We start from the raw sequence: 142,106 nt of genomic DNA, 5'->3' as shown, positions 1-142,106 counted from the left end.
GGGGAATGGCTTTAAGGTGGGAAGATTTTGACTGGATATTGGGAAAGAAATTCTTCCCTGTGAGGGTGGTGAGGCCCTGGCACAGGTTACCCAGAGAAGCTGCCCCATCCCTGGAAGTGTCCAAGGCCAGGTTGGAGCAACCTGGGCTAGTGGAAGGTGTCCCTGCCCATGGCAGGGGGTGGAACAGGACGAGCTTCAAGGTCCCTTCCAACCCAAACCATTCAAGGATTCAATGACAGCAGAATCACATGTTACCCTTTACAGTGAAAACAAGCACAGGGAGCTCTCACCTGCTCCAGGTTGGCCCCACAAACCCAAACACCAGCTGCAAACTGTGCCAAGGGTAGGGGGTGGGTTGGGACACGCCAGAGAGGAGCTCACCCGAGCGGGGACATCCCCAGGTCAGGGCTGGGGAGGCTGAGGCACAGCAGCCCCGGGTGCTCAGCCCCTGGCAGGATCAGTCCTGAGCCAAAGGGACACAGAACTGGTGCAAAAGAAACCCCCTGAGCACAACTGGCCGGGCACAGGGCACCCCCTTATCAGCACCCAGAGGCGCCAGCACAGCACACAAAAGGCAAAAGGCAGCCCCCGGGCCGGCCTAACTAGTCTTAATATTTGCATTTGGTAAAGCAAACTAATAAATCCCCATGAGCTGGTCGGTGCTTCCAGTTTGTATTTACTAGGAAGAGTGAGGGGCAGGTTTTCCTGCTGGCTCCCCAGGTAAACAGCAGTGCAGCCCCACGCCCTTCCCGTTCAACGGCCTGGCTCCCTGTTTGCTCTGCACGAGCCGGGAAGGAGGGACTGACCCACACCAAAGGCACGGGACCTTTGAGGAAAATATTAGTCAGGAACTCCAAAAAGTCCACATTCGGGCTTTGGGATTCCCTGTTCCATCCCTGGATCTCTCCCTGGATCTGTCCCTTCCAGTGCTTTGCATCAGGTGCATGGGGTGGGAGGGAATACACAGTCCAGAGACATGAAACAACAGGATTTAAGGGGAAATAATTTGCATTTCAGTGGCTTTCAGAGCAGGAGGTGTGTTAGGGACGGCTCACCAGGCCACACCATCAGGCAGTGGTGGTTAGGGGCTGCAGAAAGGGAAGAGGGAAAGGACAGGGGAGAACTTATCTGCAAAGCAAAGGCATTAAACTCTTGGTCTGGCTTTGTTAGGGCAGAAGTTTCCCAAAGCACTGGTTTCCTGTACAATCCAAGGCGTCCCCCCCGGCAGCCCCAGGACAGGGCCCTGATGTAAGTGTGGCTGAGCCAAGGCAAAGGGAGAACAACATCCAGCACTCACAGAGCCAAGGCGGTTTATTAAGAAATTTAATTGTTTCTCAGGGTGACATTTCCCTCCACTCCTGCTTCCCAATCCCACCTGGGCTGGGCTCCACGTGAGTGCTCAAAGACCCTCCTGAGGGCACCCAACACCCAGAGCACAGGATGAGCCTCTGCCAGGCAGTTTTAAACCCCAGGGTACCACGACCACCAACTCAGCTTCTGCTGCCCTGTGGCTCTTCCAAAGGCCTCCAGTTCCCACCGTGGGCATCAGCGGGATCCAGCGCAGGTCCAGCCGTCCTCAAAAAACACCCAGAACCCCAAAAGGCATCAAAAAGAAGAACAGAAAGGTAAAAAAGAAAAAAGACAAAAAAAACTCCACAGCTGGTTCCTCGGAACTGGGGTCCTTCACAGAGGAAAGCTCCGAGCTGCTGTTCGGCCCCAGAGCACTTGGCCATCCATCCATCCGTCACCAGCACTTCCCACAGGGATAATTTCCAAAGCCCAGCAGAGAGCAGCTAATTAAGACCTTCGGATCTGTGTGGGAGTCGGGAGCGAGGTCAGCACTGGGAGGAACCCTCCCTCAGCAGGCAGGGGCTGTGGAGCCCAGTGAGGGCACAGGGGCTGCTTTCGGGGCTGGTTTTGGGGGGTGTTGAGGGAAGGACCTCCCACAGCCCCCGATGCTCCATCGCTCCCCGGCGAGCTCAGGGCGAGCTGCTGGTCCCCGTGTCCCTCTCCCCGTGCTGCAGCTGAAGTGCCCATCCTCGGGAGGGTGCTCCTGGCTGTCCTGGCCACGGTGAGAGCTGCAGCACCTTGGCTGTCCCCTCGTGGGTCCCTGCACCCCGAGCCTTCACCGCGGACCCTGCGGAGGAAAAACACGCCGTTAACGGGAGGTCCAGGCTCGTAGGCAGCTGGCTGTGGTGGAGCAAATCAGGATTCTTCTCCGCCACCAAGTAAAATGTTTGGAGCACTGTGTAAAAGGAGGAGATGCAGCCCCAGCCCCAAGGCTGGGCTCCTGTGGGATCAGGAGGCAGCAGATGAGGGTGCAGGACAGCACAAGGGTGGATAAGAGACAGAGCCGGGGGCTGATGGAAGAAACCCAAATGGCCATTTCTGTGCACAGACAAAACAATTCCCAAAACATCTGGGAACGCAGAGGAAGGGAAAGCAGCTCATCCTGCCTGTGTGCACGTGGGCTGCCTCACCCAGTCCAAGGGATGTGCAAGTCATGGACTGAACATCCCAGCACAGAGCCGAGACACAGGGACCACGTGTGAGAGCCAAGGACTCCACGGGAGGAGTGCCCATCCCTGTGCCCTCACTGCTGCCCTGGGCAGAAAGGGGCTCCTCTTCCTGACTGTCACAGAGATTTGGAAGGAAACAGGGAGAGGAAAACACAGTCAAGAGAGCAGAGTGAGAATGGATCTCATTTATCCCTCTATCCATAGGGTCTCCACCCACAAGCTTTCAAATCAACTGGAGGATCCAGCTCCCACTGTTAAGCGTGGCACAGGCAGCTCCCATTTGGCTCAGACAAGCTCCAGGCCCATGTGGGGAATTAAATACACACTGTGGATCATTTGCTCTGCTCTTTGATTCCCACCCTGTTCGCTCCATAAGATCATTAAACAGCTTTTCTCCCCAGCAGACCCTCCCTGACTCCCCATCCTGCTCCAGCATCAACCAGGGGCACACGGAAAGAAGGGGAGAAGTTTATGCTCGTTTTTCGTGCCACACTTATCATCTGTTTGCCTTGGACCTCACAAGGGATATGCAAGCAAGACTGGCACCTCCTGGCCCAGACACCACCCCCTCAGCAATCCGGTGTGGAGGCAAAACCAGCCCCTCAAGCTCCTTCTCCAGGGGAAAAAAACCTGACCACCAGCCTTGGGCTTTTGGGGAAGGAGCAAGCACAGCATCTCCCAGTTTGGAGAGCTCTCTGCACAAGTGTCCCTGGCTCTTGTAAATGTGTTAAAAAATAAAACCCTTTAAGAGCTTCCAGATGTTCTGTTTATGTTGTGGTGTTACCCAGCTCCATCCTCGGGAGGCCAATACACAGCCTGATGAAATGGCAGCAGCCAGGGGAAGGCAGGGGGGGCGGAGGAGATCCGAACTCTTTTCCTCCTCTTTCCCCCAACTTCTCCTGTTAACTCCCGTGCTGCTGGGAAACATGCTGGGAGCAGCTGCAAATCCTGCCCCCTGCTCTGAGCATCTGCCTGCCTCAGGAGCATCACTAAGCTTTGCAAGGCACTAACCACAAATTCCCAAATGCTTCTGGGGACCACCACAGCAGGGCCTGGGACAGGCAAGGAGCTCAGACACTGGTGGTGGCGGCACCCCAGAGGCACCCAGCGCCCACCAAGACCGTTCAGAGGGACCTCACGAGAACCACCGGGGTTTGCAAGGCACTCATCCCAAATTCCCAGGTTCTGGGGATCACTGCACAGCAGGATCTGGGACAGGCAGGGAGCTAAACTATCGATGGTGGCACCCCAGAGGCACCCAGTGCCCACCCAGAAGGTCCAGAGGGTCCGACCCCCCCGCATCCAGTTCACACCCACCTCAGTGGGCCACAAAGATCTACCAAAAACCGAGGCGTGGGGACGTGAAGGGCCCCGAACCTCGTCACTCTGGGTGTAGCCGCACACCCGGCCCGGGACTCTTTGCACAGGGCGTTGTTGCAGGTCCAGCGCCGCTTTTGAAGTTCCCCCGAGCGAGCCGCGCTGGGGAGCAATCAGCGCTCCACAAAGGGCGATACCGCAGCGCTGGGCGCAGGCTCTGATGTGTTATCTCCCCTCCCCGGCGGGGCGGGCAGCCCTGCGGCTCATTTCAAAGCCTCTTAGTGCCCGCACATCAAAGGCGCTTCCTGATGCCCCCACCCCGGCGAAGCCTTCGGGCCGGCGCGGTCCCTCCTCGGGATGCGGCCGCACCAAGGGATGGTGCAGGAACGGCCACCGCCGCAGGGATGGAGGCACCGGGAACACGAGCCATGGTGGCTGCTGCAGGATGGCCCACATCGGGGGCATCAGCACGTCCTTACCGCGTGGATTAGGCACACTGTCATCCTTCAGCGGGGAAAGGAGCCCAGGCAGGTTCAGTGGTGTGTGGGTGCCCCGGTTTAGCCCCACACCGTGGGACACAGCACGTTGTTTTGTCCCAGAGACACGACCAGTGAAGGACCAGCCTGCCCAGACCCCACTGGCCTGAACAAACCCCACCCAGGACAAACCTCCCCCTTCCCCAGCACTGCACGTCCCCCAGCGCTAAACCTCCCCAGACAGCACCGTCTCAGGTGCAATGTGTTTTTTCCCTTTGCCTCCCACGTTCCCCAGTGAGGCATCAGCTGCTTCCCTGTGCCCTGGGAGCAGCAGCTCCGCCAGGCCACACACTGCGAGCCCCGAGGCCACCGGTGTCTCCTGGACACCAGCCCCCGCACTGCTGTTCTCTCCAAGAGCCCACGACAACATCCCGGGAGAGCCCGGGGGAGGCAGCAGGCGCTGGAACAAGGACACGAGCTGCCTCCACACTCAGCAGCATCCCGGGAAAGGGAGTGCATCCATCCGGAGCACACGCAGGAGGAGCTGCTGAGTCTGCAGCGGGAAGGATGATGGTCTCTGCATTTCGAGAGGGGGGTCTGCCTCCTCCCCGTCCCCCCAAACACGTGTTTTCCAGGAGCAGAGCAAAGCGAAGGAATAGGAACGAGACTTTCGGCATCGGGACGGGAGCATCTACAGCATCTACAGCATCTACTGACAGCGTGAGCACAAACTGTGTGGGCAGCAAAGGCAAACAGGAAAGGAAACCAACAGGCAGGGAAACGATCCTGGCAGCGCTCCCGTTATGGCTCACACACCTCCCTGCTGCTCCCTCTCCGGGTGTCCCTCCCTCAGACCCCTCGCCCTGCTCAGACATGCCCCAGTTCCACTTCTACTGTCAAAACTCTTCCCATCCAAAGGGCTGGATTTAGAAAAATGCAGCCAGAGAGCTACAGCCTGTTTGCAGGAACCGGTCCCAGCACAGCTCCCTTAGCACCTCATGGCACTGCCCCTGCACACACATCCCAGGCAGGGCTCGGCCTGGCCCCAACCCCGGGAAAGGGGAAGGGAAGCCCTGACAAGTCCCAGTCCGTGGAGGGAAACTGGGACCTGGACACATTGAGGGACCTGCAAAGGGATGGGACTTCCAACCTGCACACCATGGTTGGCCTTATCCCTTCCAAACAGGGAGCAGGGCAGGATGGAGGTGAGGGGCGGCAGGAGGGACTCTGGGGTCGTGCTGTGCCCGTCACACCCAGGCAGGGATTTGATCCCGGCTTTAAAGCGATTCCCGTTCAGAGACGCAGGTTTATCCACATGCCCCGACGTGCTTAACGACCAAAGTGCTCCTCAGTGAACCCAGCCACTAAAATGAAGTCAATGAGGCAAGGGGATTAAAGAAAAGTAAAAAAGCAAAAGATCTGAGGGAGATGAAACGGCCCCGTTGAGTCACAGCCTGTGCCCGCCAACGCACGGTGTCCTCCCCAGCCTGGCAGCCTCCTGCAAGGGTCTCCTGCCACCACTGTCCCCCCAGAGTGAGCAACCACCAGGGTAGGTGGGGCAGGGTGTGACCCTTGTGCTGCTGAGGGGACCCATCCATCACTCTCTGCTTGTTCCCATCACTCCCTGCTTGTTCACACGTGTCCCACCTCACATGGGGCTCCTCACAGCTCCTTCCTCCCCTCCTCCTCCCCACCCAGCTGCTCCACCACAGACAGAACCCCACACAACGGGCCAGCTCACATCCCCAGCCCAACCAGGAGGTGACCAGGGGTGGGAATCTGGGATCCTTGGGGAAAACATTCCTGCCATGCTGCCTGTTCCACCACCAGCACCGTGAGATGTGCTGCATCATAGAGTCATGGAATGGTTTGGGTTAGAAGGGACCTTAGAGTCCATTCCACCTCATTCCACCCCCTGCCATGGGCAGGGACACCTTCCACTAGACCTGGTTGCTCCAAGCCCCATCCAACCTGGCCTTGGACACTTCCAGGGATGGGGCAGCCACAGCTTCTGTGGGCAAGGTCGGGGGTCCTGAGCTTTGCTGCCTGATCTATAGTGGAGTGCCAGGATTGGAGCAGGTGTCTCACTCCAGGAGGCTTTAAACTGGCCATGAAGGAGCCCCCAGGCTGGGTGCAGCCCTTTGACACCACTGCAACACCACCGAGCCTTCTCCTTAAACCGCCGGGCTCTGCTGCCAGAGCCAACCTAATTCCCGGAGTTTCAGTTCAAAGAGATTATCTCCATTTACCAACCTAAGCATGAGACACAAGAGCCCTGCCAAAACCCCAGACAGCCTCAGGAGAGGTGTCATTAAACCTCCTCAGCCAGAGGAAGCGAAGCAAGTGGTTTGTTCCCAGGCCGCCCTTTCTGGTAGGGTGTTAATAAATAACCGCGGCCCAGACAGGTGCTGTCAGCTCTGAGTCACCGACCTGCCCCTCCTGAGTCACCAACACACCATCCCTGCCACCAAACACCCACCCTGCACCCCACGGGGGGATGCTCAGGGCTGGGCAATCTGGGGGTCAGACTGTGTGAGACCCCCTCTTCAACCCAAAAATAGCACAGGGTATTGGAGAGCTCCTCCTAAGAACCGACACCTGGAAAAAACTCACAGGCTTGAGGTGCAGCAGGGAGAGCTTGAAGGAAGGGTCCCCCGGCCACCACAGCAGCATCCTGCTCTGCAGAGGTGTGGAAGGCAATGGCTGTGATGGCCAGGGCAATCCCAGGGGATGGGGGCCCAGGAGAGATGCCAGGGATGCGGGTGAGCACTGGCAGCAGCTCAGTCCCGCTGGGATGCACTCGGAGCATGGCATCCACTGCTCCCAAAGCGTCACCCCCAGCACCAGCTGCAGTTCCCTCCTCAAATACCAGCCCTGACCAACCCACCCAGACCTGAGAGCAGGTGCTCACCCTAAGGAAGACTAAAAATAGAACTTTGAAGCCCCCAGCAGAAACACCCCCGAGGACTTTCTCGCTCCCACGCTCCAACCTGTTCTGCGTGTGCCGCCTCCCTCTCCGGCTCTTTCGAGCAATTTTCCCCCTCCTTCCCCGCAGGAAAAGGCCACGCTCTTTCTTGAGAGCCATGTGTCACTTGGAGACTGACAGGCAGGTGAAAGAATGAAGAAAGTCCCATTCTCCTTCATTTTTGCAGCCCGGTGATAAGCAGGGAGCGATGTCACGGACTCCGGGAGCGGCTGCCGCAGGCTTCGGGAAGGCTCTGGCACCCAGTGACAGTTCTGCTCCTTTATTAAAAGCATCCCCACAGTGATAACCCTCTGACAGGCTGATGGATGGGCCCGAGCAGCAGAACGATGTTCCCTGAGCACAAACTTCTTTATCTCCCAGTGTTTTTGCTTCTCCTGCCGGAACTCCAGCAGCCCCTGCTGTGGGCAGATGAGCAGCTCCCCTTGGTTGCTGTCATCAGCAGGAGCCCTGATGATCCATTTGATCCCTGGGCTCTTCCAAATGAGCAGGAGGGCTCTTCCCCCTCTTCTTCTCGCCCTTCTTCTTCTCCATCTGCTTGCTGTGCCAGCAGACAGAGGAATGCTCTGCAGCACCCCTTGCATCCAAAAAAAGCTCAGCAGGGATGGATCTCCAGGATAAAAAGGATTACAGGGGTTACTGTGCTCATTCCCACACCTCTCTCCGCTCCCATCCTGGTCCAGCACGGCACTGGCTCACAGGATGGGAAAAGCACTGCAAAACCTCCATGTCTGGCTCCACGGTGATGGGTTTGGCTGTGCATCCCACAGGGTCCCATCCCAGGGATGGAGCTCTGCTCCCCACGGCCTGGGGATGCCCGAAGTCCTCACATGTGGGTCAAGGTGTTTTCTGGAAAGCTTTGAACCAGGGAGTGATCCCAAACAAGGATGCAAAAGCCACACTGGAGTGGTGCCCTGCCACCACCCCCTGCCCTCTGAGACCGGTCCCCCTGAGGATGGGAGGAAGGGAAGGAGGAAAAACCATCTGGCTGCACATTTCTTTTCCAGCTTTGAGCTGATTTCTGTCCCGGGGGATTACCAATTTAAGCAGTGTTTTTTCCTGTTCTGACCCTAAGCTGATTAGTTCTCCGTGCCCCCCTTCTCCCTTCTCTCCCCTCCTTCTTCTTCACGAAAAATGAGGATATGGAATTCCGGTGAAGTGCCAAGGCAGAGCTGACACAGCCACCCAGTGCAAGCAGAGCAAAGGGAGATGCTCACCCGGCCCCACAGGATGGATCCTGCCTCACTATGGAGCTCTAAACCACAGCTTTAAGACCTTTATCTTCTTATCCAAGAGGAACTGATATCCCTGAGGGAGGGGAGAAGCCTCCCCAGCTGGTCAGGGTGAGGCCCATCCCACCAGCATCACTCTCCCAGCGCAGTGGAAACTGCTGGTACCAGAGATGCTGGTGGGACTCATCCAAGAGCAGCAAAACTTGCCCTGGCACGATCCAGCTGCACTCCCTGAGTGCAAGAGCCTGCTTTTCCAAGTGCCATCACTCCCAGCAGCCCAGCACACCAGCGGTCCCACGACATCCCAAGGTTTGCTGCTCCCAAAGGGAGGAACTGGGGGGGCTCAGGAGTGGGGGATGCAAAAAGTGCAACTCTTGGGGAGACTCCAGGGCACCTCCATCCCTCAGTCCCCAGTTAATTTCCCAAAATCCCAGAGCAAAGCCAGCCCAGAGCCAGGTGTGCCAGAACCTGTCCCACCCAGGCACAGGCACAGCCACCGCTCCGTGCGGCAGGAAAGGCCGGAACACACCCAGCCCTATAAAAAGATAATTACACAATCCACGGCGGGAAATTAGCACAGCAAAACACTGTTTAATTCTCACAATGCACCTCAGCACCGGATCAGGAGGTAAAGTTACCTCTCACCTGCAGTGAGATGGGCCCTGGGGCCAGGATTAGGGCTCGGTGCTGAGGAAGGGTGGGAACCTTCAGCGACTGCCCTCACCCGAAATGTGGTGTTCAGAAGGGAGTAAATTCGGGCTGTTTGTCCCTTCTGGGTCCTTGAAACCAGAGAGCAACAACAAAAATCTCTTGTGTGCATAAATCAAGGCAGAAGTTTGCACCACAGACTCACTGGTCCTTTGTTTGCAAATGGTAAGGCATAAAAACGGGGAGGCATAAAAAAATAGGGATTTTTAAAAATTACTTCATTTAAACAACTTCCCTTCAAGTGGAACAGAAAACATGGATAAAACAACCAAGTCTCGCAGCTGGTCCAGTCCAACCCAAGATCAAAATAACCCTCCATCAAACAAACACACAATCCTCAGGAATCAGGGAGAGGAATCAGGGCAGAGCCTTCATCCCACTTGGAGCCCTACTCCAGGCTCTCCTCATTCCCTCCTGATGTCAGCTTTAACTCACAGTGACCAAAGACATGGATCCCCCCCTCCTGCCCTGTGGGGTGTCAAGTGAAAGGGAAAAAGCATAAGAAAAAGGTCTTTGTCTTAATTCAAATTCATCGAAATTGGGGAAAAGAAATTTTTCCAAAATCATTTTAGTCGGCTTCAAAAAAAAAAGAAAAAAAGAAGCTTCATTACACACCCACCACCCACTGCCACAGACCCACTGCTGATCACTCTGGGAGTGAAACCCCTCCACACATGGTCACGCTTGGGGTGGCATCACCCCGGGACACCAGGGCAGGGTCCTCGTGGGTCACCCCAACATCCACCCACCGACCCTCAGCAGGGACAACACGGGATTTCTGGGCTCAAAAGTTCCATCCTGGGGTGTGGAAGGGTCAAGGTGAGGGTTTGGTGACCCCCAAAAGGCCCCCAGGACTGTTCCCAGCAGGAGGGGGGGCACAGCACCGGCCGTGCCGTGACCTCAGCGGAGGGCACGGAGAAATGTCCCTTCAGCCCGGCCTTTCCTAGAACTCACCAGGAATTTTTTTGAAACCGTTGCTGGCTGAGAAACGCCAACGGGCTCAAACTTAAAAACTCGATGCAGGAATATAAAAAATGTAGGTCAGGAAAAAAAGCACCCCAGTGAAAAGCTCCTTGTTCCTCGGGGCGACGCCTCGGCCGAGCGGCCCCGCGGTGCCATCCCCGGGCGGGAGGCTTGGGAAGGGGCTCCCAGGGACGTGCACCTGGAAAAGGGCTCAAACCTCGGGGGTTTTACGGGGCAGAGCAGCTGTTCCTGCGATGCCTGTGGCCAAGGGACAGTGGTGGTGCTGCCAGCCCAGAGCTCCTGCTGCCAGGGCACGCTCAGCCCGCCCCGGCCTGCCCTCAGCCACGGGGCACACGCTGGCTGTGCACCCTTCCTGCCTTATTCCCAGTCAGTCCAGGTATTCTGCTGTTTAGTTTAAAGCACAGAGCACGACAGAGCCACGAATTCCTGCTCCCATCATCGGGACAAAGCCATCTGTTCCATCCCTGGGACGCGGGGACGGGAAAGCCAAAAGGCAGCGATTGCCCCACACAGTCCCGGAATCACTGAGGTTGGAAAGGACCTTTAAGTTCATCAAGTCCAACCATCAACCCAGTAGTGCCAAGGCCACCACTGAACAATGTTCCCAACAACAAAGGCAGTGCTACCACCCCTCCAAGAGCATCCCGATGTTTGGTCCCAAAAACCTCCCAGCAGGGAGTGTCAAGGGTCCCATTAAAGAGCCTGAAAACACTCCAGAGCCAAACAGGTTTGCTTAGAGCAGAGATACAGCCAAGTATTTGTTACCCAAAACCTCTGGGATAAATCCCTTCAGCTCAATCCATCCACCCTCACAAGCATCTTCTTTCCCTCGCTGATGTCAACATAAGATCCACGCAGAGATGGATTTTTGGAGAAAAATGCACCTTCCAGAAGGAATGGGCACTCCCAGCCCTCTCCCTTCCCGAGCTGGGGAATAGCTGCTCCCCTTTCAACACCTCCAGGTATCAGAGCTGTGATTTACAGAGCTCATTTCAGCAGCACCCTGAGCTGGGCCCTGCGCAGCGCCCGCGCCAGCCCTGCCTGCGAGGGGGGGTTTGTTTGCTTTAATTGAGGAAAAAGAAAAAAAAAAAAAAGAAAGAAGAAAACCTCTTTTCCCAACCCCCTGGTTTCATTTTTCAAGTGCCTTGATTTATTGATTGGCCCATTCCCTTTTAACAGGCTCTCCCTGCTGGAGCCAGGGTGTTTCCTGAGGGAAGGCTGCTCGTGCTGCACCTCGAGGGGGTCCTGCCATGTCCAGCCCAGGACAGGGCCTCTCCTGCTCCCAAAAAGGAGTCTTAGTCCCCAACATCATCACTTTGATTTGAGGAGGAAGAAGGTTGGGTGCAGCTGCATCCATCCCTGCATCCATCCTCGATCCCCAGTATGTCCCAGTCCAGCCCTGCCTGTCCCCCTTCCCGACACCTTCCAGCTCTCTGCTCCCAGTTCCCAGCACTCCAGACAGCAAAAGCAAAGAAAGTTTCCAAGAAAGACATTTTCATGGGATAATAAAAGGATGGCAGGCACAAAATCTGGTTTTTTTCCAAGCTACACCCACTTCTGTGCTCCTGGCTGTGGTTTTATGGTTGAAGCCACCGAGGTGGGATTTGGGAAGGGCTGAACAGCTTCATCCCAGCCCCATCCTTAGGGCAGGTGAGGGGAAAACCTGGCCAGTGCTGGAAGAAAGTGAAAGGAAGGCACTGCCCAGCCTTCCTCCTCCCTCCTACTCCCCCAGCTCCCTTCCTTGCCTTGGCCACGATCCAGGGCACGGTGCCCACAAGGAGAACTCCCAGCAGATGAGATCTACATCTCATTTAATTAAATTCTGCCTTTTAGATTAACTAGGAGGACTCTGCCCAGCCAAGGGCTGCAGGAGCAGAGCTGACCAGCCACCAAGCCCTGAGCCCACCGGGTTTTCCCCCCAGAAAACCGGGGGATGCAGAAGCTGGAGGAGAGGTTGGCCCAAAATCCAGGAGCTGGAGACCTTTGGATATGCAGGCAGGTGAAAACACCTCCCTTCCTGATGGAGATCCATGTGCAAGCCAGCTGATCCACCCCACGTGCTGGGCTGCTGAGGGCAGGGAAGGACTCAGTGGAAGGAGCTGTGTGGGGAGCAACCCCTGTGCTTTGCCAGCTTTATGGCCTTTCTTGTACAAATTGTCCCCAGTCCCAAACCTGGACCAGAGAGTCATTTGGGAGACAGATCCCCACGCCACGACATGCTAAAACCAGCCAAATACTTCAAGCAACAAAAATAAGAGGGGAAAATAAGACATCTGTAAGACATCTACCCCCACCTGTGCCCCTTCAGTCACCCTGTGAGCCACCAGCTCCAGCCATTCAAGGCTCCTTAAAGCCTCCCCCTGACGATGGTGGTGCTGAACCCACCTCCCACCCCACAGAGCAGGGGGTGCACCCCCCAGCTCCCACCCACCCCCTGGCACAGCTCCACCAGCTCACACTGGGTACAACTGCTCAAAGCCACGTTTTTCATCAGCACAAGGAGCAGGCTTGGCCTCTCAGCAATCCTTGGATAACTCACATCTCAGCCTGGCTGAGCCCCAGCTGCCAGCACCCGGGGCCAGGTCCCAGGACAAACACAGCCTACCTGCTGCAGGAGTGCCAGAGGCATGTGGGCACCGAGCACAATCCCTTCCCCAAACAGCACTGCAGGCCCAGCCCTGGCACTGCAGGAGCACTTGGAGTACTCCCTGTACACAGGATGGAGTGTTTGGGAACGTTCCTGCAACGGGACACGGGAGATGCTTCCCCTCCCTCCTGCCTGCCCCGGGCACTTGGACTTAAAGGCAGCCCTGAGGAGGAGGTTGTGCTGCAGCTGAGATGCTCTGAGCCACCCGGGGGGCCAGGACATGCAGGGGGAGAAGGTCCCCATGCCACTTACACCTGCTGGGGAAGGTACAAGTGACGGAGAGCGAGGGCTGGGATGCAGCAGAGCAGTTAGAGCAGGACCCAGCCCTCTGAACGGGCACAGAAGGAGCTGCAGGAGAAGCCACGAGCCATGGGAAGCCCAGGCTGAGGGTCTCACACACACTGACCCTGCACCAGGGGCTTCAAACTGACAGGGAGTAGGTTTAGATTAGACATAAGGAAAAAGTTCTTCCCTGTGAGGGTGGTGAGGCCACAGGTTGCCCAGAGAAACTGTAGCTGCCCCATCCCTGGAAGTGTCCAAGGCCAGGTTGGACAGAGCTTGGAACAACCTGGGCTAGTGGAAGGTGTCCCTGCCCATGGCAGAGGGGTTGGAACAAGACGATCTTTAAGGTCCCTTTCAACCCAAACCATCCCGTAATTCTCTGCTCTGCACTCCCAGAAGGAATTCTCCTGGCTGTAGCACCACTGCTCCCACGGGAACACCCCACCATGCAGAAGGAGCACGGAAAGGTTCCTGCCTGCAAAAGCTTCACGAGCAGGTGCAGCAACTCAGGCTGTGCCAACCTTTCCCAGGCTGTCTCAGAGCCCCACGTTTCCCCACCCTTTCTCCCTCTCCCTGCCCTCCAACCCTCCATTTTCCAGCTGGCAGCTTGCAGAGGGTTAACAAGGTGTGTGCCCCCGTGGGGCCGGGCTCCCCTCCCTCCCTCCTCGCCCCTCTCTTCCCGGCAGGGACTTGGAGACCGGAGGCTCTCCAGATTTAATCTCCAAGACAAACATTCTGGAGCTGGAGCCCCGCTCCATTTGCACAGACATTAAAAAGCACAGCCGGGCTCAGGGCTCTGCCCACCCCTCATGGGGTGCCCCCCTCGCCTCTGCCACACGCCCGGTGCCAGGGAGGTGTCACCAGGGAGGTGTCACCAGAGAGGTGTCACCAGCCTTTGCAAGGAAGCCACGAGGGATGGCTGGTAGTGGGAGTGAAGGAATACCCCCCACAAGAGCCCCCCATGGCTCCAGGTGGGTCTTAATGGAAAGGGAGGAGCTGGATCTTGCACAGGGTCCTCTCTGCCCGGCTGAGCCCCTGGCACTGCCAGAGGGACGTGGGGAGGAGCAGAGGAGCAGCATCAACACACCAAACGTGACCATCAGCAGGGCTCAGGGTGCAGAATCGAGGTGGTTTATCTCTGAGAAGCCACCATTTTACTGCCTTTCCTCCTGAGATGCTGAGGGGGGACCCAAACATCCCGAGGAGGTGATTTGGGAGCTGCTGGAGGACACCTGACACAAGGCAGGGGGTTTGTGCATCCTTCAAGGTCTTTGTTATCGTGATGAAGGTGCAAATCTCACCTCAGACCAGAACTTGTCAAGCCCAGCACCACCCAGAGACACAGTTAACACCCCCTGCTCTTGTTCAGGAGGAAGGAAAGGGTCTCCAGGCTATTTGGCAACGGGAGCCTTCCAGTAAATACTTATCTCACATCTTACATTTCAGTCGGAAGTCGAGAGATTTGGTTCATTTTCCACGGGGATGGGAGAGGAGAATGTGCCAACAAAGCTCCAGGGCTGAGCCCAGCTCTGAGCTACAGCAAGGGCTGGGCTGGGCAACACCAAAATCCACCTTCTATCCTTAACACCTACAGGCAAAAACCTGATGGGCAGGAAATCCATCTCCTTCACTCTGCACCAGCTTTCTGGACATTTAACTTATTTCATTCCTGAGAAATGTCTTTTCCTATGACATCGTGGCACTTCCAGGAGAGAATAACTCTCCCAAAACCAAGCTCCACCACAGCCTGGAAAACTGGGTTAGGATGAAAAGCTCGAAATCAGCCTGGAGCTGGCCAGGAGAGCCCCAGAAAGGGCTCATGGCAGTTGGATCCCAGCCCCACGTGCCCCTGCCCGACACCCAGCTATAAAATTGCTTTCTGAAGATGGTGGCTGGGTTAATTACACACACACACTGATGTTTTCATGAAAAAGGCTATTCTATAAAATTGTGGGAGCAATAAAAAATATAAATAGCCCCCAAGGCACCACAAAATGATGCCATTTTAAGGGCATTTATTTTTTCCTTGAAATCTGCGGGGTGGTATTTAAAGATGAAGGGAGGAGGAGGACTAATATGTCCTGCTCTGTCCCAGTGCCAAACACCCCACGGAGCTCTGGTGGTCTCCTGGAGCCAGCCAGGGGCTCCAGGTCCACAATTAATGACCTCTCCACACCTTTCATGTGCCACCCACTGGAACCCATCAAGCGTTTCGCCCCGGCTGCAGCCGGCACGGTGGCTCCCAGCACCCCAGAAATGCCCCTTCCAGCTCCCCCCACCCAAAATTCCTCAATATTTGCCTTTGAGATATCTTTTGATATCAAAAGGTGGCCGCAGCCCAGCTCCTGAGGTGCTCAGCAACTCGCTGGTGGTCCCTAAACAAGCAGCCAGATGATCTCACACCAAACATCCCCAGGTCCTTGTGGGCTGACCACGAAACCTTCAAACAAGCCTGGAGAACAGGCAGGCTCAGTTCCCTCTGGCCACCAAACTCCTCCAGGCCGGTCCACCCAGGGGGACATGGCTCAAAGTACACTCAGTGTTCCTGGGGCTTACCCAAAATACGAGCCCGGCAGGACAGGCAGACGCTGGGCAGGCGGGCGAGAGGGAAAGAAGGAAAACCCACAAGTGCTGCTGCTCCAGCCAAGTCACGAGTTCAGCGGGTTCCCTGCGGGTCGGGCAAGGGGAAGGGGATTTTTCCTGGATGGTACAATCCCCCACTCACCATCTGCTCTGGAGCCCAAGGGGAGGACAAAGAGGACACTGTCCTTTCATTCCCAGCTCTCCAGGAATGGGGGCACAGCCCAAACACCTCTGACACCCCACCAGCGGTGCCCTGGGCACAAGGGGGTCCCTCATTTACGGACCAAGAAGCTCCTGTGGGTTTTCTCATCCTCTTTGGGATTGAGCTACCCATATCCACAGGCTCCAGGAAGGATGGACTTGGGGAAATGAAAGCAATTGTGTCTCCTGCAGCCACAGTGACGATAAGCAACTGCCACTGAGATATCCTTGTGCTGAGATATCCTTGGATTGGGTCAGGAGGGGGTACCACCAACCAGGATGAGGGAGAGCGCCTGGAAACTGCTGTGCAGCCCAAAAATGGCAAAAGCCCTCAGGCTTTTCCTGTGTCCCAGTTAATTACTGCTGGAAAAGTCATCAGCAGCCCCTGCAAGTCGTTTGCCTCTGTTTATCCTGGCAGGGCTGCGGGGGCCTCACTGCTCACACGAGTGGCACGAGGAGCATGGAAAGCCACCAGCAATGCCCACCTCCATGCCAGGAAAGCACAGTGAAGAGCCTGCTCTTGCCTCCCCTCTGTGAGTGGAGAACACAGCTCGGGATGGAGTTCTGCTCTCCACACTCAGGCTGAGGCTCCCTGAGCCGTCACTGACTGGTGGCCTGTCAGGAAAAACTGAATCCCAGCCCAGCAGCTCTCCTGCTTTAAGAGGTGGTACAGCACAACCCTTTCTCTCTCACCCACGGGTTTGTTTCCTTTCAAAACATTCAGTCCAATTTTTTTTTTCCTTCTTTGCACCTTCCTCTGCTGTCACCGAATTTCCAGGTTTCCACTTGCACAAGGACAAAACTCCAGCTCCCCTCAGTGCTTTAGGAAGCAGCAGCATCACTGCATCACTCAGGGGAAACTGAGGCACAGGGAAGTAGCCAATTCCAGAGTATTTTCCCTAAAGAGAGGCAGAGAGGCTGCAGGGCCATCGCTCCCCCAGCCACGCTCATCCCAGGGGAAGGGTTGCTGGAATATTGGGCCTGTCCCACCCAAACTCCCACAGGCAGAGCAGGGGAGCTTCCTACAGCAAACAGCTTCCCCCCGTGCCGTGCACAGCAACACCAACATGACCCTGGGGAGGAGATGCTGCAGGGATTCCCTGCTTTTTGTTTCAGGGAGGATCATCTCCCCAGCCATCTCCAGCTGATGGGGACAGAAAACCCCCCTGCCACCCCAGGCAGGCACGGGGCCAAGAGCAGGAGCGGGGTGGTTGTCCCGTGTCCCACACGGGATCAGCCAAGGAACGGCATCGCCTCCCGCACACAGGAGGAGTTTTACCAGCTGTGCTGGACAGGGAGGATTTTTAAGGCCAAGACAACAACAGGCTAAGCTGCTTTTTTCATTGGAAGCCTCGGGAAGCGACGATCCGGGGAGGAAGTTGCAGGCTGGACAGAGGGGACAGCTCTGCGCCCTGTGAACATCTGTTTGCAACACCCAGGAGCCCGTCCTGGCCAACAGCCCCATGGCTGGAGCACGGGGGGTCCTAAAGATGCTGCAGCTGCTGGGAAGAGCCTGGCTGAGCTCCTGGCATCCCACACCACCCCAGGATCCCCGGCAAATCCGCACAAGGAGCCCGAGGTGCCCTCACAGTTAGTCCTGGTTCCCTGAGAGCCAGGCTGGCTTCCCTGGCCTCTCTTTACACCCAGAAGCTGATCCCTGCCTGAGAACCCCCGGGGCTCAGCTCAGGAGATGGCCAGCAGCAGGAGAACACAGATCAGCCCGTGCAGCAGGACCCACCAGCATGTCCAGGATCTCTCATCAAGCCAAAACCACCTCACCAGCCCTGCTGGAGCCCCTGGCACCAGCTCCCATGCCCTGAGCTGGTGATTTCAGCAGGATTTGCCACGCTCCAGGCACTGGAATGCACTGTCACTGCTGGAAATGGAGAAAAAACTCTAGCCCACCCAAAAGTCAGATCACCCTGAGATGCCACTGTCCCACATCCCTCAGGCTCAGGAATTTCAGTCCTGCTCCATCCTGGCCTGGGGACAGAGTGGAGATGGATCTGCAGATCCAGGCACTTTCCCTCCTCACCTCAGGGAACTCGCATGAATTTGAAAGTTTCCTGCCAAGCATCCATTGTGCAGATGTTGAATATTTGGCAGGGACCTCGAACAGGCTCCCTGAGGTACTAAGGAAAACTCTCAGGAGCACAGGCTCTGGCTGAACACTTCCCTGCAGCCCTGGACCCACAGTGGCCCACAAAGGAACACCGTGCACGGGAGCAACACCCGGGGGGGAGAACAAATCCCTCTGCCTGTGGAATTTCCATCATGATACACTTTGCTAATTAATTTGGTCCTGGCCCCACACGAGCAGGGACGAGCCAGAGCATCACTTCCAGCAGCCCAGCTGCCCAAAATCCATCACACGCCTCCACAGGGCGGATAATCTGAGCAGAAACCACGGGAAAGGGGCACAGGCAGGTGGCCACGACACACCTTCCCACTGCCCCGGCTCACAGGGGTTTAGGAACTGCAGGAACAACAGCAGCAGAGGGACTCTGCAGCAACACAACCTGCTTGGCAGCCCGGTTTAGTTTACATGAGCACAGCTGATTTTCCTGGAAAAACAGCATGAAATGCAAGAGGAGAAGCTGCCCAGGGATGAGAGCAGAGGCACGGGGAGCTGCTGGGGCTGGGCAGGGGGATGAGCCCGGTGTGATGCCCCCGAGCAGCGCTGGGTGCTGAGCTGGGGGACCCTCTGCTGCCCGGGGCTCATCCTGCACCTCCCAGCGACGCCCTCCCCGAGCTCCCCGCAGCCCCTCGCAGCCCTGGGAAGGGCAGAACACGATCCCCTCGTTATGTCAAGCTCTTGGCAAGCTCCCCCCCGCCTCCCGACGCATCCTGTTCGCCGCTTCTGCATCCGGCTTGGGAATTCCAGGAACATCTGCGCGGCTCCCTCGCCCCACCGCACATCTGCGTGTCCGTACCTGCCGCGCCCCCGCCCCGCCGAGCCTCCCACGCCGAACCCCCGCATCCCACCCCCACCCGGGCTGGCAAGAGCAGCAAACCCTTCCAAGCATCGCCCCGAGTCCCCCAGGAGCCAAAATGTTTTGTCCTCGGGGAGTCCCCTCGGGTAAATAAATAAATTGGGTTTGTCCAAACCCATCGCTCCTCGTAAACTCTGGTGAAATGTTTGGGGAGGGAGGAGAGGGAAAGTGCAGGTGGCCATGTGTGCAGTGTCCTCCCATCTCCTGAGCAAAGGGTTGTCCTCTCCAGGGGAGTAACCAGCAAAACCAGGAGCATCACTGTGATCCCAGGGAACAGGCAGAGATGACGCAGCTGCACCCCTGGGAGCACACGGGATGCTCAAGGCTCAAATCAGAGCAGGGATTTGGGAAAGGGAGCCTGTGAAACGCCACTATAATCCTGCCCTGAGTGCTCCAGGGCACAGCAGGAGGGCTCGACAAGCCACTGCCAGCACAGCAGGAGAAACCTGGGGAATACTCTCCTCTGCTCCCTGGGAAGTGACAGCTCCTGCAGGACACGGCAGCACCGACCCAAGGTGCAGCAGCAACAGGATGGAAGCCTGGATGGCACCTACAGCCTCCCTGGAAAAGCTGGATGATCCAGGGCTGACACAAGGACAGCAACCACAGCACTGCACAGCACACTAAATACCCCCAAGCTCCTTCCCAAGCCTGTTTTTCCAGGCTTTTTCACCACGGAATCTTGGAATGGTTTGGGTTGGAAGAGACCTTAAAGCCCATCCAGTGCCACCCCCTGCCATGGGCAGGGACACCTCCCACCAGCCCAGGTTGCTCCAAGCCCCATCCAACCTGGCCTTGGACACTTCCAGGGATCCAGGGGCAGCCACAGGTTCTTTGTTCCCATCACACAAACCACACTCCAGCAGCTGAGGAGCAGCAGGGCTGCCACAGGCACCATCCTCATCATCACCCTCACCCCAGGGCACGGACCAAGCACCAGAGACGGGCATGGAAAGCTGGGTTTGGTTCCCAAGGGGGAAGGGAAGGTCTGGTACGTGGCACATCTGCCACAAGGAAGGGAGGCCTCGCATTTTCGAGCTGCTTTGGCTGCTGCAGGTAAATGAAGGGGAATGGGGAGATAAGAGGGAGAGGAAGGGACACACAGCCCCGTTCCTGCGCGGGGAGAGGAAGACAAAAGGGACGCTTTGTGGAGAGGCTGAATTAATTCAGCTCCATGCAAAAGGAAATTTGTTCCCTCTGCCAGAAAGGAAACAAAGTGGGGCGAGCAGGGAAAGGGGCGGTTCGGCTCGGCCTGGCTCGGCATTCCCGAGGCAAATCACCCCCTCCTGCCAGTGCAGCCAGCACTGACCCCGTGCACCACGCCAGGGGCACCGTGCCCCCGCCAGCCCACGGCCCAGCACCTCCAATTAGGATGCCAGGGGACAGGGAATGAAAGGGAAGAGAAATTCTGCTTAATTGAGAGGCTGCAGCCAGGCCCTGCTCGCCCAAGATTACCCAGAGGAATGTGAGTCTCCCTTGCAGTGGGTTCACTCGCTCGAGACAGGAATGAATAGAGCAGGCTCCAGGCGGGAGAGGAGAAGAAAAAGACAGATTCATATGACCTGGATTTGGGGTTGGGATGAGATCTGGTGACTGCCTGAGGCCCGCAGAGTGGTTGCACGCTCCTGCCCCGCTGCAGCCACACTTGGGGTCTCCTCCAAAAGCACCAATCCCAAGCAGGAGACCTGCTCCATCAAAACCTGCTCCATCAAAACCTGCTCCATCAAAACCTGCTCCATCAAAACCTGCTCCATCAAAACCTGCTCCATCAGGAGCACGGGGCTCCTCGTGGCCCCCAGGGAACGTCATCAACACTCCCCTGTGGATCTTGGATGAAGGGACTGTTACTCTGGCCCAGACTTGGCAGCCACGATAAGTCCATTTCTGCTGGCTGCTCCCATCCAGCTCCCACAGTTTTCCCACCTTTACCTGCCCTCTGTACCATTAAAAACCATTTTGTTTTGTATCAGCAGGTCGGCAGAGCTTCCCCATCCCACAAACCTCCTCCTCTCCAGCAAAGCTCCAGCTCCAAGGAAAGCATCCATTTTTATCCACAACCCTTCTGTTCCTCCTCACATTTCTAATCCATTAGGTTTTTCTTCAGAAAGAAAAACAATCTTCAGAGAGGATGTGAAGGAACAGCAGCACCAAAATCTTGCAAAACTGCATTTCACAGAATCATGGAATGGTTTGGGTTGGAAGGGATCTTAAAGCTCATCTCATTCCACACCCCTGCCAAGGGCAGGGACACCTTCCACTAGACCAGGTTGCTCCAAGCCTCGTCCAACCTGGCCTTGGACACATTTCAAGAGTATCAGCACCTTTTGCTATGAACAGTTGTTCCTCCTGTCTCCTCAACTCTGGAAAAAAAATGCAGAATCATCCTCAAAAACTGCTGTTCCTGACTACATCCAAGGGAGTCGTGTGCCTGGAGAGGGGGAAGGCAGCCCCCAGAGCAGCCCTGCCCTACCCTGGGCCATTCCACACGGAAGCACATCCCGAGCTAACGCCACCTGCACCGGGATAAAGGCGCTTTGTGCAACACACACATCTCTCAGCACGTTCCCATGGGGAATTTGATCAAATTGGACTGATCTCAGCAGAGCTTTGATCCCCCCTGCTCCCAGCACAGCCACAGATGCCATTAGAGGGGTGGAGGAGGCAAGAAAACATCACCACAGAATCCTGGAATGGTTTGGGTCGGAGGGACCTTAAAACTCATCCAGTCCCACCCCCTGCCATGGGCAGGGACACCTCCCACTAGCCCAGGTTGCTCCAAACCCCATCCAACCTGGCATTGGACACTTCCAGGGATCCAGGGGCAGCCACAGCTTCTCTGGGCAACTTGTCTTGCATGAAAGATTAAATAAACCCAGCTTAACCTCTTGGTCAGGGGCAAGGCCGTGCCCCAGAAATGAGCAGGACCTCAGGGTGGGCACCCTCAGGGCATGGTGGCCTTGTGGCTGCCATCCCCCAGGGCACTGGGCTCCCCTGGTCCCTCAGGCACACACTTCCCTCCACCCAGCACAGCAGGGATTAGCCCTCAGCCTCACAGGGATGAGCATCTTCCCATCACAGGATCTCAAAATATCATCATCCACCTCACAGCCCCTTCCCAAAGCTCCTCCTCCTCCTCCAGGACCTGCTCTGCAAGGACCTTGAGGTGCTCACAATAAACGTGGTGGCTTAAAGATTCACCCAGATCCAAGGAAAAGAAATAAAAGGTTAAACAAGCAGAGAAAGCAATTGCAGGTCCATCCAAGAGCAACATCGTTTGGCAACTTTGTTTGGAAAAATTAATAATTCTGCAGAATTTCAAGAGGAGGGAAGTGGATGGGGAGAGGGAGAGAAAAGGCAGCCTGAAAACCCAGAAACTCCCTTCAACTTTCTATCCACAACCAAATGCAAAGCTGGGAAATAAGCAGCAACACAACACGTTGTTGATGACTTTTCCATTAAATACTCACGTTTAAACCCCCTCTTTGTATTCCAGCCTTTGCTTGCAGCCTCAGCAGGCCCCACTTCTTTTCCCCCCTCCCCCCTCTTTTTTAATAATAATAAAAAAAAAAGTTATATGACTTTAATTAAATGCACTTATTAAAAGGGTGAAATATTTGGAGAGGCTGTTTTTACGCTGGAGGCACATTTTCCAGCGTGCTGCAGAGTGTCTGCATCCGCCCGCCCCAGGCCAGTTTTAATGCACAAATAAATCCCCACCTGAAGTGCTGACAGGTTATTATGCAGTGTGGCAGCCAACTAAAGTAAACACAGGGGCACAGCTTTAACCTCTTGCAGTCGCAGAGCCTCTCCCCCGCCGGGCAGGGCTCAGGTGGGAAGGACCAGCAGCAAAAGCAGCATCCTCCCTGTGCCCCCCCAGCCCCCCGGGACAGCCCTCAGCTGGGACAGGGCAGGGTGGAGCATCCAGCACATGCCAACCTCTGCCAGCCTTGCCAGCTGAGGGACCAACCCCCAGGAATCAGTCAACCAGATAAATAATAATAAATACTGATAAAGTCACAGGGTCCTGAAGACACTCCAGGGGTGGAGCCCCTCTGCTCTGGAGACAGGCTGGGAGTGTTCAGCCTGGAGATGGGAAGTTCCAGGGAGACCTTAGAGCCCCTCCCAGTGCCTAAAGAGATCTTACAGGAAAGATGGACAGACATTTTACACAGGCAGATAATGACAGGGTGGTGAGGCCCTGGCACAGGTTGCCCAGAGAAGCTGTGGCTGTTCCATCCCTGGAAGCGTCCAAGGCCAGGTTGGACAGGGCTTGGAGCAACCTGGGCTAGTGGGAGGTGTCCCTGCCCATGGCAGGGGGGTGGGATGAGATGGGCTTTAGGGTCCCTTCCAACCCAAACCATTCCATGATCCTGTAAGAACACAAAAGAACTGCCTGTCCCAGCTGGAATGCAAGGCTGGGGAGTTGTCAAGTGATGGAAAACATCCTCTCCTGTGGATGCCTCCCAACACCAGCCCTGAGGGCTCGAGTGCCTGGGATGCCAGGCTGCTGGACCTGACCCCCTGCATGGTGGAGACAACATCTCCCCACTAACCACAATGGATTTGCATCCATGTTTCAAAAGCCAAGCCCTGGGTTTGCATATCCCTTTGTCAGTGGTGAAGCAAAGATGGAGCAGATAATGAACAAACTACAAACAAATACCAGGAGGAAGGAACCAAACCTACAAAGTCACTGCTCTTTTTCTGGGCAGCTCCCCCAGTGCTGTGCTGGAAGATGTCCCTGCCAGCCCGGGAGACACGGGACTTTCACCAGAGCTCCCACATTTGGAAACAGCAACTTTTAATTGCACATATCCACGGCCAGGCACCAAACGTGCTCAACTCCCAAACCTCCCACCGCAATTAACAGCCACTAATGACTCTGTGCTCAGGCCCTGCCAAAGCCAAACCGTCCAGGCAAACTCACAGCTCAGCTGCCAAGAGCAGCACCTCCCAAAGCCAGGGCCACCTCTCCCAGGCTGCTGAGGATCCAGGGAGCTCTTCTCCCCTGGGGATGAAAGGATGCTGAACCACCTCCCCTTCCGGGGCGACAGAGGACGCCGGTACCAAGAGCAGCATCTCATTCTCTTGCACGTTGCAGGAGGAATTCTGTGCCAAAAGAAGTGATTTCCAGGGAAGAGCTGGCGCTGGAGGAGCCCCTCCATCCTCCCACAGGGCTGCTGGACACCACAGCCACGCACAGCCCCAGAGCACCAGCTCATCCTCCTCACACGGGATGAGGGATCTCGGCCCCTTCCAGCCCGTGGGTCACTTGGCCAGCACGTGGCAGGGACAGGCTCCAACAGAAACATCCCTCTTGTCTTAAAAAATTAAGGCCTCTGCTTTGCTCCCACATCTGACAAGACGCCGCATGCTTTGCTAATCCTTGGAGGAGATTAACTTTTTATTTAGAATTCCTTCCTCTAAATGTGGCAATTATGAAGGGTGGTGGTTTTTTTTTTTTCCTCCCCTTCTTTAAGCTCTTGGCCAGGGAACACTTTCTCCAAGTTGGCTGAAAAGGGTTAGTTAAAAGTGGATCTTGTCTTACTTCCCCTCTCTGATCCAACCCACAGGAGCCTCTTGCCCAAGGGGATGATGCCCCTTGTCTCATCCATCAGCCCAGTCTGATGCCATCCATGTGAAAATCCAACCTGGCCTTGGACACTTCCAGGGCTGGGGCAGCCACAGCTCCTCTCACCACCCTCACAGGGAATTTTTGCATGGAAGTACCAGCCCATTCCCGTGCAGATCCCATGCCTGAGCTCCAGGGCAGCTGTTCCCACTCAACAGGCACAAAGTGACTCCAGCAGCAGTGGAGCAGCTTATGGGAAACTCAGGGAAGGATGCCCCGAACAGAGCAACGACAACCCTTCCTGTACACCGAGAAAAAGGGGGGGGGAAAAATGTATCAAGTGCCTGTAGCTGTCAGAAAACATTTCTGCAGCTTTGGCAAGACAGACACAACTAATTTAGCTGAGGTATATTAAGCTGTCAGCCTGGATGATAAGAATTTAATCACTGGGAGCAGATCAAAGCTCAGCAGTACTATGGGGGTGGGCTGGACACAGGGATCAGCAGAGCAGGGATGTGCAGGCACTGAGAGGAGCAGGAAAAGCCTGTACGGTGGGAACAGCCCCAGTGTGCTCCCGGGACATCACCTGCCCACAGGGATTGTCTCTCCCCAGGACGTGGGACCACTGCTGTGCCACAGGGAGCCAGAGCTGAGCAGTCCCTGCTGTGACCAACATCATCAGCTGGGCTCAGGGCTGGAGCCAAGGGAGGAGATGCCAATGGAGAGGGAGGATGAGCCATTGGCACTTCCATGGGAAAGGCAACGGGCTGCAGAGACCCTGCACCCCAACTCTCCAGCACAGGAGGAAAGTCTTCCCTGTGAGGCCCTGGCACAGGTTGCCCAGAGAAGCTGTGGCTGCCCCATCCCTGGAAGTGTCCAAGGCCAGGCTGGATGGGGCTGACCACCATCTCCACCCCACCTCTCCACAAGAGCAGCAGCTCAGCCCCTCACTCTGGATCACAATGACAATGATGCCCCTTTGTGCCACCCTCCTCGGCTGGCAGAGGAGGGGGAAGAGCAACTGGGGAGGCAAAGGGAAAATTCACAATTCCATCACAGCTGGAAGACAAGCCCTACTGCTGCAGGGATTTTACCTGCATTTCCCTGGGATGTTTTAGCCTAGGGCTGCTCCAGTAATTATTCCTGAGGTTCACTGGGCAGTTTTTACTGCTTGGTGGGAAGCACAGGGCTGGCAGGGCCATCCAGGTGCTGCACGCTGCCTATCCAGGTGGGAAATGGCATCTCCCATGGGATCTGACCATGTCTGGGCCCCAGCAAACCCAGACCTTGCTCCTGGAGGGACAAGCACTCTGACACTCCCTGCTGCAGACCCCTGGGAGGTGGGCACAGGATGCCCAGTGGTGCTGAGCGGGGACAGCAAAGCCAGGGAGCCACAGCCCCTGCTCTCCCAAGGGCCCCAGGAAAAGAGATCTGTGATACAAGACAAAAAGTCAGGAACATGGGGGGATTCTTGGGGTCGTCCTGCACATGGACAAGAGCTGGATGATCCCTGTGAGTCCCTTCCCACTCAGGATACCCTGTGATCCCACGGCACCTCCGGTCTCAGCCACAAGCGGAGAACAGCAGGAGCCCTGTGGCTCAGCACAATGTTTCTCAACACTTCCAGAAGCAATGCTCTGAAATGCTATTTTTAATCTCTCTTTTTTTTTTTTTAATTTGCAGAAGTCCAGCCCAGACTTCAGTAGCTCCAAAGGCCACCAGAGCCCCCAGTGTGCTTCCCAATTAAGCGCCGCAGCCGCCCCCGCGCCCCTGCCCGATTACCCAGCGCCTGTTACATAAACCTAATTAGCAGGGCTCCACTTGCAGCATGGCAAATGGCTCCACTAATCCGGGATTTGTTCTCCTAGAAACTAATTTAATCATACAGTGCCAGCCAGGCTGCTCACGTGGCCGAGGGCGAGAGCAGCCCCGAAATCTCTCGGCCCCCAGTAAGGAGCCATTAGGGGTGAGCCAAGCCCCGCCGCCACAGCAGAGCTCCTGGGGACCCTAATCCTCTGAAACAGCCCCAGACGGGATCTACTACTCAAAAAAATAATGAAAAAAATAAAATACCTTAAGGGAGATTTGGGGAGAAGGGCTGTGATTAGGCTGGGGCAAACCTGCAGCCTTCAGAGGTGCCCACACGGGCGAGCAAGGACCCAGCACCGACAGCGCCTGCTGGGGATGGTGAGGAGGTCACAGCCCCTCTGATGGGACATGGCACCTCATCCCACAACAGGCAGCACCTCTGCTGGATCCTTCAAAAGCCCTTCCAAACAACTTTTAAGCTTGTGGTATATGAAAGGGAAGTTCACATGCTGCCAACTTCAGCAGAAGCAGCTCTTACTTAAACTAATCTTAATTAAGGATCTCCAGGATAACCCAACATCAATAGCAGGATTCCCCAGGCACGGGAGGACAGCAGCAGCACACGGTAATTGTATCACTCCTCAGGCTCAGTGCTCTTTGCAAAATCAGGATTACTTAAAAAATAAAAGAATCCTGAGATTCGAACATAAAGAAAATTTTCATTATATCCCCTTTTATTTGCTCTCTGGGCTGTGTTACCACATGGACACGGCTCTGGGTCCTCACACTGAGCCCACCCAAGCCCAGCCCAAGTGAGCAGAGCCAGGCCCAGCTCTGTGAAGGGTTTCACAGGGCACCCACTCAGTGTTTCACAGTTGACACTCCTGTCTCTGGCCAAGTGTAAGCGTTTTTTTCCCTAGACTGTGGAAAGGTGAAGCAAGGACATCTGCAGCCAAGCAGCATCCAGGCTTCCAGAGCCCTGGCAGCACTGCTCGCTCTGCAGCAGCTTTAATTTATAACACACTCATGGTAACTTGGAGAAAGGCAGAAATTGGACTCCTAATCCCTAAAATTAAAGAGAATCCAGAAATCACAATTTGGGAGTTTTCTTCCTTCTGAGCTTTCCACCAGACAACTTGTTTCTGGCTTAAGAAAGTTGGCTTTCACAGACAGCCTTAAACAAGTATTAAATCCAACACTGACATATGGCTTCATCATCCCAGAGGATCCCAAAATGCCTTTTGCAGGGGAAACTCCACCTCCTGGGCAGGCTGGGAGGACTCAGCTCAGAGCTCCCGGGATCTCCCACCCCACTGGTGGGAGCAGGAGCAGGTCTAGAAACCCCTTTGTGCTTCCAGCACGACGTTCTCCAGGTCAGAACAGAGCCAGGGGCACCTGATCCAGGCCCGGGGAGGGGACCAGGGGCACGGCAGCCCTGCCCCTTCCCCACAGGTGAGTTCTTATCACGGCGGCACCACAAACGGGCCATAAAGGGTTGGGAGGGGACAGCTGTGCCCCAGGTGTGCCCCAGGTGGGACGGCTCCCTTTCATCTCACCCCCCTGTTCAGCCCAAACCCTGGCAAGGGCTGGAGCGTGGCAGGAAAAAAACAGGCCAGGCCTTCAGGCAGATGGAGCCCTTGGGAATCGTTTTCCTCCCCGGCATCCGTTGGGCACAGGAAGGCAAGCTGGGCTCTGCTGGCACACATAGCACGGCCCCTGCCCCATCCCAAGGGATTGAGAGTGGCTCCAGGAGGGCACACTCGGCTACGAGAGCCCCACCAGCATTTCACAGAGGAAGGACGTGGCCGTGGGACCATTCCACAGGAGTGGAGATGGCACAGACCTTCCCTGCAGGGCAGAGGTGGGGCAGGGAGGGATGAGTCTCCCACCAGGCCTGGCAGCTCCCAGGGCACCTGCTCCAACCCTGGCACACAACTCTGACACACAGCAGAGCCCAGGACTCCCCAGCCTTGCCCAGAGAAGCTGTGGCTGCCCCATCCCTGGAAGTGTCCAAGGCCAGGTTGGACAGGGCTTGGAGCAACCTGAGCTAGTGGAAGGTGTCCCTGCCCATGGCAGAGGGTGGCACTGGAGGGGCTTTAAGGCCCCTTCCAACCCAAACCATTCCAGGATTCTGTGATGGACATTTGGTCTCTACTTCCTCCATCCTGAGCCAACTGTGCCTCCACTCCCAGCCCAGTGTGGGCAGGGGGGGACAGTGGGGACACCAAGCACTTGGTCAGCTCTGCTGTGCCAGGCTTGGGTGAGCACCTACCAACATCCTCAAGCTTCAGCAGAAGAAAACCCAATAAAATTCAAACACAACCTTAGAACAAGCAAGAAAAAGAGAATACAAAAGTGGGAAATAAAAAAACACAAAGAGCGGAACCTCCTTTTGCGGCCAGACCCTGCCTTTGAGGGAGCTTTCCACTGGCATCCCACTGGCCACAGCAGAAGCACATGCAGAGGGCAGAGTTTGCCCCAGACTCGTCCCTTTCAAGCCCCAGGTGCCAGCCCTGCCCCACGAGGGGCTGTGCCAGCACAGCCAGATGTCACCCACACCCCTGGGCCGGAGCTGCCCACGGCCTTGGCACGGCGAGCAAACAGCGGGTTATCTCCCCTGGGCAAATAGCGGGGTCATTAAGTGACGAGCTCAGACAATGTTTAATTACCCCCATCGTGGGAAGGGGGCAGCCAGGGGGAGGCAGAAACTGCGGGGGGAATTCCGGAGCCGGAGATGAAACGGGAGCTGCGGGGGCGGCGCTGACGGGGAACAGCCAGGTGATATCCCAGGTGATATCCCGGTGTTTGCTCAGCCAGCCCAGCTCCCCACAGCCCCCCGGGAGGGCACCCGCCGGCTCCCACATGCCAGCAGCTCCAAAACCGGGATGTCCCTCCTCTGCCAGGCAGGGAGCTGTGCAGGGCCAGCTCATCTCCTGGGAGGTGGGAGCTCCAGGCTGGAGCAGGGTCTGCTTCTACAGCAATTCGATGGATCCAGGATCTTTCAGTGCTGGATCCCCATCTCAGCAGGACCAAACCTTAGACCTGCCCTTTGGGGGGGTCTGTTGACACCTTAAAACCTCTCCCAGAATCGTCTCCATCCCCAGGGAAGAGCAGAGCCTGGGGAGGGCACAGCACCAGCACAGGGGCTGCAGAGCCTCCCTGTCCTTCACATGCCCTGCTGAGCCAACACCCCCCGAGGAGTTTGGAAACCCTGGCACAGCAGGGCCACGGGCACCATCCACACACATTCCCGGCAGGAGCTACCGAGTGATTAATCACGGTTACAAGGCTGCACCAGACAGACAGGAATGTGCCATGAAGGGCAAGGAGCACATCAGGGAAAGGTGTTAAAGAGTCCAGCAGGTTGTTTATAACCTGCCATGAACAACTGATTAACCATTAATCCTCTGTTAGCGCTGCTTTATGAGCCAGGGCTCCCCCCAGCAGGGACCCTCCAGCTCTGCAGAGCACCAGAGGCACCTGGGCAAGAAACCTTCGAGCACAGAAGCTCCCTGCTGCTGCCCTCACCCCCTGCCCAGCCAGGCTCAACCCCCACGGGCCATTTTGAGGTCAGACTGGAGGTAATCAGTGAAAAAAAAAAGGCAAGTAATCCCCCCAGTCAGATGTTTGCCAGGTAGCTCCCCCTCAGGGCTGGAGATGGACCATGTCCAAGGGAGGGATCACAGCAGGGTCCTGCTCTAAGGGGGTTTCCTGGTGACATCCCTTTTCAGGTGCCACACTCCTGACCTTGAGCTTCCCAGCACCACCCCTCTGAGAGCAGCACACCTGAGGTCTCCCAGCTCCTTCCCAGCAGCTGGTCCTGGCATGGCATGGCATGGAGACCAGCACAGCCTCTCTGCAGCAGCATCCTACCAGGGATGCTCTCAGCAGGCCTCAACTCATTTAAGGAGAACAAGGAGTGGCTTTGTCAGATGCATTTCCAGAACCTCTCACTCTGCCCTCGCTCCAGGGAAGCAGGAGGCAGCTGGGATCCCTTCTGCACATGGGGAGGGGGCTGAGGGAGCTGCTGGGCAGGACTGGAGGTGGGGAACACAGCAGGGGCTTCACGTGGAGGGGGGGAAGCCACCCTCCAGACACCGCATCCCGCTGTCCTGCAAACACTCCCACCTCCCCAGAGCAGCCAAAGCCTCTGGGAACAAGTTTTGGGAGGTGGAGAAAACAGGTTTTATGAGCATCCAGCCCAGCCCTGGCCAAGAGGGGGAGGTCAGCACAGAGCTCACTCCACCAAGTGCTGGAAGGGATGCCAAGAACCAGCAGCACAAAATGCTCGAGCAGAGCTTTGCCCAAGTGTCCAACCAGGAGATTCCCCAGCAGCACCAGTGTCTCACACTCCTGCCTTCAGGCTCCTCTGCCCCTGCCCCTTTGGGTTTTTAAGTGTATAAATTGGATACATTAACTGTATAAATTGGAATTATTTCCCAGATATCCAGCAACAGCTGTTTCCTCTCACCCGATCCCAACAGACTACAAAACTCTCCCAAACTCTCCCACCTCAGAAATGACAAGTTGGACCATCCACCTCCTCAGCACTGCCTGGGACAGAAGGGAAGCCATGGCCACACAGCCCTGCCTGTGCCCAGGGTGCCCAGCTCCAGAGCCAGCCATTCCCACATCCCAGCTGGAAAAACAGCCCGTGCTAAAAACTGACTTCAGGTTTACTTTGTCATAGAAGTCACACACAGAGCTCTGATGTCTCAGCTCAACAGTTTGGGGCAGTTTGAACACAAAGCAGCTGTGAAAAATATCCTGCAAGGAAAAAGGTGCATTTCCACATGGAAAAGTGCAGGGGATTCACAAGGAGCACCCACAGAAGGCAACCCTTCCGTGAGAAGAGCTGAGCAAGAGCTGTGACAGCAAAAGGCAAGGGCAGGTGCCCCCCCAGGGCTCTGCAAACACAGAGCTCCAGAGCTGCTCCTTCACCTCCAAGATGTGTCACCACCGAGAGGAACCTGCTCCCCACCTGCTCAGGGATTTGCCTTTGCTTGCAAAGGTTGGCTTATCACCCCCATTCCATGGCTTCTCCCACCCCATCCCAGCTCAGTCACAGAGCAAACATCAGGAAATAAAGAAAAAAATAAATAAATAAAATAAGATGGAAATGTCACCAGGCAAAACTCAAGGAGGAGGAAGAAGCTGTGCTCCAAACCCACTCCAAGGGGTTCACAATCACTGTGGAGCCTTTGCTGCTGGAGAGCTGGGATGTCACAGACCCCGAGCTCAGTATCCTGCTCCAGCCAGGAATGTTACACATGGGCTCTTGAGCAACTTAAATGACTTGCAAGTCCCAGCCTTCTTAACCAGAAGGCTTTAGAAAATCCCAGCCCTAATCCTCCTGTGCTCTATGAGCCGCCCTTCCGTCTGTAAAAAGGGGATAATATCTTCCTGCCCTCAGGAATATCCCTCACACCGGCTTGGAGCTGCTCAGACACTGCCCTGCAGAGCCTGGAACCAGCTGGGCACGGAGCTCTGGGAGGAGCTGCCCCCCCAGCACAGCTCCTGCAGCACCTTTCCTGGGAGCCCCTTCCCTGGCAGCTCCAGCGCTCCTGGAAATGGGAAAGCTGCACCCAGGGATATCCGTGTGCCCTCCCCAGGATCAGGAACAGCAATCCAAGGCCATGGCTCTGCCCCTCTGCCCCAAACACAGCACAGGGCAGATGACAAGGAGCAGAGGCACCAGCCCAGCCGTGCCAAGAGGGATGGCACAGCCCCCACTGGGCTCCACCATTCCCTGCATGACTTGAGATACCTTATTTCCTCCTCCAGAGCCTCAGCTTCCCCTCCTGAATAACGAAAGGGAAGCAAACACCACTTCACCTGCCTGCCCAGAGCGGGGAGCAGCCCCAGGCAGCCAGGGGTTTGGAGAATCCTTGGAAACCAGGCAGGGAAAGCGTGAGAAAAGCCGGAGCCACCGCGGCTGCCTCTGCGATGAAGAAATCGAGGCTGAGTCAGGGAGTGGGAGCCGCGTGTTCCCAGGGGCAGAGCACACAGCAGACACCCGACAGACTGGCTCCCAAAGAGGCATTCCGGAGGTGATCCCACAGGGAACAGGCAGCAGCACACGGCTAACGGGGACCCTGCACCCCGACACCCCACCAGCAGGGCTGCGGGGAGGCAATTCCGGATCCCTCCCTGCAGGGGAGGTGGGATGCTCGGGGTACACACCCCACACCCACACTCGGAGTCTCCCAGATGAGCATCCAAACCCTGCACTCCAAACGAGCTGTTTTATCCCACAGGCACCTCCTGCAACAGGAGGAAAGGAAAAGCCTGGCTCAGCCCTGCAGAGAGTGCTGCCCCCGGGGGGCACACAGTCCCCCTCCCCTGCCCACACCCCCTCGGGCAGCGATATTTGTTATCGCTGCCCATTTCCTAATCTCCAGCACATGATGCAAGAACAAAACCCAGCACAACCTCACACATGAACACCCAGCCACAGAGCAGGGACGTGGGAAAGTGCCTCCCTGCATGGAAAAGCGGGATGAGGGCAGCAGCTCATCCCCCCAGGATGAGCACTGGCAGCAGGGACAAGCCAGACTCTTCGGGAGGGGTGTTGGAGGTGAAAGAAAAACAAGTTGCTTGTCCCTGTTTCCCCAGGGACTCAGATGAGTCACTGTCCCATGACAGTGCCAGCAGCCCCACAGAACTCCCAGTATTCCATCCTTTCACAGTTTTACTGGAGACAAAGTTAAGAGGATGCTGGGGCAGATGGAGGAGATCCCACTGTGTGCAGCAAAATCCCTTCTCAGCCCCAGCCTTTGCACCCTTTATTCTTTTTAGCATTTACAAATCTGATCCAAATGCCAACCTGCCCTTTTTCCTCCTGGGAAAGGGAATTCCCCTGCAGCCAGGCCAGCCAAGGCTCCTTCCCAAGAGCAGAGAAAAGCCTGGAAGCAAAGGAACTGCAGGAGAGCAGGTCACTAAAAGCCTTTGGAGCTTGATGCAGCTCCTGCAAGTGCAGCAAAGCTTCAAAAGGAAAAGTGAGTGTTGGGAGATTCACAGAATCCCAGAATGATTTGGGTTGGAAAGGACCTTAAAGATCATCCAGTTCCAGCCTCCCTGCCATGGATTTGGTGGCCAAAAGCCACCAGCAGCCCAGGAAGAATGAGGGAAAACAAAGCAGGAAAAAGAGGGAGGGAGGGAGGGGGTGAGTGGGACAGAGAGGAGGGCGAAGGATGGAAAAGGAGGGAAGGATTTGCTGGAAGCCAGATCTACAGCCTGTTCCTGAAACTTCCCACTTGTGTGCGGGGCACTCCCGAATACTAATCAGAAGTGAAAAAAATATCAAACAATTAGGAAGGAAAGTCTCTTGGCAGGGTTTCTCCTGGAGACGTCGGGCTGGTTTTGTTTATGAGCTGGAGGAAGTGGTAACCGCTCCTGTTTGTTCTTCGGAAGAAAAGAGAAAGCTCCAGTGTTTTAATTTCTCCGCTGAAAACCCTGGAGATTTGGCCTGAAACGGAGCAGAATGGCTGATCTAGATTCACCCTCAGCCTTTTGTTACAAGAAAATATTTTAGTCATTTTCTCCCTCCCCTTCTGCGTGGGGAGAGAAAGGGGCAGTGGATACAAAGCAGGCATTTTTGTTCCCAGAAAATATCAATGAAAAGAGCATTCCAGAGGCCAAGGGCGCAGCACAGCTCCCAGGGCACAGGAGATGTCCTTGCTGGGCAGATGCACCCTCAGGAAGGGCAAAGATATAAACTCAAATACTCCTTTTCTTTATAAAGGCAGGTGAGGCAACACACAGAAAGCCTAAATAAAGTCTCTTAGTAAGATTTTTGCCTCTCAGCGACACACACGGGGCTGGGAGGAGGAGAGATCCCAGCCAGACACACAAACTTCATCCACCTCAAGGTGCAACTCGGAGCTCATCAAATGCAAAGTCCCTGTAAAAACCCTTCATTTGGGTTTAACACAGGAGGGTTGAAGAAGCACGTTGGCAAATGGAGCCAGGTTCACTGGGGTTTGTAACAGCAAGCAGGAGAGTGGAAGGGGCACAGCATGGCAGGGACGGGTCCTGGTGTGAGGAAAAGCAGGTCCCAGGAAAGCCTCAGCCCCCAGAGGGGGTGTTGGAGCCCTGAGCAGGGTGAGAACAGAGCTGGTGGCTCTGCCCCCAAGGCTCTCAGAGGCCTCTCAAGCACCTCTGCTGGGCAGGCAGCTCGTCCCCAAAGGGAGCAGCCAGAGGAAGGACAAACCATGACACTCCTGGCTAAAAACTCCAGGCTTTTAGGTGCAGAACCCCAATGGATTCACCATGGAAACCCAGCCCCGGGGCTGGTAGCGCTGCTGGAATGTGCAGTTGGCCCCAGCCATGGAGGAGGGAGCCTGGACAGTGAAACCTTTCAGCATGAACGGTGCCGAGCAGGCAGTCTGGGGCTGCTCTGGAAGTGCTTTCCAAGGCAGCCAAACCCGCAGGGTTAGCCAGAGATAATTCACCCGCTCCCAGACGGAGCCGCTGGAAGCGGAGCCAGAAAATGCTCCCAACCCTCCTGCTCCCGGGGGACTTGGAGAGGGAGAGGCAGAGCAGGAGCTTTCCAAGCTTTTCTCTGGGAGAAGACAGCACATTGAGCCATCCCTGGATCAGCCTCCCAGCCCCAGGAATGCCATGGAGGTGACCGGAGTGGAGTGTGCTGGAGACAGCAGGGACAGCAGAAGCCTCTGGGTCACACCCCGAGACACCCTCACCCAAACACCTCCCAGGGTCCTCCTGCCCCTGCACACACTCCCCGATTCCCAAGCACCCACATTTCCAGGTCATACTCATGGATCAGGAGCTTCAAATACAGCCTAAGTTTTCCTGAGTGCCCGATGCTTTTGGCTAAAAGCAGATGCATAAATGTCACATTTATCACCCCAGATCCGCTCCCTCCCCAGCCTCATCCCTCACTGCCTCCACACTCTGCCCTCAGGGCGTCAGGATTCACAGATTCTGGTTCTCTAGAATCACGGAATATCCAGAGTTGGAAGGGACCCACAAGGATCATCAAGTCCAACAACAACTCCCTGCTTTCGAGGCTGGACCTCCACGAGCAGCCCAGGAGGTCGGGAATTGCCCTTTACGCGACAGCAGCCCCCATTCCCGGGGGGTTCGGATCCCTGTCCCCCAGCCCGGCCGCTCTGGGCGGGCGGTGAAAGCCACCGGCGAAGCGGAGCGGGGGATGGAGCGGAGCGGGAATGCCGAGGAGTGGGAATGCCGCGGAGCGGGAATGCCGCGGAGCTCCGCTGCCATCCAGCGGCCGCGGGACCCGGGCTCGGGGCAGCGCCCGCCCCGTCGGTTCGCCGAGAAGCCACCGACAACCTCCTCCCCCGCGATTTTTTACACGGCGAACACCGATTTCATTGTTTCCCCCCTGTATTCCACCTCCGCCGCCTGGTGCTGGAGCAGCCTTGCCCTGTTTCACCGCTGCTTCCAGGGATACCGGTTGCTCCATGGGTTTCTCCACACCTTTCTCCCCAACCTTTTCAGCTCAGGGAGCAGAGGGCTGGAGCAGCTCTGCTCTGGAGACGGGCAGGGAGAGCTGGGGGTGTTCAGCCTGGAGAAGAAAAGGCTCCGGGGAGACCGGAGAGTCCCTTCCAGGGCCTAAAGGAGCTCCAGGAGAGCTGGAGAGGGACTTGGGACAAGGGATTGAGTGACAGGACAAGGGGGAATGGCTTCCCACCGCCAGAGGGCAGGGTTAGATGGGATATTGGGAAGGAATTCCTCCCTGGGAGGGTGGGGAGGGGCTGGAATGGAATTCCCAGAGAAGCTGTGGCTGCCCCTGGATCCCTGGAAGTGTCCAAGGCCAGGTTGGACGGGGTTTGGAGCAACCTGGTCTTAGTGGAAGGTGAGCTTTAAGTCCCATCCCATCCCATCCCATCCCATTCCATAGGATCCCACGGGATCCCGATCCCGATCCCGGCCGCTGCCCCCGCGCGCCCCCTGCGGGCCCCGCCCGGCACTGCCGGCCCTGCCCGGGGCCGCCGCTGGGGGTCAGCGCGATCCGGGAGCGATCCCGGGGGGATCCGACCCCATCCCGGGGCATCCGACCCCAGCCCGGGGGGGATCCGACCCCAGCCCGGGGGCGATCCGACCCCAGCCCGGGGGCGATCCGACCCCAGCCCGGGGGCGATCCGACCCCAGCCCGGGGGCGATCCGACCCCAGCCCCCGCCCAGAGCGCGCTCCCGAGCCCCGGCCGGGATCCGGCATACCCCAGCCGGGAGGTGCTCCCGAGTCCCAGCCAGGATCCAGCACCCCCTTGCCCAGGGGGGTCCCCTCCCTCCCAGGTGCTCTTGGAAAGGTTGTGCCCCCCCTGCCCCCCAAACTGAGCTGGGCGAGGGGAGCGGCCACGGGAAACCGCCCTTCCAGGGGGGACATGTGGCACCTGGGGACATGGTTTAGCCGGTGCCGGAGGAATGGTTGGACTCAGTGACCTCAGAGAGCTTTTCCACCCAACCCATTCTGTGGTTCCCTGAGATGCCACGGGGCAAAGGGCTGAGCAGGGCCGGTCAGTCCCTAAAGCATTTTTGCCGGGGGGTTTCCCCGGGTCCCAAGCTCAGCTGTCCCCAGCAGCACTGGGCTGCCCTGGAGTGTCCCTCGGGCCAGTTGTACTGGGACACATCCTGCTCTGGGGTGTGCAGGGGCACTCATCTGCAGGGAGCAGAGGTGAGAAAGAGCCTGAGATAAGGAACATTTCTCAGTCCAGAGGCTTTTCGGGGGGTTGCTAAAGATCATGATAAAGAGCTTTTGGTGCCTGCAGCTCCAGGTGAGGATCTCTGCAGCTGGACTGCAGTTCATCCTTCCTGCAGGATTTCACAGCCAGGTTGGATGGGGCTTGGAGCAACCTGATCTGCTGGAAGGTGTCCCTGCCCATGGCAGGGGGTGGCACTGGATGGGCTTTGAGGTCCCTTCCAACCCAAACCACTCCATGGTTCTATGATGCAGCTCCCAACAACCACAGGGAATCTCTCAGCAAAAGGGAAAGACGCAAAAACCAAACCCCAAGTCCAAGTACCAGCCTGGCCCCAGATCACAGCAGAGGAGTGCAACAGCTCTGGGTTGCTTTACATCAGCTCAGGGTAGGAAGTCTCTGCTTTGCCTCAGCACAAGTTGCTCAGCACTGGAAAATGTGGAACTACCAGCAGGGTCATGTGCACAAACTCATCCCTCCTGCCTGCACTTCACAGGCAGGGACAGGAGAGGAAGCCAGAGCCTCATGTTGGAAAGGAATGAAGTCAAGTACTTGGTACACTCACATAATCATCGAGGAAAAACCACAATGCCAAGGGTTTGGGAAGGGACTCAGCTGTAACAGCACCAGTCAGACACAGATAAGGGGAGGAAATCAGAACACCCAGGCTCTGCTCCAACAGCTGGGAGTCTGCAGTGCAGAAGCACAGTCAGCCCCTCAGGTTTGCATTTTCCATCCCCATCCATCCCGAGAGCACCCAGCTGGCAGAGCCACCTCTGGCAAGAGCAAACACCAGATCCTCCTGGATTTGTGTTTAATAAAATGGACAGCAGCCTCAAAAGTCTCTCCTGTGCCCACCCTGGCACAGTCCCTGCTCAGCTCCTGCAGGACATTCCACAGCCCCACTGCTCCCAGATGGACACCAGGACAGAGCTCACGTCCCTGCCAGGCTGCATCAGCCTTCTTGGGCTGACTGCCCAGCAAACAAGAGCAGATGAGCCCTAACCAAAAGCAGATATATATTTTTAAAAGCCAAGTCTTTGCCAGCAGCAATTTTCCCTTTACTCACATTTCTGAGTCTCATTCTCGCAAAGGAAAGAACACTACAAAAAAAACCCCACACACCTGAGAAAGCAGCCTGGGCAGGGCAAACCACAGCACCTCCTCAGTTTAAAGGGTCAGTTCTGCTCCACGTGCCAAAACCCAGCTGGACCCTCCCCAGTTCAGAGCAAAGGGTCATTAGAGCCTTCACAGGGAACAGGGGCTGGAGGGGAATGTCCTCCCCAAAACACACAGGGACAAGAGAAGCCAAGTGTCACTGCAGGCCAGACCCAGGGGAAAGGCAGGACAGCACCACTGGGCAAGGGGCAGCACAGAGGGCTGGTGAGGGCAAATCCACCTGCCCTGGCCCAGGGATCATCACCTCCTTCCCCAGCCAAGCAGAACCCCCCATGTTTCACCCTCACACATCCCAGCTGCTCCCAACAGCCCCTCCCTCTGGCACTTCTCCCAACATCACACCAGGATGTCGACACCACCACAAGTCCCCTCAAAATCCAAAGCCCTGGCATCACTTTCTAGCAGGAAAGGGGATTTTCCAGCACAAGGAGGTTTACACCACCCTCCTCTCCAAAGGGAACCTCTCAGCTCATCCCTGCATCCACCAGGAGCCCCACGGGACCCTCAGGACAAGCCACACATTTTTCCCAGTGAGCCTGACAAGGCTCCCATGAGCCACCACCACTGACTTCCACAGGCTAAAAAGTCTGGAAAAGCAGCAGAGCTCCCCTTGCCAGGGAAAGAAGGGAAAAGCTGCTGAGGGGCTGCAGCCTTTAACCCCTTTGTTCATTACTCAGCAATAAAACTCCAGGAAGAAAACTCTTATTAGGGATTTCAGGCTCAGATGGTACTAAAATGTTCTTGCTCTGATGGGAACAGGCAGGGGAAGGCAGCTCAGCTGTCAGAAACAAGCCTGTCTGCTCCCACATTCCCTTACAGCAGGTCACTCCATTTGGCATCGTTTTCTCAAGTGAGGGAAAACATAATTTTTACAGAAGTCCCACGGGAAAGTGCTTTAAAAAAAAAAAAAAAGAAAGAAAGAAAAATACATATTCCTGACTCACCTAAAAGTAGCAGGATTTGTCCTACACGTGTGCGTGGACTCCTTCCTCCTCCAGAGCCACGATGCCCAGAGCAGCCCAGAAAAAGAGGGGCTGTGACTGCTGCTTTTCCACATCTGTCCATTGGGAGACGTCACATGTCAAAGCCAGTTCCACCACAGTGATGCCAAAAGCAGTAATCCACGGGAGCTGGAGAGGAGCAGGGGCTGCAGCCTCCCAGCTGTGCCATTCCCAGCTCCAAACAGAAGGGAGCATCCAAAACCCACAGCAATCCAGGAGGGTTTATGATGTCAGAGATCCCAGGGGAGAGGAACCATCCAGAGACAAATCCTCCTGGCTCGGGACCGTTGGTGGAGGGGGAGAAGTCCCAATCCTGCACAGGGTCAGGCTCTGGTCTCCTCACTTCTGGCACGAGGACAGTCCCAGGGCGGTTGTGGCCGATGGAATTTGTCGTTCCTGAAGCGGCAGACGCCAAAACCTGTGGAGAAACAAACGCCAGGATGAGGGACCAGGAGTGACCTCGGTCACTCCAGCACAGCCAGAGCTGCCCCTTGTCTCCAGCCCCTGTTCTCCTGCCAGCCACAGGGCACCTGAGCACATCCCACAGAGCAACACCGCAAGATATTCCCAAATCCAGCATTAAAATGTCAGGATTGTGCCAAAAGGAAGGAGCAAGTGAGATTTTTCTTGCTGCAGCTGAGCAGAGAGCACTGGCCATGCTGCTGGCCACATCCCCAGGGAGCAGAGAGCACTGGCCAGTCCCGTGCCCAGGTGTTACTGCCCCTGTTGGTCAGTACTGGTCACACTGGTTCCTGACATGTAGGATTCCGATTTAAATCCATCCACAAAAAGAGACACAGGGATTTCTCTGCAGGGCACCACGTCTCCTCCACACGGCAGCAGTGACAAACACAGCAAACAGCCACAGGGCTCAGAAAGGTGACAATTCCCAAGCTGAATTCCCTCCTGCAGCAGCCTCCGGATGGAACCAGCCCCTGCAGCAGTGCTGAGCCCCCCGGGGCTTAGAGGATCTGCTGAAGATGTGTCCAAGCACAGCCCCCCGACTGTCCCTTCCCTTTGGTGACAACCCCAGCAGAGAGCCCAGGACAGCAGCAGCATCTTCCTCCCTGCATCCCTCCCACCCAAACCCAGGGAAGTCACGGACACGCTGGCAGAGGGAGCAGGGACCCCTCTGCCCCGAGAGCGGCGGGCACACGGACGGCCAGCACTTTTTGGGGAGGGTTTTGACGTCCTGCCCCGTGCCAGGGCCCTGCAGAGCCCCTCCCGTGCTCGGGCACACAGTGCCCCGGGATGCACACGAGCACAGCCCCTGCCCTGCCTCCTCAGGGCGCCGCTGCTCCCCGGCACAAAGTCCGTATTTGTTTCCCTGCAGGGGTGGAAATAAAGGGGGTTTTGTGTTTTCTTCCTCTTCTCTTCGCGGGCTGGAGTGAGTTTATTTGACACTCCAGCACTCTTTGTGAGCTGAGTGCCCGAGGATAAATGCTACCCTTAAGAGTTACTTGGCGTTAGACAGAGGGACCCTCTTCAGAGGAGAATGGGGGCTTGTTGGGCTGGGGTGGGAGGGGGCACGGGGAGGGGGGCTCCGAGGAGCGCCCGGGCAGCCCTCATAGAAGGGTCTCTGTCCTGGGCTCACAATAGAGCGAATTCTTAAAGATACCGGGAGCTGAAAGGAAGGAAGGAACTTTCCTCCTTTTAAAAAGGATTTTCGGGAACAATTGAAGAAGCTTTAAAAAGGGGATCATTATTTCCCATCCAGTCTGCTGGGCTGGGAAGCTCTGCCTCCCTCCCCCCCTCGAGCCCCGGGCTGGGGAGGTCTGACATGTTCCACTGGGACACACCGGGAGGTTGGGTGATGGTCACTGGCCAGTTTACTGAGGAACTGCCCAGGCCCTCGAGCAGGGGGTGCCTCATCCTTCCCCTCCCTCCCACAGGTGCCACTTCCATGAACCACCTTCTTCTGCTTCCAGGTCCTCCTGCCCTGGAAGGAATAAGGCTCAGAGAATGGATTATCCCGGGAACACTGGCTCAAATACCCACTGATGGACCAGGTGGAGCAGGATGCCACCACCCACCCTGCCAGGGACACAGGAATAACTGTCCCCTGGAGACACCATGCAGAGAGAGGATGGCACATCCATGGAGAACAGGGCTGCAGAGAGCCCTGCCAGCCTGCTCCAGGTGAGCAGCTCTCCCTCCCCAGCTGATGGAGGGTTTTCTGCACACACTCAGTGTTACACAGAGCAGAAAGAGGAGTTCAACCAAAGCAGTTTGGCTGCTGAGCTTCACCTCCAGCTCAGCACCACCCCAGACCCCACCCACTGCCAGGGTGACTGGTGCCAGCTCCCACCACCCTCATGTCCAGCCAGGCAGGACCCTCCTGCCCACACCCCCCTGGGCTGCACTGCAGCATTTCTGGCACCTCAGAGCAACCCCAGCCCAGGTGCCAACACTGACCCACCCCACAGTGAGCCCCGCTCCTCACACTGTCACTCCAGAGGTGTGTGAGGACCTCATCCACAGGTTCCCTCATTCCCTCTTCACTTCCACTTGCTGAGGAAACGCTGGAAACAAATGCAGGACCAAGTCCAGAGTGGTGCTGGCCATGGGGAAACCTGCTAAAGCTCATCCACACCCCCAGCAAGGAGGGGACCTGCTCTCTACAGTCTGGAAGTGCAGAGAAGCTCCTGTGAGCTTTAATTCCCAGAGTTCAGTCCCAAATTCACTACATCCCTGGCCATCCAGGTCCAGAGTGAACCAAGCTGCCTCTTGGTGTCACTGGCAGCCCAGGTCCCAGGCACCAGGAGCAGGTTCCTGTCCCTCCAGAGACACCCTACCTGGAGCTGTGCCAGTGCCAGCACTGAGCTCATCTGCAGGGAACGAGGATGGGCAGGGGAGAACCTCACCCAGCACAAACACCCTCATCACCCAGCCTACAGATCCCTAAAGGGACCTTCACTGCACCTCCTGCCTGCCAGGGTGAGCCCACGCACCACAGACAAACATTCTGACACCTCCTGGCCTGAAATCCCCATTTAAAGGACCAGCAGAGGAGCTGAGGCAAAGCCCAAAGACAGCAGTGAGGGCACAGCCACCCAGAGTGATGTGACACTGGTCCCAGAGCACCTTCCTCCATCTGACCCCGTACAGGACACACTCGGGGAGTCCAGAGCAGCCTCCAAAGCCAGGCTGAGCTCTGTGTGGTACCAGGCAAAAACCTTTTGGCCCTGGTGATCAAGTCACGTTGCCAGAGAGGTTCAAGGCTGCCTTAGGCTGAGCTTTACTCAGCACAGTCATCTCTGCTCCTTGACAAGACCAGGGCAGGTTTTCCTGCAGCCATACAAGACAGATGACAGCTCTGATCCCTCCCAGGGAGAAAAAGGAATAAAATCTCAGAGGGATAAGCTTTATAAAAATCCTGACTAGACAACATTTGCTCCTGATACAAAACCCATTCTGAGGGAGGTGGTTTTTTGGTTTTGGTGGGGCTTTTTTTTCAGGAAAGCTGCACAACCACCCAGGGATCAAACACATTTATTTAAAGGCTTAGGTTTTAGCCCTCAAAAAACATCTGTGGCTTGGCAGAAAGAGGAGCCAATTGAATTTTAAAAGTGTTACCTTCTTAGGGCACGGGTGCAGCACAATCCTGGGGCCGAGGCCCTCACACCTCATCAGCTCTGGGTGAGAGAATCACACCTAGAGATGAACCCGAGGTGAGAACAACTGCCCCGACCACACTCCCTGCACTCCTCCTCTGGGGTGCTGCTCCAGGGGAGCACTGCCTGCAGTTCAGATGCTGCCACAGAGGGGGAAAAACCCAAAAGCAAGAAAGGGGGAAGCCCTGGAGCTCTGAGAAGGCTGAGAGCAGGACACAGAGCCACACTGAGCATGGGCTCTGTCTCCAGGGACTAATAAGGCAGCGCACTGTAAACCCTAATCCTGTGTTAAGAGCTTTCATCAAAAAGGAACAGTATTTATTAGGGAGTTATAGGAGGCAATAAAAGTGTTTTCATGCAGTGTTTATACTAACACGGGGGGCTTTCTGCTCGCATTTGCCCCTTGGTTTTTGTTTTAAATACATCTTTCTGATGAAACGAGCCCTTCTGAACAAGGCCACCCTTTGTAATGCAGTTCTAACTTTCTGGCCGGGCCGCGGTAACTGGCAGAGCCCTGGGCTTTTCTTGCCCTCTCTTTTGTTGCTTTGCTTTTCTGTTCAAAGTTCAAACAAGCCAAAAAGCCCCCCAGCAGGCTGCATTGTGCTCCTGGCATTATCCCCCCCGTTGTCCAGGGCTCAGGGAGCTGGAGGGAGGGCGGTGGGTGTGGCCCAAAACGTTTGATCTCCAAAAGTTTAAGGCACTCCGAGATCACTTCTTGCACAGAAGAACCCCCAGAAAGAGGAATTTGAGTCCACAACTGTCTAGATCTGAGCCAGCTGTTACTAAAAGTCACCAAGGAGTGATGCTACTGGATCAAATATATTTGTAACCAAGCACAAGAGGAATGCACACCAAAATCCAGCCCTTGGAAGAGCCAGGGCTTCCAGATGTCACAGCTGTGCTTCACTGCAGGCAGAAGCATCCCAAAAACAGTCAGGACCCAGCCCCAGGTCACCACATGCCCCAAGTCCTCTGTAACACTGAGCCCGAGCCAGGCAGGTGTAGCTGAGTCTGGTTCAGAGACCACTGAACCCCCATTACATGGACTTTAATTTACAGCTGGTCCTCAAACAGTGACAGTGTGACCATCCCTTATCCCAGCCTGCCTTAGGGCATCCCTGCTTTTCCAGCCCAAGAGGGGTGAATCCACCTTCCCCAGGTCGCAGCTCCAGCACAGCCATTCCAGAGGGGTGTCCTTTCCCAAGGGGACCAGCCCAGGAGCAGCCCCAGGTCAGTGCCTCCAGACTGGGTCCTGACAACCTCCCAGAGCTGTGGGTTGAGCCCATTTGGGTTGTTTCCCCCCTGGCTCCTGTCTCTGCAGGCTCTGAACTCACACAGCATGGATTTCCTGGCTCAGCAGGGGCAGAGCAGGGACACTCCTCTCCCAGTTCCTGGGGCAGGAGAAGCACCTGCAGCACCAGCACCTCCAGCTCCTGTAGCTGGATCTGCCAGAGCACCTGAGTCCCACAGAGAGAGCCACCAGTGCCTGCTGCCCCCACCCCACCCCTCCCTCTGCCCACCCCAGCCTTCCCCAGAGCAACATCCCTCCCACCCTGGGACACTCCATGACAGGAACCCCCCCGGCCATGGAGCGACTTCCCCTCCTCCTGCCAGCACAAGAAATGGGGTTCCCTTTCTCTTCATACACATTGTGCTTGCAAAGCACCTTCACACTTCAGCTGGGAGCCTTTTCCCATCACAAAACTGATACCCCCCCAGTCAGAGGGGCTGCAGAGTGACCCCACTGCCTTTCAACAACACCCTGGAAGGGTTTAGCACTGGCTCAATCAAGCAAAGCTTGAAGGGTGCCACATCTCAGACCACCTTTTGTTTGAGACACCTGAACAGGGAAAGCATCTGGGAAACTCTCACAAAAAGCAAGTCCCAGCAGATCTGCTTCTTTTTGCAGCAAAGCCTTTGAAAAGGAGAGCACAAAAGCATTGCAGCCCCCTGTGCCCCACAATGTCTCCCCACATCAGGGGCTTTAACTCACCACACATGTTGAACTCCACACCTGTGGGAGGGATTGAGGTGACCCAGGAAGATTTTTTTTTTCCCCTCCAAGCAAATTCTACAGGGAAATTAAAAAGCTGATGTCCTGAAAACATCACCTGCCTGACAGCAGAGAAGGACAGTGTCCTTGTGAACCCTGCTCCAGCCTCCAAGCTGGAATCTCCCCTTCACAACACCAGGCAGCTTCTTCCCAAGGCCTGAGTCACCAGCCCTCTTCCCCCCACTTCCCTCCCACCAGCTGTGACCGTGATTATAAAAAGATGTCTCAATTAGCAAGAGCTGAGCAATTCCTGCAGCCTCCAAACCCTTCAGAGGAAACACATTCCAAGCCAGCAAAGAGCAACACTAACAATGTCTGGGCAATAAAAGCTTCTCTTGTTTATATCAAAGCAACCTCAAACATCCTTTCCCCAAACAGGCACCGCTGGCCCTGCGCAGGGCTCAGTGGGCTCAAAATCTGCAAGGGCTGGTGTTCTCCTGCTGCCGGGTCCCTGCGAGCAGACAGCACTAATTCCTGTGTGTGTTGTTGGTTGCAGGTCTAGACTGGTGTGGTCTTTTTGTTGTAGCGAGCAAAATAAGGGAGTCATTCATATTTTTCCAGAATTCACACAGAAGTGCTCTTGTGCATCACAGATACCCTGAATCACCAGCCCCGATCGAGTGTCCCTCACTCCCGGGCTCACATGGGCCAGCGCCGAGGCTGGGGAGACCCCTCGGACCCCAGCAGAGGAGGGGAGGGGGTTTTGAGGGGTTTTATACATTGCCCATCATCCCGGCCGGGCACCTGCCCCGGGGCAAGGTGTTCCCACGGCAGGGCAAGGGAAAAGCCGCGTGTGTTTTTCCCCAAAGAAACCCCGAAACCCCATTAAAAATAAACAAACAAACCAAAAACAAAACACCAAAAACGACGAATCAGAAGAGCAGCCGCGCGGTTTTCCCCGGAGGGCACAGGAGCCCTCCCCGCTCCCCAGGACCGGCTCCCGCCTCCCCCCCGCGCTCGGGCCCCGAACGAGCAGCATCCCCCGGCCGGAGCCCCTCGCCCCCGGGAAGGGGGACCGGTCGAGAGCCGGTGGGACACAAAGGCGATGGTACGGGAGGGGATACACCGGGGGCCGGCACTGGGGGCCCCCGCAGCGCCCCAGCTGAGCCCCCCCGCGCCGGGACCCCCGGGGCCGCCCCGCGTTTAACGGGACCGGCAGGAGCGAGTGCGGGGCGGAGGAGCCCCGTGCCGACCCCGGCCCGACCCCCCGAGCCCAGCGGGGCACCCACCTCCACCTCCACCTCCGCCTCCAAATCCACCTCCGAGCCGCGTCCCGCCGGAACAGCCCCGGGGCTGCGGGTCCCCCGGCGCGGGAGCGGCACCATCCTCCTCTTCCTCCTCCTGCCCCATATCCTCCTTCTCCAAATCCACATCCCGCTCCAGGGGGCCGGGCACGGCCCCACTCCCATCGGGAATACCCCGGGGGTGCCGGTGCAGGAGCCCGGGATGCGGGTCCGGAGCGGCTCCACCGCGGCCGGGGATGCTCCGACTGCGGCTGCCGGGCCATTCCCCCTTATATAGCCCCGGGGCGGCGGGCGGGCGGCGCGGCTTCACGGGACTTGTAGTTCCTCCCCCCGGCCCGGAGCCGCCTCCCTCCGTCGGTCTGTCCCTCCCTCCCTCCGTCCGGCCCGCGCGGGGAGGGGAGGGGAGGGCGCGGGCGGGAGAGGACCCGGGGGAGTGCTGGGGGGCAGGATTGGGGGTGGTTTCGCTCTTCAGCGGGACCCCGTTGCTCTGTGCCATCCCGGGGGGGGAAGAGCCGGTGGGTTTGCCTGGAAAAGCCCGGTTTTTCCCGGGACTCCGGAGCCGCATCCCTGGCACAGCCAGTCCGACGCCAAACCGGCCCCTAAACTGCCGGTAAATGAGTAACCGCACCAAAACCTCAGCGCGGAGACCGAGGGCTTCAATTGTCCCGTGTATTGGTTATTGTTTAGTTTAATTATTGTCCCAATTATTAATTTAACTTAATTATTAACCCATCCGTGGAATGAATGAGCAATTAACCGTGCTGTTAACTCAGGGGCTCATTTAAGGCCCGTTCTCCCAAGCACACTCGGTCCAGGCAGAGTTTCCCTGCTGCTCCATGAACTCCACGTGCTTTGGGAAACGTCCTAAAGGGGACATGAGGCACAAGGACAGTGGCAGCCACCCGTGACCCTCCCTGCAGTCACAGCCCCTCTGCCACAGGGACAGCTGGACTGTGGCAGGGCAGAGGGTGCAGAAGGTGCTGGTCAGGGAGGGAAGATCCTGCACAACCCTCGTCCAGTTGGATGCTGGGCTTGGCTCCAGGTGGGCAATGTCCCCACCAGCTGCACAGGGACAGGGACACGGATCCAGCATCTTCCCACCTGCCCCAGGTCAGGATTGGCCCTCCCTCGCTCAGAAGAGCTGATGAAGTGAAACCACAGAGGTTTCGTAGGACAAGTGAGCAAGGGGGGCTGAGGCAGCAAGAGGGAAAGTGGAGGGGAAGGAAAAAACCCCCTCCTGGCAGGTTTTCAGGGCCCGAAGCCGGAGTGGAAATGCTTCCCTTCCCTTAATTGCTTCGAGACCAGATGAATTTCTTGAAGAAACCGCAACTGAAAAGCTGCACAAATCACATTGTTGTGCTTGTGTTGGCTGCCTGCTTAAGGAGGGAAAAGGTCATCGTTTATGGTATATTAAAAAGAAAAAAAAGCCATATTTCAGTGCTGTGCAGGAGGGGGTTGTGCTGCTTTTTCATACCCACGTTCTGGAAATTAAAACCTGTTTGGCAAGAGCCAGAACACAACTCGCAGTGAAGAGCTGAGCTGGGGGAATGCACTGGGGGGGCTCTGCTGCAGTCCCTGTGTGTCCCCCCAAGCCACCCTGCCCCATCCCTGTCCCTTGGTTGGTGGGGTGATGCCCATGTGGAGGAGCAGGGCTCCAAGTGCTGCTCCCATGGGATTCACCATCCCACGGGCACCCGCTGGTGCCAGCCCAGCACAAGTCTCTGCAGCTTCAGGGCCCAAGAGGGTGAAGCACTGTCTGTCTGACAGTCCTTCCCTGTTGGGAAGGGGCAGGGGAAGTCCTGATTCCAGCCTCTGGGAGCTCCACTGGTTTTATTCAAGCACAGAAATTTGGCTGCTCTCTTTCCCTCCCTTTTCTCACCTGTCAGTAAAATGATGGAGCTTATTTTGCCCCATCCCTGGAAGTGTCCAAGGCCGGGTTGGACGAGGCTTGGAGCAACCTGGGAGAGTGGAAGGTGTCCCTGCCCATGGCAAGGATGTGGAAAGAGATGAGTTTGAAGGTTCCTTCCAACCCAAACCATAATAATGCTCTGCACCAGCACCAAAATTGGCAGCTCCGAGACTGGTCTGAGGCAGGAATTGCAATGGAAAGCTGAGGAAGGAACTGCAATGGAAAGCTGCACTTATCCTTCCCAGAAGAGCCTGACACTGATTTATGGGATGCTCCCAGCCCTGGTTTTGCAAGCCCATGACGTGGTGGTGGAAGGTGTTGGAGATGCTGTGTTGGTGCCAGGTGAGGCAGCAGTGGCTGTTCTGCACACCCAGACACTGAAAATGCAAACAGACATTGTTTTTAGGTGATAGCCGTGCCCCCCCTTCCCAGCTCCTTGTGAGAGGACAGCATTCCTGTCTCACATTCCTCAGCCACTGCTGAGACGGGGAGGGGAGACCCGAGCCAGAGGAAAAAGCACCAAGTTTTAATGAGGAGCCTGAGCTGGGGGGTGTGGGCAGGGAGGGGGCAGGATTGCCCATAAAGCAAGATAAAATGTGTGTGGATCAGGGAACAAGAGCCTGTGGATGTCAGAATGTCAACCAGATGTTTCCGAGGCGTGGAAAATCAGTGGTTTCCCAACAGATCCAGTTGGAGCAGCTGAAAGCATCCTTTATCCCACGGGGGAAGGGACCTGCAGTGCTCCATGGAGAGGAGGACAGGGGGGTTTGGTCCAAGGGCTGCTGAACACAGAATCACGGGATCACTGAGGTTGGAAAACACCTCCAGGATCCTCAAACCCAACCTTTAAATATCAAGTCCAACATGGGGCAGGACTGTGGCCGCTGGGTCCGCTGGCTCCGAGCTCTGTGAAAGCTTTTCAGGAGAGGAAATCCTCAGTGCAATGGCAAATGGAGAGGGAAGAGAGAAAGTTCTGGAGAAGGTTCTGCTCCTTGCTCCAGGGCTGGCTCTGGGGCTCCATGTCACAGCTGGCTGAGAGGCCACCAGGAGGATGGACAGGCACTGGTTCTCCTCCAGGAGAATATCCTTGAGACACGGAATTCCCGGTGGCCAGAATTGGTCAGGGAGGAAGAACTGGCTCCTCCAGGCAAACAGGGAAAGCACTGGGAAGCCATGGGAGCCCTGCTCTGACCCACAGCAGCACAGGGAGGGGGGAGCAGGAAAACTGCTCATTCCTGTGAAAGCTGTGCTGGTACAGACACCTCTGTGGGAGCACAGTTGGGTTCACGGCCCCAGGTCGTGTTGCTTTTACCACACCAGCTCAGGAGTGGCACATCTATAAACTTCACCCTGCAACTTGCTGTTGATTTTTACCAAAAGCAACAACAACAAAAAAGAAGCATTTAGTGATTGATGGGCACCAGCACTGGCAAAATAAAGAGATCAGGGAAGGGTGAGCTGGGAATGAGTTCCCACAGGACAGCTGTTCCCAGGGCCTGGCCAGCACAGTAACCTCTGAAAGTCCTCTGACCTGCAAATACCCTCCCCAAACCAGTTAAATATATATAAATATATTGAAATATGGAAACAAAAAGCTTTTCATTTCGTGTGCTGGGAGTGCCAAGTGCCTGCAGGAGCCAATAAAGAACTGTTGCTCCAGGGAACGGGGAGCTGCGTGTCAGGTAAAACACAAACAGCCTGAAGCCTTTCCCAAAACTTGAGCCAATCCCAAAATTTAAAAAAGAAAACAACCACCAAACCCAAAAGCTGAGGTTTTATAAAAGAGGAGGAAAAGTGTGGTTATGTGTTTTTAGTTTTTGCCCCGTCCTGGATCCCAGCCTGGACCACAGGCGTGTGCCAGCCAGGCCCTGGGAAGGACGGGCTGCTCCAGCTGCAGGAGCAGTGGGAAACATCTTCAGAGGGACCTGGAGCAAAGCTGAGAGGCTGCAGGGATGGCAAAGCCTTGGGAAACACTCCTGCCCCTCCACAGGCTGCTTTGCCCAGGGGCTGAGGGCTCTGGGTGCAAAGGCAGTCGGGCAGTGCAGGGGCACAGCACACAGAGGGGTTTGTCCCAGGCAGGGCCAGAGCAGGAATCTCACTGCCATCACTGCTCCTGGTGTCTGAGCTCTACAACCCCCTGAAGGGAGCTTGTGGTGAGGTGGGAGTCGGGCTCTGCTCTCAGGTAACGAGGGACAGGATAAGAGGAAACAGCCACAAGTTGTGCCAGGGAGGTTCAGGTTGGATACTGGGGAAAATTTCTTCACTGCAAGAGTGGCCAAGCATTGGAACAGCCTGTCCAGGGAAGTGCTGGAGTCACCATCCCTGGAGGTGTTCAGAACACAAGTACATGTGGCACTTTGAGATGTGGTTTAGTTGACCCGAGGGTATTCAGTCAAAGGTTGGACTCCATGACCTTGGACATGTTTTCCAACCTCAGTAACTCTGTGATTCCATAAGAGATGTCATGATGGACAGGAGATGCCCAACCTGCTCCCCAAGCCATGCCAGGGGTCAGAGGGGCTGCCCAGGACCCTGGAGCCAGGCTGAGGGCACAGCACTGAGGGCACAGCACCAATGCCCGAGTGTGTCTGCAGGGACAGGAGCAGGGACAGTGACCTGAGCCCCGTGGGGACATTGCCTGCTCGGTGGGAGGCTCCCCAGCCCACAGGCACATCCTGCACTCCCACCACAGCCCCTGTGAGGGGCTCACCTGCCACGAGACACCCAAAGACTGACAAAGAATTAAGGGAACAACAAAGGACCTAAAGAATTACAGAGCCACAGAGAGAGGGAGAGACATCCCAAGACAACCAGGAGTAGTTTGGTACCTGCTCCCTCAGCTCCCTGCCTGCTCCCAACATCCCTTCCACCCTCCATGGACTTCCCAGCACATGGGGAGGAAAAAGCCAGGGCAGGTATGAGAAAAGGCACATCCGTCACCTGTTTGCTCAGTGACACGAGCAGAGCAGGGAAGAGGTTTAAATGCCATGGCCAAGGTCACCCAGGACTCTGGGACACAGGACTCGCCCAGCCCATCAGCCAGGCACCCCAGGGAAGGCAAAACAGCCTTAGCCCCGAGGGCAACTGTCAGATAAAACCCCCAAAATCTCCATAAAACAGAAGCGAAGGAAGGGACCAGGTAAAATTATGACCCACAAGAGCCAAATCTGCTCTACACTGGGAGAAGGACAAAGGAAATCCCCACTCCTGCGACACCAAACCCACGGCAGGGTCTATATGGGCTGTGTGTTTTAGCCTTAAGTTACTTAAAAAGAGCTTTAAAGCCAAAACACTGTTAGAAAGTACATTGTGTGCTCCGCTGGGAAGATAAATTCATTATTTCAGCTTGAAAAGGTGACTCATCCAACATCTATTCTAAAAAGGCATAAAAACACACACACACACGCAGCGAGATTTTCGAGGAGGGCAGTGATTTAGTGTCTCTTTCTTTCTCTCCCCACACTTCTTGCCTCCTGCACAAGGATCTATTGAGAAGCTGCAGAACAAACGTTCCCTTATGCAGCTCCAAAAAAGTCTCCGTCAGTTTGTCTGAGACAGCTGCCTCCGAGCACACTATGGTTACTCATTAACCGGGGCTCCCAGGGCACGGGAAGGAGGAATAAACTTAATAGACCCTAAACCAGAGGCAAGGGGAAAAAAAAAAAAAAAAACAACAACCAAAAAAAACCCCAGCAAAGCAAATAAATACATCAGGTGTCCTGGAAAATAAAGTGGGAAAAACAGGTGGCACCGGGAGCACCTCCAAGGCAGAGGGTCCGGCTGTGATGGGCTGCAGGAGCAGGAGGGGACAATGACACGGAGGGGAAACGTATGGGGACAAAAGGGAAAGATTATTAAAGGGAAAGAGAAGAAAGAGAGGGGACAGAGAGGCACTTGTGTTCCGCGGTGCTTTATGTGCCCGGGGTGCCGGGGAGGGATTACTTCACTTCATTCCCGAGAAGTTGCCCGGCTCTGCTCCCCTCTGGAGGGATTCATTCCCTCACCCCCCCCCCCCACCCCCCCCGGCACGTTTTGCATGAGAATGAGGGGCTGCTTTGGCTGGGGAGCGTTTTCCAGGGGGTCAGTCCACTCCCGAGGCCTCCCTGCTGCCAGGAGAGCGGTGGGTGAAGTGTCCTGGCAGGAGAGGTGGGAGCTCTCCTGCCTCCTCCTTGGGTTCCCCCTCCCAGCCCCGATGAGCAGTGCTGGTTCTGGAGCAGTGGGGCAGGTTCTGCCCAGGCCAGGCAGTGCCAGGGCTGCCCTGCCACCATCACCCCCCTCAGTGCCCCCTCCACAGAAAACACGTCCCCAGGGGCGGCTGCACCCTGTGCCCTCATCCCTCACCTTCCCCACACACAGATTCTGGGGAGAAAGACATCCCAGGAAATCAGAGAATAGTTTAGGTCAGAGAAGCCCCCTAAGACCCTCAAGTCCAACTGTTCCCCATCTGCCAACTGCTCCCCACGGGCCACTCACCGTGTCCCCAGGTGCCACAGCCACACGCCTTCTAAATCCCTCCAGGAATGGGGACTCCACCCTGCCCTGGGCAGCCTGTGCCAGGGCTGCACAGCCCTTCCCATGAAGAATTTTTTCCTAATATCCAATCTAAACCTCCCCTGGCACAACTCGAGGCCGGTTCCCCGGAGCCTGTTGCTTGTTACCTGGGAGAAGACTCCGATGCCCACCCGGCTCCGGCCTCCTGCCAGGGATCTGTAGAGCTCATGGGCTCATCTGCAGGGCAGGTCCATGGCAAGGCAGGGGGTCACTGCCTGCTGACAGCCAGTGTGTCCCCAGACTGTGTCCCCAAATGCCAGGGGACACCAGGCAGCATCGCTGTCCCTTCTCTGCTGAGGAGCCCTCCCTGCCCAGCCCTCAGCCCACAGGAGAGGAAATGTCTGGTGCCACCTGACATCTCCCTGAGATCCTGATGGAGAGGGATAATTAAGAGTTGTAATAAAAAGCTGAATACAGCTGTGAACAAGGGCAGTAAATCAGCCCTGCCTGCCCTCCAGAGCTGCTCTGAGGAGCCACGGCCAGGACTGATCCTCTGTTTTCTGTTTGCCCAACATGCTCTCCTGGAGATAAGGGGGGGGGGGGGGGGCAAGGGACTGTAATTATCTCCCTGCCTTTTGTCATGTGCTTTTTGGAAACAATTAAGGGATTGCAGTCAAAGGAATGGGGTGGGGATGGAGCAGAGCCAGGACATCGCTCTCCTGCAGGACCACAACCCTCGGGATCCATCCCAAGCTGACAGCAGAGTCCTGGGATCACCTTCTCCTGGAGGAGCCCAGCCCTGTGGCAGCACAGAGAGGGCAGGGACACGGGGATCCCTGTGCAGCCTCAGCACAGGCAGGAGCAGAGCCTGGGGGCAGCTGCACACCCAGGGCTGTCCTAGAGCCCTGGGGACCACCTGGACCTGTAGATCCCTGACCCCCAGGCCAACAAGGCTGACAGGACACAGGGAATGGCCTCCCACTGCCAAAGGGCAGGGTTAGATGGGGTATGGGGAAGGAATCCTTCCCTGGGAGGGTGGGGAGGCCCTGGCACAGGTTGCCCAGAGAAGCTGTGGCTGCCCCTTCCCTGGAAGTGTCCAGGGCGAGTGGAAGGTGTCCCTGCCCATGGCAGGGAGCGGGACTGGATGAGCTTCAAGGTCTCTCCCAATCCAAACCATCCTGTGATTTCCATGATTCTGTGAAAAAAAATCCCTGGTGTGACCCCTTCCAACCCTCCTCCCAGGAGCTGCTCCTGCTGAGGCAGCACCTCCCACCCTGCCCCACGTGTGACACCCCCTCCCTCCCCTGCCCCCAAACAGGGACTGCCAGTGCACCAGGTACCTCCTGCCCTCCCCAGGGCTGGGATCTGCCAGCCAAGGCTGGGAGGCAGCTCTCTCCCCATCCAGGTCAGCTGGTGCTCCAGTGGAACAGGTACCTTGTGACCGAGTTTCTGTAAGATGTGAAACATCTGGAGCTCGGCGGCACAAGGCGGCCTTTGTGCAGCTGGGAAACGGTGGGCAATAAACCAGCACTTGTTTGGGAGAGCTTCAAGGAGAGGGGGAGGGAAGGGAAAGGACCAGAGAGAAGCCACCCCCACTGCAGAAGGAATCTCAGCCCCTTGCTGGGTCTCGGCAGCATTTTCCACGCTCGCTGGGCCAACGGCAGCCCCAGACCCTGCACAGACCCCTCGGGTCCACTGCACCCCATCCCACATGGGAACACCTCAGCCCAGCCTGCCTGTGTCCAAGCTGAGGCACACGGTGCTGAGCAGCCCCACGTTGCTGGTCCTGGCTGTATGAAATAATAAAATGAAATAATTGTTATGAAATCCTCAGCATTTGGCTCTGGAAGGGGCATCATCCCCTCCCAGCTCGCAGTGTTGGAACAGAAGTCGGTGTGTCCTGTTGGTATCATGAGATATCTTGATTTGAGAAGTGCTGATCAATTAATAATTAAAAGGACCTGGAGGATTGATATCCCTAAGAAAGGAATTTCCAGCAGGAACTGCCCGGCCAGTGCCGAGCACACGGGACTTGGGAACACCAGAGCTGGGGGTCCCCGTGCCCGTGGAGGCTCCTGGTCCCTCCTGCAGCTCCAGAGCATCCAAGGAAACACTAATGCTTCCCCTGCTCAGGTATCTGACCTGTCTGAGCACAGCTAACCCTGGGAATGCAGAGGCAGCAGAGTTCAGGAGTTCTGCCCCTTTCCTTGGCTAAAAGAAAGGCCCAGCAACACCTCCCCTGTTTCCCTCTGGAGCCATGGGAGGTGTTGCTGGTGTTTCCCTCTGGAGCCATGCAGGTGTTCAGTGTGGAGGTGGGCCCTGCTCACCTTTTCAGACGGGAAAAACATTTACACAAGGAAAAAATTAAATATTCCTATTAGCTCTCTGGAGCAGTGAGAGCCAGGACCGGCCTCAGGGGCCATGGACTGTGAGCCAAGGTCCATTTAAAGAACTGGAGCCCACTGGGGAGGACTGGGGAGCTCTTTCCCACCCCACCCCAGGGGACAAGGACAGCACAGCCCCTCGCTGGACCAGAGCATCCCATCAGGCATCCCAGCCCAGGCTCCTGCTCCCAGCACAGCAGTCCCCAAGTGCCCCACGAAGCCAAATGGGGCTGGAGCTGCACCAGGGGAGGAAAAATCCCCCAAAATCTCTGTCTCCTTTCCACCCACCAGTGCTGCCTTTGCATAGCAATTACGGAGGCCTGGGGGGGTTTCACACCCAGTCACCTGGGCCTCCTTCTTCTAAACAATTTAATTTGTTTAATGACTTGGGAGGCCCTGGGGGGTCCTTGCAGCAGGGATTCATTTCCCTGGTCTCCAAAGGGTTTTCCTTCCCACCCAGAACCGAGGGCACTGGAGGGATTTTGTGCAATCTTCACCAAGACCTGATTTAAGACATCCCCCCTAAATTCCCAGGGCTTTCTGACCTCCAGGGACACACCAGCAGCGCTGGATTCAGGGGGAAGGAGCTGCAGATCCCCCAGCAGATTTGTCCATCCACTGGCAGAGCTGAGCCAGGATAAATGATGTCCTGAAAGGAAGGAGAAAAACAAAACATGTTGTGAGATGCTGATTTGTGTTTGAAATCCAGCCCCACACCTGCCTCTGCTTCCAGCCCGGACCAAAACACCAGGCTGGGAGAAACGGGGATGCTCCAGCCCTCACTGGAGTTCAAACCTTGGGAAAGAGGGAAATAAAAAGGGCTGGGAATGCTCATACTGTTGGTCTGTCCTGCACAGAGCTGGGGGAGCAGTGCTGGGGGTCCCAAAGGAGTTGGAGTCCTGGAGGAGGTGGGGGTCCCAGTGGGTGTGGGGGGTCCCAGTGGATGTGGGATCCTGGAGGAGATGGGGGTCCTGATGGAATTGGGGTATTGGCACAGGTGGAGGTCCCAGTGGAGGGAGGTCCCAGTGGAGGTGGGATCCTGGCAGAGGGGGGATCCTGGCAGAGGGGGGTCCCTGGGGAAGCCCCAGGCTGTGGGGTGTCCCCCCCAGCCGTTACCAGCACCTCCCTCCATTGTTCCCCAGCCCGCGTTTTTCCCTATGACCTAATCTTCCCTTGGCTCTCGCTGGTGATTTTATGGCAGGGAAATTATTTTGCAGTAAAAGGAGAGCAGATCCAGGCTGTTCTCTTCCCTCCTGATTCCACACGGGCTCTGGAGCTGTGGGGTTGTTTCTGCTCCAGGCTCAGCAGAGGGATCGTGCGGGACGAGCGGGGAGCGAGTGTGTGCCAGGCTGGGAACACTTTCCTTGTTCCTGTAAGAACACGGGAAGGCAACAGCCACAGAAAGATTTAAACAATTCCCCACACAAACCAGCTCTGGACACAAAAGCTTTTTAGTTATCATCAGCATTTTGTAAGATTATATTAAAATAAACCTTCAGGCTCAGTTTCCTGCTCCCGAGATCCCCCTCGTAGGATTATAAGGCACAAAAACATTTCCCAGAAATCTCAACCAAAAACATACTGAAAATATTTTCTCCCTGTTCTTGCACAAACCCTCACACTGTAAAAGCCTTAAAACAGCAAAAGAGGCACTAAGATGGGAGCTGTGCAAACTGCAGATCCCTCAGTGTGTAATTTGCCTTCTTTTCCCATTAGGAACAACCCTCTGGATTGACTTTTGACTTTTTGACTTCCTTTGACTTTTCCCACCTCACACAATACCCAAGGAACCACGTGGAGAACATCCCTCTGAGATGGCAGAGAGGAACCTTTCCACAGCCACCACCCAGATGCTGATCAGTGAAAATTAAGTATTTTAAGTAAAACAACCAGGACAAAGGCAACCAGGAGCTCATCCATGAGCTGCAGTCCCAGGAACCCAGGACAGACACAAGCACGTAGCTTTTCTAGGGCTGGCTGACCATGCAAGACTAAATACACTCACTTAGAGAGTGCAACTTAAATACCTGAAAAATAGACTGTATTAAATTAGAAGCTGGGGTTGTTCAGTCTGGAGAAGGCTCCAACCTTTCCCCTTAAAGGGGCTCCAAGAGAGCTGGAAAGGGACTTCAGATGAGGGTCTGGAGGGACAGAACAAGGGGGAATGGCTTCCCACTGCCAGAGGGCAGGGTTAGATGGGATATTGGAAAGAAATTCCTCCCTGGGAGGGTGGGGAGGCCCTGGCACAGGTTGCCCAGAGAAGCTGTGGCTGCCCCTGGATCCCTGGAAGTGTCCAAGGCCAGGTTGGACGGGGCTTGAAGCCACCTGGGCTGGTGGAAGGTGTCCCTGTCAATGGGGTGGGAATGAGATGAGCTTTAAGGTCCCTTCCAACCCAAACCATTCTGGTTTTCTGTGAAATCTCCTCCAGAACCCCACAATATCTGCCCTGGGCAAAGGACACCCGGAGCTGAAATTTCTTGTCCTCCCTTCACTCTCCCAAACCCAGGCTTGTCCCTGAGGTGGTGGTGGGTCCACACTGGGACTGAAGCAAGGCAGAGTGTCCCCTGCAGGGCCAGCACGATGGGATTGGGGCACCCAGGTGAGCTGGGAGCGGGCAGAGGAGCCCGGGTTGGCCACAGAGCCAGAGCCCGCGGGCGAGCGCACGAGCACCTCGGCTGTGATCCCTGCCCGGCTGCCAAGGACAACAAAGCCCGTGCACAAAGGATAGAAGCCATTCTGTCTCCAGGTCTGAATTGTTTCTTTCCTAAGGGGAGGGGAGGGAGGTGAAATCCATCCCTTTATAAGCAGTGACTCAGGTGCCACGATCCACCCCGGGCGCGCATCTCCCGCTCCGCGCCGTGTTTGCTCTGACGCCGCCGTGGGGCCTCATAATGGGATTATTGTTCCTTTGCGTGCAAAGCCCTCGCTTGGGGTTTTCTGTCCCCGCCCAGCCCTGCAAACCCTGCAAACCGCAGCCGCCTTTGCCTCCCCCAGCACCCGGCACGGGCTGGCGAGCGCCCGGCACCCCCGGAGAGCCATTCCTGCGCCCTGACTCACGGCACGGCGGGGTGGGGAGGCTGTGCTCCCATGGAATCATCACAGAACCAGGGAATATCCTCAGCTGGATCCACAGGGATCATCCAGTCCAACCCTGGCCATGCACAGACACCCCAGCAATCCCCCCCCTGTCCCTGAGAGCGTTGTCCAAACCCTCCTGGAGCTCTGGCAGCCTTGGGGCTGTGCCCACTGCCCTGGGGAGCCTGGGCAGTGCCCAACCACCCTCTGGGGGAAGAACCTTCTCCTGAGATCCAACCTGACCCTCCCTGACACAGCTCCAGCCCTTCCCTTGGGGTCTGTCACTGGTCACACAGAGCAGAGATGGAGCTGCCCCTCTGCTGCCCCTCGGGAGGAAGTTTCCCTGCCCTGGATGCACAACCATACCCACGGCCTTTTCCATGCCTATTCCAGCTGGGAGCGAGGCCAGCAGGAGCTGATGGGGAGGGAAAAGCAGCATCTGACCAGGTGCTGTGCCATGGTGCCAACCTCCATGCCTGCCACGTGCCACCCGAGCAACCACCGGGAGCTGCCTGGCACTGCATGGGAGCAGGGAGTGAGGTGGGATTGGCCTGGAGCAAAGGGGACAGGCTTTCTCCTTGCACCACTGCTCCAGTCAGGATGGACAAGCTGCATCCCAGGTGGGATGGATCAGAGAATCACAGAATCATGGATTGGTTTGGGTTGGAAGGGACCTTAAAACTCATCTCATTCCCACCCCATGGGCAGGGACACCTTCCACCAGCCCAGGTTGCTCCAAGCCCTGTCCAACCTGACCTTGGACACTTCCAGGGATCCAGGGGCAGCCACAGCTTCTCTGGACAACCTGTGCCAGGGCCCCACCACCCTCCCAGGGTGGAATTTCTTCCCAACATCCCCTCTAAACCCACTCTCCTTCACCTTCAGGCCACCAGCCACATCCTGGGAGGGAGAAGCCCAGAGCTCTGCACCACACACTCACCACCACACGTAATCCCCTCTCCAGAGCCCTAATCCCTGGGCAAACACAGGGACAGTGCCATGCTCTGAGCTATCAGCAGCCTCTCCAGCCTCCACTTAGTTCTAAGCCCAGCCCAAGGCTCACCTTTGGGCAGCTCTGGTTGCAGAGAAGTTTCCTGTGGATTCTTCCACCTCCTCCTCACCAGCTCCATCTGGCACTGAGCCCATCCTGCTCCCAGACATCATCTCCATGGTTCTCTGAAACTAAAAAAAAAAAAACACAAGAAAAGGAGGCCACCAACTCACCCTGGGGGGGGCTTGGGTGGGTTTTAACCCCCCCTTGCAAGAACACCTACAGGGAATGCTTGGAAAAAACTCTTTATCTTTCGGGGTTTGAGGCTTTTAGATGGAGAAGAGTCACAGTTTAAGTTTTCCTCCAGCCAATGCAAAAATTTGTTATTATTTATAAACCCCAAGAGTTTAAAGGGTTTGAATTTTACTGAAAAATTAGTAGGGAGGTGAGAAATCACCAGCTAAAATTTGATATTATGTTTGTAAGGGGCTCAGAGGACATTGCAAACCAGTCCAGGCTCCCTGTGTCCCTCCAAAGGCTCACTGCCTTCCATCAAAAGGATGGACAGAGAGGGAAACCCCTCCCTCTGTGCTCACCACGAGCATGGGTGCTGTGGGCCAGGGGTTCTCCCCATTTTCCAGAGGCAGAGACACAGGATGGGAGCTCAGTGGCATCCCAATGCTGGGGAGGGACCACACCAGTCCCTCAGCTGCATCCTGACACTCATCCAAGCACAGAGTTGAGGCCAAGCACACCCCAGGACCTCAAAAACCATCTCCAACCACGGGACAACTTTCCTGTTTTCCCTCCAGCCTGATCTCTTGACAATTCCCAGCTCCTCCATCCAAGGATCAGAGCCCATCTCCATTTGCAGGCCTTGGCTGGGTGTTTATACTCCCTTTGCTCCAAACTCCACCTTTCCATTGACACTCACTGTTTCCACGGGCAATTTCAGGCCTGGCCCCCCGCCAGCTTTTCAATCACACCAAGGAACAGAGAGATAATTTCATTCCCCCCCAGGGGACAAACAGAAAAGACGGATTTTCCTACGTGCTTTCTGCATCACCCTCCCCACTCACTCCCCACGGCTCCAATGTGCATCACCATCATCTGGGCTGGCTACATCCAAGCAGGATTAAATGCTTTCCACGATATTATCTCGCAGCAATCTGATTACAAGGCTGCCTTTAACTGTATAATGTGGGTTTTGTACCAGCTCACACCACGCGCCAGGAATCAAACCAGAAAATAGCCCTGACGGGCTGGAGCCATCCTGACCCGTGGACATCACGGAGGATTTTAAGGTTTTTAAGGCTGCAGACAGAGGGCTAAAAGCTTTACAGACACTTCTAGTGTGTCTGGAAAGCAGGTGAAGAGCAGTGGGAGATGGTGCAGCCTGGCCACTGGTGGCACTGGGAAGGACACTCTGATTCCCAGCTGTGCCAGGTCCATTCCCTCTCCAACCCCAGGATGGCAGGGACAGACAACACCTGCTGCTTTTAAAAAAAAGGGTCCTGACACCTCTTGCTTTTCCCACTGAGGGCCACAATCCCCAATTTCCCCCGTGCCTGGACATACCTGGCTCACCTGGGCAGCCCAGTGGTCCCCAGGAACACACGCTCACCGCTGTCTGGATGAGGCACTGCAAAACTGCCTTTCCTTGGCTTTTTCTCCCTTTTTTTTTTCATCCCCAAAGCAGCTGCCTTCCTGGCCAAGAGGCAGGACCTTGGACAAGCCAGGAACAATTAAGCTGGAGAAAGGAAACACAGCAGAACAGAGGGAGAAGCAGCAAAGCCACGGTTTTACAGCAGTAAAACGAATCAGTGCAAACTCTCAATTTCCCATTTATTGAAACCAATCACAGTTGAAAGGTCAAATCCATTGGCAAAGAGTAGTTTTGTATCATCCAGAGTGATCCACAAATGAAGTAGAAATTAAATCCAAGCAAAAAAGAAAGAACCAAATGAAAATGTACAACTCCAGCTTAATTCATTCAAGCCTGTTCCCTCTGGCTGCCCCTCCAGCAGGTGATCTGTGACATCCCAGCACCACTTCCAGAGGGACTGAGCAGCAGGAGGCAGCCAGGTGATCCAGTTATCCAGTCTGAGGAAGCCCTTTGTGCTGAAGACTGAAGCATCCCTGGCGAGGGGGAGCTGGGATTTGCAGCATCCTTCCAACTGTGGCGATTCCTCCTCACCCGAGCATGCGCCGGGCACAGGGATGGGCAGGATTCACTCCTCAGCCTGGAAGGGATCAATCCTGCCTGCTCAGGAAGAGCCATTCCACAAGAGATGCTTAGAAAGGCCAGGTGAAGAGGCAGGATCCACGTTGCACGTTTCTGGCTCTTCAGGTGGGATAATTAATTCATCCTGAGGAATGAATTCATCCTGACGCTGCTCAGGAAGACGAGGGCTCCCAGCACACTCAGGTGCTGACTTGGCTCTTCTGCAGGTGAAGTGTGACCAGGACCATCACCACCAAACCTTTCCTTGGTTCTTCAGGGAGTTATGGCCCACCAGAACCAGCAATCCCTCAGGAAGGCCAAACACGGGTCCATGTGGAATTGTATCCGGCATCAGGCAGCACATCAGCGACAGTGTGGAGGACCACACCTTGCCTTGTCAAAGAGTACATGCTGGGAAACACTAAAATTCTTCTTTCCTGTTTGTTTTTTTTTTTTCCTGAAAACCCTGGAACACTGCACACGACTCATCAGAACAGTGTCTCACTTAGATAAATTTAGGAAAAAAAAAAAATGACATTTCCCCCTTGAAGAGATCCCAAGAAAATTCATTTTTATTTGCCTGGACTATTTGCATCCATCAAAACAAATTCCCTGAAGCATTCCCAAGGACCAGCAGGACACGGGAGACCTGCAGTCCTGCGATATGTTGTGTGTGTTATCGCAGCCCTAACGCCTTCCACCTGCCTTCCCAAAAAAAGGGTGGAATTCCAGACTCCCTAAGGGGTTTACTCCATTCCAATGCCTCAGTGCTTAACCACAGACCAGCTTCAACACAGGACAGAGAATTTCTAACCTTCTACAGAGCAAAGATGATCAAAATCCCCGAGTGACCTGACTCGGAGAAACCAGCCCAGCGTGGTCCAACGACCCCCCCTGAGAGGAAAAGCAAACCTGGTGGCGAAAGGAAAGCGGGATCTGGGAGGAACCACCCGTATTTGTGCTTTGAAAACCATCAACATGACATTGGGGGAGAGAGAGATATAAAATTATAGGAAATCAACACCAAACCAGATCCCAGAAAGATATGTACAAAACCAGTCCGGAGGATGACGCGCGCCCGGCTCCGAACCCGCGCGCGCGGCTCTGAATTCTTCTCCTGGGATTGCAGCGCTGCCCTACCCGAGCCCAACGTCCAGGGACATCATCACCACAAAGCCCAGGATGGAGGTCCAGGATGCCAGCTTCCCATTGCCACTGCAGGGAGAGAGGGGAGAGGTGAGCTGCGAGGAGCCGGGAATGTCGGCTGGGAGGAGGGAAGCGCCGCGTGTCTCTGCCCCGGGCAAGGGAAGGGATGTTCCGGAGCCCTCTGTGCTTCCCCCCGTGTCTCCCTGCCTGTAACGGTGTCTGCAGGGTCTCACCTGGTCTGTGCCTCGGGAATGATGTCGTCCATCACCACGTAGACCATGGCCCCGGCGGCGAAGCCCAGGGCGTAGGGCAGGAGAGGCTCTGCCAGCACCACGGCGAAGGCTCCGAACACGCCGGCCAAGGGCTCCACCATCCCGCTCAGCTGCCCGTACCTGCCAAACACCCCCACTGAGAGCCCCTGGGAGCCTGGAGAGAGGGGTGGCACAGCCATCCCGATGGGATGACGGGGCTCACACCTCCCCATCCCCACTGCACCCCCATCCCCCATTCCCCAGTGCCACCGTGGCCCGGTGGGGTGGGACACTGGCCACGCCACGCCAAGTCACCTGGATGATTTTAAACAGGCAATGATTTGACCTAACCCAGCTGAATTTTCCAGGAGTGGAATTCAGGCATGGCCCAATTCCTCCCCCCAGCAGCACTGTGGGATTTGGGGATCCAGCTCCCAGGCAGGGATGGGTCAGAGAGGAAATATTTCCAACCAGCATAACTCAATCCCAAAGAGCTGAGGTTGTGAATCCACATCTGGCCACAGCCTCAACCAGGATAAAATCATGTTCTTCCCGCTCGTTTTCTTTCCCCCTAGGACTGTTTCAGCTCTCTGGACCATGGGAACTCCCTTCCCAGCAGCAGCAATCCTGGTGCAAGTCCCAGCACCCGCTTGCGGGAGTGGGTGGGAGGAAAATTAAACAAAGCTTTGGCAGGAGCAGTTTTGGAGCCTCCCCCTGCCCTCCCATCCATCACCCAGCCAGGTGAACACAGCCCTGCACTCCCAGGGTTCATGCCCTGGGCTTTTTCACCTCAGGGAAAAGGGAAAAGGCTGGGTTTGAAATCCAACCTGGAGTGAAGGGAGAGAAAAAATGAAATAAAATAAAAATTTAAAGAAAAAAATATTTAGTGCAGGATCTGGGAGGTCACAACAGGTACTGAAGCAGGATGTGGTGACCTGTCAGGATCATGGATGCATCCCCAGGGAGCTGAGGGCTTGGATCTGAGTTCAGGCAGTGTGGAGGGAGCAGGGCAGAGCTCACCACACTTCCTGAGCACAGGAAACCAGCAGCACTCCCAGCATCAGCTCCCCGTGATTTCAGGAGCTGACCCAGCAGGTCTGGAGCAAACCCATTCCATGATGGAGCAACACAATGGACAGGGGAGGAAACCAATGGGCAGGAGGTGCTGGTGGAGGGCTCTTGTTCCCCTGGGAGAAGAGGAGCTCAGCTTACCAGAACGCTTTCCACGTGGAAAATCCAGCCCCTCGCAAAGGCAGGCTGACAGCCAGGCCCTCCGGGAAATTCTGGATCCCAATCCCAATGGCTAAGTTCCTACCACACAGAAAAAGCACAATTATATATATATATATATATATATATATATATATATGTTAGATGGAAGGCACAGCCTGGGAAAGGCTGCTGGGAGACAGGAACAAAGAGACACAAGTAAGGATTCCATGGAAGTGAAAAACCAGGTGGAGGGGAGAGCTGGACTGTCCATCAGTCACGGAATCATGGAATGGTTTGGGTCGGAAGGGGCCTTAAAGCTCATCTTGTTCCACCCCCTGCCATGGGCAGGTTTTCTCCATCATGTCTCCACTGGTGTGTGTTGGTGGCACTGGCCATGGCCTGTCCTGGGGGGACACCAAGAGAGGGACCATCCTGGGGGGCTCAAAGCTGCAGCAGTGAGGGGCTGGGCTGGGACCTGCCCCAGCCACAGCTCGAGGCAGGAGCCCAGTGCCTCTCCCTGAGGTCAGCCCTTCCTCTGCCAGCAGCTCCAAGCTCCCTTTTGCTGCCTCAAACACTTGTTTCCTATTAGTAAAATAAGACTGGTGAGAAAAATCTCTCTGGGTTGTTTAAACTTCTACCAGGGTTTACAGAAGAGGGGAGGGGAAGGGGGAGAGGCTGCGGGTTTCCCTAACCAGGACAGGCTATTACAATCAAAAACATTATTCAAGGGAACGAGAGGGAGGACGGAGGGGGAAAACCATCCCTGTTGGAAAACACTGGGGCCGCTGTCTCTGCCCTGGGCTTTTTTTCCTCCTTCCCTCGCCTTCGCACAAAGCAGCTTTTACTGGCCCCGACCACAACAAATTAATGGGGTGGGAGAGGGAGGTGTGAATGGAGGGGTCTGTATGGGAAGGGTGGAGAGTCCCCCCCTCGCCCCCACCGGGAGGAGGGAACCCCACGCTGACCCCCGGCCCTGCAGCAGCCCCGAGGGGCAGGAGGAAGGGGATGGAACCCGGGGGAAGATCCAGGAGAAGCCCATCAGGTGGGTTTGCCCCTGCTCTTTTCCTCCTTTCCTTCCCACATGCCCCTGGCACAGCCCATCAGGGCTCCCCTAAGAACCAGCCCCGGCCCTACAGACTGGGGCATCTCCAGATCAGTGCCAGATGCCCAGGGATGGGGATGGGGATGGGAGCAGGGCTGCAGGTGGCACGGCAAGCCAGGGGCTGCAGTGCCCACTGTGCCACATGCCACAGCACTCACACCCCATGGCAAACGGCTTCTTGTGTGCTCAACACCAACAGGGACCCACTGGGGCCAGGCCACCCATGCCCTCCAGCCCTCATCAGGGAGGCAGCCATGAATGCCCCATCCCAGGTCAGGATTTTAACTGTTTTCCCAGGAAATGCCCACTGCATGGGCACTGGCAGCCAGGGCAGCTTCAGTGTGGGACGTGGCCAGAGACAAAGGCCACCAGAGACCCAGACACCCACAAGTGTCCCTGCACGAGGAGTTTCTTGGGATGTCCGTGGGGCAGAAAGGACCAGGCTGAGAAGGTCCCCATGACATCTCCTGGCCTCCAGTCACTCCACGTCCCCACCATGGTCTCCTGCTCGCCCAGACCGCACTCCCATGGGACCATCCAACGCTTCCTCCCCGCCACAGCTCTGCCTGAACATTTCTTGGACTTTGGGGCCTTCTGAGCCCTTCCCAGGGACACTAATCCCATCAGGATGAGGAGCACTCCGTGACACCACGAGGCCAGGAACACCTAAGCCCAGCTGTTTGCTCGGCCTCGCTTCGCCGCGCGGGGGGAACCTCGGGGGACGCCTCTGTTTGCGTCCCGGGAGGGGTCCGGGTGCTGGGGCAAAGGAGAGGAGCACTCCCTTTGGAACCAAACCATCCCAAGGGACATTCCTGTCCCTCTTGGCCGCCGAGCCGTGCACAACTCACACCTTCTCCCGCGTGGAGCTGACGGCAACGCGGGCGCCAGGAAGGGACGGAATCAAAGCTGCATTGTGTGCGAGGGGAACAAAGGCGCCTTATGACGGAAATAGGTGGGGATTCTTGGAAGGCTTCCCCCGACTGCAAAGGAATACATTGTAAAACACCAGCACCGAGACAGAGCTGGAGCAGCCCGGCCCAGGGGAGCCCAAGCTCGGGGTGCCCACGGGGAGGTGGGGACACGGAGGAGATGGAAACGGGGGGGATGAGCCAACGCAGCCTGAGGGACAATGCTTGGGATGGAAAGTTTAGGGTCTTTAAAGGGAAGAAGGTGGGGGATAACTGGGAGAGAGGTGGTAGAAGCAGATCCCATCTGGTCGGATTTCTGCCCAGGGAGGTGGTGGAGTCCCCATCCCTGGAGGTGTTCAAGGACAGGGCACTCAGTGCTCTGGGCTGGGGGACAAGGTTGGAATCGGGCACAGATTGGACTTGATGATCTCAGAGGTCTTTTCCAACCTTAACGATTCTGAGATTCTGTGGATGGGTCACCTGTGTCCAGCTGGACAAGGGGGACAACCTGTGGCTCATCCCCAACCTGCAAACGTGAGTTGGTCCAAAGGAAGCACATTCCAAAGGAAACCACACCGGACTCTGCCTGGGAATGCACGTGTCCCGTTAGTGGCTCTGCCACCAGCACCCTGGCCAGCACAGGAATGTCACTTGGGTGTCTCTTCCTTTGGGCACAATGGACTCAGGTGTCAAGGATCAGGGAGCCAACATGCACTGGACACATCACCTTTCCCAGCTCTGCCTCAGCTTCCCCACCTGTAAAATGGGGGTGCTGACAGTGATGTCCTGCACAACCTCCTCCATCTGGGGACAGAAACACCACCAGGACACGTGTCACCCCCACGTGAGCTCTGCAGAGAGCCAGCAGTGCTGCGACGGCTCTGCCCTGGCCCCGGCCGAGCCTCCCCTGCAGCAGGGCCCTGGGCCGCAGTTTTAAGGAAGAAAAGGTAAACCTGTGACATCCTGGTGGAGCTCCAGCGAGGACCAGCTCGATGGAAAGACTCCGTGTCCCCCCGGGAACGCACCGGGGCTGGACCTCCTACCCCCAGCTCGCCTGCCAACTGCTATGGCACCACGCTGGGAGACTCCAAGTTCACTTTCAAAAAAAAGTTGGCATCTCTGCATATTTGCAAGGTCAAGGCACAGAAAGCCTTCTATAAGCCTAAACCCTTGTTTTCAAGGGCCTATTCTTTTACAAACTGATTATGAAAGCAGGCTACATATTCTTAACAAGCCCCTTTTCACTCCGGCTTTCAATTCCCTCCAGTGTATAATGTGCATGTGTATTCTTGCATGGCAGGCCCTTACATACTGTTTTGATTGTTATCGTCTTGCCATGAAAGGGCCGATTGTTTTGGGTTCCCAAGATTACATCATGGCTCCCACTCGGGCCGCCCGTCGAGGTGTTTGATCAGGGCTCCAGGTGGGAATGGGAAGGAGCTCCGCGGGGCCCTCGGCGCTTCCCATACCTGCCCTACCTGTTCGGCACGGCCGCCGGCTCGGGAGGCTCTCACGCGAGGAGTGCGGGGGAGCCGGGGGGGGCAGAGGGCCCTGCCACCCCCCCCGATGTCCCCCGGGCCACATCCCCACCCCGGGCAGCAGCCTGACCCAGCCCTGGGCACGGGGGGCTCCAGGTGAGCCCGTGGTGCTCAAAGCTTCGAAGGTCAAACCCACAGGAGCGGCGGGAGGACGTTGCTCCCGCGGATCTGCCTTTTGGTAACGCAGCACTTTTCATCTCAAACATTTCAAGCTATTAAAAAAAAACCTCACCAGGATATAAACCTACTGTGCCTCCTCCTCTCAGGAGCAGCCACCAGCCCCATTACCCACAGGGGCACAGAAATGCAGGAACAACGTGTGCCCTCATCCCGGGCAGGGGATGGAGCAGGCACCCCCCTCCCAGATAGGGAATGGAATGCCTTGGGTTGGAAGGGATGGTAAAGCTCACCCTGTTCCACCCCCTGCCATGGGCAGGGACACTTTCCATCAGCCCAGGTTGCTCCAAGCCCCGTCCAACCTGGCCTTGGACACTTCCAGGGATGGGGCAGCCACAGCTTCTCTGGGCAACCTGTGCCAGGGCCTCCCCACCCTCCCAGGGAAGAATTTCCTCCTCCCAGGGAAGAATTTCCTCCTCACAGGGAAGAATTTCTTCCATGAGAGGAAATGAAGACTGTTGGGTCTCGGCTGGAGCCGTGTGTGGCACATCCCAGCAGAACAACACCTGCTCTCCCAAGACTTGGCCCTTCCAGTGCTGCTCCTCAGCAGCCACTTCCATCCCTCTTCCCACCCTTCTCTCCCTCCTCTTCCCACCCAATCTCCTGGGCTGGAGCTGTGCCTCCAGCTCTGTGTCACATCTGCTGCCTGGCCCCCTGCCAGCCTTGCCCCCCCCGGCTCTGGATCCACACGCTGTAAACATTTACAATTTTAGGAAATTTTACCCTTAATTTATCCCAAAGGCACGTGAGCTCAGTTCAAAGTCGTAAAACCTGCTCTCCCCCCCGACTGCAGCACCGGGACGTGAACTTCAGCTGGAGAGCACGGAATTCTCCAGCTTTCCCAACACAGATCCCCACCAGCAGTGCCAGGTCAGTCCAGGATGGGGCTGCCACCCATCTCCCCTCCCCAGCAAAGCTCAGCTCAGTGTTCTCCTGCTGGATCCCAAAGATGAGAGTCCTCCTCCAGCCCAAGGGTGGATCAGGTTCTGCCCTGGCCATCACCACCCCCTTCAGCTGCTCCCTCCACCATCATCCTCCCCAGACAACACACTGCCAGGGGACCCAGGGCTGGCTGCACCGGGTCCCTGCCCTCCTCCCCTTCCACAGCCATGGCTTTGGAGGATAAAGCTATCCCAGGAATGCACAACCATGGAACTGTTTTGAGGAAAAGAATCTTAAGGTCATCATTGTCAAAGCCACCACTCACCCCTGTCCCCAGGTGCCACATCCACACGGTTTTTAAATCCCCCCCAGGATGGGGACTCCCCCACTGCCCTGGGCAACTGGACAGCCCTTCCATGGAGATGTTTTCCCTAATATCCAACCTAAACTTATTTTCCCTAATATCCCATCTAACCCTTCCCTGGCACAACTCAAGGCCGTTTCCCCTGTCCTGTCACTTGTTTCCTGGGAGAAGACACCAAACCCCTCTGGCTGAGCCGAGAGGACACAGGTCTGGACACCCTTTCCAGAGCAAACCTCGGTGCTGGATGATGGGAGACAGAAACTGGAGGTCATTCCCTGGGAGGGCAGACATGTATCCACCTCCAGATCCCACGGACTGGTCCCATTGTCTGGGGACTATTTATTCCTGTGGAGTTTTAAAATCTTTATTCTTATCTGCCTGGTTATTTATGTAACTGTTTGATTTATGAGTCAGACTCATGCACAGGGTAAAAGTTCACTTCTCCCCCGACCTGGGAAGCACAAAGACACGTTTCATGAGCTCCACACGTTCCTTTTGCCATGTTTTGACCTCGCTGAGGAGCAGGAAAGGCTCAGGGAGCCTCGACACCTTCTCCTGTGCTGGACAAGAGTGTGAACCTGACCTGTGAGCACAGAATCTGGCCAATATTGGCCGAGTCTCACCAGGCTCTGGCTCTGCAGGGCTGGTACAAGCAGGAGACAGGACCAAGCCCTGGAATCTCTTCCTGAAAAACCTCCTTTGCAGGAGATGGAAGCCATGAGGAATTGCCCTTGTCCTGCTCTCCCAGCACGCAGCAAAGAAGCAGGATCCATCACACAGACACATTTCTATTTGCACAGTTATGGTCTAGCCAGCTCAAATTTCACAGATAACTGTAAATCATAAAGCTCATTTCATCCCACCCCCTGCCATGGGCAGGGACACCTTCCACTAGCCCAGGTTGCTCCAAGCCCCATCCAACCTGGCCTTGGACACTTCCAGGGCCGGGACATAAATGGATGAAGATGTCACTGCCCATCGTGTTTCCTGGGGTTAATTCCTGCCCAGTGAAAGGGACCAACACAAGACCAAATATTCCCAGACCCCACTGACACCACCCACACACGGCCCCCAGCTCTGGTAGGACCCGGCTCTGGCTGCAGAGGGGTGGGGGAGCCCCAGGAGAGGAAGGTAGCATTAAAAGGCAGCATGAAGAGCTGCAGGACCCCCATCACTGCTGTTATTCCCAGCATGTTTCCTTTTCCAGGAGCAGATCCACCATCATCAGGTGCCACCCCAAGCCCTGCAGACCCCCAGCTCCGAGGAACCCTGTAAATCCCCCCAAACTGCTACAAGAGAACAGCAACGACCATAAAGAGGAGAGTCTGTGGCTCTCACACCTCATCAGAGCTGGCTCCTGACAGGAATTTCTCCATTTTCAAGCAGAAACCAAGAACATCCTTCCCTGGCAGCCACTGAGCCACAGGCAGCACCTTCCAACTCCAACCATCACCAGGAGGTTTCAGTTAAGACCCCACACACCTATTTTTAAATACCTTAAGACAACCCTCATGTGAGACCTCGTTAATTCTATTTTAAACAGCGTCAGCCTGCAAATAATTTCAATTTTTACATATTCATACAGGCACACCCCTAAATAAAGCAGGATTTAACGATGTGGCTGCATTGATCTCGGGCAGGGCTGGAGCTGAAGGGAGATACAGAACCTTATAAAGGTTATTAAAACATTTTTTTAAAAACAATTAAACACACAGAGGAGCTGGGTGGTCTAAAAGCAGGGCTGGGATTATGGTCCATATATAAAAATTTCCAATTAATGTTTATGGCTTCATACAAAAATGGCAATTCTCTGCTTTTTAAGTGAATCTTCAAACTGCAATTTCATTTCACACTGAAAATTATTTTACATACCACGGAAATCTCACTGTAAATAACATGCTGGGGTGGGGGAAATGGTTTAAGGGGTATTTTTTTAGGGATTTATTGCCTTGCCCTCCAGATCACCAGCAAACACGGCCCCATCACTTAGAGAAAACCAAAGTAAGGGAAGGAGGATGAGTGTGGTTAATAAAGACCTTGTTCTTCCTTCCTGTTAAAGGGTGGAAAGGACCCACAGGGAGCCAAAGCCCAGCTCTACATACAGAAAAAATATGGATGATTTCCCTCATCCTCTCTCAGGTGGCTCCAGGACGTGGTGATGGAGCTCAGCACTCCACCACGAGCCCAGCTCACTGTGCCAGGGTGGCATCGAGGGGCTCACACACAATTCCCATGTGCCCACGTTTGCATCCTGCTGGGAATCATTAGCCAAGAGCAAAATTAAAAGCCCTGGAACGATTTCTCCTCTCCCCTTCCCTCGGCATCGCTGTCAAACCGCGCCGGGGGAGCCTGAAAGCACCGGAGCAGCCCCTTTGTGCAGCCTGAAAACCTGGAACCAAACAATTTCCTAACAGCTGTAGCTCTAAAAGGGCCCATTATCGCCCCGTGTTCCCTCACAATGTCTTCATTCAATTTGCTTCCCCTCTCCAAGGGCTCATTTTTAACCAGGAGAGGACCAGGCCACGGGGGCTGCGCAGCCAACCTGGGGTTCAAGGAGAGCTTCTGTGGCACCACCTGGGTGAGGTCAGCAGGGAGAGTGGCTTTGGCTTGTTCTGCTTTCCTGCCTTGCCCTCCTTCTTTTACTTTAAGGTCAACAGGAAGCAAGCAGGTGCACTTTGCAGATGAAGCTGGGCAGGAGAGACCTCCGTGGTGAGGTTCTGGAGAACCTCGTCCTGCAGCAGTGGGGACCAAGGTCAAGGGTGGGCACATTCCACCCCCCTGCCATGGGCAGGGACAACTTCCACCAGCCCAGGTTGCTCCAAGCCCTGTCCAACCTGGCCTTGGACACTTCCAGGGATGGGGCAGCCACAGCTTCTCTGGGCAACCTGTGCCAGGGCCTCCCCACCCTCACAGGGAAGAATTTCCTCCCAAAATCCCATCTAAATTTTCCACCCCAGGCTGCTGGGCCATTGCAGCCCCTGGCCACAGCTCATCCACAAACCACTCATTTGTCCAACAGCCCCCAGGGAAAGGGCTGGGCAGCTCTCCCAAAGCCCCCCCAGAGAGGTGAGAAGCCAAAGAGCTTCTCCTGGCACTGCCTGTCCTTCAGGTTGTATCGCCACAGGAGGAGAACACAACCATTACACAGACTTTCCACCAAGCCAGATGTTGTTTGGGAGACCAGCTGCCTCTCCTAAGCATTCCAAATCAATCAAAAACTCAGTCTAGACACTGGAGTAAGGGATGAGGAAGGAGTGAGAGGGAAGAGGAGGGGAGACTATTTATACAGCGACGTAAAGGCGAAGAGCCAGCGAGGGATTGGCAGCCAAGAGCCCGGCTCCCAGCCAGGCTCTGGAGACCTCCCTGCTCACTTGGGAGATCTCCTCCTCCTCCAACCTGGCAAGAAATCCAGGCTGCAGCACCCACCCAGCCCCAGGAGCTGGGCTGCTGTGGGCTTTCCATCCAACTGACTTGGACAAGAGACAGGGAAGAGAAGAAGAGTGAGTGTTGTCACCAAACCTGCAGGGACCACCATGGCCAAGGAGCCTCCAGCATGTGGGCACGAGCCACAGAGCCTGAGGGAGTCCCCCCTGAGGGACTCCTGCCAGCCTGGCTCCACCATGGGCTGCACCACTTCAGACAAGCCTCCCCTTCATGTGCCCCGAGTTTTAGCTCCTGGATTTCAGGAAAGCTCAAAGCACCTGTTTCCCCCCCCCCTGCATTTCTCCTCTTAAAGCACATTTGCAAAGGGGGCTGGGACATCTGCACTGGAGGTTCTTGGTGGGGAGATGCCGTCGCTGCTGGTAGGAGCCTCCTCATCTCCTCCTCTCCTCACCTCACCTCTCCTCTCCTCCTCTCCATCCATCTCTGCTGAGGTTCAACCATGATCAGAAACACAACAATCCTGGTTTGTGGCTCAAACCCTTCCAGCCAACTCTGTGCTCCAGAGAGGTGGTGACAACACGCCCTGGTACCATCCCCACCCTTCCCAGAGAAAAGCCCTGGGGAAACCCATTACTCCCAGTAATAAACATCCACCTTCGGGCCAGGCTAATTAAAAGGTGCTTAATAAGCAGCTTTGTTTTGTAACCAGGGGCAGTCCTGGGCTTTGTTCTGCACCCATTTGTCTGGGATCCCGGAGAAAGGTGGAAATCCCCCTCACCTCATCCCTAGGTGGGCTTTCCCCGTGAGGTGTTTCCGTGATCTGATAAAGAGGTTGGGATTGGACCCCACATTTTGATCCTTCCCCTTTATTAGCTCCACTGTGGATCTATTCATAAGCCAGAGACGGGATCTCATGTGTGTGAACCAGAGAAAAACCCAGTGTGTCTTCTGCTGTCTCCCAGACCACAATGATTTCCATTCATTCAAAGAAAACACAGTATAAAATTTTTGCCTGGTTTCAATCTCCCTACATTAATCAAGCCCTCTTTTTTTTTTTTTTCCCAGCCTGAGAGACACAGCGTGGGAGGCACAGGCTGTCCCATGAAATAATATTTTCCAAGCCATAGTCAAAGTCTGCCTGTCAACTCGAAGCCTCTCTTCTGTCTGTTTTACCAAAGCTGGACAGGAAACAATCTGTGGGCACAACAGATCAAAACAAGGCCAGCATTCCCAGCAAAAGGGCGGATGAATGGGAACCATTGTGCTGTGGTGGAGGAAACATCCCCAGCATCATAGGGGGGGGACATATCTCTGTTTCCATCCCTTCCCCACTCACCCCCTGCCTCCCCAGCTGCCCCACGGAGGGGATTCCCTGGAGGAGATGGTGGGGCAGGTGGGACGAGGGGGAATGAGGGTGGGACACCCAGAACCACCATGTGCTGGTCCAGCAGCACCAAAAGCAGGTCGAGCCGGGCTATCCAAGTTAAACATTATTCCCACAAACCCCACTTTCCCCCTTCCTTGCCCCCACACCAAGCCAGGATCAGCCCCTGGATCAAACCTCACCTGCAGCTGGCAAAAGGGGGTGCAGCAAAGTGTCTGGTGGGATTTGGGGGTGCTGAAGGGGAGAGGGGATCCATCCCTGCCCCATCCCCAGAGTTTAGGGGAGCAAAGCTCACCAGGTACGGATCCACCTTTTCTGGGAGGATCCCAGCCCAGGAAAAGAGGGTGCTGAGGGGGTGACACCCACAGGGGGGTCCCCAGGGGCTCCCCTGCCTCCAGCTCACCCTGCAGCTGCTAAAGGGGATCCACATGAACCCCAAGAACAGCTCCCAGCTGTCAACAACCCCCCCCAAACCCCTCTGCTTTAAACCAAAGGTAACAACCAGCTCCCCACAACCCCTCAAACACACTCAGCTTCATCCTAAGGCAGAGCTTTGCCAAAAATTTGCCTGCACCACATTTAACCTCCCTAAATTACCTGCATCCGTGGGATCCGATGAGGACCCAGTGCCCAGACCACCCATGGCTTAACAAAACACTTCACTTTATTTTTCAAACCTCCAGTCCTTTATATATATATATATATATATATATATATATATATATATTTATCATCTGCTCCAAGTAATTTATGGCATTTAACTCGATATTGGTTCCATTTATTTGAACCTCCTCTCACCTTGGGAAGAGCAGCCCCTTGCTTGGGGCTTTGCCAGGGAAAAAGCCACATCTGGGAATCCCATTAGCTCCAGGGTTTGCTCTCCAGCCCTGGGAGACCAGGCAGCAGCCCCAGATCTGTGGGAAGAGGCTGACAGGAACATGGATGTTACCCCCTAGTGTCAGCTGGGAGAGGAGCAGCACCCGGGATGGGACTGGGATGGGAACAGGGCTGCAGGTCATCCCAGGCACCTCTGCCTCCCTGGCCATCCACAGGGACAGGAGCTCTGCACCCCTGTAACAGGGATGGCCTTGAAAATAAAAATTCAATGTGCTTTTGGGGAGGGAAGAATGCAGGGAAGTCCATCCGTGTTTTATCCTGACTTTTCAGCTTGAGTCAGACTTGCAGGTGTTTTTTGCCTGCACCCAGCCAAGTTATTCACTGCAACAGTCAGACCCACACTGCCCTGAGCCATCTGTGGTTTTGATAGAGGAAGCAGAGAAGCAGCTGTTCCCCATCCATGCCAGGAGCACAGGGAATGTGCCCAAGGACCCTGTGGGGAAGAAGAGAGGGTACCCAGGCAAAGAGCACCATTGCAACGTCTGCTTCCAAAGATCCAAGCAAAAAGTGCACTGAAAATCCTCTCTCCAGCATTTCCCAGTTGCTACAGGCTTGATTTTCCAGCCTTAATAACAGCCTTTTATCAGATTTTTAAAATTACACACACAAGTGATGTTAAAATAACAGGGAGGCTGCAGGATGGAGCTGCACCCACACAGCCCCCGAGTCCCCAGGGGGGAACCAGCACACGGAGATACTGCCACTGGAAGAGCATCCCTGGAGCACAGCCTTCACATCCCAGCTGGAAAACAGCTCAGGCAGAGCATCTCCTGCTGCCTGTCCTGCCAGCCAGGGGTGCAGGGAATATCCCACCTGCTGGAATCACTGCCATTCCTGGTGGAGGAGCGGATCAGCCAGAGAGGGACTGGCAGGGAAAATCCAGATGGTTCAAAGCTAATTGGGAAACAGATTCCCTTTCCCTCTCCAAATTAGCCAGCCAAGGTCCAGCACTGCCCACCACACATGACCCCAGTCACTGCCACCCCCATGTCCCCCCACCACTGTCCATCCTCCTCCTCAGGGCAGTGGGTGTCTCAAAGACATTCCCAAATCCTTCTCCTGTGAAAAGCAGAATCACTGGCCCAGGTATTTTAGGGCAGTTTTCTGTTCCCTCTGCAGCACAACACAGGCACACTCGGGCGTTCCTGCCATCCCCACCAGGGAAATTCATCTTATGCTGAATTTCTCACTGACAGAAACAAATCCACAGGAAGCAGCAATGCTCTGTAAGAAAAGGGCTTTGGCCTCTGTGTGCTCCCACCCAGCAGGGCCACGAGCTGCCTGCAGAAAGCAAACAGCACATGGGGGATTTGTTGGGCAAGAAGCAGAACCAGGCTCCTGCATCCCCGTTATCCCGCCCTGCTCCCCCCAGTCCCAGTCACCACAGCCAGGCAAGCCCCTGATGGTGGGTGGGATGGAGAGGGGGATAACCAGCCCCTCGTGCTGATTCTCAAAGGAAGAGTCTCTGATGGGGAAGGGGGAGAAAAGGAGGTGCCCAAGGACCCCACGTCCCCCTCCAACCTTGTGCTTCCAGCCAAGGGATGAGTTCCCGCCCAGGATGCCGGAGGGCAGAGCTGCAGGTCCCGGGGTGCCAGCGTGGGATCCCCTCCCTGCCAGCCCTGGCCCCCCCCTCAGAGCTGCCCAGCATCCCAGCCCATGGAATGAGGGGCTCATTGGTGCTGCCTTCATCCCCTAAAAGACACAGCAGGGACTTGGAGAGAGGGAGAACACCCGACACAGGACGTACCGAGCACGGACAGCAACAGGGACCTGTCACAGCCCCTCTCCTACACCCAGCCCTGGGAAAGCCACTGACAGAGTGGACCAGCACCAGACAGCCCTGTGTGCCCCCTGCCTGTACCTCTGCCTGCCCCCCTGCCTGCTTGCACCCCCGGAGCAGCCCTGGGACACTCCAATCCCGCCCGTCCTGCCCTCGGCAGCTCCATCCCCATCTGGTTCCTGTTAAATCAGCCACACAGGACGGGCAGAGCCCCCTCCCCCCAGCTCAGTGTGCGAGGAGGGGGAGGCAGAACAGCTTTTTTAAGACATGGCTGCCCTTCTCTTTACCTTCCTGCCTGGAAGGCAGCCAGGAGCAGCTCCTGCCTCCCCGCTCCCATCTGGAAGGAACCTTCCCCTGCCAGGACACACACCCACCCCTGGCACTGCCCCTGTGCAGGGGCATCCTCCTCCTCCCTGGGCACACCCCTGCTCTGGTCCTGCTCCTCTGCTGGCCCTGCAGCAGTTTTGTCCAGAGCTGTTATTTCCACCCCGTGGAACTTTCCAATATTTGTATCCTTGCAAGGAGCTGGGCAGGAGAAGTGCAGTCCCACAGCAGGGAGGGATGTCCCAGCCTGAGGACAGCTCAGCCCCCCCAGAAAACACCTCAAAAGCAGACATTAGGTTGTCCTAAGCCCCATCTAAACTTCCATTAAACCTACACCACCTTTCCAAAACAGGCAGGAGAAGCACCAACAGCCAAGGTCCAACCCCACACTGAGACCCAACCACCACCCTCGGGCACAGCACCACGTTCTGCTCACATTCCCTGACAGGAATAAAATCATAGAATCCTGGAATGGTTTGGGTTGGAAAGGACCTTAAAGAGCATCCAATTCCCACCCCTGCCATGGACAGGGACACCTTCCACTAGCCCAGGTTGCTCCAAGCCCCGTCCAACCTGGCCTTGGACACTCCCAGGGATGGGGCAGCCACAGCCCCTCTGGGCTCCAAGTGGGTTCCCCCCCTCAAGCCATAAATGATCCCAGCCCCAGTTCCCAGAGGAGCCAGGAGGAGCAGGAACAGAGCCTGCACACCCGGGGGCAGCAAAGAAACACGGAGGAGCACAGGCAGGGCTGGAGCAGCCAGGATGCTCCGGGACACAGGGAGGGAGGAGCTCAGGATCCTGCAAGCACAGAGGGATTGGCAGGACCCCACCAGAGCCCAGGGAGTCACAAGGTGGCTGAGGTGGTACATGCAAAGCACCAGGAGTTTTAGAAGGTGATATCCCACTCTGCCTCCTAATCATCAGGTTTTGGGTTTTACCCAAACCCCGGGGTGACCATGAGCTGTGGGTCTGCACCTGCACTGCTCTGCTCACACCACCCTCACAAAACCCTCTCTTGGAGCACCCTTAGGTACTGGAAGGGGCTCTGAGGTTTTCCCAGAGCCTTCTCTTCCCCAGGCTGGACATCCCCAGCTCTCTCCATAGCAAACATTTGCAAAGGCCACGGCCCCAAAGAGCCTTTGGACAGAGCAGGGCTGTGTCCCACCGGGGAGATGGAAGGAATTCAGGTTCCTGCTGAGATCTCACCCCTGGGGGAGCAACCCAGGCATTGCTTCCCCAGTCAGTGCTGCTTCATCCAGCACAAGGAGCAGGCAGGGTCCTCTGACAGCGAGGGCAGGTCACAGCCAACCCTGCAAACGTCTCCCAGCCACTGGCAACATCCCCAAGAACCCAAATCCATCCTGTGCTCGGGCTCTGAGCACATCAGAGTGTTCTGAAATGCTTCTGCACGACTCCAGGTTGGAAGGAACGAGCCTGGCTCAGCTGGCTCCAGCTCAGCCCGGTGCTAAGGGGGTTTGTCACTCCCAGGGGGAAGGAGAAGTGGGATGGAGGGGGAAAACTGAGTCCCTCAGCTGCTCCATTAAAGTGCTGCTTCAAATCAATGGGTGTGAGGGGGATCAGGACTGTTGTGTCCCCTCAGAGCTGTGGCCACGGAGCAATTTTCCCTCCGGATGTGTCAAGACTTAGCTCTGTCTCTCACATTATATGCTATTTCTTAAACCCACAGAACCCAAATTACCCAGCCTGAAATTCTCGTGGATATTTCCAAACGGCTCCACAGCTACCCCGAGTGATTCTGGGCTGCCTGCAAGATGACAGTGACAGACAAATTGATGGCAATGAAGTTATTTTGTCTCCCTTTGCAGCTGACTGAATTTGCATTGGTATTTTCATGGTGCAGATGCCACCTTTCATCTAACGTGATTAATGCCGTCGTAAATACAGAGAAAGAACCAGCTGCTTCTGCCTCCTCAGCTTCCACGGAGCAGCTGGGGGGAAAAAAAGTCCTTTTGTTCCAGCATCTCCAGAGCCTCTGCAGGCTTTGTGAAGAGCCCTTTATTTCAAAAGGTTAGAGAAATGTGGTGGGTAAAGCCGGAGGATCCTGCTTTTCTCGCTGGGATCTCTGGCAATCCGTGAGCCAGGGATGAGACAGGGAACTGGGAATGGAAGGTTTGGGTCGTGTCTTTGTGGGGTCCTTGTGAGCACAGCTTGTGCCTGGACACAGAAGGGGCTGGTCAGCCTGGAAGGATCCAAGAGATTCTCCAGCAGGAATTATGGAATAGTTTGGGTTGGAAGGAAACATAAAGCCCATCCAGTCCCACCCCCTGCCATGGGCAGGGACACCTTTCACTAGCCCAGGTTGCTCCAAGCCCCGTCCAACCTGGCCTTGGACACTTCCAGGGATCCAGGGGCAGCCACAGCTTCTGTGGGCAACCTGTGCCAGGGCCTCCCCACCCTCAGAAGAAAGAATTTCTCTCTAAAATCCCTGCCCTCTTTAGGAACGAGGTGACTGAGCCATGACAGCACTTTTCACCCACGAGCTGTAAGGGTTGGGCTGATTAATCACTGACTGAGCACAACCCCTGCCCCCAAACTGCAAACACTACAGCAGGGTCTGGGAAATGAAGGGTTAAGAGAAAACGGGGTGAAACTCGGGTGTAAATTGCAAGCAGAAAGAGAAAAGGACATCGGGAGCAGAAGGTGCCGTTTGCAAGGCAGCCACCGAGAGGTGCCAGCAGCTCTCCCAAAGCCTCGGCAGCTCTTCCAGCTTCACACCACACTTACTCCTTTCTCCCATTTTTTCCAGCAACGCCCCCAGTCTGCCCAGTTCCAGCTCTGCTGTGACAGCAGTGCTGTCACCCGGGCTTTGCTCCTGCTTGGAGGAGCAGGAAACACTCCCAAAGCCCAAAACACCACAGACAGCCTGGAGGAGCTGCATGAACCCCTGTGTTCACACTAGTCCTGGAGAGAAGCACAGAAAGGTTTGCCTGGAAGCACCAGAGACAAGGTTGGCACTGCCAAAACCAGCTGCTGGTGAGGCTGGAGCAGGGCACAGGGATACCAGGGCGCAGGGATGCCTTTATGGCCACCAGTTCCAGAATCCAGCGGTCCTGCTTGGCAGGAATGGAAAACAAAGCCACCACATGCTTTCCAGCAGCTCCAGCAGCTGCTCCTACCCATTGGGGATGCTGCTTTTATGGAAAATCTCAGCATTTATCTAAAAGGAGAGCGTGGAGCCTGTGCCAGGGAGCCTGCCTGCTCCACGGGGAGGGGGAGGACAAGATGATGCCATCCTTGCAGGGAGCCACGGAGATCCTGGGCAGGGGCACTGGGAAGAGCTCCTGTGAGCCTGTGCCACTCTTGCTGCCAGCTCCAGGGAAAGGGAGTTCTCCAGGTGAAGATTTCCCTCTGCCTCCACCTGATTTACCATCTCCAGCTTTCAGTCTTATCTTTTTCTTCCCCTCCCTCCCAAGTTCCCCAAGGGCAAAGCTGCCCACAGAGGAACAGCTACCAGTGTTGAGCTGAGCTGGCAGCATCCCCAGGGATGTTTAAGGGGGATAAGGGAGAGGGATAAAGACCCCAGTGGGGTGCTGACAAACCCCTCGGCAGCGACCGGCGCAGGGAAGAGGCAGCCAGTGCCTCCTGACACAGCCCAGCATCCCAAAATCCCTGTGTGCACCTGTCCAGACCCAGCAGCACCCACTGGGACACTCAGCTGCCTCCTCTCCATGGCCTCCCCAGCTCCACTGATCCCAGCAAGGAACAAACACGGAACCACTGCAGAAACCATCGACCACAGAAGCCTTTCCTCAAGTCCAACAACCACGAACACCCGGAAAATCCACCAGCACCAGCAATTCCTTCCACTCCCTCTGCATACACTTGTGCTTCCAGGCAAGTTTCAGTCAAGAAACACATCTCCAACCCCCCCTAGCATGGGACAATGTGGGACAGACAGACAGACAGGCTCCAAGAGGCGAAGGAACAGTGTCTTACCTGGCACTTTGGAATGTTGCAGATGCGGATTTTCCAATAGCCCCGAATCCAACTCCCACTGCCAGACCCTCTGAAACAGGAAAAAAACAGTAAGGCCAAACCCTACAGCAGCCCTGAGACCACCCCTCCTCCTGTGCTCCATCAGAGCCAGGACTGGTGGGGAGCAGGGAGAGGATCCCAGGCCAGGTGGGTTCCCTGCTCGTTTAAATCCAGGTGCATTTAATCCAAGCTCAGTGTCACTGCCCAGGGTATTCCCCACCAGGAACACAAACCAGCTGTTTCTTGGAAAGCCAACGAGGAGAGAAAAGGGTTCTGGACTGATGAGTGCACCAAAGGGCAGAAGATCCCAATCCCCACCAGCTGAAATGGGATTTTTTTAACAAGGAGCAAAACAGCACAAACCACCAAATCTGTTCAAAAAGGTTCAGGCTCAGCAAACCTCTCTGCAGAACTGGTGCCATGGTGGATTCCAGAAGAACCAACCATCAGCTTCTCCCATAAACCCCCCAGGAGCTGGGCTAAGCCAGGATCAGGCTTCCAGCAATGTCCCCTCCCCGCTTTCTGGTCTCCCTGTGCCCCAAAATGACACAACACCTGTTGGGGACAGTCCCCAAAGCAAAGGAAACCCAAACTCCACCAGTGTCACTGGAGTGTTCCCTGTGTCCCACAGGATGAGGTCTCAGATGAAGAGGACGTGTGTGTATGTGTGTGTGTGTGTTTGTGGTCTTCTGAGTTTCCAGTTGCCTTGGAAACACACCATAAAAAGCAGCACTAACTTGGATAATCACGGATTTGCATCGAGTCCAGGCTGAGCACGAACTGAACACTCAACAGCTCCTCAGAGCCTTGATCCAAGGCTTGTGCCAAGGCTCAGCATGGAAACAGAGCAGCCAGCAGCCCTATGAACAGGGTTACAGGGCAAGGAGATCCCAATGTGTGCCCCAAATCCCACCTCTGGTGATAACTCCAGAGGGACCACGGCACGTGGGGAACACACAGGGCCTGGGGGGAGTCACACACTCATGCAAAGGGCTCCCTCTGCCCCAAAACCACCCCCCTGGGACATGGCTGAGCACCCAGGGCAGGGGCTGAGCCCTGCAGGGTGGGGGGTGCCCGTGGTGGTGGCTGTGGAGGGCTCTGCTCTGCCAAACTTTGGGAGGCAGATCCTTATAAACACATCTCATGCCTGTGTGCAGTTCAGCTCCGGGCATGTCGTGAAGCTCCACACCAATGGGGCTGGCACTGCTCTTCCCAGAGCTTCCTTTTCAAGTGTGACTTGTCCAGAGAGCAAAAGCCAAAGGGCAAAGAGCCCTTTTTCATAACTCATCGTGACTCGTTAGAACGCTCGTTTGTGTGACAACAAAAACAGCTCTGACCGGGGGGAAAAGCCACAACACCTTCCCTGCTGCCAGGTGGGACTCATGGAATGAGAAAGCCACAGCTAATGGAAGCACAACTCACATCCACGTGGAGACAAATGAGGGGAATCAGCCTCACAGATGGTGCGTAGTGAGCTGCGGAGCCGGAGGGGGAGCAGCAGCCCGGGGTGGAAGCTGCAGCACGGGGGGACTCACCAGCACAGGGAGGAGGAGGGACACAGCAGCCTCTGGCCACGGGCTGTTCCATGGCCCCACGTCCCAGGAGAGCCCACAAGAGCTGGGGCAGGACGAGCAGCAGCACCACAAACCAACCGAGGGGCTGCTGATCCCGGAGCATCCCATGGCAAAGCACGGCCAAGGAAGTTTGGAGTCATGGGCAGTGCAGACACAGCACATCCCACCACCTTGGATGCTTGGAAAACCTCTAATTATATGCAGCAGCTACCGTGTGATGCTTTTGGCCCAGTGCTGTGATTTGTTTCAAATACTGAATTTCAAAAAGCCTGCCAAGATCCCACAATGACTTCACTGCTGCCACAGCACAGGTTCAGCCTCTTTCAAAGGTGTCACACCTCAAAAGGACCCTGCTCTGCAGGTAAATGAGCAGATTCACAAGGATCCACGTGGAAACCAAGCACAGAGAGCTCAGTGCCAAGTGTGCCCACACTCCCAGCTCCCAGCTCAGCCCTCCTTCAGCCCCTCTCCTGGGTGTTCTGCACAAACTCAAATTATAAATAGCCCGAGTGGCTTCTTCAGGTGAGAAAAGACACAAAAAGAGAAAGGTTAATGCTTCCACGTCAGCCACTTAGAGACAGGCTGTGCTGGAGGCTCTGGAAATGCCTGACTGGGACATGAGGTCACTGGAGATGGGAATGGGAGAGCAGCTCTTACCACTGCAGGCTCAGGCATCAGCTGGAAAAACAAACAGCCCTGGGGAGTTCCTGGTTCTTGGTACCACTGTGAGCGAGGCAGAGAGAAGCAGAGCCATAAAATCATGGAATGGGTTGGGTTGGAAGGGACCTTAAAGGCCATCTCCTTCCATTCCATCCCCTGCCATGGGCAGGGACACCTCCCACTAGCCCAGGTTGCTCCAAGCCCCGTCCAACCTGGCCTTGGACACTTCCAGGGATCCAGGGGCAGCCACAGCTTCTCTGGGCAACCTGTGCCAGGGCCTCCCCACCCTCACAGGGAACAATTTCTTCCCAATATCCCCTCTAAATCATTCCCAGGTAACCCCGAGTGACTGAAGGATTTACCACGGGCCACCACTCTGCAAGGCCAAAGCTTAGGATGTGAAAGAAGGTGAAAGGAACGTGTCCATGTCCCACAGTAAAACCTTTCCATGTCAGAGGGGTTTTTTCCAAGGATTTCAGCAGCTTTCAGTCCCCCTTCCAAGCGGTGACAGAGCTGGAGAGGCTCCACACGACCCTGTTGTCTGGAGAGCTCCCGTGGAGAAGGCACCAGGCTGGGGGTTCATTGGGCACCTCTTGGCAGAACAAAGGCAGAGAAAAATGACCAATTTCAGCCACTGTCAGGAAAATGCTTCTATTTAACCTAAACAAAGGGATTTTGCCTCTCTTGGGCTTCCTTGGCTTTGCAATTCAAGACACTTTGTCCTGATAAAGCATTTACCCAGGGATCAGACTAATCCTGAGCTAACTCGGGGATCAGCTCCACACCTCTCAGCTCCTTACAAAGCCATTTTCCTCCCTGCTTGTTTTCCAAGGAAAGAAAAAAAAGCCCTTCAAACCCTCCAAGCTGAAAGCAATAACTGTGCTGGAGGGTCACTGCAGACACTGCAGGGGCTGCTGCCAGACGGCTGCAGGATGTGTTTGGCAAGAGCACGATGTCCACAGGTCTCCTTACACAGCACAGCTCACATCCACACCTGACCAGGGCAAACTTGGAAAGGGAAGGCCAAGAGGGAACATCACAGCAAGGAGAGGTCAGTGCTGAGGGAAAGACCACAGGGGAGCAGGGCAAAGTAGGGAACACCACAGAAAAATGGAGTTGGTGCAGAGGGAAGGACCATGGGAAGAGGAGCAGAACAAAGCTCCATGGGCACAGAGCCATGTCAGGGCACCTCAGGCAGGCAGAGGTGACCCAGGGTGACCTGACAGCTGCAGCACTGACTGGAGCAGCCAAGGAGAGACTCCCAGAGCTCAAGAAAAGCTGGCAAAGAGCACATCAGCCAAGGGAGCAGAGACAGGGACACGCTGCTCCCAGAGAGCCTCCCACACCTTCACACTTGGCCCGAGGTCCCCAGGTCCCCCCCTGCTCATCCCCAGCACATGGAGGGGACTGGGATGTGTGGATCCTGCTGTCATAGCCTGGGTTTTATTCCTACTTTAATTTCACTCCAGTGCCCCATCAGCAGAGCTGCAGAACAGCACAAGATGTTCCGTCTGGTTGAGCCAGGAGGACAGTGACAGTGTTCCCGTCTGCTCCAATCCACAGGAGCGCAGGAATTGCTTGGGATGGGCTTTGGGATGAGGCCCAGCACTGATCCATCTGCTCCCCCTCAGCATGGAAAGCTCTGCGTGCTCCCACTCCGTGCTGGGATGTTCCTGGGGAGGTTGAAGCCCTGCAGCCCCAGGGGGATGTGAGATGGTGCATCCCTGAGGAGCTCGGGGTTCCAGGAGCGTGTCCTGCCTTTGGACTCGCCCAAAAAGTGCCAAGTGCTGCACTTTTCAGGGAGCTCTTCTCCTTGGCAAGGGTGAGAGAGAGCTCTGCTGGCGCAGGAGGGAGATGTGGGATGGTCCTGGGGCACCTGGATGCAGCTCTGTGCTGCCAGATCCAAACCAGCCCTGACACCACAGTCCTGGACGAGGACAATGTACAAAATCCAGAAATAACTTCAAAAATGACAGCTTTACCCAGGAGATGCTCCTGCTTTGGAAGCTGCTTCACTTTCCCTGGTCTGAAATCTGGTTTTGCCCCCTTCCCTGGCCTGAAACCACCTTCTGCTGCTGCCCCGAGCAGGGAACAATGTTTCTTTGCTCTCCAATATCTATTTTGCAAGGATCAGTGGAGCAGCACCATGTCCATGCTCACACAGCAGGGCTGGACCCCAGCACTTCCACTGCAAATGCCACACGAGCCTGAAGTTCAAAGACCAACTCGAGAGCTGGCTCATTCCACCCCAAACCTCCCCCTTATGGCCCGAGCTTGGCAAGGGGCAAGAACAGCTGAAATTAAGCAGACTGTGATTTTAAATCCCACTCAGGGCAGCCTATGGAGCCAGGCAGGGATCACAGCCTTCTGCTTGGATCAACAGCCAGGAAAACCCTCCAGCAAACCCCGAGCCCAGGCTCACAGGGCTCAGTGGGATCCTGCCCTCGCCAGCTCCGGTTTGGAGCATGGAATGAGCTTCACAGCCCCTGTGGGAAGCCTCTTGTAATCCTCAGAACAGGCCTGTTCACAAAACCAAGTGAAAATTAAAGCCCTTCAGAATCCCTGGAAATCCAAACCATAAATAGGAGGCACCACTCGGGGCCTTGATAAATTACAGTGGTGAGTAAATGAACCCCCGTTATTGTGTGACTCCCATCTGCCATAAAGATCAAGGAAAGAGGCACTGCTTAGAAAAAATATCCTACAGGAATGGCAAAAACCAGAATCCACTACACAAAATCCTTTTTTTTCCTCTCCAAATCAGGTTGTCACCACACAGGCAAGATTTCAGGGATAAAGGAAACATCATCGCAGATCCCTTATCTGGGATCACTGTAACGTGTGTTTTGCAGGCAGCAACACCACAAAGATCAGGGATCAGAGGGTTTAGGGGTGGGTTTTGTCCTTCTCCTGAGGTACAAGCAGGTTAGGATGGCAGTGAGGGGAACACAGACCTGTTATCCCTTAGTTGATCCCATGCCTCCCACCCTCCAGGAGGATGTGCTTGGCAGGGTCCCAGCAGCACAGCCCACCCATCACCCACCCAGGGGTGTCTCTGCCTAAAAAATATCCTTGCAGAAAACTTGCCTTAAAAAACCCTCATAGGAAACTCCTCTGAGATGCAGCACGGCAGGGAAGGAGGAGGAGGAGGAGGATTCATGGAGATGATAAAATGAGAAGCAACTCACAAATCACAGAGCCAAAATCTTGGGCTTGGAAAGAAGGCAAAAACTAGAGGAAAAGCAGGATTTATCAAAGCCTCCCATCTTCAAAACACCAGAGCTCTGCCTGTGGGGCCATCAGAGTTCAGGGCGGGTGAGGGGAGCACAGCTCTGTGCCTGCAGAGCTTGGGAAGAAATAGCAGGAATTATGGATTCCACAGCAGGAAATGCCTTTCTTGGTGAGGAAAGGACAGTGGGTGATGCTGAGAAAACCCCTGCCATGAGCTAAGGCACACCCAAAGCAAGACAGGACCGTGGGTACCAGCACGGGCCCGCTCGCCCCGAAAGCATCCTCTGATCAACCAGAACCAACCCTGCTGGGCTCATCTGCCCCAATCCTGCCCCATGTGCACATCCCTCAGTGCTCCACACCCCCCTCCCAAAGCTGGGACCCCCCCAGCCTGGCAGCAGCACTGAGGGAGCTGCAGTGACAGCCTCTCCTCCCGGGAGGATTGATGGAGCCAATTCTCCTGGGTCAGCAAATGAACAGGCTTCCTCCAGGAAGGTACTACAGATGCCAACGTGACATCAATTATTCATCCTGCTCTTTGAAGAGCTGTTAAGTTCCTAGTGGGAAATTAATCTTGCCATAATGAGGTTTGTATTTCTCTAAGAGTTTAAGCACATCCCCGTTGCCACTATTCATAGTTTTTTCCCTCAAGACTGAATTCCAGTTCCCTCCAGGAAACATCATTTTGCCATTACTGCACAGGAAGGCACAGAGATTATCAGATTTCAGGGATTTTCGTGTTTCTAGGTGCCCACCATTACAGAACGAGCAAGCAGGAGGTGAAAGTCATTTTAGAGAGACTTTTTTTTTCATTCCATGAGAATCACAGAACAGTTTGGGTTGGGAAGGACCTTAAAGACCCTCTAATTTCCAATCCCCTGCCATGGGCAGGGACACCTTCCAGCAGCTCAGGTTGTTCCAAGCCCTGTCCACCCTGGTCTGGGTCACTGCACGTCTGGGATGGTGCAAACACAAAGCTGACAGAAGGTGAAACACCTGAAAAGCTTCTGACGTGCCCAGACAGCTCAACTAAAGATAAGAACTAATGGTGCAGCTTTGCCTCCAAGTATTCCTGGGATTGGGTCCCATCAGGGTTGTGCAAGAGGTGATGAAAAGCAGGCAGGTGATGATGGGGTCAAACCAGCCATCACCTGGAAAAGCAAACAGCTCCAATTCCCAGCTCAGCAGTGCCTGACAGCAGAACAGACACAGAGAGAACCCAAATGTGTCACAGAATAAAGTCATTTCGGTGGGAAAAGTCCTCTGGGATCACTGAGTCCAATGTTAACCCAGCACTGCCAAGGCCCCCACTAAGCCATGTCCCTAAACGTTGCTGTGTGGAGTTAAAGACCCAGTAAAAGAGGATTTTAAGTCCTAATGGGCTACCAAATGCCTGACCCTGGGCTCTCTGTCCCAGGCAATTTCCCAGGGGCTTTGCCTAAAAAAAGCCTCCAGAACTGGGCGCTCCCACCAGTAAACCCAGTGCAACCAGCCCAGTCAAAGGGGGGAGCAGCCCCAGCTGCTCAGGGCAAATCCAGGAGGATGTGACACAACTGGGCAACTCATGGCAAGAGATACAGGGAAAAAAGCAGCCCAAGGGAAGCCCATGGCCTTGTGAGGGACTGGGGGCATTAAACAGAATTTGGGAGGCAGGAGCAAATTCCCCTAATGCCTCCTCCTGGTTTACCCCACAGGAGCCAGACAATCTACATCCCAACCTGTTCCACTTTTCTCCTCCTTTCAATCCATTGGGCTGCACCAGCTAAACAGGAGCTGACAAGGCACTTTACACCTGATTTTAAAGAATTAAAGTCACTGCCCAACAGCCCAAAGCTCCTTCATCATGGAAATGCTTCTCTGGAAGAAGAAAACCCTTTCCCAAATTAACAAACCAGAACTAATCTAGAAGCAGTGACTGACCTGGAAATGGGCTCTCCCTGACCCCACAGCACCTGAATCCATCACAGATATTTAATATTTCATTTCCAGCACGCAAATGGTTTCTCAGCCCAGCGCTCACCGATGTTTTTAATGTGACAGACCTGTGAGAGCTGGTGGGGACAGGAAAGCAGTGGAGCTTCCAACATGCACATTTCAGCAGACTTCGATTCCAGCTGGTGAAAATCCTGGGTTTAATTGGCTTTTGTCACCTTTGTGGCTGCTCCTGCTTATAAAACAGCGATCACCGACTGCCAGCGACGCCGCAGAGATAACTGTGTGTTATCAGCTCTCCCTTGGTGTCCAAGTGTCTGCCTCCAAATGAGTTTTTGACATATGAGCTGCTGTCAGAGGGGCATTACGGACCCCACGCTCTGCTTCCCTCTAACAGTGCCAGTGTGATGGGCTGTGACACCCCCCAGGCTGCAGAGGGAAACTTCCCACCCCTGCCCCTGTCAGACATGGAATTACCTTTCCATCTGGGAGCAGGCTGTCCCTGCTCCCAGAGCCAGAGCCTCAGCTTCCACCTGCCCAGGAGGAGCACGGGGAAGTGCTGAGGGAGCCGAGCCGCTGGCCATGGAGCCAAAAGCAGCCCAGAGCCTGGGAGCATCCCCCACAGCCGGGGATGTCACCGGGACTGGCACCGCCTTCCCACACTTCCCACCCCCTGCAGGGAAGCTTTAACGACTGGGAGCAAGTCATTTCCATCCACCGAGGTGCTTAATGGATGAAAATGTCAAAATATGTGCTGTGAGGCACCAATTACTGGGAGGTTTAATGAAAGGTTAAGGCAACCTTTGGCAGAGCCACGAGGCTCCTCCCGATCCCGCCAGTCGCTGCCGTGAGGAATGTTCCGGACGGCGACGAGCACCCGGCTCTGCCTCCTCGGCTGCATCTCATCTGACCTTCCTCCTCTCCCCTGGGCTGCTCGTGGAGCCATCACACCACAGCACTACCAACATCCCCACTCATCCCTGACACAACCCTGCCCGGAGGGTCCCTCTGGAAGTCCAGCCGGAGATGCCACGGGCAGCAGACGGAAGCCACGTCCCAGATGGATCTTTTCCCCGGGGGGCACAAAACACCGGGAAAAATTCCTGACTGTTCAAATCTCTCTGAGCTGGTCCTCTGCTCCCCTTAAGCTCCATGGGATTGCTGTCCCACGTGCTTCCCACCAACACCTCCCCTTACCTGAATCTTCCTTTCACGGAATGAAAGCTGCAGGGAAATCTTTTCCTCTTTTTCCTTACTAAAAAATAATACCTTTCAGTAGGAACCCAAGGTGCTCCAGGAGTGCCCAGGAATAGCCACTACTAGCCAGGCCGCCAGCACAAGTGGCAGGGAAAGGAGGGATGCTGTAATTCCAGGAAGAGGCATCGCCCAGACGAGGCACAGATTAATTGGCACAGCTAAATGGCTCCCGTTCTCACGCTCTGCCGACCCCCAGTGGGTTCCCAAATGCTTATTAAAGTAACAACAATTGTAAAACAGTCTCAATTTCAACAGAACGACAACAAAAAAAAATCACCATCATCCCAAATGAATGTTCCCAGCCTTTAATGGATCTCGGAGAATATTCATAAAAATAATCACTTCTCTTTATAATTGAGATGCAATATCACACTCATTGCCCCAGCCTTCCCCTGGGAGGCTGAGAATAGGGGAGCGCCTGTCCCGGGAGGATGAATCCAATCAATTTTTGCTAATGACAAAGTAACCAGCCTGGAAATCACCCCCTCCCAAGGAACACCAATCTGCCAGCACAGCAGGGAACCTCTGCACTCCCATCGCCACCCACAACCCCCTCCCTCCACAGGCAACAGGCAGCCTGCTCCCATCCTCAAATCCACCACCAGGTGAGTATCTGCTCCACCTGAGAAGGGAGCAGCTCTTGGTACTGGTGGACAAGCTCTGTCTGAATCTTATTGGCTGGTTTAAGGTTTAAAAGGCTGCAGCATCCAACATCCCACCTCGGAACCACATTGAACCTGGGCTCAACCACTGCAGGGAGCTCCCCTGGGAGACAACAAAGAGCCCGTGGGGCAGCACAGACCTCCCTGTGGAGCTCCCCCCTCACCACTGGGAAGATATCCTTTAGTTTTGGACATGTCTCCACAAGCTGCCCACACCAAGAAGCACTTTGCACACCTTCATCACACACCTTCATCAGTGCCAGGAGCTGGTTTTGGCACAGCCAAGGATGGGACTAAATCACTGTCCATCACTGGACATGGTCACAACAGGGGACAGGGCCAAGGGGTGACAACTTTGGGTCCCCATCAACTGCCTCCCCCCCAGCTCAGGGATTCAGTTCCCATCCCAGTGTGACCCCCCTGGCACAAACCCCCCCGTCAGACAAGAGCCAGCACCACAACAGCCTGTCTGCTCCTCCCCCAGACAGCCATAAAGCAGGAGACACAGACAACACAGTAAAACTGGGGAAAGCTGCAAGAAGCCATAAAGACAAGCCAGTGTCCAGGCAGCTCCCAAATCCAGGCAGCAGTTGTCACTCCCGGGGCTGTCCCCAGCCAAATGCCACCGTGCAGAGGGTGGCAGGCAGGTCTCACACCCTCCATCCCCAGGGCACTCGGCTGAACCGCTCCCCTGCCCAGGAGAAGCTGCAAACGAGCATGTTTGAAATCAATTTGACATCTCCCATCCCTTGGTACAGCCTTCCCTCCATCCCCCCGTTCCTCGGGATCAAACAAAGCAGCAGCACTTGCTGCCAGACTCCGGAGGGACAGAGGGGTGTCACAGAGCTGCCACGGGGATGGGCAGGAGGTGCCTGGCTTAAATCTGTCACCAGCACGAGGAACTGCCACTGTGAGTGAAGGACTCGGCCGTGCCTGATGCCAGAGCAGTGACAGGGACACGGGCAGGGTGCAAACCCTGCACCCTCTGCTCCACACCCATCCCAGCTGTCCCTTCCCCTGGCCCTCACTCCAAGCATTGGCCAGAATGTGACCTTCAAGTTTTGGGGCTAAACCTCTCCCTCCTGGGCAAGCAGAGAAGGAGGACCCCCAAAACCCCACCACATGCCAGGCATGGTGCCAGTGCCAACCCGGGGTTCAGCCTCTTGCTGCCACCTCCAAGCGCAGTTCCAAGGGGAAAGAACTTGGATGCTCCACCTGGGGGGTGCAGGAACCTTCCCCCTGACCCACTGCAGCTTCCCAGGAGTCTCACTCATCCTTCCCATAGCTGTCACCACCTAAAAGTTTCTCCTTCTAACATTTTGTCCCTCCTGCACGTAGTGACACCCCCCGTGCCCCCCTTCTCCTGCAGCACCTCCACCACCACAGCCGGGATCTGTTCCGTATTTAGCTCACACACTCCATCCTGCTCCTCACTTTGTTCCTCCTCATTAAAAATAAATAAATCCTAGCCTGCTAATGGGTTTCTGGCAGCGGGAACTGGAGACAAAGCCTCAGGTGGAGCCATGTGAGATTTAGGGGGCGAGCAGGGGACGTCAGAGCCACCTCTCCCCGTGACCCGGTGACTCCGTGCACAGCGCCACTGCCACGTTCCATCAGCTCCTTCCCAGACACCTCTGTTAGATGGTGACACTTGAGGCAGAAGCATCAGAGCAAACACGGAGGGACTGGACTGAGTACAGAAAAGTGAGAGGTTTTCCTGCAGGAGGGGAAGGCTGGAGCCCAGAGGATGATCCAGCTCTGTCGCAGCTCCCGGGATGTGCTCCCAGCCTGTGCCGGGGTCTGGGGCCACCCGGCTCTGCCCAGCACATCACAAAGGAACAGGAAAACTCAGGTTTCCTTGGCAACGTTCGGGTGGTTGGAAGCATCACCTCATGCCTGGCAGGAACCAGCCCTGCTGCCTTCCCAGGAGGATGCTCCCTGTCGGGGGTGCTCTGAGGGTGATGCAGGGATGGGGCACCAGTGCAGTGGGTGGGATCCCAGCCAGGTCCCTGCTGTCAGCTGAGAGGTTTTTGGGGATCAGAAACGATTCCCAACAGCCAGAGGAAAGCAAGGCAGGGCATCAACACAACCAGCACCTGTAACCCCTTCCCCACCTCTCTGCCACAGACAGCTGCAGAACATAGCCCTGGGCCTGTCCTCCATCCCTCCTGGAGCAGTGTGAGCATTAGGGGCTCCTGCAGCATCTCCATGCTGGGAGATCCCCCAGAATCCCACAGTAGGGACATCCCTGCCTGCACACCCCCAGCTCAGCCCAGAGCAGAGCAGATCCCTCCAGGAGTTCCCTGGGAACCAGCTCTGGACCCACATCCCCCACCCTGCCAGGTTTTCCTCCCCCTCCCAAACAAGCACAAAGAGAAAGGCTGTTCAGCTCACACCTCACTAATTGTTATTTGTGATACACCAGTAACATTTTAATTAATCTGAAGTCTTCAGCATAACAGCCACCCAAGGTACAAAGATAAACCAGAATAAACAGGGCTTGATTAAATACATAATTAATGTTCTACTAAACCCAGCATATATGAATATTAATGAGCAGGAAGAGTCTGCAGTTTGGCATCTCCTGTCATTATCAATTGGCATTCCCAGCTTTGGAGCAAATTCCCCAACCTTGCCTTGCCGGCAGAGCCCACGGAACACAAACCGACTGCGGGAGCTTGGGCTGTACGTTCCATTATCTCACCCCCACAGCAACCTGCTTCCAGCCTGAAACCAAAGATAGAGGCATTGCCAAGACCAAAACCAGCTCATCCCTAAAATGGGATCAAAGTCAATAAAACAATTCTCTGGCAACAGAGGGGGAGCCCGTTCCCTACCAGCGCGGGAGGAGAACAGGGATGGGAAGCCAGTCCTTGAAGGGCTTTAATCACCAGACAGAGGGACTTTAGGTAGAGTTTGGGCTGAGGTGTGACAATCCTGAAGAGCAAGAGCAGCTCCAGCCCATCAGAGGCATTTGGGCAGCTCAGAGACCCGACAAGGTGAACGTGGAACACCCCACCGGCTGCACCTCCCTCACTGAGGCAACCAGAGCATTGCCAAGGATGTGGAGTTTTATGAAGGTACAGAAAACCCTTGGGAACTACCTGGACAACCTCTGTGTGAGTGCCCTGAGCTTACAGGGAAGCAGAGCAAACACCAGAGCTGTGTGCTTCTGCCAAAGCAAGCTGGAGAAGGGAAGGCTCTCGAGAGATCCGATTGAGGCCTTTCAGTGCTTCTTCCAGTACTTACAAAGGATTATGTTCCTTTGAAGAGCTTATAAAAAAGATGGAGAGTGACGTTTTACACAGGTAGTTAGTGATGGGACAAAGGGGAATGATTTTAAACCAAAAGAGGGAAAATTTAGACTAAATGTTAGGAAGAAATTCCTCCCTGTGAGGGTGGGGAGGCCCTGGCACAGGTTGCCCAGAGAAGCTGTGGCTGCCCCTGGATCCCTGGAAGTGTCCAAGGCCAGGTTGGACAGGGCTTGGAGCAACCTGGGCTAGTGGGAGGTGTCCCTGCCCATGGCAGGGGGTGGATGAGCTTTAAGGTCCCTTCCAACCCAAAGCATTCCATGACTGATGAGCACAGCGTGGTTTTCCGTGGCAGGAGCATCCCTGACATCCCAGCTCAGCACCTCCCTCCTCCCCCAGCACAGGCACAGCCGAGGTGTCATTACACTGCAGGAGTCTGTGCTAATTATAGCAGCCTTTCCTCTGGCAGGGCTGCTAATTGAGGGAGAGCATTACAGTGTTTCCAAACCCTGCTCCACATCAGGGGCCACGGCGGATCCGAGAAGCGCCGCCGCTGCTTTTCCTGGGAAAGCAGAAGGAATTCAGAGAAAGCTGAGCCCCAAATCGCTGCTCAGCGAGGCTGGACCAGCACCTGCTTCATGCAAGAAAGAGCAGGGAGCTGGTAAAGAGCAGGGCTGGCCACGAGCTCCTGATGTACTCACAATCTCAGTTATGTCTGGGGGTGCAGTCAGTGCTGGCACCCTGTGCCCTGCGGGAAGGGCTCCGGAGCACGAGGGCAGACACAGGATCACAACCAACCTCTGCCACTCCAAACCCCAGGGTGACTTTGGGCATGTCCCCACTGAGAGGAGGATGTCAGTCAGGACTTTGCCATTGGTGAGTGGCCCCACTGGGCACAAACAGCCACTGTCACCCACCCAGCACCACCGTGGGGCTGCTGAAAAGGCAGGAAAAGAGCAGGAGGGGCACGTGGGGGACCAGGATTGGTAGGAACAGAATCCCCACTGAACTGAGCCCCCAGGCAGCGCCTGAGCCACTGCTCACACAGCTCTCTGGGCATTAAGCTTTAATATTGTGACCTTTAAGATGAAAGAGAGAATTTCAAACTGTCTGTCACCATCCCAAGGTGGCTTTGTGCTCTTGCAGGAGCAATGAAAGGGCAGACCAGCATCTCTGTGGCAGCCAGGGCCATGTCACCATTAACCTCCCTCCACGGGTGACACTTTGTTCCCTGCTCTACAGAACTTTCTCTCTTTGCTGGTGACAGACAGGAATCCCCAGCCCAGCAGCCAGATGACACCTGGCTCTTCACCCTGGCTCCCAGACACATCATTTGAGGGATGAAATCCAATTACAGTTTGCTCAGTACAAACGTCTTCCTTTCCTTTCTGCGTGTGGGGAATTCAAAGCTCCCTCCTCGCCTTGTCTGCCAGGGATCTGCCTCCCCCAGCAACACGTGGAGCTGGACCACACATCAGTTATCTACCTATAATTAACACGGAATAAAGGATGAGAAGGGACAAATGTGCTGCTGCTGCTGCTGACAAACTGAAGCAGGTTAATGCACAGAAATAGCCTATGCTAGTGATGCAAAAAGCTGCAGCAAAGCTGCCTTCTCAGGATAAGGAAACCCTGGCCAGCTGGATGCCCTGAGGGTGGGGCCAGGAGCACCCAAGGGTGCTGTGAGTCAGTAACCAGCTGGAAGGCAGCAATTCCTGCCCCCAGCCCAGCGAGCACCAGGCAGCTCTCAGTGCTGAGGGAGCGAACGCCCACGAGCAGCCGAGAGCTCACTGTGTGTTGGCTTTGACTCCTTCGATCCCAGGGTGCCCTGGCAGGGCAGAAACACGGGATGTGTGGATGTAACAGAGCCTTCTCACCCGGGAAGACCATCCAGCCATGGAATTTCAGACGGATGTTTGATGGCACTGGGTCAAAGTCACTCTCAAAATCACCAAGCACGGGGTGACAGCCCAAGGCAGCTCCTCCCACCCTGGCTCTGGTGGATCAAGCAAGTCCTGAGCCCGGAGCTCCCACCCTGACAACATTCACCTCCTTGCCATTGAGCCATGCTCAGAAAACATGCTCTTCCCAGGGCACTCAGCGCTTTTCCTCGGATTTACAGATCAACATTATGCAGAAAAGCTTTTTCCTATTCCCCCTGCACCCACCCCAACCCCAGCTCCAACCCGAGCCAGGCAGAGCCAGCAGAGAAGAGAGAAAGGAAAGGGGAGGGGAAGGAGAAGAGGAGGAGGAGGGAGGGAGAGGAGAGCAGAAAAGAAGCATTGGAAAAGGTTGCCTTATATGACTTTCAACATCCCCAAGAATTGCAAAGCAGTGGCACATCCTCAGCTGTCACAAAGTGATCTCATCAGCCTTTTATCGCATCTTCCTGGGACACAAAGCCCAGCCTGGCAGGACACAGCCCGCCAAGACTCAAATTTTCCAGCTATTGTCCAAATCCCTCCCCTGAAGAAGAAAATAAACCCCAATTGTACATCCTCCTGCAGAGACACAGCGCTGTAAAATGCATCTCTTGCTGGTTCGCAGACCAGAGGAGAAACTAAAAGAGACCAGAATTTGTTGTCTTTACAGCATCACCTTCCTCAATATACCCCTGGGATTCACAGCTTTCGCCCACCACAGGCTGGCACGAGCCAGATGTTCAAGGCACCAAAGGCTCCCCCTGAGCCCACTGACTGCCCCTGAGTCCCCTCCCCGTGTGGAGTTTTGCTGCCAAGACCTCACGTGGCTCAGCCCCACCAGGAGGACAAGATCTGGAACAAGATCCCGTCCAAAGGCACCCACTCAGTGGGTGCCACCCGCGAGGGAAAGGAGGGAGAGAGGGTGGCAGCACCGTGTGATCCCCCTGGGATGGCTCTGACCTGCCTGTGAGCGGGGATGGGTGGATGGATGGACGGACAGGGCTCACCTGGGATGTTGTGGATGGTTATAGCGAGGATCATGAGCATTATCCGCCTCCAGCTGCTGCTGCCGGGCGTGGAGGCTCCGTCCCTGGGCACCGGGAACGCCGGGGGGCCGTCGGGCAGGCTGGACCCCACACCTCTCCTCCTCTGGTAGGGCTCCCCGTTCTCACCCTTGTCTGGGGGGGACAGAAAAACACCTGGGTCAGCTGAGAGGGACAGACGGACACAGCCTGGCAGCTCCTGCCCCCCCTCCCAGAAGGAGAAAGCCGAGAGAAGGAATAACAGGGAGCAGAGCGGGGCTGAAGGGGTGTGTTGTCCCCTTGGTTTCAGGGTAGGGTGGGGGGTTCCCACACACACTGCAGAGCCCACGGGCCATGGAGACCTCGAGGCAAAGCCCAAGTTCCTTCTCTGCCCCCTCCTCCTCCTCCAGGGAGCTGCTCCTGGTCCCGCAGGGCTCCCCAGCAGCACCCTGGGCTCACACCCTGCCAAGTCCTGACCTGGCAGGACAAGCTCTGGGGCTGGTGGGGGGTGAGGGCGATGAGGACAGAGCTGCCAGGACCCACGGTGAGACCGTCCCCCACCCCACCCCAGCCCTGGCAGGGCTGCAGCTCCCTTGCCTTTCTGATGCAGGAAGCATGATGCTGATCCACAGCACTGCATCTGCATTTCACCCCCTCACCAAAGGGGTCCACTGACCTGTATTTAAGGGTCATTTCTTCCACTAAGAAAAACGCTGCCATTTGCTATGATGTCACCAGATGACTCCAGCCTATTCCAGACCTCTGCTCCCAGCAGGGCCATTACCACAGGCTCTATTTCAACCAGTCCTTTAAAACCACACCACAAAACCCCAAGCCCAGATTAGGGCTCAGAGGGCAGGAACAAGCACCAGGCAGCACCACAAGCCCCCCACACCCCAAGCCCTTCACTGCTCACCCTCAGCACAACAAGGGCCAGAGGAGCCAAGAAATGAGGAGCTCAAATTCCTCAGCCTCACACAGCTATGGCTTCATATCACAGATCTGACACTTAGACAACATAATTATCTCCCTCTAGGTTTATCTAATTCTCTCTCCTGCCCCTTGACCCACCAGCTCCAAGATGGTTTTTTCTGTGGACAGTGCAAGGAGCTGTTTGAAATCATTTTGATGGGATGCCAATGCCTCCCCCTCCATCCTGCCTTGTCCCTTTGACACATCACACATTGCACAGCATGTGCTTCCAGAGCCAATTAAGACCATGGGCACCAGAGGGCCCCGTGCAAAGTGAGGGGGGTCACCTTGGCAGGGCAGAGGTGTCAGCAACACTCTGCATCCTGCCAGGTGGAACACAAACCCACACACCTGAAGGCCTCCCAGAGCGGTCCTCAGCAAGACAGAGAATAAAACCAAGAATTTAATATGTTTTCACAGAATCATTAAGGTTGGAAAAAGCCTCCAAGTTCATCAAGTCCAACCTGTGACCAATCCCCACTTCATCAACCAGCCCAGAGCACTGAGTGCCACATCCAATCATTCCTCCAATCCCCCCCAGGGATGGGGACTCCCTGGGCAGCCCCTTCCAACGTTTAACAACCTTTTCTGTGAAGAAACCCCTCCTGATGTCCAACCTGAACCTCCCCTGGTGCAGCTCAAGGTCACGTCCTCTCGGTTTTTGGTACCAAAAAAACAGGTTAAAGACTAAAACCCCACTGGGCAGCAGCAGGAACAGGTGGATTCCCTCCTGCCACCTCCCGTGCCACAGGAGCATCCCTGGGTGGCATCACCAGGGCTGCAAACAGCCACTCTCCCACCTCCCCCAGCACTCTGCAAACACAGCAAGATGCTGCCCGGATAAATATTGTCCCTGTCGGGAGCCACCCGGAGCCAGACACTTTCTGTCCCCAGATCCCAGCCCAGTCAATAACATTTGGTGGCAGAGCTTCAGCTCCAGCCCAGCCCTCGGGGACAAAGACAAATATTTGTGTTGAACAACACAAGGACAAACAGATCCGAGGAGCAGCTCGGCCAAGTCACCGCGGGAACGCTGGCACGGGAGACCCCTGGCAAAGGGGCAGCCAAGGCTGGAGCACTTAGGGATGAAATTCCCTCCTTCTACCAGACCACTGGACTAATTTAATTGCTTGGCACATGTTCCCTGGCCCCACAAACAGTGTTATCCTCAGCTGTCCCTGCCCTGGCCACCAGCGCTGACCCACGGCCTGGACAGAATGACAGACCAACCCAAGCCCCCCATTCCCTGCAGAGCCTGAGCCCTGCACAGACACCAGGGTCATCTGAGGATGTAGAGCAGGGCAGGAATCCCCCTCCAGCATCAAAGGCTTTCCAGGGAGAAGGATAAATGGATTATGTGATATTTAGAGACAAGAACTTACATTCAAGTGACCAGAGCAGCGTTTCTGCCTTTAGAGGAAGCAACAAGTGTGTGATAAAAGCACGAGGGACCCCAACGCCCCGACAGCCAGGGCTGCTGAGACAGATTTCCATGCAATCATGGAATCCTGGAATGGTTTGAGCTGGAAGGGACCTTAAAGCTCATCCAGTCCCACCCCCTGCCATGGGCAGGGACACCTTCCACTAGCCCAGGTTGCTCCAAGCCCCGTCCAACCTGGCCTTGGACACTTCCAGGGATCCAGGGGCAGCCACAGCTCCTCTGGGCAACCTGTGCCAGGGCCTCCCCACCCTCACAGGGAACAATTTCTTCCCAGTATCCCATCTAACCCTGCTCTCCTTCAGTTTGAAGCCAGTTAATGAAAGCAAAAGCCCAGCCCAGCTCTGTTGCTTAACCTTCCACCTGCTGAGGTGTCCAGTCCCACCTCACTTCTGCCAGACACCTTTGTCATCATTATTGTATTTACAACTAGTCTGCTTGCTACTATTGGAAAAAATTGATGAAAAATAGCCTTTTTCAAGCATATTGGCAGCCCCTCCAAGGACAGCAGTGACAAAGGACAGGGAGATGCCGCGGTGCCCACAGGAGTGAGAAGCTCAGCTCCTGCCAGCACCAAACAGGGAAAATCTGTGGGAAGTAAAGAGAAGCGATGCAGCTTTTATAGGGAAAGTGCTGAGGGTGTTTTGAGTGGACAATTTGAACACAAAATTGCCTCTACTACAAATTATTGGTGCATTAGCAGAGGATAAAGGCAGCAACACCAACCAGGGAGACAAATCCGGCATCATTTCCCCAGCAGTGTCACAAAGAACAGTGAGACTGGTCAAGTGACAGGATTAACTTCCAACTGCTGTTGGAAAAGATCAAAAAATACAGGATAATTACAGTGGAGTGATGATTTCAGCTCTCAGCATCAGAAAGGGGACCAGGACAACCGTCACACCAAACACAGTACCCAGAAATGAAACACAGCACCCAGCCTGAAATCTTGCATCTCACCCAGGCTGAGGGGGACAAAACAGCAATTACAGCTAAACACAGGCTTGGCTGGGAATCAGGAAAGCCTCAATAGCAAATTGGAGTGGTGATAAGAGCAGAACAAGGGGTGGTTTGTAAAGAATAGCTGACACCATCAGACAGGGTGTTCGTGAGAACGTTGCCAAGACAATTATGTGGCAAATAACTGTCTGTGCCACATACATTATTTTAAATCTTGTTCCCAAAAAGTCCTTTCTATATTCTACTCGATTTATCATTATTGAATTTCTTAGTAAAGCTGCAGGGCAAAGATTCTGCCAAAAGTTTAATTACATATGTGGGGCCTGCTGCATTTTTCATATCCTCTGCAGCCAGCGCTGGGAGAAAGATAAATGGCTTTAAGCATGGCTTAAACTGCTGGTGAAGTATAAAAACCAACTGGCTTCTTATCAGCATGTGAAATGGCTTTTTATTTTTGATTATTTCTTAATGAAAACTGTTTGCATTAGCTGTGAGCTCAGCTTTATTGCACAAACAGACGAGTTCACTGTTTACTCTGGGCTCAAAAACCCCTCCTTCCACACTCCTTCAGCTCCCGAATCCAAACCACAGTCTATGGAGCTCTCCAGCTTTTCACACCTGCTTTAAAGCCTTCTTCTCCTCCCCACTTAAGCCTGGCTTTGGCTCTGCCTCTCTCTCCCAAGCTGCTCAGTGGAGTTGCTCAAATCCCCCTCGGCACAAGCTTCGGAGCCTGTGCAGCCCCTCTTAGATGGTCTGAGACCCATCTTAGACTCGACTTAGCTGCAAACCCCCCCTCCAGACAGCACAGGGGGCAGGAGGGAGCCAGTACCCTCGGCACAGGCTCTCTCTCGGGGCAGCATCCCAGAACTGCCTTTCTCCAAGCCGGAGCAAACACACTGATGACAATCTGGAGCCTCCTTTGGCTGAAGGTGCTGGAAGGAAAATCCTTTCCAGCTCCAAAACCCTCCTCCGTCTTTCCCCCATCCATTTCCCCATCAAATCCTTACAACAAGGCTCTGCCTCCCCAGGGAGGGCTCTGGAGCTGCCCACAGGCTCTCCAGGCTCCCACAGCAACGCGAGTCTCGCGCCGGGGGCTCCAGGGATTCTTCCTTAGGCTCAAACTTCCAAGGGATGAGCTGCCACCCTTGTTTATATTTGTCAGCTCCCTGCTCTGAAGTGTGGGAGAAGGGAAGGAGAGGCAGTGCCAGGCGTGGATGCACAATAGACTCGTTACAATCGATGATTAACTGCTGCTCCACGGCAACTTGTGACAACTGTTTGCTACTGATGCACACGGGAATATGGGAAAGGTAGAAAAGCATCAAATACTTTTATATTGTATGACTATTATTACTCTGGAAGGGCAGCAGCCCAAACCACAGGTAGCAGCAGAGCACCTGGAGGGAGCAGGAGAGCAGCAGCCACTGCTCCAGCAATCCTGCTGCCAAATTCCTCTCGGCTCCTCCAAGTCCCACCCCAAACCCCACTGTCCTTATTGCCAGCACCTGCTCATTGGCAGCTGGAAGTCTGATTTACAGCTGTTCTAGGAAAACCAGGAATGCTGAGAGGCTTGGTTTGACCCTTGTCTGGGGTGGGGAAGGGAAGAAGGAACAACTTCCTAAAGAAAATGCGAACACGAGGAGCTGACATCCCTTCCCGGGGAACAGAAAATAATTGCAGGTGAAATTCTCGTCCCTAAGGGCTGAGATAAATCAGAATTACTCAGGAAATTTCTCAGACTCCCAAAGGCTCAATAGTCCCAGCCCCCTTTCCCTGCTCTGCTCCTCTCCATAAACCCTGGATGCTCCATTAGCTTTGAGCAGCTGTAAGGAAGGTGTCGTGGCCGCTGGGATTCATCCCTGTGGCCCAGAGTGCTCCCACCCTGCAACACCCCCCCGGGCTCCACCTCTCACTGTGACACAAAGGAATCAGCACCAGGCAGGTGAAGCATCTCCAGAGGTTTGGAGAGACCCTGGATGGGGGACAGAGGGGAACCACCCCAGGAAGGAACATCACACCACAGCAGTAGCACACTCTGCCTTCCGAGGACACCACCTGCATCTTCCTTCATCTTTCCCCATTTTCAAAGGTCTTTTCCAAGGATCACTGGCAGCACTTGGTCTGAAGGCACCAGTCCCACTGCTCTCCAAGTGCCCATCCCACAGTGCACGCTCCCATTCTCCGTGGGAGCTCGTCCTCCTAAAGTTCACAGCCTCCTTTTCCCCATCCTCCTATTCCCACTGCAGCAGGAACTTCAGGGAGCACAGAAGGGATGCTAAAGAGCAGATGGGTGTCAGTGAGCATCTGCTGCAACGCTGCTCTTATCTCCCACCTCCAGAAGAGGTTTTAATTACCACCAGTAATTAAGCACAGCACCTCTTATGGGATAACTTCCATCCCCTCGCAGCCAGGGACAGGGAGAGCTGCATCCCGCAGGCTCTGAGCCAGGTGGGAGTCCTGGGATGCTCTGACAGCACAGATCACACCGGAGCTGGAAAGAAAACCACCAAGGGAAAAGCTTCTCTTTTAGTGAAGGAGTCCCCAAAGCCAGGGGGAACTCAGCTCCCACAAAGTCTGAATGGGGAGGACAAAAACGCTGAAAAAGGAGCTCCGAGGAGCTGCCCAACTATGGTCAGACTAAGGATTTACTTTTAAAAATAGCATTTATTTACTGCTAGCAAAGCTCAGGCTGCCGGAGCAGAGAGCACAGGCTTCCCATGCTCCAGGAGCCCCCGCAGAGCCACCACCCCACCCCGGGTTTGAGTGGGGATGGGACATTCCTGACCCCCTGTGCAGGCTGTGGTGGCTGCAGCCCCGTCCTGCTGGCACAACCTCAGCCCCCCATACGCCACAGATTCATTTTCCAGCGTTCCTGGCAGCTCAGAGAGGTCCCTGCATCTGCTCAGGCTTTCAGCGAGGCAGATAAATCAAGTGTCATGACTCACTGTCTGTTAGGCACCGTCACTCACCCGGGCTGCTCAGGAGCTCTCCCAAAGGGCTGTGAATTCAGAGTCACTGCCACTGGCTCCCCCAGACCCACACCCAGTGCAGGGGACTCTGACACCCAAACTCAGCTCAGACACCATGCCAAGAACAACCCAGCACCCTCCCAGTGCCAACCAGCACCCAGGTGGCTCCTTCCTGCCACACAGAGCATCCCTGCTGCTGGGTGCTGCCTGTCGCCCTGCCCAGACTCTCCTGACTTTGCCAGCATCACCTTTGCCCACCCAAACCTTGATCCTGATGCAAGAACATCTCCCCAGCTGCTCCAGTGATCCATCATCGTGTCTCATGAGAAATTATGCCCCAGCAGCCTGAGGAGCCACACAGACACAGAGAGGATGCTCAGATCCTTCTTGCTGCCCCTCTTTATCTCTCCTACAAGGTGATCCTTGTAGCTGCCACTCAATTCCTGCACCCAGGAAAGCTCCTGTCATCCCAGAGAGCTGCCAGCATGCATTTGGGTGCACTTTTGCATGGGAAAATGAATCCATAATGCAGCTCTTGATTCAGAGGGAAAAGTGTCAGAGAAATGCAATAAAGGGAAGGAACAGCACAAGTTGCCCAAAGTTGGCCCAGACAAATCAACCCTCTGGAAATCTCAACTGGATGCATTAAACCAGCACCTGATTCCTCCAGAGCCACAAAGACTCACTCCCACAGACAGCAAACCCCTCATCTTCCATGAGGATGTAGAGGACAATGGCTACATCTTTGAGCAGGGTCTGCCAGAGGAGGGTCCCTCACTGCACCCACGGTGGGAGGGGGATGCTCAGGAGGGAGATCCCAGCACTGGGAACCACCTGAACCCCATCACTGCACCCTCCTGCCCCAGAAATCCTTGGGAATTCTCCCTGGTAAGGCTCAGAACCCCGTGGTGATGGTGCCACCAAAGCTGCTCCCAGTGAAGGACCACAACCCAAGTGACAGAGGTGACACAGCACCAGCCAAGCACATGCTGGCCACACACAGCATGGCCAAGGTGCTGCTGGTCCCTCAGGTGACACGGGTTTCCCGATGGCAGAAGGCAGGAGTGATGTCCAAGCCCTCCCTGACCTCACTGCTCCACGTTTGCCGTGTTTAAAGATTAACTTCTTGGGCGAGAGCAGCGGCACGACGCTCGAGGTAATTACATGCACCAGGTCCTTCCAAGCAAACTAATTCCTGCTAACTTCCAAGAGCACTTTAAAGAGTTCCCAGTAGATAAAGTGCTTCGCTGAATCATTTTATGCTGAAATTTTACACATCCGAGTTAATTTAATCACTTCGTTTCCGAGGGCTGAGCTACGCTCGCGTCTCCGATCCTTGGCAGGGAACAGCTTCTGATCTGAGCAGGATCACACACACAGCCAATCTCTGAGGGGAGGGAAAAACCACACTCTCGTTATCCACTTGAAAAGAAAACTGGGATTTTTACCAGGAGCTATTAAGGGAGCAGGCAGCAGCAGCAGGGATGATAACCCTGGAGCTGGGAGGACGAGCTGGTGCCGATCCCCTCCGAGCAGCCCCGGCGTGGTGACACAGCCACGGCTTGGCAGAGCCATCTGGTGCCATCCCTGAGGGTCCTGGCACTGTCCTGGCACCCCCAGGCACATCTGCACACAATCCAGCCGTGCCTCCTTCCCAGGGAGGCTCCAGCACTGCCCTACTCCTCACACCCTGGAATTTAATCCACTTATTGCCACGTTACACCCGGCGCGTCTCCCCTGAACCCTTCTCTCCTGGCTGTCTTTTTTTAATTAGAGCTGAATCAAAATACAGAGATCCACGGAGCAGAAATCTCCAGGAGCAGGTATCAGTACAAACACAGTCACACATCCCAGATGTCGGAATCCCAGAGAGCAGAACACAACAGGGGTTACTCCCACTCGGGTTTTGCCACACCACCTCCCTGCAGCAGTTCCAAGGCACCAAACCAGGCACAGGATGAGCTGCTCAGTTCTTTTCTCCATGGTTTCTTTTATTCTTTCCCCCCCTCATTCCCACTATCCAAAGTCACCCGCTCCTCTTTTCGTTCCAAGAGGACACGGTGGCTTTGGCTGGAGAAATTCTCTTTGCGCTTTAATTAAATTAGTTTGAAAATAAAAATCAATGAATAAATGCATCGGAGCCCAGAGGTTTAACCAGAGATGGAAGTGACCCAGTGGAGCGGTGCCTGTAATCATGGAATGGGTTTTGGAATGGGATCATCCTTAGGGATCATCCAGTCCCACCCCCTGCCACGGGCAGGGACACCTTCCACTATTCCAGTTTGCTCCAAGCCCCTTCCAACCTGGTCTTGGGCACTTCCAGGGATCCAGGGGCAGCCACAACTTCTCTGGGCAACCTGTGCCAGGGCCTCCCCACCCTCACAGCCAAGAATTCCTTCCCAATATCCCATCTAACCCTGCCCTCTGGCAGTTTAAAAATCTCTTCCCCCTGCACGCCAGCTCCTTGCAAGCCAATTCCTAGAGGGAATTCCTCAAGTCACGGGTTGCATTTGCTGTTCAGCAGTTTCACACGTGCTCTGGAATAAAAGCACATCTGGAGAGACACATCTGGAGTTCCCACTGTCATCCCCAGCCCACCACAGCCCTGCAGGAGGGAACAGCAGTGGCTTCCCAGCCTGTGCCTGTCAGGGCTGATCAGCCCAAACACACGCCAGGGAAAAGGGGCCACTCCCAGAGCCAGCAAAATGAAACCAGTAATCGATTTCCGAGGAAAGTAAATAAAGTGCTCCTTTGTTCTCAGCCCTCGGACTCACACAGTCAACCCCAGCTCCCTCCAGAGGGACAAACACTTTGGAGTTTTGCCCACTCTCTGGGCAAAACCAAACCATCAGGCTGCTTCCAGGAGCACAATCCATCATCCTCCACACCGTGGGGACGAGTGGGATGGGGATACCCCACTGGTGTCACAGACAAAAATCACACACCTGATGGGATCACACACACAGACCCCCTTGGTCCTCAGAAACAAATTCCAGCAGACCTACAGCATTTCTGCCAACAAACCAGATTTCAAAGGGATTGGGGGATGGAAGGAGACCTGGACAGCCTGCAGAGGAGTGGCACTGCCATGGCCAGTCAACCTCACATCCCCTCCCTGAGCCCCCCAGAAAGGCTGGATGCCAACAAAACCCACGGCAAGGAGAGCAGGAGATTCCACCCCTCCCACTTCAGAGGTACCTGCTGCAGCAGGAAAACACCAAAGGGGGAGAAAACGGATTTGAACTGAGCCCTGAACTGAGTCAGACAAGCAGAAGTCACTTCCCACGTTCATGGCAGGATCCCAGTGCTGTTCTCCTGTGGGCAGAACTGCCCAGCCCACTGTCACATTTGTAATGGTCCTATTTGAGATTGTCCCCTGGGTAAAACCAGAACAGCAAACACAGGGCTTGGCCACAGCAGGATGGGGTGAAACAGAGCCCTGAGCCACAGCCCCAGCTGGGAGATGAGACTCTGGCTCAGGGTCTGGGCTCTCCTCCTGCAATAAATTCTGATTTATGGATCTGGGATGAACAGCTCCACAATGAGAACTCCTGTCCCTGGCAGAGTTAAGCAGAAACAGGCAGTGTGGCTCCAGCCTTTGGCTCCAGGTCAGATATCCAGGATGGCTCGAGGGGGGTCAGGGACCATTGGGATTCCCTGGCACTCACTTCGAGCCCTCCACCAAGAGCTGCAAATTTCCCAGGTGTTTTGGCAACACCTGCCCCCACAGAGGGGACGCAGCCCTGGCCAAGCCATGCCCAGCATCCTCCTCACCATCACCCCATCTCCCAGGGGCTGCTCCCGGCCCGGCACAGACCCGGAGCTGGGGGAGGGCAGCAAACACCACCCCAAAATCCACCTCCAAAAGAAAAGAAGGATCTGAGCCACGCCTGGAGTTTATGGCAGAAGGAGCAGAGTTCTTTTTTCTCCCTTGAATCCAAAGCAAATCCATCTCTCTCAGCCTGAGGTGGGAAGACAGGGATGACTCAGCCAGCAGAACAGGGCTAAACTCCCCTTCCTGCACCACGGGAATTCAGCCAGGAAGCACACACGGAAAAAAACCCTCTCCTTTACACTTCCCTCTTGGATTTCAATAAAGGAGGAGTTTAAACAGCCTTTACCTGCCTTTTCATGGAAAAGCCCTCAGCACTAAGCATCCCAAGCTGCTCCTGTTCCCAGCTGAAGGTATTCCTGATCCCCACCCAGCGCGATACGAACGGCTCTGACAATGCCAGAACCAAACCAGTAAAAACAGACACAGTGCAGGAAGGGAGGAATATTTTCCAGGGATTTTTCACCCAGTAGTGATGCACAGCCCACTGAGCCTGGCATGGTTGCAACTCTGAGCAGCCCGAGATCTCCCTGAAGCTCCTGGAATACTGGGAGTCGGGTGTGTTGGCCACCTCACTGCTCTCTGGGAAAGCTGTCGAGGTCCACCTGGAAAAGGATGGAATCATGGAATGGTTTGGGTAGGAAGGGACACTTCAGATCCTCCAGTTCCAAGCCCCTGCCACAGGCAGGGAACCTTGCACTAGACCAGGCTGCTCCAAGCCCCAGATGTGCCACTTCAAACAGGAATAATGTTATTCTACAAAATGCATCTTCCCAGGCTGGGACAGCAGAGATTGTCCCCGTTCACGCACTCCAGAGGGATTCCCAGGGGGAAAGAGCCAAAGAAATACTTTCCTGATGAATTTCAAATCTGAGCATGGCTTGTGGAAGCCGTAAATTCCCACCTCCTGGGAGCAGGGAAAGCACCACGGCACAGCCCCTCGTACAAAGGGAAGAGACGCCCACTGGCAGCAAAATAAATAAATAAGCACCATTTTAATTACACATAATTGGGAATTCAGTGCTGTTTCATCCCCACTTTCAAGCAGTTCACACCATCTGCTGTCACAGATCCATCCCAGGGCTTTGAAGAGAATCAGTCTCAGCTTTGCTTCCTCTCTCCAGACGCCCTCAGGGATGGACTTATCGTTGAGCATCACCCGGGAGGGCAAAACTGGGGCTCAGGGCGAGTTCTCTGCTGGAAGTGGAGCCACACAGATGGCCGTGAATATGCTCAAGCTTTGTGACTCGCAGATAACACAGGTTAGAAAATAAAGAGACTTGGTTTAAGCTGACAACAATACAGATGAGAAACCACCAGGTCTTTGAAAATAAAAATAAAAGGCCTTTTTCTGCAGGGGACCCGAGAATCTGAGCACAAACCCTGCTGTCACCTCCTCCCCACAGGCAGCCAGGGGCCATCGGTCCCCAGCCCATGTCCTGGGGATGGGGACACTCAGGGGACACATTCCCATCACACCTCCCTCACAGGAGCTGCCAGGCTTGGCTCCCACTGCGGGTGCTGGGGCTGTTCCAGTCCCACCAACGCTCCTGCTTCCCCAGCCCCCGAGAAAATAAGGGAGGAAAAGCACAATCTGAGATCTCTGCTCGTGTGCTGCAGACATTCTGCATCCAAACCCACATGAAATCTCTGTGCAGGCTCCAAAGGGCAGGACAGCCAGGCTTGCCTGGATCCTGCTCCATCCAGGAACAGCCTATTCCTGTGCCAAGGGGAAATCAAGCAGGAGCCCAACAAACCCCCACCCCACCCCAGCCGGGCTGAACGTCCTTTGCCCCTGTGTGGGGATGAAATAAAACCTCATTTACAGCCCCCCCGAGAGGGACAGACTGTGATGGGCAGGATGTCTGAGCAGCTAAATCATTACAGAGGCTCAGCTGGAAACCAAAAACCATTTCAGCCTGCCAGAGAAAGGCAGAAGGACCCTCCCCAATTGGGGTTATTTATCCAACACCTCTCCCGGAGGCCGCGCAGAGCGGGATCACCGGTGCCTGGGCGAGGGGCTCCCAGCCAGCCCCCCATCCCTGCACCCCAGCACGAGACACATCCTCATCCCTGTCCCCTGGGCAGGCTTTGGGATGCAGCAGCAGGCAGGCTGGAGGCAGGGCAGGCAGAGCAGCTGCTCCAAAGCTATTCAGGGAGAGGCAGGCGAGGGGGGGATGCTCCACACTCAGGGTTCCCTCCTCGGCAACGGCACCAGCAGGAGCTCCCTGGCTTTACATGCTGGAGAAGTCACATTAAATAGAGCCATTGCAAGAGGCCAAGAAAGCTTCAATCACAGCCTGGGTGTTATCAGGGCTTGAGGCGAGGCAGGAGCCGTGGAGCAGAGCCCTCATTACCTCTGCCTCTCGCAGAGCTTTTGCCTTCAAACGGGGAAAAGTCCTCCTGGAACTGTGTGGCAGCTCCTGCTCCAGCCCTGGGCACTGTCCCCAGCCAGCCTGGCCAGGGGGACACCTACACTAGTCCCCAGGGAGCAGTCTGAAGCCACGGTCACCCTGGAAGGGATGGACCAGATCCTGGTGTCCCTGGAGCTCCTGGTGCCCAGGGGGCTCCCAGTGATGGCCCAGAGTCAGGACTGGGGTGCACTGGGGGGAGTTTCAGGCTGGATTGGTTCAGGAAGAGGCCACTGACCCCACGCTGCTGATCACGCTGGGTATCACCTTTCCTGGAGGCAGAGAGGTGCTAAAAAGCACTCTGGGATTTTTATGGCAAAAATTATGATTTTAAAGGCTCTAATATTCCCTTCCTGCACCAGACACCCTCTGTGGCTCAACACCCCCATCCCAGGTGGCCCTGAGCAGGAGCCATCCTCCTGCATCCCACAAGATGCCCAACAGCAGAGGCTTCAAAATATTATCCAAGCTCAGATATTCACTCCCATAGCACCCACCAGCTCTGCACTTGTTTAAAGAGCAATTAGAGTGTAAACCCGTTAAGTCTCACTGAATTAAAGATGAATTATGGTGCAAACCTACCAGCCTCATTGAATTAAAAAGGAATTAAAGTGTAAACCCACCAGCCCCACTGAACTGAAGAGGAATTATAGTGTAAACCCACCAACCCCACTGAATTAAAGAGCAATTATGGTACAAACCCACCAGCCCCACTGATTTAAAGAGCAATTATAATATAAACATGGCTTTTATCTGAACAATCAATACATGGATGTGGGAAAGCTTCCTGCTGGGGGGGGGGTGGAGGAAATAAAACATTGATTTTTAGTGAAAAGGCATATTCCATCATCCTGTGCCATATACCACGTGGAGGAGGATAAAGAGCAGCCTGGACACGAACAAGTGTCTCAGGACACCGTGAACTGAAACGAAAATGTGTTGAAATTGAAATCAGATGGGAAAGAAATCACAGCTCAAATCACATCAGAACCAGCAATTATGGAAAATGAACCTGCTGCCAGCAAAAGCAAAAGAGATTCCCAACCCTCTGCTCCCAGGGAGCACAAGCTCTGCCCCAGCAGCTCCCCCAGTCCCCTGGCAACCAGCTGAGATTTGAACTGGAGCTGAACTGGTGAGCAAAACCCACTGGCACAGCCCCCTGGGGCAGCAGCCCCAAATCACCCACAGCAGCAAAGTCTCAGCTGAGCCATTTTTCCCGGGCAGAAGCTCAGCTCCACAAAGGCATCTGAGCACCCACAGGTCTCAGCTGGGACCCAGGGTGACAAACCTCCTGCCACCTCCCAGCAGCTCCAGCACCCTTTGTGCAGCCTCGCAAGGACAGGGAACCCCACAGCAGCACTTCATGCTTTTAGGGAATAAAATGTAGTCAGTGGTGTCCCCCCAAGCCCCTCTTTGCACCCCAAGAACAGCCAAGCTTTGATTGAGGAGGTGACTCAGAGCTGAGTGGAAGTGGAAGCAGAGGCAGAGGCAGGATGGTCCCAGCACCCCAAGCACCACCAGGAACAGGGTGACAAGTCAAAATCCCAAAGCAGCACAGGCTTTTTTTTTTTTTTTACCTAAATAGATCCCTTGATGTTACATTGCAGGGAAGAAAACAGGTCACCTGCAAATGGGACCAGAACCAGGCAGACAATTACCATATATATATGGACATATTGCCACACACATACATACATATATATATTTTCTTTTCTCCTGTCTCCATAATGTGGTCATACTGCTCCACACACACCCACTGAGCCCGGGGATCACTTCAGTGCCCCCCCTACTCCATTTGGGGATTGTTCCCATCCCTGGCCCATCCCCTGCCAAGCCCATTTCACGCCATCCCACTCCTGCAGCCACGGTCCATCTCCACTGACACAGCTGGGCTATGGCTTTTTATACACTTCATTATCCTTAAAATGCTTGTTTAGTTGGAACCTGGGGAACAGCCCTTTTTGGTGGCTGCAGCTGATTCCCTTTCCCTCAGCAGTGCTGATGCCTCCCTGCACCCCATGGCACACGCTCTGGCATCACTCCTCAGCCCCTGCTGCCCTAATGCAGAGTGACTGCTGCAGCTCCTGGCTTTCATTTCACTCCTCCAAAGCATCCTTAGGGTGACTACAAATGATTCCCATCCCCATTCAGCTAAAGAAGCACCGCTAGGAAACAAATGAATTACTGTGCTCAGTGACTGGAGCCCAAACAACATCCACTCCGGGGGCTGGATTGGAGCAGTTGTTAGTTCAGTTTAATAAACCTTGAAATTTAAGGGTTTCCCCAAAGCAGCTGCAGTGGAGTGGTGAATCTCCCAAGATTTGCTTGTGCTAATCCTCTTCCAGCCTGGAATTGAGCTGAGACAGGATTTCAGCCCTCCAGCTGCTCCCAAACCACTCTGGGAAGACACAGGTTTGATGCACAAATGTCCCTGGAGATGCTCCTCACCCTCAACACCCAACAGCCCAAATCAGGAGAGGTTTCCAGAGGACTAATGACAGCACACAGTGCCACACTTGTCTGTCCCTGGCACCACTGTCATCCCTGAGCACCACACAGAAGCCACCAGAGCTGTCAGGGATGGAGATGAATTTCTGAGGAATTTATTTTATCCAGCTGCAGAATTAAAAAGACATAACAGACTGTCAGGTGTAGGCAGGGAATTAACACTCCCCCAATTAACAAGGCTCCATTTGAGAAATTGTTCCTCTGATGAATGGCCACAAGCACCACAAAAAACCCTCCCTGCAGCTTCCAGACTTCCAGACCCGGCTCTGGAGCGTGGGGCCTCACCAGCACATCCCTCACCAGGCTTTAATAAACCTGCTGGACTAACAAATCACCCTGGAATCAAAGGAGAGCACAGAGGAGAAGCAAGAACAGACAGAGCACAACTCCTGCATCCCTGGCACCCACAGTCCCACAGGGCACAATCCCTGCATCCCTGGCACCCACAGGAAACAGCGTGGGCTGGGAATGTCCCCCCAGGAGCTGCCCCTCCTGCACAGGCACCAGGACACTCATCCATCTGCCACCAAACACTCCTGTGCAAAGGAGAGCAAACACCAGGTTCAGTTTAACCCTGTAAAGCCAAATTCCTAATCCAAGGAGCGAGGCTGTGCCTGGACTGATGGGGGCACAGGTCTGTGACTGAGAAGGCATTGCCTCACTCCCAGAAGGATTACAGGCCCCCATTCCATTTATTATTCTGAAGCTCTGCCTATATAAATCCACACTCAGTCACGACTATAAAAGCCAAGCACAGATCCCAGCCTGACAAGGATGGTCAATAACCATTTGAAACGCTTCAGGAAGGATGTTTTTTAATCAATACAGACATTGCCACAGGCATTCATCAGCCAGGCTGGCCAGGAAGCCTCCCAGTGAATTGATGGCTTCTGAAAGCAGCACTTTCCTGGATCAAGCACAGTGTGAATGTGTCAGCGCCGTTATAAACAGTGTGGGAATCATCTCAAAGTGCTGAACATCTCGTTTTGCAGAAGGAGCTCCATGTTATATAAGTTGCAATGACTTAATGAACCTTTGGGATGCACACGGGAGGCTCCGGCTGAACTACCCCGATCAATCACGGCTGGAGAGGTTTTATCCATCATCCCTCCCTCCCTCCCAGCCACTGCTCCTGCTCAGGGGAGGGGGGGAACGAGCAGAAAATTTATGGGGTGAGCACCAGCAACCTGCTTGTTCTCCTGTGGTGGGAGCTGGGCATTGCCATGGAGGTTTTCCCACTGGCACCGGGGGACAGAACGGATCAGGGCAGCCCAAAAAGCTGGGACAAGGCTGGACTTTCAGAAACCAGATGGTCCACCCAGCAGTAACAGGGGGGGAAAAAAAAGGGGATTTCTTGGCGGCAAGGACAAAGCACACGGATATGCTGCCTGAGCATCAGTGCCAACCCCAAAACTCAGCTCAGGCCCTCTCTCTGTATTGATCCCTGAGGGGTTTTGCCTCCTCTTGTATCTCCCCCAGTTCCCTTCCTCCCTTCCAGCACACATTCCTGCTTCCCAGGCCCTGAACTGCTGAACTGATGAAAGAAGCTCCATGAGCAGGTTCTGCTTCCTCTCCTGTGCAGCCCATTCCCCTCCTGGGCAGCCCTGGAGCACAGAAACTTCCTTTGAAGGGGCACTGAAATAAACCCTGATTCCCTTCAGGAATATCAGTGACTTCCCAGCACCAGCAGCACAACACCAGAAGCACATCACATCCCCTTGGCACTAGCATGGAATGGTTTGGGTTGGAAGGGACCTTAAAGATCATCCATCCCACCCCCTGCCATGGGCAGGGACACCTTCCACTAGCCCAGGTTGCTCCAAGCCCCGTCCAACCTGGCCTTGGACACTTCCAGGGATCCAGGGGCAGCCACAGCTCCTCTGGGCAACCTGTGCCAGGGCCTCCCCACCCTCACAGGGAAGAATTTCTTCCCAGTATCCCATCTAACCCTGCCCTCTGGCAGAGGGAAGCCATTCCCCCTTGTCCTGGCACTCCAGGTCCTTGTAAACAGCCTCTCCAAGCCCCAGACACACCCATGTCTCTGGGATGGCTGAGGAGCAGCAGGGATGCTGCTGGATATCCAGGATTTGCAGTTTGGGAGAGCAGCCAGCTCCGAAACTCCTCCTCCTCCCACCTCCCTGGGGCCGGAGCTGAGCCGACCTCCAGCTGGGCACCAGAGGGGCATTTGGGATTTTAGTCCTGGCACTTCACAGCCACATTTCTGCTGTGACCTCCTCTGCCCCAGCACCTCGGGCAGAGATGTCCCAGGGGCAGCGGGGCTGGGTGGGGGAGCAGAGGCAGCAGCTGGGGAATATCGGGAATATCGGGAATATCACCGTGTGCTCCCACTCGGCTCCCTCACTGGATTGGGAGCGCCGTGAATCACTGAGCACCAGCACTGCCGAGGCCCCAGCACGCCTGGCTGTTCCATATACAGCTCCACGGGCATGAGTCACAGCTCAGGTTCCAGGGCTGGATGCAAATCCCTTCTGGGAACTCCCTGGGAACAGCGCCGGGCGAGCCGGGGGTCGGGCCCGGCCGCCAGCCCAGGGCACCCTGCCCAGGGTGTCCTCGGGGTTTAGGGTCTGCAAACACAGGCAGGCTGAGCTGCCCCAAACCCTGGGGCTGCCCAGGGAGCTTTAGGGAGCAGGGCACCCACCCCCTGGTCCTCAGGGCAGGAGGGCACAGCCCCAGGGGCACACAGTGGCACAGGACAGAGCTCCACCAGCACCCACAGCAACAACCAAACATCCCCAGCTCCATCCCAACCCACTCTAAAGCAGAGAAATACAGATTACATCCCTTGCCTACCCAGATATATTAGAGACAAGGCTGGATTCTCTTTCTTTCGTAGTAATTAAAGCCTAGTGATTATCCCACTCATCAAACACCACGTCTAGACACAGACTTTTCACTGCCATTCACAGCGAATCCACCCCTACTCCATTTCACGTGGCTACACACACCCTACTCCACACATCCACCAGGCAGCCAGCTTCTAGGAGCTCCCAGAAAAGTCACATTTTGATTCAGCACGGGCTGGAGAGGGGCTGGAGCACGAGGGAGTAGAGCCCCAGCCCTGGAGGGAGAGAGAGAGAGGGCTCCAACCCTGTCCAGGTGGTCCCGTGCTTCCTGTCTCCCCCAAAAAAAACAACTTGCAAGTGATGGGAAACCCAGGGATTCAAGATGGTGGGGAAGAAGAGAGTCACAGAATGGTTGGGTTTGGAAAGAACCATAAAGCTCATCTCCTTCCACCCCCCTGCCACAGGCAGGGACACCTTCCACCAGCCCAGGCTGCTCCAACCTGGAGCAACTGCTGCTGACTGGGAGAAAAAGCAGAATAAGATTGTTTTTCCTCCCACCAGAGCAGATGAGGGACAGATCTAACTACCACCTTTCCTCCACCTCCTTTTCTCTAGGTCTAAAAGAAACCTTCTTGCTTGCTCCCGGCTACAAGGATCCCGTGTGCAGAGTCACTGCTGCTCCCCAGCTCTCCCAGCCCCGTTAAATGTGCATTTCCATCTCTAACAGTAACTCCTCAGACACGGGGCCCTGGGGAACCCCAGCTTTCCATCTTCTCCAGCCATCCCCATCCCCGGGCTATAAAGACAAAGGCAGAACAAGGCAGCGGCTGCTTTGGGATTTCCCTTTGTTTTCACAGCTTTAGCGATTGAAAAACATGTAAATATGAAGGAAGGGTCAACGATTCAACAGTGATTAAGTCTGAAATATTCCACTTAGTACCCATTAGACTTTGAAAACACCCATTATGTTCCCAGAGTTCCCCAGAGCCCAGCCAAGCACTACCCAGCTCTGGGGAAAGCAGCTTCCTTGAAAGGCTTGAGGTATCTTGAGAAAACACCGAGTTCATTTCAGTAGCAAGAAATAAAAAAAAAAAGCAAGAGACAATAAAAGAATTAATGTATTGTAGGTCCTTAATACCATTTCCCCAGAGAGAGGAAAAAACAACCAAGTCTAATGGAAATTTTCTATTCCCAAAACCATTTGCACTGTTATTGTCTGCAACTAAAAGAAGATGAAAACATAAAACCTCAGCAGCTCGAGTTTCTGAAAACTGCCTCTCTTTTTCTTTTTTTCCTTGAAGAATAAAATTAAACTGCACCTGGGATATGAAGCTTCCACCTTACAAAAATATCCAAACCCCTGCAGCAGCCTTACAGCACAGGGCTGGAGCAGCTCCTGCTAAAAGACCTGGAGGACCCCAAGCTCCTTGAATTTAGCACAGAACATCCTTCCATCCCTTTGGAAAAATTCAAGCTGGTATTTCAAATCCTGTGGATTTGAAACACTTCAGGAAACATGCAATTAAGCAATGTGGTTAAAATAAAAGAGGCCGATTTGAGAGGGTAGTCCTATTCCTTGTAAAAAGAAGGATCACTCCTTCATCTCAATCAGCTCCAAATTGTGCTCATGATGTTTTAAACCTCTATTTCACTTGCTCTCCAAGCAAGAAAAAGCAGAGGAGCAATAAGATTAATTCAGTAAATTACATTTTCTTTGTCTACTGGAAAACTGCTATTAAGTAGAGGAAGAGACAATTGTGTTGTCTCGGGGGATGTATCCCCATCACCCACCCCACAAACACACCCCGGAGCTGGGGAAGCCCAAAGAGGTCCCACCACCCCGCCTAAATTCCCTCTTTAAAATCTATTAAGGGGGGAAGAGCTGCCAGCGAGACATTTTCCTCCCCATTCTGGCAGCTACAATTCTATGAACCTCCAGAACAAGGACTGACAGCGTGAATGCCAGTCCTCATCTATAATTAAGGAGGGTCAGAGCCACGGGGCACCTTCACCTCGGCACAGCCTGGCCAGGGCAGGGCGAGCACTGGCTGTGCCCACGCTGCAAATCAACCGATGCCGAGCGCAGGCGATGATTTCATCTCCTCGGCGAGCGAGATACCTAATTATCCATAATTCATGGGCACAGACAGACGTGCAAGTGGCTTTGAGAACCGAAGTGGAAAGCGAAGAAACAATTCTTGGAATAGGAGGCAGCGGGAGAGAGAGGCAGGGAGGGAAGGGAGGGTGCACTTTGCATGCACATGTCAAACCCCAATCCAACGGCGATGACATACGTGCCGGCCCCGGAGCCACTTTACCAGGGGGGCTTTGCCCGTGCCCTCTGCAGGTGGTATATGACAGGATGCTTGCCTGGATGGAGCCCAGCTCTACCTATCCGGATGGACAGCTCGCTCCCACAGTCCAGGGGACGGGCAGGGTCCTGCTCCTGCTTCTCCTTCGCGGCTCGGGGGTCGCAGCTCAAGGCCAGGGCGGCGTGGGAAGGGCCGCTGAAACCCTGCAAGGCAAGAGGCACAAGGGTTCTCCAAGAGGCACAAGGGTTTCCCCACAGCTGCCCATCAGCCCCCTCCCAGCCCCACCCTCTGGCACTGGTGTGGAGAATCCTGGAATCATGGAATGGACATTAAAGCCCATCCAGTGCCATCCCCTGCCATGGGCAGGGACACCTTCCATTAGCCCAGGTTGCTCCAAGCCCCATCCAACCTGGCCTTGGACACTTCCAGGGATCCAGAGGCAGCCACAGCTTCTCTGGGCAACCTGTGCCAGGGCCTCCCCACCTTCCCAGGGAAGAATTCCTTCCCAGTATCCCACCTAACCCTGCCCTCTGGCAGTGGGAAGCCATTCCCACTTATCCTGGCACTACAGTTACTGATAAAAAGGAATCCAAGTTGGTGTTTCTGGATGTCCCCAGGATCCTCAAACCCACCTGGAGCTACAAAACTGGGAGGAAACAAGGGGTTAGAGGCCCAACAGCAGAGTTGAGAGAAGGGAGCGTGTCCATGGCAGTGGTTGTGTGACTTGGTGTCACCAGGATGTCCCCACTGCACCTGGAATCACCCCTCAGGAACACTGCTGGATGGATGGCAGCAGAATAAGCCATCAAACACTGAACAGCCAGAGCTGGTAAGGGGAGCCTCGCTGGGTAAGGTCACATGAAACAAAAATAAAGGTTAAAGATGAATAACTAAATTGTCTCTTCTCCCCTCATTTGCATAATACGGTCTGACCAGGGCTATTAATACTAATCACATATTTGCTGTCTGCTCTCCACTGCAGCTCAGCCAGGCAGCTTTCACCTCCACTAACCCAACAATTACAGGATGAGGAGCTCGTGTTTAAATCCCTCTGGGAGATGGGAGACCCCCCTCCCTCCCAGCACACCTGCCCAGGGGACACACCTGCAGCTCTGCACCCGAAATCCCGGGCAGTGGCTGGGAGAACAGGCAGGAACAGGGCGGTTTTCCAGCAAAACCTGGATGATGTGACACAGGGAGGGAAGAGGGGAGCTTCCCATCACAACCTGACTTGGACAAGGGCAAGGAGAGGCTGAGAATGGAAGCTCAGGGGCTCATCCTGCTGCTGGCACTTCTGCAGCACGGTCTCCTTACACAAGGAGAGTCACAGAATCATGGAATGGTTTGGGTTGGAAGAGATCTTAAAGATCATCTCATCCCACTTCTGCCATGGGCAGGGACACCTCCTACTAGCCCAGGGTTGCTCCAAGCCCCGTCCAACCTGGCCTTGGACACTTCCAGGGATCCAGGGGCAGCCACAGCTTCTCTGGGCAACCTGTGCCCACCATCCCAGGGAAGAATTCCTTCCCCATATCCCATCTAGCCCTGCCCTGTGGCCATGTGAAGCCATTCCCCCTTGTCCTGTCACTCCAGGCCATTGTAAATAGTCTCTTTCCATCTTTCTTGCCTGGTCCTGCTAAAGCTCAATGGCTTTTCACCTCTGTGAAAGTGAGAAACACCAAAAACTTTCCGGAAAACAGGAACCTGAGGAGAAGCAAGGACGGGAATTGGAAGGTGCAGAAGTAAAGTCTCAACTTCAAGTGCCCATAAAGGACTTCTGAGCGTGGCACGGGGCCCTCCAGCCCTGCTCCAGCCACCAGCCTCCTCGGGCATGGGGAATACCAGGATTCCTGGAGCAGACAGCTCTGCTTCCACATTTCTCATTCCAGCACGTTGTCAAACGAGCCACAGCCACCGCGGCAGCAGCTTTGTGGGCTTTACCACCACGGGATCCATGGCTTTGCTCCAGCCCAAACACAGCTGCTGCCCAGCCAGAGCGTGTCAGCACGGGCAGGGCAGCGAGCCCAGGGCACGGCCAGGACACTGTCACGGCCACCCAGCCAGGGGGAGGGAGGGAAACCCCTGCCCAGGCAGGAGCAGGCAGGTGACACCGGGCAGCTGCCCTCTGTCCCCATCCACACCGACCCAGCCAGGCTCTTGTGAGGTCAGCAGCACTCCCCCCACGCTCTGCAGCCCCGCTCAACAGCCCCCCACGGGGATTTTCCGTGCCACCATTCCCAGCACATCAAACTCTTATCAAAATGACACCCCCAGTCCTCCATTTGCCACCGAAAGGGAGGCGCGCTCAGGGGTGTTTCAGCTGTTTTTCGCAGGGTCAGGTCACCTCCCTGCTGACAGGCACAAACACACGACAGCAGCAACTCATCAAAATATCAGTGACCTTCAGGAAAGCACACGACTGATTCCGACTGGGATTGCTCCCAGTCATTCCAGCCCGGGCCCTGCATGAGGCCCTTAATTGGAACGTGTCAGTGGGTTAAAACAGCATTAGAAAGAGGAGAGGGAAGTCAGCTCGCATTAATTAGTTCGTGCCAGTAATTAGCGTTAAGTGCAGGAACCACGGGGGTTGATTATTTCTTATTTCGAAAAGCGAGAAGCAGTGAGAGATTTGGGCAGGAAGAACTTGGAGGAAAACTATTCTGGGATGTGGGAGTCCCCACTGCACTTGTCTGCTCGTGGAGAGAAGTTGTTGGATTATCCTGGCCCTGGGTGGAAAAGCAAATGAGAAAACAAGGTGTCCTTTATGTAGAAAAAAAGGTATCCTTTTAGATAAAAAATGGGTATCCTTTTAGATTAAAAAAAAATAGGTATGCTTTTGGGTAAAGCAAGGATTTTGGATCACATCCCCCTGCCCAGCAGCCTCTTGCACAAGTTTTAAATTGATCTGAAGCCAATCTTAAAAAGAATTGAAGAGTGAGTGATACCTTTGAGAAATAATCTGCTCTTCTCCACCTGAGCAATGAAGGAGAATAAATTAATAAAGAAATAGTGATGATAAAAGCTGATGGTCTGATTTTGGGTGGGTCACTTGGTCCCAGGCCTGGAGGTGTTGCTGCTCTTCCTGTGCAGTATCTTAACCCAGCAAATACCCTGGCACAGGCTCCACAAAGCCACAGGAAACAAAGATGCATCAACTGATGGCAAAAAGTACCACAAGGGGAAAGAGAAAAACAGAATAAACGTTGCTACTTTCTTTAAAAATACTAAAAACTATTCCTAAGTTGTCCCAGAGCAGACACAGAGACGATAAGAGACAATAAGCCATGGTTTGATGGTACCCAGAGGCTCCTATTTCACACTTAATAAGAGAGACAGTGATAACAGAGCAGGGACCAGAGAAAGAGAAAAGGGTGGGTCAGTGCTGCCACTCACTTGGCTTTGCTGCTCCTGCACTTCTGCACTGACCCAACATCTCTGGGGATGGAGACAGAGGCACAGAGCAACAACTCTCTGGATTTTCCAGGTTAGATCAACAGATTTATGTTAAAAACATGAAATAGGAGTGGGTAGAGAGCTCACTTAGTTATCAGAGAGCACCCACCAACATGTAAACCAACAGGCTGGGATTCTGTTATTTAAAATGACATATCAAGGGCTCGATGCTTCCAAGGGATCCAAATCCCGGTGCCAGCCATGAATCCCGGTGCCAGCAGCGGAGCTGAGGAATGTGAAGCAATGGAGAGCATCCCCCACCCTCCCTCAGCACACTCTGGTTTCACTCCTTGAGACCTCAGATGGTCACATCACTCCCAGAGCCCATGGAGGGACACAGAGGGACCCACAGAAAAACAATGAGCCTTCCACATCTTCTAGGGGGAAAAAAAAAAAGCTTGGTTTTGGTTAATGTTGACAAATATTAACGAGCACAAAGGGATGGGTTAAGGGAAGGAGTCAGCAGGCATGGATTTAAGTGGACTTGGATTGCAGCTCCTCTCCACAGATCACCAGCAACCCCTCGCTCGAATTGCTAAAATCAACAACTCAAGTGCAGCCTCAAACACTCCCAGCAGTAAAAAGGCCCCTCTCGGTGCTGAAGTGGGTGCAGTCACATTTATGATTAATAGCAACCACCATGCAGCTCTGGACACACTCTCATACCCATTAATCCTGCTCCCACAGTGCCCAGCAGCCCTGACTCCCACACAGTACAGCCAAACCTCCCAGCCTCAGCTGGGTCCCACCAGCAGCACCCAAACCCCTTTGCTCACACAGATTCCTGCATAAATTGGGAATAAGCCTTGGGACACCCAGTATGTCCTGGACCACCAGGAACTGGGAAGGAAAGGTGCATCCACAGAAAAAAAATCCAGTGTTTTCATGGCAGATCTGCTCTGGCAGCTCCCTGTGAGCAGATCCCATCAGGCTTTATCCTTCCCCACCCCAGCAGTGCAGCAGCACAGCAGCCAGAGACTTCCCTAATAACTCCAACCAGGGAAGCTTAAGTGAATATTAGGGAAGCCTGGTATCAGTTTATCTGTAACTAATGTCGCATTATTGCAAGTACATTTTATTCAGTGCTAATTATCAGCCACTCAGATAACTCATAACTCCTGAAAATTGCAAACAGCAGCTTTAATCACCAGCTCTGCCAACGGGCTGCGAGGGCAGGAGGAATAAATCACCTCCTGCTGTGGCACAGGAGCGTGGGCACAGCCAGGGTGTCCTGGGGGGGTGACACTGGAGCTGCCCCAGCCCCGGGGGCTCCCCTGGGAGCTGCCAGAGATCCTTGGAAGTGCCAAAACGTGCAGTGTTGTCCTGAGCTGGCAGCACCCAGCACACCCAGACCCCCCCGTCTGGCACACCAGGAGGGAGGCAAATTCACCAAAAAACACCCCAAACCCTTAAATAACAGGAATGACAGGAAAGAATCCTGCAGCCCTTCCAATCCAGGGATGTTGGGATGCCCATCCCAGTCAATCCAGCACGGCTGGATCACCAGGAGCATCGTGGCAGGGAGCAGGAACCCACCACTGGCACCAGCCCCACTAAGGCTCCAAGGGGAGATGGGCACAGCCCAATCCATCCTTTCCATCAAACAACATTCCTATGAAAAATAAACATATGGATATTTCTCACTGGCACGTTTGGGGCTTTTCCCTTTCCAGGAGGGAGGCAAAACACAGCAGGAATGTTGCTGGCACCGGGTTTGGGAAGGCAGGAGGAAGGAACACACAGGTAATTCCCAGGCTCCTCAGGAAATCCAGGAGAGGTTCCTTCCAAAACATGATGCCCCACACGGCAGAAAGGAGGTCGTTTTCGTAACCTCTGCCATGACAAAAACAAAAGCCCAGGAATGTTTTTCCTGCTTTTGCCATGGGACATGGCAAAAAAAACAAACAACTTGCTCAACAAACAAACCCCATCTCTGCAACAGCAGGAGTCAAGTCTCCTGTCACCAACCTCCTGCCCCCCAGGAATGTTGGAGAAACCTCCAACACAACCAGTACATTCATTTTTCAATGGAATAATTGCTCCAGGTGGAGTGTTGGGAGCCCAGGAGTGCTGCTCACCAAAACCAGTTAGGTTGTACATCCACTTCCAGTGGTTTGCTGGGAGGAAACTTGCCTGTTACAGCCATAGCCAGATCCTAAGGGATATATTCCTATGTTTTCCACACATCCCCAGCACCTGGCCACCCGTGGCTCTCTCAGCAGGACAGGGCAGAGAGGTTTGTGGCATCGAGTCAGCACTACAATATGAGATTTTAATTGTTTGCAATAAACCTTTAAGCCTCAGATGGGATTAACAAGAGCTTTTTCTCCACACGCTTATTAAAGCCTGATGGAGACCAGTTCCACCTCTCTTCCCTCTCCCTGCTCCCTTCCCACTTTGTTTGTAGCGTGGCAACGTGGATTTCTGCAGTCCTTTATTCTGCCAGGCTTTCTGGGAGGGTTGGAGAAAAAGCAAACAGAACTTCAGTGAACAGCTCATTCCCACCCAACATTCCCCTCAGCAATGGTTTGCCGAGGGAACTGATGGGAGAGGGGGAGCTGGGGATGTGGGAGCCCTGCAAGGGAGCGGGGAGGGCTCCTGGAGCTCTGGCAGGATGCAGCAGGGCTCAGCCAGCGATCCATCAGCCCCCAAATGAAGAGCCAGGCCGTGCCAGCGCTGCCTAATTCCATTACACTAAAACACGACTTCCTCTGGATCCACAATTATCCGCGTGGACGTGCCCCGGCACAGGGAAGGAGCAGCACCAGCCCCTTCTCCTGCATCCCCCCGAGCGTCCCAGCCCGTGGGACACAGCCCAAGGACATGTTTTCTGGGCTTCATCTCCTCCCACCATCTTGCACAGCCCATAATCACCAAAATAGCTCCAGACCCCTCTGCCGGAGCCACGGCAGAGCCTCCAACACCTTCCCGAGGCCCAGTGCAACAAACCCCCAGGAGAGGCCCCTCATTCTCCTCATCTACTGCAATTAGTTCCTTAATTCATTACAGAAGAAAGGCATAACAATGGACAAGGCACTTCTGGATCACCACCAAGGAGAAACGAACCAACTTACTGCAAAATCATGGAATTGTCTGGGAGGGACCTTAAAGCTCATCTCCTTCCACCCCCTGCCATGGGCAGGGACACCTTCCACTAGCCCAGGCTGCTCCAAGCCCCATCCAACCTGGCCTTGGACACTTCCAGGGATAAACTCCTTTCCTTTGGGGGCCTTTCCAAGCCTGAGACTCGGAGAGGAGACTCATCCAGTCAGTGTTTCATCCACGTTGGCTCCCAAGCCTGGGGCCAGCAGATTGAGGTCACATCACTGCCACCACCCCAGTGGGAACTGGGGCATGATGGGGGGAGACAGGGGAACACACCATGGATATCTTCACACTCTGGGATCCCCCACAGCCCTGGAGGACACAGACAGGCCACCCCACAACCCTGGAGGACACAGACAGGCCACCCCACAGCCCTGGAGGACACAGACAGGCCACCCCACAGCCCTGGAGGACACAGACAGGTCACCCCACAGCCCTGGAGGACACAGACAGGCCACCCCACAGCCATGTACCCCGAGCATCAAAGGGGTGCAGAGGCAGAGACACCCACAGGGTCCCTATGCCGGCGGAGATGCCTCATCCAGGCTGAGCAGAGAGAAACAAAAAAGCCATTTCCCCCCATTTCCCAGAAGTGTGTTCCTCTCCAGCAGCTCCTCAGCCCACTAATGAGCTACAATGTCCCACTGGAGTAGGAGCAAGTGTTTTTTACACCACTCACCATCAGCCACAAGCCGAGGGGCCACCGAGCATCGCCCGGCAGCCGCTCCCCGAGGGGACCGTTCTCCGAGGGCACTGCCCTCCCTGGGGACACACACACACAGGAGCCACAAAACTGCCTCTTTCCAGCTGCCTTGGCAGCACACAGCAGTGCCAAGGCAGCGTGGGTGAGTCAGAGCTTACCCTGGGAGAGAGCTGGAGCTGTGCTGCAGCTCCAGACCTGGGTGGATGGATTTTCCATGATCCACACGGAAGCAGCCTTCCTCTCCCTGACATTCCCCCAGCCGACTGCAGAACCTCTCTTCCTGCTTCTCTGTCATTTTAATGGCAGGTTTCCCTTTCACAGTGGAGGCATTAATTTGGGGTTATGCTGTGAGCAAATTCAAAGGCAGACTTTGAGATCAAAGAACAGCTGAGGAACCTTCTGTAGCACTTGGCATGGCCCCAGATAAACAGGGACTTGCTCAGGAGTGCAGGGGAAGAGTATGGATGCTACAGGAGTGAGCCCCAGAGTGATCCCCCCTCAGGGCAGTCAGCTCTGTGCCATGAACCAGCACCACAGGCACAGCAAAGGGAGGCAGAGGACTCCTGATTCCTTCCCCGAGCCCACCCGGATGCAGGCAGGGTGTGGAGCATCACTGCAGCAAGGAGGAGAGTTTAAAGTCCCTTAATCCATCACCTTTTAGAGCCCATCAAGCTGAAGCACATGTGCAATCCTGGAGCACTCCAAGCACCCTCCAGTCCATGCTCAGTGGGTCAGAACCCATACCTTGCTCTCCCCTGGGGCTTTGCTGCTGCTTTCTGCTCATCCCATGTCTGAAACTTCACAAAAAAGTGCACAAATTCAATCAGCAAAGAGGTCAGACACTGTCCAGGATCCAGCAGAACCTCAGAATCATTAAGGTTAGAAAAGCCCTCCCAGCCCATGGAGCCCACCCTGTGCCCGATGCCCACCTTCTTCCCCAGCCCAGAGCACTGAGTGCCACAGCCAGGCTTTCCTTGGACACCTCCAGGGGTGGGGACTCCAAACCTCCCTGGGCAGCCCCTGCCAAGGCCTGACCACCCTTTCCAGCAAGAAATTCCTCCTGATGTCCAACCTGACCCTCCCCTGGCACAGCTGGAGGCCGTTCCCTCTCCTCCTGTCCCTTGTTCCCTGGGAGCAGAGCCCGACCCCCCCCGGCTCCCCCCTCCTGTCAGGGGGTTGCAGAGCCAGAAGGTCCCCCCTGAGCCTCCTTTTCTCCAGGCTGAGCCCCCCCAGCTCCCTCAGCAGCTCCAGACCCTTCTCCAGCTCCATTCCTTTCCCTGGATACTCTTCTGGGACCCCCTGACAGCAACACATCCCTCCCCCCAGCCCCAGCCAGGCTCCTCTGGCAGCTCTGGGGGAGATCCCGTGTTCCAGTGTGCTCTTCTGTTTGGAAAACCTCTCCTCTTTTACAATTCTGAGCCAGGGCCAAGCAGTAATTGCAATTCCCTCAGCAAAGGCTGAGCCAGGAGGAGAGAAAGTCCCACGGTCCATTAGCACCTTATCAGCAATACCTGCTCCAGGGGAGAGAGGGGCTTATCCCAGGTACCTCACGGAACAGGGAATGACGGAGGGAGGTGTATCCAGTGCAGGAGCTCACTGAATGAAGAATTAAGCCAGGTTTTCTCAGTCCCTGCTTTTTTTTTCCAGCAGGATTTTTTCACCCCATACCATCAAACCACTGCAGATCTCATCTCTGTCAGAACTTAGTGATTCATAAACCTAATGAGGGTGGGAGGGAATCTAACCCTGACCTGGATTCAAGGCAGCTCTGCTCTGTAGCTCGAGCTCTGGGGCTTCACAAATCATGTTTTTATGAAATGCTTAACGCATAATGAGGAAGAATTATAATTAAGAGCAGCTGACAAATTGCACTCTGGAAGTAAATAACCCTCTACCTCCATTAATAGAATGAAATGCTTTGCTAAAAATTAGTATAACTGCAATATTGTGAGGTTTTTAGGCAAATAATGTCAATCTATCCAGGAGCAACTGGATTTCAAGCACTAAAGCCACTGCACAGGGACGGGGAGGGGTGGGAAGCAGCCAGGGCTTTTCACAGATCATATGGATAAACAGACTGAAAAGGAACCTTTGGGGTTTCTGAATCTTTCAGAGGGTCCCATGGGTGGGCTTTGTGGTCAGCACCAGGGATTTTCATGACTGAAATCCTGCCTGGGCCAGGACACAGGGACCAATCCCACACAGTTCCATAACCTTGCACAGCTGGCCCCAGGGAAGAGCTGGGTTGGTTTGAATTGATAAGTTAATAAAACCCATGCCCAGGTACTCTTATTCATTCAGAGCTAGAAGGGAAGGACGTTTCCCAATGGAAAGCTTTGCTATGTTCCCTTAGGAAGCTCCCAAAAAAACAAAGTTTCCCTTCCTTAGTCATCAGAGTCAGACCCTTCCTCCTTCCCAGAGCCAGTGGAAAAGGGCCAGGATGCTACAAAACCAAACAAACTCAAGGGCTGCTGTTTATTTGGCCCTAAGCAAAGGAAATCAGAGCAAAGCAGGAATGCACGAGCCGAGCTGTGCCTCACACAGGACCCCCCTGGTCCATCCTCACCCCCCACGGGGCAAAGGCTCGATCCCTGCAGCAGCATTTCAGTCCCACACTCAAAAACTCAATAAAGCAGAAAATACACATCTCCCCCCACCCCACCCCAGGCACATCCCTTGGCTGAAAACCCTCCACCTACTCTGGCAGTGAGGATGTGCAGCTAATTAACTTCCTGGGAGCCACAGATGAGCAGGAAAAAAAAGCACATTAAAATGGGAATTTGTGATGGGCAGGCCTGGGAGGAATTAGCAAATTGCATAAGAGGAATCTTTATTCCGACTGTAAATTAACGCCAGCGACAGGACTCGGCAGGTTTTCACTGCCTGGTGAGAGGATTAACCCACCACACCCGGCCCTGGGCAAGGCAGGAGGGGGAGAAATACAACAGGCTTTCCATCTTTGCCAGGTGGAAGCACATTTGGGAGGATCACGGGCACCTTCCAGCTGCACCCACGGACGGCATCGACAACTGCTCTGCCTCATCACAGCAGGGAGGGGATCAGAGAGTCCCAGAATCAGAGAATCCCACAATCCCTGAGGTTGGAAAAGCCCTCCCAGCCCACGGAGTCCCCCCTGTACCCGATGCTCACCTTGTCCCCCAGCCCAGAGCAATGAGTGCCACGTCCAGACACTCCTTGGACACCTCCCTGGGCAGCCCCTTCCAGTGCCTGACCACCCTTTCCAGCAAGAATTCCTCCTAAAATACATGTAACTACCAGGAATCACTACCTAGTGCCCCCTCCCTCCAAAAAGGTGCTCCCCATGGCCTAATCCAGCTGTGCTTCAGCCCTGAGAAAAAAACACCTGCCATTTTAAACCACGTGCAACCACAGCTGCAGGTGGGATGGTCCTTCCCCCTCCTCCTGCAGCTTCACCCACACACTATTCCCAGCTTTCCCTCCCCATAAGTGACGTGGATGGATTTAGAAAGCAAAATATCCGTCCTCAAGGCACATTCTGATCCAGACACCACCATCAGATAGGAGAGTATCCTCGGATATTTATTTATCGAGTTCCAAACCCTTCCCAAGAGTTCCCACCAAAAATAGCCTAAAATTCACTGTGCAAAATGTCCAGTCCTGGACTTTATCCCCAAAAAGCCTTCAACCCTCAGCTTGCACAACCAGAAAAGGGCAGGAACACAAGCCAGTCATGTTTTGGGAGGGTTAAGGGGATCCAGCCTCCTACCAGGAGCATCCTCACACCTGCTGTGCTCTCATCCATCCCACGTGCAGATCCTCCCCCTGCTCAGGAAACCCTTCGAGCAGCTGCAAACCAGAGCCCCAAATATTTCAAAAAACAGGTATGAAACACAAGCCCTGGAGCCCAGACAGGGATTTTGGCTGTGCTGGCTCCCTGGGACGAGGGGTCAGCCCTGGCACCTACAGGGCAAACACCAACCCAGGCAAAAGGCTTTTAAAAGGCACTTCAGTTACTATTTGCTCAAATCCAAGGAACGGTCTGACCATCACATGTGGCTTTATTGATTTACTCTGCACTCAGGATCAAAAAAAAAAAAAAAAAAAAGAAAAAAAACCACCAAACCGTGTATCCAGCTGACAAGAAAAAAAAAATAAAAAATATCCAATGGAGATGGTATTTCCAGGTGGGAATTACAGCCCTGGCTCCCCATCATCTTTCACGCCCCAAGTATTGGCAGGCTCCCCTGGAGCTGAGTAATGGCCCATCAGCTCTCTCCCCGGATTACACATTAACTCCCGGGTCTCCTGAGACATCTGCCCTGCTCTCCCTCCCCCAGCAGCTCCCAGGGGAGCCCCCGAGGCTGCTGCAGACCCCCCACCCCAGCACCCATGGGCTGAGAGCCGAGTCCAGCCACGGACCCACCACATTGGGAGTGAGGGAGCTGCTCCCCACGTGCAGACAGATGTTTGTGAGGAGAATGAAGCCGAGAGGTAGAGGAGATGAGGCTGATTAAGCCTCATTATCCTATTTAGCCTAATGATCACAGAGCCCATGTCACTCCGTGGAGAGAACAAGGCATTTAACAGGAGAGGCAGGTACAAGTCCTGCAGCACACCAGGGGTTTACCAGCTCCCAACACCAGGACAAGCTGGATTTCTCCCTCTCCCTGCCCATGGCACCTTCCCAATCCCACCAGCATTGCCCCTGTGAATTCCTCTTTGCCTACAGGAGCAGTTAAGGGCTTTGCTCTGGAAAAGGCAGGAGCAAGGGAGCTCCTGGAAGCCACAGCTCCAGCACAGGTGCTCCACTGCCTCCTGAGCCAAAGCCCACCCAAAACCCACCCAGATGGGCTCGGAACACTCGTGGGAACTCCACAGCCTGCAGCACCACCCAGAGAGGTCTCGGGGATCCAGCAGCTCCAAGACAAAGGGAACTCACATGGAATCACGGAATTATTTAGGCTGGAAAAGCCCTATAAAAAAATCATCAAGTCCAGCTCTTAACACAGCAGTGCCAAGGCCACATCCACGTGTCTGTAAATCCCTGTAGGGATGGGGACTGCACCACTGCCCTGAGGAGCCTGTGCCCAGTTTTTGATGCAACACTTCCAACGCTTCCAGTTTTCACAGGCTTGTGAAAATCCAGGAGTGAGAGCAGCCAGGGACAGTCTGAAGAAGAGAGTCAGGGCTGGATGCACCCTCAGGACTCTTGTGGGATTCCTGCAGGAAGGGGGAGGCCAGAGCAAGAAAAACATCACGAAAACCCAGTAAAACACCCCACTCTGAACAGAACTCAGCCAAGTCAGCAGAGCTGCAAGACAGATTTGAAGGATGAGAATAATAACACATAATCCCAGCATTCTTATGCGTTGCAGCAGACCCGAAATAGCTCCTCAGCCACCAGGGACCTGCTGCACTGAGCGGAATTTTTAAGTAAACTTTCCCTCAAAGGCTTTGGGTCTTGGCATGGAAGACCCCGAGCCCCAGGGCTTTTTAGTGAAGGCAACAGTGTCTCATACACCTCCCTCACCATCCAGAAACCTCCTCCAACACCAGCTGAAAGCCAAGTTCTTATTTACAGAGCAGGTGCAAGGTTAAACTAAAGGCTCCGTGCGAGGAGATAGTTGGCAAAACATGGGAGAGCCCCTTTCTTTAAACTCCTGGGGGCTGTTTGTGCCATGGCCCCGCTGCCCAGGCACTCCCCAGTGCCCTGCTGGGGTTTGCCACCCTCCAGCAGCCCAGCTGAGTGCCCAGACCAGCATCTCCTCCTCCTCCAGCTCAGCCAAAGGATGAACACGCACAGTTAAAGGCTTCACCCAGGGAAAGGGGGGAAGACAGAGATGTAACAGATTAGATCTGCCTTTTGTAAGGAATTTAATGACTCCAGCTGTTCGGCACCATTAACCAGTTTGTCTGGGAGGTTTAACCCTCTGGCTGCCACGGAGCAAACACTGGGATCCCCCAGTTCTGGGGGTCTGAGGCAGGAGCAGAGCCCTTCTCCTCCCGAGGAGCAGGGCTGGGCTGATAAAGAGTCATTAAAAGCTTTTACTACCTGTTGCTATCCAGTGAACCAGCCCTGGAGCAGTGCCAGGCAGGGAGAGAGCTCTCTGTGCAAAGAGCAGCAGCTAAAAACAGTTCCCTGGTGCTGCCCTCCCAGGGACAGAGTGCCCCAGTCTCACCAGCATCCCCTCCCCACCCACACTGGGGAGGAAAACAACCCGGAGATTTTAACTGATTTGGAAAGACCTGTTGGAAATGCAATGGCTTAACCCTTGTCTGAACAGCTCTGGCTCCCGGGGGAGAACTCTGGGCTCCAAGTGAAGGGAGATTCATCTCCAGCCAAATTCCCCTCCCAGCACAGCCCAAGGATGGCTCAAGACTGACCAGGCACTTGTTTTTCATTTCAACACATTCGGCTTTAACCTCTCCCCGTGTTCCTTCCACATCATCCCTCAGCTCCACCAAGTCTCTGGGTACTTTGTCCCCTTCCTAAAGCCTCCCAAAAATCCCCTCCCTGCCCACTGCACCGCCCCTGCCCAGCCCCAGGAGCCATCCCTCTGCCTCTGGGCAGGGAACTCAGAACCCCCCACCCTCTGCCAGCTCTCCTGACCCTGCCTGAGTTATCCAGGGAAGGATAAGCAGCATTTTGCATTGGCACAGCCCTCGACAAGGTGGGTCCTGCCCATCATCCACCAGGAGAGACACCCCCAGGCAGGGACACCCCCTTTTCCAGGAAGGAAAACACCCTGGCAGCAGCACCAGCCTTGAGATATAAACCCTCCTGGAGTTCCACAGCAGCCATGGGGTGTAAACCCTCCCCCAGCTCCAGCCACCAGAATTCCCATGGGACAAGTGCGTGGTGGCACGTGCTGTCCCACATGGAGCAAACAGCCATGCTGGGCCAGAGGAGACAACAGCTCCCCTCCCATCAGCATTTAAAGTGGATTTATGGACGTATTGTATATTTTTATATACACAGACAGCACTGCTCCCCACAAGGCCACCCCCTCCCTGCCTGTCCTTGCTCCATCCCGCTCTGCACAGCACAGGGATCTCACTCCCAGCACTCTTCCCCCTCCACACACTCCTGTTTCAACACAGGAGGGACAACTCCAGCCAGCAGGAGGAAGTGGGATTTGTGGTGCAACTGCTTCTCCAGCCTGTTGGGAAACAGCAGCCCGAGGCAGCTGAGCAGACACAGCCCAGGGCCCTTCCAGCACCACGGGGGTGACACTGGTGACACACCCTGGGTTACAGAGGGAAAGGCAGGGTTTGGTGGCAAAACAGCTTCCAAGGGCTCCAGTGGCAGCTCTTGGCCCCCGAGTGAATCCCAAAGTGTTGGGGAGCCCCAAAGAGCCAGGCCATGGGCAGGAGGAGAGCATGAGGGAGCCTCTCAGCCATCGGGCACTGCTGGTGTCACTGCTCCTTCACTCCAATGCTTCCATTGGCACTGGGAGCCACACACCACAGCTCCCAGCAATTCTCCTCATAGCTGAGGATGCACCTGACTGTGCCTGTTATCCTGCAGGGAGAGGCTCCAAAAGCAAGGCAAGGGGAAGGGCTGATGCTCCAGGTTCCCCTGGACCCACTCTTTGAACAGAAAACCTCACGCTCCTTCCTCATATCCACAGACACCCCCCCTCTTCCACTAAAATAAATACAAAATCTAAAAAAATCTCTTTGGAAATTTTTGGAGATCTCTTCACTGGCTGAGCCATTCTTGTGTTTTCAGCTGTAAAAATCCAACAGCCTCCCATTTATTTATTTTTTTACTAACAGCCCTCGACACGAGGCTGCTTCATTCGATTTTGCAATGCTTCAAGGGTTGGCAGCTCTGCAAATTAAGCCCCTGGGCTGAGACACAAGGTCACACCTGAGCTGTTTGCAGAGTGTTGCCAGTGAAAAGAACAAAAGCAGAAGCGTGAAGAAGGGGGAAAAAAAAAAAAGGGAAGATTAAAAAAAAAAAAAAAAAAAAAGCTTGTGCAGACAGCCTGGAGCTGCATCCAGCACTGCCAGAGCCAGCCAGGGCTTGGGGAAATCACACTGCCATTAAACCTGCCATGGAAATCCATCTGTATCCAGCTTCCATCTGCTCCTCCTCCCAGCTGAGGGAAGAGCAGGAGCCTCCAGCCCAGAAAGTCCCACTTACCAGGACTGGCATGAGCAGGTCGGCCAAGTACACGAAAGCTGCTCCCAGAGCAAAGCCCAGGGCCACCGGCAGGAAGGAGAAGGCTCCGAAGCTGCCCGACTCCTCGGCCAACTCGATGGCTGGGGCCAGCAGGGACCAGTAGGAAGCAGCCAGCATGACCTGGGGACAGAGGGGGACAGGTGAGAACCTGGGGGACACAGGGGGACAGGTGAGAAGCTGGGGGACAGAGGGGGACAGGTGACAACCTGGGGGACAGAGGGGGACAGGTGACAACCTGGGGGACAGAGGGGGACAGGTGACAACCTGGGGGACAGAGGGGGACAGGTGACAACTTGGGGGACAGGTGACAACCTGGGGGACAGGTGACAACCTGGGGGACAGGTGACAACCTGGGGGATAGAGGGGGACAGGTGACAACCTGGGGGACAGAGGGGGACAGGCGACAACCTGGGGGACACAGGGGGACAGGTGACAACCTGGGGGACACAGGGGGACAGGTGACAACCTGGGGGACACAGGGGGACAGGTGACAACCATGTAGGCACCGATGCCAAGGGGATCCATCCCCAGCTGCAGCCAGATTGTCACCTCTGCCACCAGCCCCCCTCTGGCCCAGGACACCCCCCTGCTCACCCCCATGAGGTGCAGGACCAGTGCATTTCCAGCAGGACCATCAAAATCCACTTCCCAACAGAACAAATCAGGGAAGGGTGGAAAAGAGAGGTTTTTCCCCCATTTTCACCACGAGCCTTTTCCGTGGCTCAGGAGTCCAAGGCAGCAAAGGAAGGCCAGGAGCTCATTAGGGTGATTTTCTGTGGCATTAGCACAGCCCTGACAGCCCTTTAAACGGGAGTGGCAGCGGGGTGGGAGCAGGACAACATCCTCTCCTCGGGTGGTTTGCAGTGACAGAAGTGGGTCTGTGACCCTACCAAGGGTCAAACCAAGTCCTTGCTCACCCAGCTCTGGGCTCCTCCACAGAGTGGGAAAGGAGGAAGGAATCACAGCACTGGAGTCATCCAGAGACAGAATGAACACTGGATAACACCTGGAGCCAAAGAGCCACCTCTAAGTCAGCCTAGGGCACACACATTTTCTACACTGATTTACCTGCCAAGGTCCCCACCTTGTCACCCCAGATCAAGGTTAGGGCAGCACGAGGGCTTTCCTTGTGCACAGACCAACACTGGGGCTGCTCCTGTCCCAGCATCCAAGCCAGAGGGTCCAGAATGGGAGTAGAACCATCCCAAACAGCAACACTCCAGCTCCCAGTACAGTCCAAGTCCTGCTGCAGGGTCTGAGCTACAAAATTTGCACCACGAAAATAAACCTTCCCAGTAGCAGAGTCCTTGCTTGGGGCTTAGCAGGGAGGGAGAAAGAACAGCCACCCCAAAGATCATAAAAATCCGAATGTGGGATCTGTGAGGATCTCCAGCCCAGCCCTGCTCAGAGCTGGTTGCTCAGGGTGTCACACAGTGCAGAGAACAAAGCACCAGTTTCACAAGCTCCCACTAAAGAACACAACATTAACATGCATTTTATCACCTTATCTCTTCCTCTCCTCTAATTAAAAAGTCATCAGCCCAACACCCTCTGCAGCAGCCCTGGCCCCAGTTCCTCTCCCTGCAGCTGTTCTGCTCTGCAGGAGGAAGCAAATCAGTGAGACAGGCACTGATGGGCTCAAAAATCCCATCGGGATCTGGGTCAGGCTCTGGGAAAAGGTCTGTGCAAGGCAGGGACACGGTGGCACCCACAGCCCTGCCATGGGCAGGCAGGGTTTGTGTTCCTCAGGGTGGACAAGGCAATGCTCCCAGCTCCCTTCCAGCCCTGCAGGGAAGCACATGAGTAAGAGGATTCCAACAGAGAAAGGGGTGTGGGACCAGGATCCAGTGGGAATAAGCAGAGTGATCCTGGAGACGGCAACGGGAGGGGAGGAAAAGTGACCCCACCTGTCCCTCCAGGAACAGCCCAGCACCCCATGAAGTCCCATATTTAGGATACTCAGAATCCTGGAATGGTTTGGGTTGGAAGGGACCTTAAAGCCCATCCAGTCCCACCCCTGCCATGGGCAGGGACACCTCCCACTAGCCCAGGGTTGCTCCAAACCCCATCCAACCTGGTCTTGGACACTTCCAGGAATCCAAGGACAGTCACAGCTCCTCTGGGCAACCTGTGCCAGGGCCTCCCCACCCTCCCAGGGAAGAATTTCCTCCCGATTTCCAACCTAAACCTCCTCTCTTCCAGTTCAAAGCCGTTAAAGAGCCGCTGCTCAGCCCCCCCAGCACGAGAAGTGGCCCCTGGAAGAGGAGTGGGTACCAAACCATTCCACCTTCAATCACTGTGAAGGGAGGCACGAGCTGCTATTGCTGCAGACACCAGTCCCGGGGGGATTGTGTAAATCTCAGCTCGCTGTGAGTAAGAAGAACGAGGGTTGTCATGTCAGGCTTAAGCACGGCTGTCAAACTTCATATTTCAAATGCCACCTCCTTTAAAAAACAACCACACACCCCGGCGTGGAAACACAAGCAGCAGGGAGAGGCTTGGCAGAATTATATTGTCATCTCATGTTAAGATATCATTTCCCCATGGAAAACAGAGCCCTGACAGAGCTCAGCCTCCAGATCCCGTCAGCACCCAAGTCAGCACCGGAGCTCCCACCGGCTCTGCCGAGCACCGGGAAGGGGGAAGGGGATGACAGAGCCTTGAGCCATCCCTGCCTGGGAAGAGAAGTGATTTACTCCTGTTTTATGCAGAGAAACCCCTTAACCCCACTCGGTGGGGGAGCTGGAAGTTGCTGTCCTTCAACAGCCAGAAGACACAGTGTCCCTGTGCCTCCCCCCTCAGCCCACCCCTGAGCTCAGGTCGGGATTTAGGGACGTGGGATTTAGGGACATGGGGCTGCCCAGAGCAGCCCAGCTCCTGCCCACCTGCTCCTGCCCACCCAGCTCAGCGTCAGAGCTGTCACTCACCCCTCCATTCAGCAGCATCTCTTATCAGATGATGCTCAGGAACTAACAAAAGGGTGAGGATTTCTGCCAACAACCTGATTTCAGTTACAAATTCCCACTCAATCTCAAATCTTTATAATTGTCCAGCCAGGGAGAGGAACACAGCTCCCAGTGTCTCCCAGCCAGCTGGTGTAATAGGAATAAAGCAGAAAAAGCCCCCTGGGCTCTTCTTGGATCAATAACACCTGGAGTCACTTGGGCAGAGGGGAGGATTTTCCACACCAAGCCCTCCTCTCACACCAGTCCCACTACGACAGGGAGCAGGGGACAGGCAGCACCAGCTCCCTGGCACTGGGACACACAGCTCCTGCCAGACTGGATTTGGGCATTTTCACAGACTTTGTGCTCCAAAGCCAGGATACAACAAGGCTGTAAATCCATCAGCTCTTGGGAAAACATACCAGGGTCGGTGGGGGAGGAGAAACAACAGGACAAAGCATCACCAGGTTGTGGGGAGTCCAAACCCTTCTCTGGGATACATCAGGGGAACAGGAGACAAACCCAGGCTCAAAAACCAACCGTGGAAAATGACTGAATCCAGCTCTGTGTCCTCACACTGCTGGGAACCCCCCAGAGCACAGCAGGATTTAACCACACTGCACCCAACCCCTGTGCCAGGGCTGGAAGGGTCTCCAGTGGGGCAGGGGGGCCCTGCACATCCATGTCTGTGCTAAAATTAAACCCCCTGTGAAAGCAGCAAGGCCTGGTCACACCCCTGGGTGGCCACTGGGCAGCCCCAAGGGAAACACAGGGAGCAGAAAACCCAGGAGGAGGAGATGCCCTTGGCAGGACAGGAAAGACAAGTGGAAGCTGAGAGACTGGCAGGACACTTTCCCTGCCAAACTTTTCCACTTGACTTCATTAAGGCTCCAATAACAAGGGCCAGCCCCAGCAGCGCTGTGTGAATTCCTGATGCTGTTTTAAGCAGCACTGAAAGGGAATATTTGAACCCAGCTGTGCCTGGTGTGGGTTAAGGAGCGTGGCTGGATGATTTTCTGCTCCATCTCGGACACAAGAAATCAAAGTAGAGCCCAGCAAGAGGAGCAGCAGTGTGAGGCTGCAGGGAAGGAGGGCTGCAAGTGTTTGTTCGTGATGTCTGAGCCCAGCACCTCCAGCACAGCAGAGAACAGCTGAAAAAAAAAAAAATCTTATTTAAGAATATCAAGATTTAAGAGAAAAGCCAGAATTCCACATCAGATGCCCCAGCAGCAAAGCCTTGTCTCTATGGAAACACATCACCTCGGAGGCTTCCACATCCAAACCCCTCAGTTATCTGTGAGCTCCAGGGAGGGAACTGAGGCAGAGGGAAGGCAAATCCTCGGGCACCAGCACGGTGCTGGAAGGAGCTGAGCTCCTCCACACCACAGGGAGCAGCTGCACAGGTCCCTCCACCTGAGGTGACACCTGTGCCACCAGACATGGGCAGCCTGAGCTGTGCTTTGCCATCCAGATGCTCCCAGTACACACAGGGGCTCTCCCAGTACACCCCAGTTCACAGCACAGCAATTTAACCCCGTGCCCAGGCTTATCCCAGCTCCCCCAGATCAAATGGAGCATCTGCAGGGAAGGCAGTGCCAAGACACAGCTTTCTGTGTCCCAAAAATAACCCTCTGCATCTCAGACCACCCTCCCCGAGGTCACCTGGACATCCCTGTCCCACATCCTCCTCCTGCCTCAGCAGTGGCAGAGAAATCTTTAATTAATTCTGGGGTTATTTTGCTTTGCAGCTCCCAGAAGACAAGCAGGGAAATGATTCCCAAGAGGATGGAGAACCATCCACTATACCCTGTTTTGCCAGCAATCCTGGTCTTGGAGAGCCCCAAGGATGCTCCTGGAACCCAGGTGATTGTCAGGGATCCTGAGCTAAGCACAGCAAGGCTGGAAGCAACACCTGCCCCTGAAAGCACAGGAGCTGGAGCTTTGCTGGCCCTGGCAGAGCACCAGGGAAGTTAATTCAACCCAGCAGCAGAGATTTCAGAGGGTAAGTTCTGCCTCTCCTTATCCCTCAATGCTCAGAGAAGCAGCCCAGTATCTGCAAGGGACCACCAGACAGAGAGTTTTAAACAGAAATCCCTCAGAGCAGGAGCAGCCCATGGTCAGAGCAGCATCTCTGTCTGCAGAAACACTTCTCACAGGGAAGAGGGGAGAGAGAACAGTACAAACAGGTTTCAAAACTGGCTGGTCCACGTCCTTTTAGCCCTACACAAAGCACAGAGAGCCTGTGCTGCTCCCACAGGACACACCAGCTGTGCAGCACAAGCCTGGATGGGGCAGGAACAGCCTCTCATTCCAGTCTGGGCTCCCTCAGGCAGGACACAGGCTCAGCTCCAGCACCACATCCCCCCTCCAGCATCCCATCCCACCCCCACCCTGACACAGGGAGCTGTCAGCTGGCCACAGCCCCTCTTGCCAAAGTGCTGGGTGGTTTCTGCTCCAGCTTCTCCTCAGACTCTCTGCAAAGCCACCGAGCACACACAGCACTAGTGCTCTCCCTGGGAAAGAGGGAAGGAAACGTTGCCTGTGTTGTTAAACCCTTTCAGGTAAAGGGAAGATGGAGACACAGCTGGTCACACTTGGTCAAACAATGGCAAGGCTGCCCAGCTGAGGAAAGGGAAACTCAGGGGGACCCCATGTCACCAAGGGCCCCCTCGCTGTCCTTCCCCTGGGAAAGTTCTCTTCTCCTGCTCTGAGCACAGCAAAGTGAAAAAGCTGAGGGAAAAGCAAATGTTTGCAGGACTTCTGCTTCCTGAGCCACGCCTGGGGCAGGCAGGGATGACTCAGAGATCCTGGCACAGGGACGTGGTGGCCACGGCAAGGAGGGCACCTGAGCCAGCAGGTCCTAATCCTAATGGGATAAACCATGGAACAAGGATCCACTCCAACAGCCAAGGGGAATTATTCTCATCATTACCAGAAGAGCTTCCAGCTGAGTTCTTGTCACCACAGCACCCAGGAGCCACCAGGACACAGCGAGTGGGGCCTGGCAGAGCCCAGGTACAGCCACCACACACCCAGGGGAGATGCACCTTCCCCCCGGAGCAGCCCTCAGGTGCACTCCAGCACCTTGACTGGGGGGTTTAACAGCTGAACTGGATTATCTTAGAGGTGGTTTTCAACTTTAACGACTCTAGGAGGGGAAACAAAGGTGACTTAACGAGCCTTGATGAGCTCCACCTGCAGCATTGGAGGGGCTGCAGAGGGGAGGAGGAGGGTGTTGTACTCACCCCTGCAGCAAAGCCCAAGCTCCCATCCAGGATCCGCCTCTGGAAGAAACCAAACACAAAACTCACCTTGTAGTGCTGGCAGGAGCAGCAGAGTGTGACCACACCATGGGCCACACCAGGGGGAAAGGCATCTGCTCCCTGATGGGAAAGGGGGATCACAAGGCTGGAGAGGGACTTTGGATGAGGGCCTGGAGGGACAAGACAAGGGGAATGGCTTCCCACCGCCAGAGGGCAGGGATAAATGGGATATTGAGGAGAAATTCCTCCCTGTGAGGGTGGGGAGGCCCTGGCACAGGTTGCCCAGAGGAGCTGTGGCTGCCCCTGGATCCCTGGAAGTGTCCAAGGCCAGGTCGGAAGGGGCTTGAGGCAACCTGGGCTAGTGGAAGGTGTCCCTGCCCATGGCAAGGAGTAAACCTGAATGAGCTTTAAGGTCCCTTCTAACCCAAACCATTCCATGATTTATGGAATCACCAGGATCCTACAGGACATCCTGGCTCCCTCAACCCAATGCTGCCCAGCCTGGGCTGGGCAGAGCCTACCCCAAAGGATGTGAGAAGTTAAACCAGCAGCTCCCCTGCCCCTCTGCACATCCTGCCCTGCATTTCCCCTCCCTCCTGGAAGACCTTCATTCCTCCAACACCCGGCTGTTCTGAACAAACCCACTGCTGTGCCCATAGCCCAGCACGAATCCTGCCCACTCCACTCCCAGGGCAGGTTTTTATTCCCTCCCCCAGGAAGAAAACCCATGTGGGCTCCTGCAAAGGGAATCTCAGTGTGCAACCAACTCCTGAATAAATCATCACAAGAGCGAGGCATAAATAATAAATCCATCCGGGCAATTTGGAGCACGGTGGCGAGGGGGCCTCTAATTTTGGATCCCAGATGACTTAAAGATCAGCTCTTTGCTTGCTCTGAGCACGGGCTGACCCAAATCCTGCCCTGGAAACGTGGCAGCAAAACCAGGTTACAGGAGGGGAACCTGCTGTGTTCCAAACACTACTGGGAGCACATACCACAGCCCAGGAGCAGGAATTTGATTTCCTTCTCCTCTGGCCTGTTGAGAAATGAGCTGGATTTTTGTCCCTCTCTTGCCCCAGGGCCATTGTTAAGCCCCTCAAAGTTGGGAGGAGGCAGCCAAGGCCCCCCGTGAGCAGGGCACAGCCCTGTATCCCAGGTCCTGCTGGTCTCCCAGGGATGAGGGGTTGATCCCAGGTCCTGCTGGTCTCCCAGGGATGAGGGGTTGATCCCAGGTCCTGCTGGTCTCCCAGGGATGAGGGGTTGATCCCAGGTCCTGCTGGTCTCCCAGGGATGAGGGGGGTGATCCCAGGACCCACCTGGCCGCTGGAGAACACGAACACCAGCGCTGAGCCCGCCGCCGTCAGCCCCCAGGTGAGGAACGTCCCCAGCACCGCCTGGATCACCGGCCCCAATCCCGGGATCATGCTGACCTGGGGGAGAGGAGAGAGGTCAGGAGAAGCACCTGGTGTTTGCAGAGAGAGAACAACCCCCAAAACTCCACCCTGGTCAAAGGGGGAGCACTCCAAACCCCTCCTCACCAAAGGGGACAGAGCAAGCTCAACCATCCTCCTCTGAGCTTCTCCCCCTTAGGCGAGGCTTTGCAGCTGAACCCAGCGGGGCAGGAGGGGTGGGACACACCCCATCCCACCTGGAGCACCACCCCACACTGATCTGGGGCTCAGCCCCACCACCTGGCACCAGGGCAGAGCAGGAATGGGTGCTCAGAGCTCACCCGGGCCCCCGTGCCACGTCCCACTTGAGGCTGGCACATTTTTGTGCCCAAAGCCCACTTTTCCTGGTGTGGAAGGTGAACGCCCTCGCAGCACCTGGCTCCCTGCTCCTGGGAATGAGCAAAAAGGGGAACGAATCCCAGGGGTGGGCCACCAAAACACGGCTCAGGGCTGTGCTCAGGGGGCCACCGAGGCCAGGGGAGGGTTATCCAAGCACTGGGAACGTCCCAGGGAGCAGCACTGCTGTGGAAACACACACGGGGTGGAAATGTGGACAAATAAACTTATATGTATTGACATATTTATATGCAAGTATATCAAAATACACGTGTGTTTATACACCTGTGCAAATATATCAAAACACACATATACATTTGTATGCAAACACATCAAAATGTCCATATACATTTATATGTTGATATATCAAATACACTTGTATTATACGTTTATATATAAATATATAAGAAATAGACACAGTTTTGCCACCTTGCCCCGTCAAAAGCCCAGGACCCCTAAAACCCCCACACCTGGAGCCCCCCGGTTCTGCCCCCAAAACCTGCAACCCCCCCAGACCCGGAGACCCCCGGGCCAGTCCTGAAAGCCCCCAAACCCCCGGTATCCCGAGCCCCCCGATTCGGTCCCCGAGATCCCCAAACCCCCCCGTAGCGAAGCCCTCCGGGATTCTCAAAGCCCCGGTACCGGAGACCTCTGGAACCCCCAAAGCCCCCGGTACCGGAGCCCCCGGTTCGGTCCCCAGGACTCCCAAACCCCCCGGTACCGAAGCCCCCCGGGACTCCCAAACCCCCCGGTACCGGAGCCCCCGGTTCGGTCCCCAGGACTCCCAAGCCCCCCGGTACCGGAGCCCCCGGTTCGGTCCCCAGGACTCCCGAGCCCCCCGGTACCGGAGCCCCCCGTTCGATCCGCAGAACCCCCGTACCGGCGCCCCCGGTTCGCTGCCCGTCCCCGCCCGCGCCGTTTCCTGGTGCCCGCACACGTGTCGCCGCCGTGGCCCCGCCCCCCGCCGCGGCCGCAGCCAATGGGAGCGCGGCGGGGGCGGGCCGCCCGCGGCTCTGCGGTTCGCGCGGGCGCGGCGGCGGCAAAGCGAGGCGGGCGGGCGGCAAAAAAGAGGGGCGGGCGGGCGCGACAAGTTGTCACTGCCGCTGTCGCTGTCGCTGCCACCACCCTCCGGGCAGAGCTTCCAGCTGGGATCCTTAAAGGCAGCTCCTGGTGTTTGCGTTGGGGTGCCCCTGAGAACGCCCACCCGGCAGCGCGGTGACCCACGGCCGCAATGAGCTCCGCTAATTAACAGCAGGATGCGGCACCTTAATGGTCAGCACCTCGCAGGGGCAAACAGCCCTCCACTTCTGCCCAACACTGGCATCCGGCACAGCCATCGGAGGGTGCAGCATCCCACCCGTGACGTCACAGAATCCCAGAATCATTCAGGTTGGAAAAGAATTCCCAGACCATCGGCTCCGACCTGTGCCCGATGCCCACCTTGTCCCCCAGCCCAGAGCACTGAGTGCCACATCCAGGCGTTCCTTGGACACCTCCTGGGCAGCCCTTCCACAATTCCTGCCAGCCCTTCCCATGGAGAAATTCCTCCTGATGTCCAACCTGGACATCCCCCAGAGCATCGTCCCGGGGCATGCAGTGGCCAAGCCCACAGTCCCGGGTGGGCTGGGGGCAGGAGCAGCTCCATCACCGAGTCCTTCCCTTGGCAGGAGGGAGAGGGACTTGCAGTGACCGCCCCGGAGCAGAGGGAGCCCGGCCAGCCCTGGTGTCCCCCGCCTGTGCAGTGCCAGAAGGAGCAGGTGGTGGCAGAAGGACACATCCAGCTCGTTTGTAACAGAACCCGTCTTTATGAGAGTGTTTATCTTCCAACAGCCTTTGATCAGCCTCCCCTGCCACAGCTGGGAAAGGTCAAGGCCATTTGAAACCTCCCTGATTTCGGATTTAATCAATCTCGCCCTGTAATTGCTGCATCCCTCATTAGCTCCCCTGGCCAGGCAGATGCAGAACGAGGTGCCAGCTGGGAGGGACACGGGGACAGACAAACAGAGCTCCCCTGCTCCCCCCCCCCGGGGATCCCTGGGCAGCTGTGCTGGCAGGGACAGCTGGTGACCCATCCAGGCTGGCCTGGGGACACGGCTGACACGGGCTGGGGGTGGCTGGCAGGGCTGGCCCTGCCTGGGGACGGGTGGGTGGCAGTGGGGGACTCTGTGCAGAAGCATCAGCAAAGTCAACTCTCGTGCCTCTTCTCCAGTGTCACCTCGGTGTGCAGGGACACCTCCATGTCACTCAGCCCCAGGCAGCTCCCACCTGCCCCTGCCCAGACCAGCAGCAGAAAGGATGAGATCTGTACCCCTAAAATGCATTTTAAACAAAAAAAAAAATAATGGCCCAAATTCTTGTGCAATCTCTCATTAAGGTGAATGAGACATTAAAAGGGGTAGCTCTGGGGAGCCCTGGGGCAGCCAGGACCCAAATGCCTCTGGATTTTATACCATGAAACTGCT

The 142,106-nt window shown here is 55.1% G+C and overlaps 1 protein-coding gene across 3 annotated transcripts; it reads right to left on the bottom strand.

Annotated features, from left to right (window-relative positions):
* Positions 1-60,605: 60,605 nt before the first annotated feature.
* On the bottom strand, positions 60,606-140,586 carry SLC39A11 (solute carrier family 39 member 11). 3 transcript variants are annotated; one of them, XM_051797745.1, is made up of 10 exons: positions 140,525-140,586; positions 139,174-139,287; positions 137,840-137,878; positions 131,611-131,769; positions 116,277-116,421; positions 95,998-96,168; positions 80,463-80,532; positions 63,766-63,864; positions 62,536-62,694; positions 60,606-62,371 (listed from the first exon to the last, which is right to left on the bottom strand). In XM_051797745.1, the coding sequence occupies exons 2-10, from the start codon at positions 139,279-139,281 to the stop codon at positions 62,293-62,295; spliced, it is 1,029 nt and encodes a 342-aa protein (XP_051653705.1). In that variant the 5' UTR covers positions 139,282-139,287; positions 140,525-140,586; the 3' UTR covers positions 60,606-62,292. The 3 variants fall into 3 exon arrangements, with proteins under 3 accessions (XP_051653705.1, XP_051653706.1, XP_051653704.1); XM_051797746.1 differs by having other exon boundaries at positions 116,298-116,421; XM_051797744.1 differs by lacking the exons at positions 137,840-137,878; positions 139,174-139,287; positions 140,525-140,586 and adding an exon at positions 132,058-132,249 and having other exon boundaries at positions 131,611-131,826.
* Between the last annotated feature and the right edge of the window lie 1,520 nt (positions 140,587-142,106).

Source organism: Manacus candei, unplaced genomic scaffold (genome assembly GCF_025592945.1).
Source record: "Manacus candei isolate 608988 ecotype Guabito, Panama unplaced genomic scaffold, ASM2559294v1 h1tg000047l, whole genome shotgun sequence".
NCBI classification, from domain to species: domain Eukaryota; kingdom Metazoa; phylum Chordata; class Aves; order Passeriformes; family Pipridae; genus Manacus; species Manacus candei.
This window is presented reverse-complemented; position numbering and strand designations above follow the sequence as displayed.

Bases quoted from the DNA above. Each gene is read 5' to 3' on its own strand.
- SLC39A11 (XM_051797744.1), bottom strand. From the start codon at position 132,249: ATGGGGGTGAGCAGGGGGGTGTCCTGGGCCAGAGGGGGGCTGGTGGCA. The intron at 80,533-95,997 runs GTGAGCCCTGTC...TTCCTGTTTCAG, and splicing joins AACCATCCACAACATCCCAG to AGGGTCTGGCAGTGGGAGTT. The intron at 62,695-63,765 runs GTAAGCTGAGCT...GGTGTTTGGCAG, and splicing joins TCCACGTGGAAAGCGTTCTG to GTACGGGCAGCTGAGCGGGA.